A 128,494-nucleotide genomic window follows, 5' to 3' on the forward strand; every position below is an offset into this window, starting at 1 on the left:
GACGTGTCCATCGGCTGCCATTTCTCACACTTGCTGAACGCACGGTGACCTCTGACACCTGGAGCGGCCAGTGACATTGCGAAATACCATGCCACGGTGTCCGGTTGTGTCCGGCTCAGTGTTGGAGAGATGTGACCTCGAGGACGTGGGCGTGTCCCGTATGGCGCGCCCCGTGGGGAGAGGGTTCCGGGTGCCATCAGGAATGAGATGAAGCTGAAGCGCAGGTGCTGACTGGGTGTGCAGCAGGCCGGCGGCTTCTGGCATCACCAGGGAAATATAGCAAACAAAATACCCTGGAACAAGCCGATCGCGGTACCTGCTTGGGCGCTCATCTGACGTCTATTAAAGCCTCCTCCGGAGGAAATAATAACAGAAATCCTAATCAGGGCAAGATGTTTGCTGCCCTGCGGTGCGTCACTTGCGCAGAGGGCTAAGTGAGACAATCTGTGTTTGTGCAGCAGCGCGGAGGGTCAGCCCTTCGCACCGTCCATCCATGGAAATGGGACCTGGTCAGAGCACGTCCTGACGACAGACAGCCTAAAGGCCCCAGACAATCGATGGTTAAAACGTGTTAAAAACATGCTGGCGGCGCTGACAGATACTCATTTTCTCGTGGCACCGGGGCAATGTTTTTGCGAGAGACCCCCTCCTTGCCTTGACCTCATTGATAAGGCCGTAAACGCAGCCTTCGTTTCCCAGAAGTCCTCCCGCGGTCCTCTTCAGCGGGCCTAATTGCATCATAAAAGCTCGGGGAATTTTCCTTTCCTCTCAACGTTAATGAAAAAGCGTGGAGGGGAAGCATTAAACAATGCGGCGCTTCTCCTCCACATTGTCCCGTGGCTTTGTTAAAGTTGACGGGGGACCCTTTCATTAAGCTGTTGTACCCAAATCCTGGCATTCGCTGTGCAACCCAACCATGCACAACCGGAGGTGAGGGGGACCTTTAAAGATGAGACATGCCCGTCAAACTGCGGCCTTCTGGGATGCGGAGCAATTACAGGAGTGATAAATCACTGGAAACGAGCCTCACGGATGACTCCTGTAATTACTCCCTCACACAAGCTGAAATATGACTTCTGAATAATTGCGAGAACCCGTCTGGTTCCACTGCACGATCGGACCACAGCAACAATGCAGCGCGCTGGCCTGAAATCGTCCTGAACGCATGCGGGGACGCCATCGCAGCCTCGTGCAGATAACGGAACATCCCGAGATGTTTTCTTTACTCAGCTGCATTCCCAGAGCCCCTGAAGATACCTGCTACCAATCAGTCGGCATGCTCCCGCTCCCCAACGTGTGGGATGCTGGTACGGAGAGGCCGCTTATCGCACGCATTCCCAGGGTCATCGTACAGCAGCCGCCGTCCGCCGGGCTCAGCGTAGCGTGTTTGTTTTCGCTCTAAATGGTTTGGGATGTACCAATCAAGGAAGTGCATAATTGTCCGCACTGTTTGTTTGTGGGACTTGAACATCTGTGCTGAACATCTGAATCCTGGAGGTCCTGGAATGATGGGGGATCGTCCGCCCCACTCTGATTTGTACTCATGAAGCGCTTGAAGTGAATATTTGTGGCAACCCGTGGCAACGTGTTCATCATTAACAACATTTGTAATTCTTTTTAGCTGTTTTTCAACCAAAAACATTACAGACCCCATGGTGCTGAAGGCGATAAAAACTACTTTCATTGTATTTTCTACCATAAAATTCAGTTGTTTATGATTCTTTTTCAAAAAACCCCAAAACCGTTCAGTGACTCTCAAATTAAAGTGTCCAGAGTACATTATTTAAAAATGACATTTGGGGTCCCACATAAAGAAAATATTTTAGAATCATGCAAAACGTGATATTTGTTGGTCACAAATCTGACTTTATTTAAAATGCAATGCTAAAAGGCATTACATTACATTTGCATCACATTAAATGTTGAATCTCCTTTTTTAAAAAGAGGGTTCCAGAGATTTCATTTGGAAGAAAAATACAGACAATGAAACTTGTGAGGTCTAAGGAAGTCCATAGAGGACATTTTTCATGTTATCTCGATGACATTGCTTATTTTTCTCATTATCTCAATGTATCCAAACGTATTTTCTTGAGATCACATTTTTTTCATATTTGCTATTGCAACTTGATGTTTTCTTGAGATCTAAAGAAAATCATTTGTGATCTTGAGGAAACAGCTTTGGTTATGTTGAGATAACGACAAAAACAAGATTAAATTGCAAGGCTTCTTGTAGTTGTCCACTGTATGAAATAGACTTGCTGGACAGACTGGGTCTGCTGGGGTACAGATATCCAGATAATGATGCTTTGCATTGCAGTCGTGACTGATCCGTAATGTCACCCTTTGTCTCTCTCCGCTCAGCTCTAAATCAAGCACATTATTTGATGTTAACGCCATTTCCCCCCCAGATCCTAGCAACTTGATGCTACGCTACTTAATTAAACGTGTCAGATTTAATTTGCAGCCAGTTTCCCGCACGTCAGGTTCTCCATCAGGCCAAACAATGGGAAGAACGTAACTCTTGTTCACCATAACTGCGGGAGTATTTGTGAAGTTTTTTTTTTTCCATCAGTTGGGTCACATCTGTTTAAACTCAAGGTGAGATGCCCACCGAGCACACACCATTACAAAGGAGCACAGAGGAAACAGAGACTTCTTAACTCCTCACATTGTTCCTGGATACACATGAGCTACCGTGTACACAGGCGTGGGCCGAACAGAGGGAGTCTGGGAAATGTCAACAAGACGCGGCCTGCTCCGGACTTTCTGGAAAGTCCACAATTCAGGCCCTGTGTCAGACTCGGATGCAGCAGCTCGTTGTCTTCCAAAGATGCCTTCAGAAGGTTAAAATGTTGCCCGGCCTGCAAAGGGGGGTAGTGGCCTAGTGGTTAAGACGCTCGCCTGTGAACCAGAAGACCCAGGTTCAAATCCCACTTACTACCATTGTGTCCCTGAGCAGGACACTTAACCCTAAATTGCTCCAGGGGGGGGACTGTCCCTGTAACTACCGATTGTAAGTCACTCTGGATAAGGGCGTCTGATAAATGCCGTAAATTCAAAGAGGGCAACGAAAGCGTGACAAGCATCATGGGAAAAAGGACTTTCCCTCATCCGTATCCCTCCTCGTCTGACAACGGGGGACCAGGTTTCACCAACACTGCATATGAAAACACATTAAAACTGGATCCGCTCGGCTGACGACAATGATGTTACAGATATTCCTGCGTAAGCTGGTAGGATAGTTTTCATCTGCGGGCCAAACAAACACTGCGTTGCCACGAGAGCCCAACATTGTAGCCGTGGAGCAACGCCCTGGCGGCGTTGCTGACTCCGCCGCTTCGTTCATTACATCTGAGCTCATACATCACCGAGGGGTCTGAGGGGTGTTACATAGGGCTGCCCCGATAACCCTCACATTCCATCACGCGATGCCGGCCCGAAGGTGATGGCGCCCCTGCGCCCGACATGGTCCAACTGCCCTTGTGGTGAAACACGCGGAGCAAATCAGAGATTGACAGCTGCACTCTGTCACCATCGCCGAGGATCTCCTGAGGTCTTCAGGTCGCAGTTAATATAAATATTAATCAGAGCATAACACTGTTTAAAAGCCTTTTCCACCCCAACTAAGCACAGCCGGGAACACAAAGAAAGATACGTAATAAAATACAGATATTAGACCACACTGTATTTCTGACACCCCAGGAGAAGAGAACAGTTCTAAAATGTCCAGGTGTGGCATTCTCTACACTCCTAACCCTCCTACACAGGGTATGTCAGTGGATGTCACAAACACGAGCTCTGCTGTGGACAGCTCAGGGGACGGTGCTTTGCTCAGTGGCACCTCGGACAGATCGGGATTCGAACCGGCAACCTTCTGATTACGGGGCCGCTTCCTTTACCGCTGCGCCACCACTAAGGTTAAAGAGTTTAAAAAGTGGGTCTATGATATTCTGTGCATAAAATTATAGTTACAAAAAATAAAAAAGCCACCTAAGAGGTGGCCTTGGCACCGTGCTGATAGAGATAAGTCTAATCTTTCCTGTCGGAGTCAGAGTTTAAACTCTGCGGTCGGCTATCATCTCCATGCCATCTCTGCTTCTTAGGGCTCAGGCAAAATTGTCGGGGATGTCATAACATCCCCTCTGGAACGACTTCCTTTTGTTTTGTTTTTTTGGGCTGTGGGGTCGACCTCTGTTCACTCCAAAGTGGTCAGAAAACCAGGCTCAGGTTTGGGAACTTGGGTGTCAGTCGCTGCAGCAGGAGGGTTACCACAGCGGCCTTGCACAAGAGGCCGAAAGCAGCCTGCAGATGGCTCTTGGGAATGTCACTGGGGTTAATCAGAGCCTGGCTCTAACGCCGTCTTCGGATTCCGCGAATTTCGCGGAGGACGTTTAAAAGGGACGTCCTCCTGCAGAATTTTTGCAATGTTTGTCCACAGCGATTTGGAAAGATTCTCATGTGTTTTTAATATTGGTGCAAGAAGCTGTGGGCTCCGTCTCAAACTGGCCAGAGCCCCGCGAGCACGAGGTGTTGTTTTCCCTGATCCTGCCTAAACATTTATTCTGGCCTGCAATCCCGGTGGCCCGGTCCCAGACTGGTGTCAAAGGTCAATGTCACAACACCGAGGCGGCGGGCAGCTCTGCAGAATTTCACACTCATGCCCTTTTGGGCCTGCAACAGGTAGCGACAGGTACTGAGGGAAGGGGTGATCCGTATTCCGAGGGCCCTGCGATTCACATTCGGAGAACGGGTGCGTATTTGGCCGCCGTGGTCTGGCAGACACCCCCCGTCGTGCCTTTCCTCTTCATGCTGGCACGACCTCAACTCATTTGGCAGAATTTCGTTTCATTAACACAAACTCTCAGGGACAGGTTAATAGGGCCCAGGGAGTCACGGTAACACACAAGCTCACACAGACACAGGTCCTCCGTCCAACACGGCATACTTTTCCTCAGACCCTCGCTGTCTCCGAATCTGCCAGCAGGCAGTGATGAGTTAATTTTTACTGTAAAAAGCAGCAGGACAATTGAGACTGGCCACAACGAGGAAACATTCCTCAGAACTGTTCTATAAGTTCACCGTAGACCAAATAAAACCTGGAATGTGACACAGTAAAAGTAATGATTTTCGGAACAAAATAATAACACCGGCCCACGTTATTACATCAAATTGTGCTGCAGACATTCCACTCAACTTCCTTTCACCTTCGCGGCACAGACACAGACTCTGCTCCCACAAGGACAAATTAAATGGGCCCCCACGTCATTAGGGGTCCGTTCTGGTCCAAAATATTCCATTTATTAAACATTTTAAAAGACATGGAAACGTGAACCATAAAAAAATGCTGTAAATGGGTCTTGTGACTTATTTAAGCCTGAAATGGTCACAGGTCACGATCGCTTATTAATCACAATAGCGAGAACTAGAGAACTAGGGTGGTAGTAGCCTAGTGGGTAACACACTCGCCTATGAACCAGAAGACCCGGGTTCGAATCCCACTTACTACCATTGTGTAGACACTTAACCCTAAATTGCTCCAGGGGGACTGTACCTGTAACTACTGATTGTAAGTTGCTCTGGAAAAGGGCGTCTGATAAATGCTGTAAATGTAAAATGATGTAAATGTAGATCTCAGATCGGAGAAATTTCCCTGCAAGCGTTGTAAACGGCTTGACCTTGGGCGGTGAAAATTCCAGCTCTTTCCACCTACAGTTCTGCAGTAGAACGCACGTTTGAGGGACGTCTATGGTAGCACAGGCAGATAGCATCCACAAAAGCTTCTGTTGAGAGAGAACAGCAGATCGCTGTTCAAACATCCGCCACATGGCTCTGTCCACAGCACTTCCACCGAAGAGAAACACGACATGTTGACTTTGCGTGTGTGTGGCACACAGTCGTACGTCAGAGACCCCCGGGTTTATTTAATTTTTTTTTTTACGTTTGTTTGAAATGCTGTATCTCTGTCGGACATCTTGTGTTTCTGTCTGAATTCTTTGCGTTGTGCACAACTGCATGGGTGCAGCAGACAGGTTATGTAGACAGAATTGGATGGGATGGACCTTTAAGGTTGGAGGCCAAAATGATCATCAATAACCATCAAACTTCAAATAACTGTTTTTTGTTTGTTTTTTTTACACAAAATGGCATCGAGCACGTTTTGCCGCGACATTGCATTAGAAGTGCAAATCAGCAGAGATTTTGCGTCAATTTGGAGAGAAGGCAAGAAGTACACTGTGGCACATTTGTTTGGCATTAACAAACAAACTGTGCATCGGAACGCTAGTTGTCAGGACGTTGCATGGGACAAAAGATCTTGTCCCATGCAACTTGTAGAGACATAGAGCACACAGCACTGATTTTATGCAGAAATATAAACTGGCCTTAAGGGCTGCAACATTATCAAACAGTGATTTTGTAGCATAAAGTCATGCACATTCAAGTGTATTTACCTCTATCTGCTAAAAACTTGACTTGAATACATCGTTTTAAAAATGTAAAAAAAACAGAATTACTACATTATTATGTGCCATAATGTATATAATAACACCAAGCAGCTCTTAATATTACTAATATAAAAGCTCTCCATATTCACACTGTGCAATGCAGAGGCCTTCGTAGAGTTCTGGCAAATGATGTTTTCCAGCCTTGCCACATTTTGGGTTGAGGTGAGCTGAGAGGACAACACTTTCACTGTTCATGTCCTCCAACAATTCAAAGGAAACACCACCATGAATATTTCACTTCTACCTTTTTTCCAAGTATTACATTTTTTTCCCCCGCTCTCCACAGTTTTCCCTTCTACTCTTCCAGCACCATTCATAAATACACTGACCATATGCATAGGTTGAGGACAGGAGACCTGATGGCACCCAAAAAAACCCCTGTCCTGTCTTCTCCAGGCCGAGGAGGCACTGCTGCAAATGCCTGGCATGCAGCTTCTCAGCCAGAGAGCCACAATATGAGGAATTACCTTAAACTTTCTGGACCACAGTGGAGAGGAATTATAAATATTTACAGCCATGACTGCTTTAATGACATCCTGGGGGAATCTGTGCACGCCGACGGCAGCGGCGCTGGCTATTTTCGGGGCATTATGAGGCTCGTTGCATAATGCCTTGCCACACAGGCTCGGTGGTGCGAGACACGGAGACATGTGCAGCTCGCGGAATCGCCTCTCCGCCGGGCAGACGGACCCTACCCCACTGCGCGGCCGAGCGGGCCGAGCGGTGAGGAAACCTTGCTTCATTAAATGATAAACCCCCGGCCCCTGGGGCAGAGCAGGTTTCCTGAGCGCCGAGTGCTTGTCGGTGCCTGAGAAACGAAGAAACTGTTCTGGCAGCCCAGTCGGGGGCAAACAAGCCGCCCTCTATCTGTGTGAAGGATCACTGTTTCTCCGGCTTAAGCGGCCGGCTTGTTCGGGCAGATTTACGGTGCTCTGCGGCGAGGTGTGTTTGGGGGAGAAGGTGGGGGCTTGGAAGCGAGTCGGGGGCACCTCCAGATGACCCTGAAGAAGGTCAACTCCGCAGGGGTTTCACAGCGAGCGCTACCAAACAACCCTGCCCCGGCCAACGGGGGAACGGCCATCAACAAGCCACCACATTCCAGCGCCGTCCCCGGCCAACGCAAACAGCTGCGGGCAGCGAGGGGGGAGAGAGGGAGTCAAGGAGAGGCAGAGCTCACCTCCTCGAAGGCACGGAGCCAAGCTGAACACGAAACCCCCAACCAGAGACGCCACGCAAGGCTTAGACCCCCATTGAGTGCCGCATACTCAACTCTGCCCCCGAAACAAAACTCCACAGTGACAAAAACACAGAAGGAGACTTTTTGGGGCGACTGGGGACTGGGTGGTTGCTTAGTGGTGGGAGACCACAAAAGTCATCAGTGTGATCCTGATTCGTTCAGATGTTGCTATACACTCGGCCCTGTGTTGCTGTAAGGGACCTTCAAGTCAGGACCTCATATCCCGGCCCAGGTAGTTAGTGATTCTGATTGGCCACTGGGGCTTCCCACCTGAACATTAGTGGTCTTCAGACCTTGAGGGCAGTAATTTGAACAGGTCCGACCCGGGGATTAAGTGCATTGTGATTGCACTACTATTTCCCTCTGATCTACATACTCACCATGTCACATGCGTTCTTTAATGCAGGGTGGTAGGGTGTAGGGTGGTAGTAGCCAAGGTTCCAGAAAAAAAAGCAGAAGACTCAGGTTCAAACCCCACTTACTACCACTGTGTCCCAGAGCAAGACACTTAACCCGGAGTGTCTCCAGGGGGCACTGTCACTGTCACTACTGATTGTAAGTTGCTCACTATAAGGGCGTCTGGTAAATGCTGTAAATGTAATGTTTGATGCAATGTTTACTTGTTATTGGTCAGAAACGTCCAGCTGTCTGTGTTTTTCTGGACACAGCTACCGTGCGGCAGGATGTTAGCAGCCCAAGAAATGTAAATCATTTCGGATTTGATAACAATCTGTAAATAGGAAGGAGGAAGAAGAAGGAGGAATATTGTTGACAAAGTTACTAACCTGTCCAAAGTGGAGGTCTGCCTCCTGCACTGCTGTCCAGTAATGTTTCATATGGTCTCGTCCTGGTTTTGTACTGAAACTGAAAAGTTCCATCTGGTTGGAACTGTGGCCACCACCGTGTGTGTGACAGTGGAAATGAAAGTCACACACAGGCTCATTAGGAGTGGAAGTAAGAGGCCATTTGTAAGTACAGCTCCGCTCCCCAACAGCTCCTGAGATCAGCAGGCCGGCGAGCGACGAGAGCGATGATGTCCAATGTTTACCCTCCATCTGATCAAACCGAATCTTCCATGCTGCTCCCCTTCGTTCTTCTGTCTGGAGACGGCAGCAGTTCAGAGGTCTCTTCGCCACAAGGCCTTTGATTCCGATTGGTTTGTAGATGAGGGGTTCGTTTGGTGATGGTCCACTTTCCCCCCGATTCGTTTGAATTCCACTTTGCTAAAACAGCCACCCGGCTAATCACAGGAGCCGCTAGCCGGCTCAAGTACGTCCGACAGACCATCTGTGGGATTTTATTCACCCTGGCAGCTCATTCGGACTCATAACTGGATCATGTAGTCGCAGTCGGAGCAACTTAATTTCCACCCTGACGTGTTCAAGATGAATGAATGCATCGGGCCAGAGGGAAGGGTGAGGGTTCTGGCCCGTTTACTCTGGACATCGTTTGTCTGTTGTAAAGATAATACAAGTGCAGACAAATTGGCCCGGCCCAAACCAATACGATTTCAGCCAATACAATCTGTGTCACGGACAGGAAATTCGAGGCGCCCCATAATCAATATGAATTTCACATCTCAATGGAGGAACAAATTCCTTCCAGGAAACAGGATCTGTTATATTAGCCATCGTGGAGTTACGCAGCAGAGCTCAGGGACATCCATCAAAGCGCGGCAGGCCGCCTCGCCACCTCCGCCCGCCCTGTAAAACCGGCAACTGTCTGACATTAACACCGTACACAGATGAGCCACATTCCTCCGGCCCTCTGCTGCCGACATTGACGAGGGCCGCCTCGAGACGCCACACCTTCTGGCCAAGTCCTTTTGTCTCCCGCTCAAAAACGCTGCCCTGGGTTTTCAGATCCATCATGCAACCATCAGAGTGTGAGGCTCTCGTCTGGGAGAAGCGAAAGTTCCAGGTGCACTCATCCGTCCGAGGCACCCAGGCCCAAACCACTTCCCCTCGCAAGATGGATGTGGGTGGAGGCGCTTTGCGTGTGGAGCCGAGAGGACATCTCCTTTTCATTAGAGCGTGTGTGCATACTTCAGTTTCACACTTCATAATGTCAGTCATGTCTCCAGCCAGCACTTTCCCCTTGAATCATTCCACAGACCGGACTTCTGAAAGCGAATACGCCTCCCACTTTTACAGCTTATTTATACTATTCTGAACTCTTCGTTTTCATCGGCGGCTCTGGAACACACATGAAGCCCACAGCCACTGGCAAGGTTTCTTTCTTGTTAGTCCGGAGACGCTAATATAACCAGCTGACCGCTCTGAAGTGTCTTCATATGAAGTAGCATGCATGCATCTTTACATGGACCTCAGCTTACATACTCTCAATTTAACTGGCTGGGTTACAATTCACAAAGACTCTAGCGCCATCTTGTGATGGGGCAATGAGAGTACATCATGAAGTCATGCAGTGCGCAATTCTTGTACTTTTATTACTGAGGAAGTAGATTAAAAGGCACAATAAATGATTGACGGCCGTGTCTGTGTTACTTTAGAAGTGCTCCTGAGACTGCAAATGCACTCACTCACACCTGCTGCTAAACTGGTAGACCTCCATGGCAACTACACATCACCATAGTAACCAAGGTTTGTTTCAGCAGCCTTTGATGAAGTGTGATGAGGGGTGTGTGTGTGTGTGTGTGTGTATATATATATATATATATATATATATATATATATAAATACACACACACACAAAGATTGGATCATGTGCAGCGTTCCTTGTGTGGGTTTCTTCCATTAATATTATAGCTTTTTAGCACATTGTCTGTGTGAAAGGCCAAATTCAACGCTACGGTGCTCAGAAACATCCCAAGGATTCATTTTGCAATATTAAAAAAAAAAATTGCTTTCAAAAATCAATTGCTTTCCTTTGTTCATGCAACACTGGCGATCCACATCTCAAGATGCTGGAAAAGCTGAGTCAGGAACAACTTGAATGCTGGAATTTGAAGCACCAACGCCCTCTGCTCTTCTGTTCCATTTGCCAGTTGATGTGTGCAAGCACTTTCTATTTACAGGAATAATCTTTTCCTTTAACTACCAAACAAATTACCATTTATGATAATAACAAAAAAGCATGCAACTCAGCACAAAATACAGAGTTATAACATCAGTGAAGTAGCCTTTAATTATCTTTATTGTGCAGTCAAATACAAAGAACAGTCATCTACTAATTATTGTAAATGCCCCATGGAACCCAAACACAAGGGCTAGCAAAATGTTTTAATACACACAGAGCGGTTCACTAAACACTCAACACAAGAAGTCAGGGAAGAACACAAAAGTCAAATCCTTGTGACTGCAACAGTGCAGATAAGAGTGGGGGAAAACAAAGAACAAAAGAAAGAGGGAGGGAAACATATACAAAGTGCCTGTGTAAAAGTCTAAAACGCTGTTGACCCTTTACACACTTCCACTGTACATTATAACCTTCGGATTGCGTCGTCGATGTCAGACATCTGTTCCTTCAGCTGGTTCCACTGTTCTGGGTTCAAGGAAATACCTGCAGCGGTGGGAACCAACACGAGGGCAGAAAGATAAATAGAGGGAAGGCAAGATCATTCTGGCCAAATCTTATATGCACCGAGTTAAGTCAAGAGCTGATCGATCGAGAGCTAAGCTAAGGCTGTTTGAATTATGTACACATTTTGCCAAATGAAAGACTTTGTTAGAAGGGTGCATTCGGCATGTATCCACTTGCTATCAGCAGATCGGTAAAACAATGTTTGTTTTTGTCGTCATGGCAACTGGTAATGTCAGCCAACGTTCGGAAACAGGGCAAGGAAACTGCGTTAATCTCGCTCGGATCTGCGTGCACTGGCGCAGTGAAGGAAAGATATTATGCGGTATGAAATTAAAGGGTAAAATGTAAAAAAAAAAAAAAAAAGATATGATCCACTTCACCTTTCTTGCCTGGTTTCATTTCTCCAGCTTGGTCCATCCAGTATTCTCGAATGTCGATCAGCACCTTGCCTTTAAAATCCCTCACGCTGACGTACCTCATCTTCCCAATCTACAACAGAAGCGACTTGGAGATTATAATCACGTTGTTGGAGGGTGGTGCTCAGACAGGCAAAGATGTACCTGGAACATGTTGTCATTGTTCCCCCCGCCGCCGCCGCCTCCACCACCACCACCACCGTCCCTAGACGACGCCCCAGCCCTTGAGCTCTCCCCACTCTTCTGCTTCTTCGCTGGTTTCTCTGGTGCACTTGGCTTCTTTCTCTTGGCCTGAAATAACCGCCAGGTGGATGAAAAAAAAAAAAAAAAAAAAGAGTCAATGTGCGATGTTTTCCAGGGTGCAAATAAATCACGTAAAATAAATAACACATTTATAACACACGTTTATTTCTTTGCAATGTGCCGATGTGTCCGCGTACCTTTTTCTCCGCTTCACTGTCCGAGTCGCTGCCTGACGTGGACGACAGCACCTCCTTTGACTTGGGCATGCTTCTGCACAGAAATACAAACCGGTTGAGAAACACTGTGATCAGATGGTGCGTGAACACACCCCACACAAAATCCCATTTCACCCGCACATCGGCCCACTGCCCCCACAATACTGAACATAATCCCACCACAAAGGACACCGGTTGTGCACGTGCTGGCAACGTTGACCCAGGCAGAACAGAACCGTACACAGGCTCGAGTCTGAGGCTGCAGGCCTGCTGCACCATGTGCTGCTTCTGGTGAATTTCACGACCGAGCTGTAAGAATGATCTCGACAGGCTGAGGTTGAAGGGAGCTGATGAGGCTCGCCAGGTGCACTTGCCCAGTGTTTGGACAATTATTATTATAATTTTTTTTAAAAATACGTTTTCGAATCCATAACAATCAGACTCGGGTATGTACATGTACCGTGGTGTATGTGGAATGTGCGAAGTAAGCCTCTCTGGCCATCAACTCGCAGGCCAGGTAGCTCAGTTCACAGCTCAGAGGCAGGCAGCACATGTTGGGAAGGCCCCGGAAACGGACCCGCGTAGCTTATCACACTCGGACCAAAAAAAATACAACCTGTACCTGCCTTTTAAGACTAAAGTAAAACCTTCCCACAGGTACACGTTTTACGTAGAAACTAGACTTACATGGATGAATTTCCTACGTCTCCCAGTCGATGGATGCGCGGGAGGGGGAGGGGGGCTCAAGAAGAGAGGCTCCACCCGGAGATGTACCGAAGTGCATTATGGGTGTTGTTGTTTATTCCAGGTCGCGTCGCAATTCTAAACGTTTATGGTCCCACAATTGTTAATATTACCCTGATAAACTAAAAAAGGTGCATCATTCGTGTCTCACTGACTTCAGTATATGTGGTCAGAATATATTAGTGATAGTGAAATAGCATATCCATTTCCATCAGAATACAAAATTATATATTATGATACTATTAGAAAACAGTTCTATCATTATTATTTAATGTTTGTTTTATGTTGTAGTAATTCTGTGTGGTGTTTGTCTATTAATTTTCACAATGCAATGTTTGTATGCTACAAAAATAAGAAGAAATAGACAGAAAGTTATGTAGATAAAGACTATAATAAAAAAAATAATGATTCAAGTCACAACTGCACAGCAGAAGCTCTGTTTACAAATTGTATAACTGAACAGTCATGACTTCTGAAATAAACCGTCCAAGGTCTTTAAAGACACAAACTGTGTCTCTTCGACCTTGAAACTACGATGACTGCTAAAACTACATGTCCCACACGCAGCTCCGCGCATGCGCCCTATCTCCTTATAAAAACATGGCGCTGCGACGAGGAGCTCGTCAGACAACAGGAACCCAATGATTCCCATATGTCCAGTAGTCTCCTTCACCTATGGTGAGTAAAAACGCGTGAAAATGTCTTATAATCGGGCACAGATGTCGACACGGCACACGCCAGCGAGTTTCGGAAGCCTTTGTGCGTAGATTGTTCGCGCCCGCAGTCCCCCGTTGCTCTCTCGCTCTCCGTTTTTTTGAGTCCCGCTAGTGCGGCTGTAGCTCGGCGCTCACCCTCCATGACTCTGTCCCTCCGCAGTGCCCAGCCGGCTAGGTGAAGAGGCCAAAATGGCTACCGGCAACTACTTTGGGTTTACCCACGGTGCCGCTGCAGCGCAGTACAGGTAAGCGAATGCACCTTTCCCGTCTGTTCTCTCGATTTAATGGCGGCATCTCTCTCTTTTTTTCTCTCTCTCTCTCTCTCTCTCTTTTATCGTTGCTGGAAGCGGATTCGGCGTGTCCCTGCGGCAGGGTGGGGGTGCTTCGTCCGGGGGGAGGGGAGCCGAGAGAACGCGATCGAGCGGACGACTCGTTTCCCCTCAGTTTTATTCGTTCTGCTGTAACTAAAAGTGACGCCGTCGGTGTTCGGCGAGCTCGTTTTTTTTTTTTCTGCCGTCGTAATGAATAGCGTTGAGGTTGCAAGCCAACGTGACAGCTGTCATATTTACCGAAAAGGCCGCCGGTGTCTTTATCTAAACGTCTTTTTATTAATTTTTTTAACGCGCTTCCGGTCTGTGATTTATTTATTTTTTTTGTACATTTTTATAAGCTCGATACGATATCGTATCGCTGCGATGGAACATATCGGAAAAATTCCCATATCGGTTAATCAAACCTTGTATATTTGGTTTAGCGAGACAGATTCCCTGTTTCTTACACGGTGCAAACAATGACTTTAACGCGACATGCACACATTTTGAATGAAGATTGTTCTGTCCGCAAAGCGTCGACTTTTGTTTGTTGGAGAGAGTATTTTTCTACGTTAGACCCGTAATATAATTTCTTACTAATATGGGGCCTCTCGTTGTGTCTCCACCTCCATTTAGTTGGGTGCACAGGTCTTCATGGGGTGTAAACCTCATTTTAAACCTGATGAACCCAGGTTTACACTTGTAGTCTCTCTTTTTTGTAAAATGGAGAGTTCTCTCTGCCAGCCCACTATAATTTTAAACCGGTTTGTCTAGCTGTGTTTCCATGTTTTCATTTGACACACTCCTACTCAAGGGCTTTTTCTTTTTCTTCCCTCACAAATATTTCACATTTTAACGGTTTTTGGGTGGCCTGTCTTAAATTTAGTTTTATTATTCTCTCTTTAGTCTATTTTTATTAGTCTTAGTTATTTTCATGCTAATTTTAGTCTCAAGTTTCAGTTGACTAAAAGTCAGAGCATTTTAATCTGTCTCAGACTGTTTTAGTCGTTTTTTTTTTTTAGTAATGCAGTTCTAGATTCATGATTTTTATTTGTCGAATGCATAGATATAGCAGTACGACACTCAGTGAAATGCACACTTAAATGCTGCGATGCATATGGTCTCCAACGGCTTCGACGGGTCAGGCTTAAATGTGTTGTTAATAAGGCCTGCTGTCTTCACGGAGTGGTCGGGAAGGTGTCTGGTTGTAGCCATGCCATACCGGAGTCAGTATAGTACAAGTGCCTTGTAGAACAAAACATTTTCTTTTAGTCAAATTCATTTCGTAATCATAACAGTGTTCTCATTATTACCTTATAGACTCATTACTTAACATTTTTCGACCATACATTCTCTTTTCTTTTCCACAAAATTCTAAATTGTGCAAAGGTTTCTTTGTCTTTTTATTTTTTTTTCCCAGCCATCTGCTAACCCAACACAATTATTCTGAAATCTAAAGAATGCAAATGAGGGTTGGGGAAGTGATGTCATTGGATGGGAGACACAGAAAACAGAAATACTGCATAATAATAAAAACCCATTGAGAGGAAACAATGTCTTGTCTTGTTATTGTCTACAAAAAACAGAAAATTGTTTGTTCATTCTTTATTACATTATTACATTATAATGTTTATAGTTCTCACATGACCAGCATCTGCATTACCTTTCCGTGACGTCATGAATGTTCATTGACAAAGATATTTTATATTTGATCAAAAGTTGCATGTGGACATTACAACCATTGTAGCCTTTAGGATGATTTTCTATAGTCTTGCGTGTGGGAGATTGTCCTTGGGTGGTTCAGAAAACCCTTTAGTGCTCTGGAGCGTTCATGTGTGTGATCACTTGCGATTTAGACTCCACGCTAACATCCTCGTGCCGGTTTGCTTCCTCCCTTGCAGTCAACAGCCGGCCGCTGGGGTAGCCTACACCCACCCCACCACCGTGGCCAGCTATACTGTGCACCAGGCGCCCGTGGCAGCTCACACCGTGGCGGCGGCGTACGCTCCCACCGCCGCCACAGTTGCCATAGCCAGGCCAGCACCCGTTGCCGTGGCAGCGGCAGCCACAGCCGCTGCGTATGGAGGGTACCAGCCCACGCACGCAGCCACGGACTACGGCTATGCGCAGAGACAGCCGGAAGTCCCGCCTCCTCCTCCCCCGGTCACCTCTCAGAATTATCAGGTGGGTCTTTGGACACCTTCTTCTCTGATTGGTTGACAGGAATCCTGGAATGTCACAATGTCAGAACTGTAATTCTGCCTTGTTGAATTGATTATGGTCACATGCTGAATTTTTGCTCATGAATAGCGTTTTAACTAATTAATTGTGCAAGACAGTTTGTCAGAAATAAATAAAAATGAACCGGTTCACCATGTGTATCTAGTCCAGTTGCTGCTGTACAGTTACACATCAGCCTCTCTCGCTCAGATATGTATATATATCACACAGTACAGCACTACCTGGATTGAGTAATGCTTAAGTACATGTATGTGATTTTTATTGTGGGAAGAATTCCCCACAGTGAATGCTCCAGTTTGCTGTGATATTTATTATTTTTTTTGCATTGCACCTGGTCTCCAGATGCTAGACTCAGATCCCCTGTCTGACAAAATGCATATAATTTCTCAGGCGCTTAGTTACAGTGAATTTTCCCCCATCACGATCACTCGCTTCGATCACCTCTTCTATGTCGTTGTGTGATTAAAAGACTCCCTGTCCTGTTTTAGGATTCGTATTCATACGCGCGGTCCACAGCTCCAGCCGTTGCGTATGATAGTAAACAGTACTACCAACAGCCTGCAGCCACGGCCGCCGTAGCTGCGGCTGCCGCACAGGCCCAGCCCACGGTGGCAGAGTCCTACTACCAGACAGGTACTGTTGGCTCATGGTGCAGAGTCGTAATATTTATATTACATTTAAAGATGATTCTAAATGACATTATGCATAGATAACAAGTAAAAAAAAAAGTTACGTTACTTGTCTATGTATCCTTGTGTGTGATCCTTTGACCTTGTACATTGAAGAGGTAGGCAGAAATCAATAAGCCTCCTCATGCTTCTTTTCTCCCCAGCTCCCAAAACGGGCTACAGCCAGGGAGCCACCCCATACACACAGGCCCAACAAACGCGGCAGGTTACGGTCATAAAACCAGCCACGCCCAGCCCCGCCACGTCCACCTTCTCCATCTATCCTGCGTCTTCAGCCGTGCAGCCCGTGGCAGCGGCTGCAGCAGCCGCCGCGTCGTCTGTGGTGCCCTCGTACTCCCAGAGCCCGACTTACAGCACCAATGCGGTCACCTACTCCGGTAAAATATCTCCTGTAATAGTCGAGTGCTAGCTGTGAGAATAATACAACTTTAATCCACCTTACTATTGTACCCACGTTACATCTAGAACTTCTTTGACTTTTATGCTGAAGTACAACGTATGACCAACAGTTCTGGTGTCGAATCATAGCTTCCCCCCCCCCCCCACTCTTATTTTGAGGATCAGGCTTATTAGGCTTAAATACCACAGACATACAATTCCAGATTTTGTACATGAATGTTTTGGGGTTTTTTTATATGTGATCTGGCCCTTACATTACATTTATTAGAACAGATTTATGTGGCAACAAACCTCAATCTGACTTGTGTGTTCTCATAAGGCACGTCGTACTCTGGCTATGAGGCAGCGGTTTACTCTGCCGCATCCTCCTACTACCAGCAGCAGCAACAGCAGCAGAAACAAGCGGTGGCGGCAGCTGCAGCCACGGCTGCCTGGACCGGCAGCACCTTCAAAAAGACACCATTCCAGAACAAACAGCTGAAGCCCAAACAGCCGCCCAAACCACCACAGATACACTACTGCGATGTCTGCAAGATCAGCTGCGCTGGCCCACAGGTACGTCTGTTTCGCGGTGAAACGGGTAACCTCAGAGTCACAGTTTCAAACCCCACTTACTACCATTTGGTCCCTGAACAAGACACTTAACCTTAGGTGTATCCAGGGGCACTGTCCCTGTAACTACTGATTGTAAGTCGTTCTGGATAAGGGCGTCTGATAAATGCTGTAAAATTGTGGCAGAAATGGATGTTACACCTTCATACTAATAGTGTGTGTTGCTCCTACGCAGCCTGCAAGACATTAGTCTTCCTGTTGTAAAATTTGTCCTCGTGAGTATTAGTAGTGTGTCTTCTCTGTCCCAGACGTATAAGGAACACCTGGAAGGGCAGAAACACAAGAAGAAGGAAGCGGCACTGAAGGTCTCTCAGAGCACCAGCAGCTGTAGCAGCAGCAGCTCGGCCCGCGGCACTCAGAACCAGCTGCGCTGCGAGCTCTGCGACGTCTCGTGCACCGGTGCCGATGCCTATGCCGCCCACATCCGCGGAGCCAAGCATCAGAAGGCATGGCAGATTGAGAATTTCTTACCACTCCTGTCTGTCTGTATTTCAGATATGCTCCATGATTTTAGACAAACTGAATGTGTGAAAATATCCTTCTGAGATATTATGTATGAGATATATGTGCCTGGTAGCTTTAATCGTTTCTGCTTAAAAATACATTGATTTATCTGAAATGTAACATGATGGTTTGTGAACTTCTCCACCAGAAGTGGACAATCCTGTAATCTTGACACTCAAATGTGTTCTGAAAAGTTGTTTTTAAATGTCAGTTGTATTCACCATCTTCTGGCATTTAGATTTTGTGTCTGGGAGATCTGCTCAAGGGGTGCGGGGGGGTAGGGGGTGGCAAATGTTAATGCACCTTGACCGGTTGCCATGGCACCAAGCTTGCACCTTTTACAAAGTATGTTCTTTGTTCCGCCGTAGGTTGTGAAACTCCACACCAAACTGGGAAAGCCGATTCCCTCCACAGAGCCAAGCGTGGTGACGCAGACGTCCACGGCCACCACGACCGCTGGCAGTAAAGTGGGTGGTGCAGCAGTCAGCAGCTCGGGCACCAGTGCCCCCTCGGCCGTGCCGACATCCGCTACCTCGGTCAGCGCATCATACCTCAAACCCGTGAGCGTGGTCAACGCCAGCGCTGCCACTGCACAGGGAAAGGGCCCGGCCTCCAGCAGCCTTACTTCTAATGCTGTAGCGGTCAAGAAGGTCAACACACCCAAGATCAACTTTGTTGGTGAGTTTTTATCTTTCTTTGTGCCTTTTTCTCAGTGAATCTGGGAAGATGAGTTGGGTATAATAGGCTGTAATGGACTTTTAAGTATATTTTAATGTGGCATTTTCTTTGGCCTTTACGGCGGGAACTTGATCCTCAGGTCCTGGAGAGCCCCTTGTTCTAGGTCTGGCCATCTGTCACGACTGCTCAAGACTCTGGTTTTAGACCCAGAATGGCTTCATATTCAGAATTCATATCCAGGTTCCTGTTCATGGTCCACTTTAAAACTTTGCAGCACCAGGGTCTTTCTTACTTCATGTCATACTTCATAATGAAGATTAAACTTGTATGCAGTCGACCACCTGGATATTCTGCAGCTGCCCTACTTTATACAATAGACTGGAATATTATGCAGAGCGGAGGTACAGTTGAGCTCTGGTTTGATGCGAGGAAAATTAGCAAATTAGCCTCTTCATCGCTTTATATTGTCTATTGAAAATATTCTTTGCATTTGTTTGGGCGCCAGTTTGGCTTTTTAAGCACATTTCTTCTAAGCTAACTTTTCTCTTGTAGGGGGAAACAAACTGCAGACCACCGGAGTCAGAATTGAAGATGTGAAGATGGAAGCCCCCAAGACAACATTGGCTGCTGTCTCTCCGGATCACAAGAACGAAGGCGCTGACTCGTTGTCAGCCCAGTCGGCTCTTGCTGCTCTACAGACCGACGTGCAGCCTGTTGGTCATGATTATGTTGAAGAGGTAACTTCTGTATTAGCTGTGTAGGGGAATGTCCTGTGATTTTTGCTCTTGAGAGTTTTGAGAATCAAAAGATGTTTTCTGTTTTTCAGGTGCGCAATGATGAAGGGAAAGTCATTCGCTTTCATTGCAAGTTGTGTGAGTGTAGCTTCAATGATCCCAATGCTAAAGAAATGCACCTGAAGGGAAGACGACATCGCCTCCAGTACAAGGTTTGTCGTTTTTGCAGAACACAACACTGAACAATCACAAGACGGTCAAGTGTTTATTTCTCCGTCCAACAGAAAAAGGTGAACCCTGAACTCCAGGTGGAAGTGAAGCCCAGCATCCGGGCACGGAAGATTCAGGAAGAGAAGATGAGGAAGCAGATGCAGAAAGAGGAGTACTGGAGACGGAGGGAGGAAGAAGAGCGCTGGCGAATGGAGATGAGGTAGTGCAGTTGTACTTTTTTTTTTTTTATAATATTGTATTTATTAGGGTTTGGCGCTCTGCTATTCTGCATATTTTGCCCGCAGGCGTTATGAAGAGGACATGTACTGGCGCCGTATGGAGGAGGAGCAGCACCACTGGGACGAACGGCGCAGGATTGATGGCGGCTATCCTCAGGGCCCTCCAGGACCTCCAGGCCTGCTAGGAGTCAGACCTGGCCTACCCATGCCTCAGCCGCAGGGACCCGTGGTGAGTGTCATGGGCCGAGTGCTTTTTAATAATCTCTACAGGTATTTAATTTTTTTTTTAAATGCAATTTTCTTTTGTTAATTCATGTGTAATGTACGATACGTGTGTGTGTGTGTGTGTGTTTTAAGATCGTGCTGTGTATACTGTTGTACTGACAATAAATCTCTCTTGAATCTTAACCTTGCAGCCCCCGCGACGGCCGGACTCCTCAGACGACCGCTACGTGATGACCAAACATGCTGCCATTTACCCCTCAGAGGATGAGCTGCAGGCCATCCAGAAGATCGTGTCAATCACCGAACGGGCACTCAAACTGGTTTCTGACATAATCACCGACCAAGACAAGGACACAGAGGAGGACAAGGACAAGGAAAAAGAAAAGGACAAGGAAAAAGAAAAGGAAAAGGAAAAGGAATCCCCCAAAGACAGGTGAGTAGTTTAACTCTAGTTTTTGAACTTGTTTTATATAAAGACCTATATAAAACAACAAAAAAATCTCATAATGAGGACCTTTAAGCCATAGGGCATTTATAGGTTTTCTCATTTTGGGGGTTTTCTGCAGAGCGTTAAAGGGCGTCATGAGAGTTGGGGTCTTGGCCAAAGGCCTGTTGCTGCGCGGAGACAAGAATGTGAACCTGGTCCTGCTGTGCTCAGAGAAACCCACCAAGAACCTCCTGACGCGCATCCTCGAGCACTTGCCCAAGCAGCTAACGGTACCCACCACACGCCAGTTCTCTCCCGAGTTCTTAATAATAATACAATAATAACTTAATCACTTCCTGTTTCAGTTGGTGACACCAGAGAAGTATGAGGTGAAAGGCTCTGCCCAAGAGGCGGCAATTATTCTGTCATCCGGTACTGACCCCAAGATGCAGGTGACAATCACGCTGACGTCGCCCATCATCCGTGAGGAGAATTCCCGGGATGGAGGTTGGGAAGGCTACTGCTGGCCCCCTTTTCCTTCTGGCAACCTATGAAATGATTATTTTTATGTTGATCTGTGCCCCTAAGAGCCCATCTGCTGGCACCAAGGAAGCAGAATTGACCAGACCATTGGCACAGGCCCATTTTTCTGGTTTATCATCTCACAAAGCTGTTCTGGTGTGTGCTGGTGCTCAGACATGAGAAACTGGCATCTCGGAAACTCACCTGTTGATTTATTTGCCTTCAAAAGCCTTGGAACACCCGATCGCTTTAGCTCGATCAGTCTGAAATACTAAATATTGTTTATGTTGGACCTCACAATCCATTGGATTTTAATATTAGATGCATATGCTTAATTTTTAAGGTTAAAAATCCAAGATGCACATTTTGAAGGCAGAGCAAACACTCTTTAACCCAGCCTCGTTGCATTAATTATGTTCCAATTCTATAGTTAAAGGTAACAGATGACCTAGTCGAAACCGGTTCATAATTCTCAGATCATGGTGAGCTCAGCATGACCACGGCCTTCCCCACGGTCCTTTGGCCGCCAGCAGTGCAGCTCTGGGCTCGACTCTGTAAAAAAAAATTTCCTCCAATGCTCTCTGAAGCTCACCCAAAACCAGCATGATTCAGTGTTTTTGCATTGTGTAAATCCAGTTAGTCCCAGGTAAGATTCATTTTTGTTTCCTGTGTTCCAGGGGATCGTTTGGCACAACCAGAACCCCCCCCCCCTTTATTTCCCCCAGTTCCAATTGACTCATTTACCACGTGCCCTCATTCTGTACACATTCATAAACAAAGCCATCTCGGGGTACTGGGAGTTCAGGAGTCTTAGGGAAGGACTGGTTACATCCCCACAGGAAACAAATCTCTTTGTCTGGTGGTGAGGTCACCATTCTGCGCCCTCCACCCCCCTGAATGAGAGTGCTCCCCTGAGTGGATCATTACGCCCCGCCCCAATTCACCTCTTCATTTACATTCAGCCCTACTGCAAAAATCAGCCTATAGAGGGAAAAAAAAAATTGTATCCGTAACAGGTTTTTGATGTAATCTTTCTTTCCTGTGAACCAGCTGAAAATCATGGTGAAGAACCCCTCATGTGGGACATTATTTCACACTCCAGTTCTGTGGTCTTGAGCCCAACTCCTTTCTGATCCTCGGGGGAGTATGTATTGAGTTGAGAGGACAGCTTTCTGTAGAGGAATCTTTGGTTGGACCTGGGTGCACAGCCTTCGGTATACGATGACTTGGGTTTTCAGACCAACTGATGGCAGGTGTGCATGCTGTGTTGTCCTAACCCCTCTTGCTGGGAGCTTAGTGTTTTTTTTGGGGGGTTTTTTTTTTTCTCTTCTTTTTTTTTTTTTTGGGTTATTTTTCTTTCCAGCACGCACTGCTACCTCCATGTATCCAAAGCTTCACAAGTCCAGCCTAAAGCCTCCTCATGCTCCGAGTAACCACGGTCCTGTCTGAGGCTACGCCTACCAACGTCTCCGGAAGGATTTTTGACCAGGGTCCCTCTTCCCCCTCACCCCAAACACTTTGCCACACCTGCCATTGCCATGCCACTGCTCAGGGCCCTTCAGGCCCCACCGCCTTCCCTTACAGCTTTCGACATTTACTCTTTAATTTTCTCTTCTTTTTTGTTTTTTTTTCATTTGGTTCATGTCCACTGGAATGACCATGACGCCATTGACCCCCCTCTGTCCCCCCCCACACTTAGAAACAGGGATACTGACATGAGCTGGATCTTGTAATGAGCCACTATCTGAGGGATTTGCAAAGCCCAAGCTCACGGTGCTTCGTTCACTGTGTTCTTAAAGCTGGGACGCAAGGGAAGGCCCTATATCTCCACTCCTCTCAGGGCCTGATTACACTCAGTCACTTCATGAAGTTGGGCCTGATCAGATCTGAGAGTGAAAAATAAGGCCAATGGTTTATACGGGCGGTAGAATGTCCGTTCGGGATCTGCATCAATTTGCTAAAACGAGTGGAAAATGAATCACATGGTAAATTTATCCACTTCTGTCAGCCGAATATTAGCGTTTTCAAATCCGTTTTTAACCACAGACCTTATTTTAGTCATCAAAAAATTTTTAAAAGGACTAGAAGACCTGACTGTCGGACCAGTTAGGAGGTGATTTCTATTTCCTCAGCTTTGTACGGACTGTGCAGTTTCTGTGTCCAGGTGTAAACCTGCCTGGACCAATCTGTGGACCTAATCTGGGTATGAACCTCATGAAGTGACCATGGCCGTTTTACACTGTGTAGTACAGTGTGGTACGGTTCCTTTAAAAGGGCTTCAGAGTACTGGATTATTTTCTGTTGTTTAAAAGAAGAACCATGCAGGAGCTTTAATCTCCTATTTATTTTATTTATTTATTATAAAAGGCAAGAATGCCTTGTTTATTAATTTTAAGAGCATTACCATGGGACCTTAGCTCTGCCTCTGTGTTCCCTATACTCTGATTAAAACATGATGTCGCTGTTTTGCAATGGAGAAACGTTCCATACTGGTGAGGAGTCTTTAAAAGTGCATCGTACCATACTGCATGGCAGAAAAGGGACTTGAGTGTAAAAGGCCTTTTTAAACCAATACGTTTCACATCCACTGTGTCCCACCGCACAGCGCACACACATTTCCACAGACACACACTCTCTCATCTCCTCTGTAGCCTAGACAACCGTTACCTGGGTAACACTTTGGTATGTGTGGCAATGTGTTTTTGTTATCTTGCCAGTCTGCTCTGACCTGGTCAAACACCCGTTCCTCACCACCATTTGACAATTGGATCCTACATTTTTAGATGTAACCTCGGGTTTGGTGAAAGACCCAGCGGACGTGTTGGACAGGCAGAAATGCCTCGATGCTCTGGCCGCTCTCCGCCACGCTAAGTGGTTCCAGGTTCGCAACACCATTTTACTTTCTTCTTGTAGCCTTATGAGATGCATTTGTTTCATTTTCTTATGTTATTGCAGTTTAACTAAAATGTTTGAGTTTATAAAAGAAAAAAAAAAAAAACTAAACCATTTAAATTCAAGGATGCCACCCTTTATCAGAATATGAAAACTGTAATTGAATGCTGCATATCACTAATTCCTGTAAGGAGAGTTTTCCGGTCTTACTGTAATGGCCTGGCATCCTTGTATACAGTTTTTATTTTAAGATGCTTCCTATTCCTCAGTTTGTGAGCAAATTCCATAAGGCTGCAGAATAAGTTTGCATAAAGGTGTGTCATCAATAGGAGCTTTCATGTTGAGCGTTTGTTCTCTGTGACTTTTTTTTTTCTTTTTTTTCAATATTTTTTATTTCATCAGAATAGGGATTGAGAGAAAGGACATTCTGATTAGTTTACTGTGCTGTTGGCCTCACGCGAACACACAGGCAAAGTAAAACAGATTTCCTTGGCCTTTTCAGTCCCTATGTTCTACTTTTAAACTGATCTTCATTTCTCCTGTTTGGTAAATGAGACTGTTTGTCATATACTTGACAGCAGAGGTCAAGGTTTATAAGATGGTCAGGATCGCCTTCCTTGAGCATCTTGCAAACTTCGAACTCCTCCTTACTAACGATGAGGTAAAATACTGCTGAAAATGGCAGCTGAAAGAAAAAAAATTCTTACACATGTGAAAGCCTATTGGCCTGATTTGATGACAAGCTTCCATTGTGACCAGTAGTGTTGCGCCTCCTGAGAGCCCAGCCGTGATGCCCCTCCCGCCGGCTCTTTGTGTGCGTCACTGACTTCTCTTGATTCTGTTGCACTGAAGGCTAGGGCTAACGGACTGCAGTCATGTGTCATCGTCATCCGTGTCCTGCGAGACCTCTGCCAGCGTGTCCCCACCTGGTCTGCTTTTCCCAGCTGGGTGAGTAAATCAAATTAAACCACAGCCCCCTATTCAGAAATGTGCTGAAAATCTGGTTAAACGTCATCCTGTTTTTTTTTTTTTTTTGGTACATATTCTTTGTACTGAGTGATCTGGTGGATCAGAAGTGCTACCTACCTACCTACAAATGAATAAACAAAAATGCCTGCTGGGATTTATTTTTGTTTTGGGAGTCAACCTGACTGCATCGCTGCTTCAAAATAAGGTTATGGTATTTAAGAAATGAATACGGTACATTTTATAGCTAAGAGAGCCTAAATTTTAATAGTTCTCCCTTCCCTGCTCAAAATCAAACTGCAGATGACTAATAAATGGTTCAAAATAAGTTTTAACTTTTAAAATGCAATCTGACAAAACAATGCTTGTATGTGAGATGGCAGACTACGCCACTGTAAAGCTTATTTTCAAACTGGAAACAACGCATCTTTCAAACCTTGAATGATTATTCCACCTTGGTGATCCTCTGGAAAATACGCAGTTTGGAGGCGTTAAACTCCATGTAGGGCTGCATCATCTGGCTGGCTCCTCTGAATCTACTAGTGTTTGGGTGCGCCACCGGGAGGGGATTTTATTGGCCCAGTAGATGCTGTGAATTTGTTTTCAGTGCTATCTCTTTCCTCCCAGGCTATGGAGCTGCTTGTTGAGAAAGCCATTAGCAGTGCATCAGGCCCACTCAGCCCTGGTGATGCCCTGCGGAGGGTTTTCGAGTGCATCTCCTCTGGAATTCTGCTCCCTGGTGAGACACCGAACATGGGATGGTCCTTACGGTTATTCTGGAGACACCTCTTCCTCCTACCAACATCCCACCACAATATCAGTGTCATCGTAACACCAATCAAACACAGCTACAAAGTACAGAAAAAAATGCATATGGCATTTAAAGTGCTTTCAATTTTATCACAGTGTTATAATAATGCATTGTTAATGATAATTTTACCCCTTCATTTTATGGCTAAGTTATTTCATTAGCATTATTTCATCTGGCTGTGCAGACATACTTGGCTTGTTTATATGCAGTAGTCTCACATGCCTTTACAGCCAATCAATGCACGATGTAACACACAGACATCAAACTTGTGACCCACAAGCCGTATCTGGCCTGGAGTGCAATTACATCCGTCCCTCGATCATTTAATATGATCAAATCACCATAAAAATAGATCTAAATAGAAGTACTGCTAAGACACAAACTACAAATCCCATAATGCAATGCTTCAGGTGCCTTGCTAAACGTGAACTGTTCTGTAGTTACACTGTAATATGCAGTCTATGAAACTGTCTTATTAAAGTAGATTTTCTGAGCAACGTCCGAATGGAAATTGCGTGTGTACAATAATCTTTTCAAAATACGTTAATTTTCAGATGCTGTTACCATATTTCAATATTTAGGATCTGGCAACACTGAAAACATACCATTATAAAATAATCTGAAATGACTAACACAGCCATCGAATTGAAATTGATAAAACAGCTTTAGGCCATTATGGGTAACAGCATTTCCCCAACCTGTGAAGCTAACATTTTTGAGAAGCAATCCGAAATTTCCATTAGAATTAAATTGTACCTCTATGTGTTTCCTTGAATTCGATTGTGAATTCTTGTAAAACAAAATCATATCAGGCTGAGGCAGGCACAAAAGGCTTCTTTTCTACAGCTTTGGAAAAAAAAAAAAACATCTTTCAAATAAGGCCATGGATGTTCTGGCAAACTGGATTATTGCAGATCAATAGCCGTGCACTGTAATTTCTCCTTCGTATCTGTCGTATCCTTCTGAGGCACCACTGGAGATGCCATTCTGCTCCGCTAACCAGGTCAAAGGTTAGATTTTTACTAATTATACTGATATACCAGTATAATCAAAATCTCTCCCGCTGGTCAAATTTATATCACATACTGCTTATTCTGTGTATAGCGCACAGCACTACCTGTAGCTACTGATTGCTTTGGATAAGGCATCTGCTTAATGGCGTAAATGTTAATAAACCACCTTTATATTTGCATTGTTACATGTATAGGATTACAGGGCTTTGTTCAGGGCTTTCAGACATTTTGAGCTGCACATACTTTTGACATCAGTACATAAGTATGCTGGTACGATGCAAAAAGCTCAATAATTCTCAGTAAGGAATGAGGAACACTCCAGGAGAGATTCCCAGTAATGGATTTCTGCGCTATTACCGCTGTCTCACAGTCTCCTCTTTTGCCATTCAGGAGGGCCGGGATTGGTTGATCCATGTGAAAAGAACCCTACAGATACACTGGCAACCATGGAGGAGCAGCAGAGAGAAGACATAACGTCAAGTGCTCAGGTACAAACTTTTTTTTTTTGGGTGGTGGGATTGTAAATCATATAGATTACATCGTGAGTGGAATTGTAACCGTTGGTCTAACTCTTTCATCCCTAGTTTGCTCTGAGGCTGCTAGCGTTCCGCCAAATCCATAAGGTCCTGGGTATGGACCCGCTGCCACAGATGAACCCACGCTTCAATGTCCGCAACACCCGCAAGCGGCGACGGGACAACAGTGACAGCACAGATGGCTTCGAGGCCGAAGGGAAGAAGGACAAGAAGGACTACGAAGGCTTCTAAGACCTGCTCACTTCTGTTGCTCAGTTTCTTTTGGAGGGTGGAGCTCATCCTGGGTGATTGGGACTGAAGGTCATGTTCCAAATTTACCAGCCAAATTGCCAGTTGTCTGGTTTATGATTGGCCATCGTGGTCCTCTCGTTTCTCTGTTGTCTCTTAGAGGACTCAATTCCTTCAAAATCATGACTGACTTCTTTTGTACTGAACTAGACATCAACAGCCTGACTGAAGTCCATATTAAAACGCACACCTTGCTTTATACCAATCTGAGCTCCACCCACTATGTACAGATGCTGATAATTATCATGTGAGATGATGCACAAATGGGCAACGTTTCTGTGAATGAGTCAGACTTATCGTTAATCCCACCCAACCCCATCCTAGCCCACCGTCTGGCTGCTGGCTTTTAATCGTTGTGAAGTTTTATGGAGTCGCTCGACTTCCCCTCCTTCCGTTTGTTTTGTACCAAGCATCATTTCTCTTAAATTGCATATTGCAAGTGATGTGAAGCTGAAGTGATTGTCCTGATGCCAGACGTGGGTCCATGGCCCACCCGTAATACATTTTTGAAGAGACACTGGTTTCCCGAGTTTGTGTTCATAGTATTATCCTTAAATGTTTAATCTTTAATGTATATACGTGATCATATACAGTTATGTATGATGTTGGTTATATGATCACTTAAGCCTATATCTAATCTTGCAATAGATATGACCATTTATGATTTTATTGAAGCATGGCTGTGCTGTCTCTCTCTCCCCCCCCCCCCCTCTCTTGTTAGTTTTATTGCTTTTTGTTCATGTTTTTTCATTCTTTTCTTTTTTTTTTTTTTTGATAATATAAAAGCAGATGCCTGCCCGCTTTCTTGACTGAACATGACATTAGTTTGTTTAAATCCTTATGAAGCCAATTGGGGGACATTTAACATTGTTGTAATTGCGGTTTGATGTAGCAAAAGCCTTTGCTTGTAAGTCACTGTCAAAATACTACTGTACTACAGTAGGAAAAATAAAGACATTTCCTGAACCAACTCATGTGCTGAGGAACTGCTTTCTATGGTGAATTGGACATCTCCCGATTCATTTACTTTCAATATGTAGGTTTTGAGCCTCTTGGATAAATCATTTGTGTATTTTCCCACTAAAAGTAACTCCAGTGTCAGGTTTTCTGTCTGTTTGCTGATCATTTTAGAATTGGTATATTTGGGAATCATAAGAATAGTGAGTTAAAGGGGTGGCTGTGTGAGAATGAAGAAGAAAGAAGTGGCCTCCAAAGGTAAGTGTTATTGGATTGAGGTTGTTGGGCTTCATTTCAACAAAGCTTGTATTTCGTAATTTGCAAGAACAACTGGAACAATGTTGAAAAATATACAATTATATCAGTCAAGATCAGGATGTAGCAATTGTGCATTTTTTGTGTTGGGCTTGAAAAACGTTTAAAAATCCTGAATATTCGGTGGCTGTGTGACTCAACACAGGATGCGGCTCGGTCTGAAGAGGAAGTTTGGGCTTGGTAGTCCAGGATGTGGGAGACTCTGAGCTCCCTCTGGTCCCGACCTCACACCCCAGTACTTTAAATTGCTGCTTTATAATGTTTTTATTAAGCATGCGGTCCTTACCTAATTCACATTCTTATACTCTCGGTTATAAAAGTATAATATAGTATAAAATACTCAGTTTTTTGCAGTAATAAAAAAGCAATGGAATTTTGACCAGCACGATGTGTGCTTTCTGTAATACAGTTCAGGCCAAAAGTTTGGACACGCCTTCTCATTCAATGTGTTTTCTTTATTTTCATGACCATTTACGTTGGTAGATTCTCACTGAAGGCATCAAAACTATGAATGAACACATGTGGAGTTATGTACTTAACAAAAAAGGTGAAATAACTGAAAACATGTTATATATTCTAGTTTTTTGCCCTGATTACTGCTTTGCACACTCTTGGCATTCTCTCGATGAGCTTCAAGAGGTCGTCACCTGAAATGCTTTTCCAAGGAGTTCCCAGAAGTGTTTAGCACTTGTTGGCCCCTTTGCCTTCACTCTGCAGTCCAGCTCACCCCAAACCATCTCGACTGGGTTCAGGTCCGGTGACTGTGGAGACCAGGTCTCCACTTTTTGTTAAGTACATAACTCCACATGTGTTCATTCAAAGTTTTGATGCCTTCGCTGAGAATCTACCAATATAAATGGTCCTGAACATAAAGAAAATACATTGAATGAGAAGGTGTGTACAGACTTTTGGCCTGTACTGTATGTGTTCAACACTGACCTCCATCTCGTGTTTGTGTGTAATAGGTATAAACACTCCTGCGTTATTTACCAGACGCTCCTCTCGATTGTGTTTTTTTTCCGGGTCCGCCCACTCTACGGAAGTCGCTTCTGTATGGCTGTTACCAATCTGACCGACAGCCGCCTCGTCCAATGGCGCAGCAGAGCTCGCCGGATTTCCCGCCGACCACGCCCGCAGCCAATGGCGCAGTCCGGGCGCGGTCAGCTGTCAGCAGCAGGCTACAGTGGGGCTCGGCCGGATCCCCACCTGGCCGGAGCGGAGCCGGAGGAGGCCGCCGCCGCGGAGCCGCCGAGATGTTGAGTCTTGGGACCGGTGGAGGGAAAGCCAGCAAGGCGTCCTTCGTGTCTTACGTGACCCCCGAGGTAAACCGCCACCTCCCTTCCTCGGAAACGCGCACACTTGTTTTTATTAAATCTGCGCGGCGTGGGCGGAGCTACAGAGACGCGCGTTTGTTTGGATTTTTTATTCTTGAACCGAACGTGAAAAATCGAGTCCCGGAAGAGCGCAGAACTTCTCAAAACGCGAGTTCCAGCAGGAATCCCCCTGTGCTGGTTTAGTGCGACGTTTTTCTTTCTGACTTCGTGGTGGTCCAGTCTGTAAAGCTTTTTAAGAATGATCTTTTTTTTTTTTTTAGTACTTTGTTTTTTCAGAATTTGATTCCTTTGTGTGAAATAAGATTTACAAATTGCTGCGTTAATGACAGTGGGCTTTTATGGATTAGTTTTTCTTCTCTGCAGAGAACAAAGTCCAGGAAAGTGAATGGAAAGCATGTGACTGCATCATCATAACCTTGTATATCGTAAATGCATCTTCAGGAATTGAATCAATTCATTTAAATTGTTATTAAAAATCCAATAGTCATTTTAGTCAATCACAATACCCCTTTAAATACAGAACAGGACAAAAGTTTGCACACACCTTCTCATTCAATGTGTTTTCTTTATTTTCATGACCATTTACGTTGGTAGATTCTCACTGTAGTCATCAAAACTATGAATGAACACATGTGGAGTTATGTACAAAAAGTGGAGACCTGGCCTCCACAGTCACCGGACCTGAACCCAATCCATTGTTAAGTATATAACTCCACATGTGTTCATTCATAGTTTTGATGCCTTCAGTCAGAATCTACCAATGTAAATGTGGACATTGAGGATGACCAGCCTTTTTTTTTTTTTTTTTTTTTGACCCCCTTTGCTTCTGCTCTTCACTATTCTTTTGTCAGGAAATAAAGTCAGAGAAGGAACCTCCCAAAAAAAACAAGCACCCTGAGTTGCTGCCAGGTAATCCGCTCTTATCCTACTGATGTGGTTCTTAGCAGATGTGGTCTTGGTTGTACTGATGTGGTTCTGCGGCAGACGCAGCTTCGTACAGATGAGGGATCTACCCACTGCTCTCTTTTCCAGGTGAGGTGGTGTTCTGCAGTGCAAATCCCATTCTGAAGTTCACCCAGGATGACCAATCTCAGCGTGGCGTGTTCGGAACGCTGCTCTGCACCAACTTCCGTGTGGCCTTCGTGAGCGATGAAGAGGAGGATGCGGTGAGCCTTTCTGGGCCTTGTGTGTGTTTACCCATCTTTAGTGTGTGAACCGCCGTCTCCACCCAAATGAAGAAGTGTCTGTGTAGAGTTTCCCGTTTCACAGCCATTTCTGCAACTTCCTTTTCTTCTGTGGCTGTCACAGTTTCACTGGCACCTGGATTAAATAATTTCACTTGGACATGTTGAAGGCCACATACAAGGTGCTCTTTCTGCTGTTTACAGCAAAGCAGAATTGTGTTGTTTGGTGCATTTTGGTCACCTGATCATGAAGATGACACCTTTAAACCCACACCAGGGTCATCAGATTTGGGGCACTGGTGGCCCAGCGGTTAAGGAAGCGGCCCCGTAATCAGAAGGTTGCCGCCACTGAGCAAAGCACCGTCCCCACACACTGCTCCCCGGGCGCCTGTCATGGCTGCCCACTGCGCACCAATGGCGATGGTTAAAAGCAGAGGACACATTTTGTTGTGTCACCGTGTGCTGCGCTGCAGTGTTTAACAATGACAATCACTTCACTTTCACTTTAGATCTGGGCAGCATTACTAAAACACAGGAAGAACAATACTACTTGTTATAAAATGCTGAATCATTTATGTTTATAATTAATTGTCAAGTGTGTTTGATGTCATCATGTTGTCATCACCATAATTGAGGCATTTATGTCTTCAGGCTCAGCACTTCAAGAACCGGCTGTATGGGGAGCATGATATTCCTCTGATGTGTGTGGACAGTATCTATGGAGGTAGAGATCACTGTGAGGCATGCTTGTGTGTGTGTCTGTCTGTTGTTTGTTACACAGAGCTGCTGGGTGTGTATGTTCCAGGCTACGATGACAAGAAGAAGCTGATCACCAGCGGTCTGGTGAAGAACAAATCTCCCAACAAGATGATAATTCACTGTAAAGACCTCCGGGTTTTCCAGTTCTGCCTAACCTTCACTAAAGAGGAAGATGCCAGGAAGGTAAGATAGCAAGCTTGCTTTTTATGGGAACATTTTCCTGGATCCTTCTTCTGAACCCATGGTCTTCTCTCCAGATCTTCCAGGGAATCGTCCACCATTGCCTGGAGCCCAAGTCACTTAAATGTGTTTTCGCCTTTTCCTATAGCAATATCCCAAATCCAGGTAAAGTGCTCAGTGTTATTGCTGGAAGTGGAAGGAATGTTATAGAACTCCAGGCTTCATGTTGTTGGAACGTGCCTGTGGAAAAATGATTGGAAAGCAAACCAGATATTTTTCTTTGATCCTGCTCTTTATAGATTCATTGTGGATTCATTTAAAAGTTCCAGTGCGTGCGCATGTTAGCGCCATGAGTTGAGCCTGACGTTGTGGCAAAGCCCAGATCATAACTGAACTGTGGTTCATAGGGTGGGTTGGGTCGGTCTGGCCCAGCTGTTGAGCTGGGCGCCTCTCACTTGCATTCCTTGGCGCCAGGGCATCGGTGGCAGATTTGCCACATTCCCTCCGCCAAGAATGAATCAGTCCTTTTGACTGGCTGTGCAGTCCTCGAACTCCCGGTGCCTCCGGTTTATCATTTTTTCACTAATCCGGAACAGTCGTGTTCATTTGGGCTTCAACAAACAAAACCACATATAAATGAATGTGAACTGGGTCGAGTTCCTCCCTCACTGGACAGCAGTGATGTTTTTATTGGAGCAATTCTGTTTGTGTATTACGGTTTAAGTTTATAGCATGTCATTTTGCATACAAATGCATTGGTATTTTAAAATTTACCATGTTCGCATTTACTGCTGTCAATAGATGCTGTGCCATGCTATGTCACAATTTGTTAACTTGGAAAAATTCTGTAAATTTGACTTTATTTTGACAATTCATGTGCTTGGGACTCATGATTATGATGTTTTCGAAAGCATTAAGGCAGAAAATGGACTGTTGGGTGACCCAGTGGTTGCTGATGGCATTAGCATGCTAATACGGTAAAATGAAGTCAAACTTCACCAAACGCATGCCAGAAGAATATAGATATATATATATCAAATTTTTTTTTTATACAGGAAATGCACTCTATCTAGTTTATTTAGTTTATTTTGGGGAACCATGACAATGTGATTTGATGTTGGTGCACACAGCCGCTGCTCTTGATTTGCTCAGCCTTTAATGGCAGTAAAATAGGGCCCTTTTCCTGCAGAGCGGGGGCCAGTGGTGCATGCATTTGCCCATTCTCAATTTGCTCAAGTGTTACCATTACAGAAGAGTTTTTTTTTTTTGTTTTTTTTTTGTCCACAGAGAGATGGGCAACGACAACGTTTGACTCTGCAGAAGACTGGAATCAGGAAATGAAAAGGACCAGAGGGTGGTGTAAAATAGTGACAGGAAACGAGAACTTTGAACTTTCTCAGAGGCAAGTTGGCACAGAACAGCATGTTAAAAACACATATATTTTTGAAGCCTTGAACTGATGAGTCTCCACCTTTTTGTTTTTAGGTTGCCGCAGGTTTTTATAGTTCCTAAAGCTGTTTCCGAAGAAGACTATGCTAAATTTCAGGGACTGGGTTTGCCTGTACGTTTTTTTTGTTTTTTTGTTTTTTTTGGTTATTCTCATTATATCACCCACAACCTGCTGCTGATAACATTAGGACTTTCTCCATGAAAGGTGCATGTATGGTGGCATGTAGAGAGATCAGATTGTAATTCATTAGTCTGTTTTCATCAAACTATAATCACCTGTAAAAAATTATAGTGTATGGTAAGGTTGGACTGACCCCCTCATATATCTACAAGGATCAGATCTTTTCTGGTTTCCATGGTAGCCCAGAATGGACAAATCTAGAACATTACATTCATTTTGTCAGGCACACATCCAAAGCAGTTTAGAAACTGACAATCCAATCATTGGGCGCCTGTCATGGCTGCCCACTGTTCACTAAGGATGATGGTTAAAAGCAGAGGAGACATTTTGTTGTGTCACCATTTGCTGTGCTGTGTATCACAATGACAATCACTTCACTTTCATTGGCTCTTGAGATGTCACAAGAAGCTTTAAATCCAAGGTGGCTGCTGTCTGTTGGTGCAGCCATCTTGGATTTTGAGGTGACTCTTCAATACTGCACCTTTTGAAACCGTGTGTGCATCATGTGTGTTTATTAACTACTCTGATGCCCCCCCCCCCCCCCCCCCCCCCCAGATATGGTGCTGGTCCCATCACACCGGTTGTGCCCTTTTTAAAGCATCATCCGTGCCAATGCTGCAGGAGGACACTGTCGCTCAGGCCTACATGGAGAGGTAGATGACGCTGGAGATGCTGCTTAAAGTGTGAACGGGCAGTGTGTTTGTGTGTGAAGCGAGTGTTTTAAGTACTCTGTAGGTGTTTGAATGGGTTTAAGGCCTGTTCGAGCTGCTGCCTTTGTTTTCGTGACTCTGTGTGGGTGAAGCTTCGTATCTTAACAGCTTTGTTTTCCTGTTTGGCTTCCTGCTGGATGCTGTCTATGGCACCCGCCCGGACTCGTGTCCTGCCTCGGCTTGGATTTCACGAACAAAGGCAGAATTCTATACCCAGTACTGTTTACATTCATTAGCATGGGTTTGCTGTAGGTCTGGGTTGCCTCACTGCAGGAAGTCCCAAAGCAGCAGACTTGGACTGCATTCATCCAGAAAAACAGAATCCAGATTCTTTTGTTGAGTGTTTTTGGTGCTGCGTGCAGAATGCTGAATGATGTGGCCCAGAACCACCTCTACTCTGTCAAAACCGAGGACCTGTCAGAGACGCTGCCCAGCATACAGGAGATCCAGCTGGCCTACACCAAGTTCAAGCAGTTCTTCCTCATCGGTGAGTTGGTCTGAATGCTGAATCTGAATACAGCTCTGCGACTGGTCAGGCTGGAGACCGTAATTATTATTATAATTTTTTTTTTAAATAAACAATTTGAATAGGATGTTGAATCTAAAAGGTATCTTCACTTAGACAAAATGAGAAACAGAGTCGTGCATTCTTTAAATATCCTGGTGTCTGGACTGTCTGGAACAGGGAGGACCTGCCCAGATTCCACTGAGAATCACAGCGGTGCGTGAAGAAATGTTACCTTAGATGCATTCCCTCGAAGTTCCTGACCTGGGAACTGGAGTTCTCTTCACTTCCCAGAATTTTAAAATGCGCTGTTGATCTACGAGCTTATAAAGTGTGGCTTAGAATCGGGATATATAACATTTACCACAGTTTATTCATATTTGTCTTGCCTTTGTCAAGATGTCAAAATGAAGGTGCGTCTGGTCACTGCTCTGTTGTCCATAGTTTGCTGCAGCCAGCATCTTGAGGGCAGAACAAATTGCAGAACACTGCAATTTAATTAGTCATGAGCAGCATTAATGGTTTCAGCAATATGTGATGCAGAAGCTCTTATGTACAGTGTCTTCATGACATTGTCATTATAACAGAAATACATTATTATTCTTAGTTTTTCACATTTTTTGCAGATAACACCACAGATTTCTGGATGTCTGATGTGAAATGGTTCTCATCACTGGAGAATTCTGGCTGGCTGGACATAATCAGGTCTGTTTATCAGAATCAGAGTCACGTTTATTGGCTAAGAATGTGAGTGAACGCATGCAAGGAATTTGATTTTCGGTCCCACAGCAGTACAAAGAACAACAATATAGTAGAAATACGGCAGCTTAATTATGACTTAATCTTCCAGATCCCGTAAATATCTGGGTGGCTCAGTCGTGTGTTTATTTCCAGGCAGTATCTCCAGAAAGCCGTGGAAGTGGTTGAGTGTCTGGAGGCAGAAAACACAAATGTTCTTATAATGGGTGGGTATTCGGCGCTGCCTGCTTTGCTGTGATGAGGTCATTCACTGCATGATCTAAAAAAAAAAAAAAAAATACCCGAAAGTCTACTCTTGATGCGGCGTTTGAGTTATCGTTCTGTATCTGCAGCTCAGTTTCAAATTTCACATGACCTTGTCGGTCACATGCTGAGATGAACTTCCTGTGTATCATAAGATTAACATTAGATGTAGGATACTAAACAATTTAGTGAGTATTCACGGACAGGATATAATAGTAATATACACCTATTTTCTCTCTCTCTCTCTCTCTCTCTCTCTCTCTCTCATATATATACATACATACACACATACACACATACATACATACATACGTGTGTGTGTGTGTTTCAGAGGAGGATGGCACTGACCTGTGCTGCGTCATCTCCAGCCTGGTCCAGCTCATGCTGGATCCGTACTTCCGCACACTGCCAGGGTTTCAGAGCCTGGTGCAGAAAGAGTGGGTCGCCGGGGGACACAATTTCCAGGATCGCTGTAATCACCTCCACCATAAAGACAAGGAGGTTTGCTGAATTTGTGTTTTTATATTCATTTTCTGTAAGTTCATATTTTATTCATGCATTCCAGCACCACTTTGGCTGCTCATGCGAACACATTTTTAATGTGGAATTAAAGATGGCAAATCTTATTTAAACATTGGTATGTGCGTGTGATATACAGCAGTGCCAGTCTCCAGTGTTCCTGCTGTTTCTGGAGTGTGTGTGGCAGCTTCTGCAGCAGCATGGGCCTGGCTTCCAGTTCTCTGAGACGTACCTCACTGTCCTGTCCGACAGCGTCCACGTTCCCGTCTTCAGCACCTTCCTGTTCAGCTCGGCCTGTCAGAGAGTCAGCAGCATAAGGGTATGCTCCTTACCAGAAAACTGCCTACCTGAGTGACCTGGTAAATCTGGTTCTGGACAGGAAGGTTCAGTCATGATAATCATCTTGCTGACCTGAATTTCTTGTGTGCAGTCAGACCAAAACTAAACTGGGGCGGACTGCCCCTAAGCATCGTGCGGACTGCCCCTAACCCACCCCTCACATGCATTGAATGTTCTTCTTAGTGTTCCACGGCTGGACTCACTTTTGGCTGTGAAATTTGCCATCTGTGCCTTAAGAAGCAGGGATTATTTATGTGCGGACATGGGCTTCCAGGGCTCCATCAACGCATCACAATGTCGCCGTTCAGTTCTAACCAGGAATTCTACAAGCCTGTCTGCTATTTTAGACCAATTAGAGTATTTAGTTCTAGTTTGTTCTATGTTTGAAATCTAGTTGAAATAATACAAGTATTAACCTTTTTTTATTTGGGAATTTCAACACTTTAATTTTATTTGGATGAATCATGTACATCCATGCCCATGAGCATGAGCCTGTGGCACTCCTATGCAGCTTAATGCTGACCAGCGCATGTTCACATGGTGTGTTGCTCCACCCCCTGACTGCCCACACTTGATTGTCTTGGCAGGCTGACTCTCCACAAACACAAAGAGGAGCATTGAGCTGCCCCGCCGTCTGGGACTGGTCGGTGCAGTTCGACAGAAAGGCCCAGGATTTCTTCATTAACCCTCTCTACGCTGAGAAGCCAGTGAAAGTCGTGAAGAAATCTCACCGGCCCAAGGTGCAATAACACACTTTATGTGAAATACGGTGCCAGCTTCAATCAATTGAATCATTTTCAAAGATTTTACAAATTTATAATAATCTCCATCATGGGGTGGACGAACTACCTTTAGAGCATTTATCATGAATTATGATTGCCTTACAACCAGTAGTTATAGGGACAGTCCCACTGGAGACACTCAGGGTTAATGGTCTTGCTCAGGGACACAATGGGAGTAAGTGGGATTTGAATCTGGGACTTTGTGGTCTTCTGATTCATAGGCAAACAAATTATTTTTTAAACCCAGAAGATGAACTGTAATGATTATTCTTCTAATGCAGTTTAAAAAACTTAAGGATCCTGTAGCTCTCACTTGAATCTGATGGTTCCCAAATTCTCCCACACCACCCCTCTGCTACGTTCCCTCCACTGGTTCCCAGTAGCTGCATGCATCAGATTCAAAATACTGATGCTGGCCTACAAAGCCAAACATGGAGTAGCACCATCCTACCTCACAGCCCTTATTACACCTCACACTGCACCTCGTTTACTCCGAGCCTCCAGTACTGCTCGCCTGGTTACCATCTCTGAAGGTAAAAGGAAGACATTCATCTAGACTCTTCTCCGTCTTGGACCCTCGGTGGTGGAATGAACTTCCCCTCGAGGTCAGAACAGCTCAGTCACTGAGCACCTTCAAACGACAGCTCAAGACCTTCCTCTTTAGAGAATATTTAGATGAACTTGTAACTTTCTTATTGTCAAACTTGTGTACAGAATCTACAACAGAGTGAATAAAAAGATTGTATTCATAGTTGGGGGTCCTAGTGAACCGGAATTGATCTCTTCATCGATGGTAAAATGAAAGCATGTTTTAAGTCGCTCTGGATAAGGACATAAATGCCAAATGCCATAAATGTAAATGTGAACCTGACCCCCACACTTATTCCCCTTCATCTTCAGTTTGTCTTTTTAAATGTCTTTACCGCACACACAGCACCAGAGGCAGCTCTCGCTACCGGCTTCAGCTTTCAAGACGCCTTCAAAAAAGAGCTTCTTCAAAGAGGAGACTGACAGCCTGAAGAAGATGCTGCGCTTGCGGCGCATCAGCCGCTGGATGCTGTCGCCCGACTCCCCCCAGCCGTCCACGCGCGAGTTCTACGAGGCCTGGCTGAGGAAGCCGCTGGACTACCACGGCCTGCTGCTGCCGTGTCTGAGTGGGCCGGCCATACGCTTGTGGGTGCAGCGCTACCTGCGCTGGCTGCCCGAGGTGCAGGTCTTTGGGGGCGGAGCCATGGCGGTGATCAGTCGGCTGTCGGAGCTGCTGGCCCAGGTGCAGGAGCTGAAGCAGCAGCTGGAGTGGAAGGGCCATCGGCAGGAGACCAACCACCGCGGCGTGCCGGCGCACCTGCAGCCCGCCGTGCGCCACTCCTCCGTCTTCCCCTTCGCCTCGTCTCGGAACTGGTCTTTCAGGCCGGTCATTCCCACCAACGTCTTCCAGAGCCTGCTGGTCCCTGACAGCCTGGCAGACCAGGACGACGAGTACACGGAGGTGGTCAGTCTGGTGTAGAGCCGCTGCAGGGCAGCGGCGTCCATGGGAAACAGTGTTACGGTGACCAGTAGTCCCCAGGTGTTGCCTTATCTGAGGTATTTTGAGGTCAAAGCTGTTCCGGGTGTGCCTTTTACTGTAATGTAAATACAGCCTGAGTCACGGAGTTCTCTGCCAAGCGGCGACGTTGGTTTGATGTTGCATCTTAAGCCAGGCAATATGGAATTTATTCTTTTTAATGGTTTTTGTAGCTCATCTGCTCTTCATCTCCGAGTAGAGGAAGATTTTGCATCACACAACTGCACAGCTCACGGTGCACTTTCACCTCAACATTCATAGAAAATGCCAACTCTTAAGCAGAAATGGGCACATTAGGCGCATGTAGATGCTCTTAGAGCCGAATAAACAGGGTAGCACGTAGTGTGAGGGCTAATATTTTAGCCACTAAAAACTGAATTTGAATCGAGTTTATTTGAATCTGTATGGCACAATTTGAGTTGGAATTGTTCAGTGTCAGTTGTTTTATTAACTTGAAACTGCATTTACCCAACCTGAAACACGTAACACAATTTCTTACAATTCAATTTTGGTTCATTGAGACGTACAATCCGGGTCTGTGACAAAACATAATGAAGCACAGCTTCACAAGAGAACTCATTTCCATGTTTATGGTTGTTCTACAGAATTGTCGTAAACTTGGAAATGACTTATTTTGTAAATCTATACTACTTTCATCTCAATTAACTGAAATTTTACATTTTGAGGTAGAATAAATGCTGTATTCAGATTCAAACAAACATTCAGTTTTTTGGTGCGACTGCTCATTTGAACAATTCAAATTTAAAACTGCAATTTAGACTCAAATATTGACAATCAAATTCAGTTTCTAGTGGCACAAATATCAGCCCATAGTAGTCTGCCATGTTTAATATCAGTTTAATATAATAAGTGTTACTGATGTTGGCCCAGTAAAGGACGCTCAAAACATGCAGAATGGATATTGAAGTTTTCATATTTTTGACTAGATGCAGAAATCCAGTCACATGAATTGTGTGTGTCGCTGTGTGGTAATCTGCTGCATATTGTTTTAGGATGCACTGGGAAAACCTAATATCAGGCCTAATCACATGCCGATAATCAACCAGGTCATGTCTGGAGTGGAGATGTCACGCCGCCCGGCTTTCTGATGCCATTCAACTTGAGTTTATTTGAGAACAGTTCGTTCTGTTTTGTGACAAAACCAGATTGGGCAGAAAATATGAGCCGATAAGATTACATTCCACACTTCCCCCAGAGGGCATCCATTTGGTTGTTGCAATTACCATTATTTTCCATATAACAAAGGTTGAACATATCACAAAAGCATGAATAAGTAAGTAATAATGAGAAAATTTGCCCCCACTGAATACACACTTTGCACGAATCGTAATAAGCTCGCTGCCCGTTGTTTTGAGCGCCACCTGCTGGGTGGAAAGCTGTGGAAATACTTTCTGCAGTGATGATGTCTTGTTTGTGTTTTCATGTTTTTTTTTTTGAAAGAATGGGTAGTCATGTATAATCATAATTTAATAAACGTTAAGCAGGTTATGGTATAGTATTTGACTGACTGTGTATTTATGGTAAAAGTTTACCTGTTTTTTTTTTATTACGTGTTTCATTTTCATCCAAGCATTAAACGCGTGAATATCTGTGCATGGGAAAGAAGGCGACGGTTTGCAGGACCTGCTGCTCTGCTGCCGTGTGTCATGAAACTGTCTTAAGCTTTAAAGAGCACTGAGAAACGAACACAATTGCACTGTAGCGCTGTTAACACACTGGGTCATCGCTTTTACTGCCAAATATGTTTGTACAGCTATGACATGCCATGGAGTAAAACTGTTTTGATTCTTGTACTGATTATTAAAATGTTTATGAACAAATATATCTATATGTTGCTTGCAACAGCAATGGGTCTGTAGTAGGAAAGTCTTATCGTCTTACTGCTGACCTCTGACCCAGTGGTTAACCAGTAGGCTGCTCGCTATTCTCCACATTCTCCAGTACCTTTTATAATAATATTTCTTGTATTTTGCTGTGAAGTTCAGTCACATGCAAACATTAAGTCCCGAGCGGGTGTATCAACTTTATATGCAAATAAATGATGCTTCCACCTTCCCAGTTTCATGCAAATACTTTGTGCTGCTGGTGTAGGCCTATCACTTAGATTTAATGTTTTAATTAAAGGGGGCAATTGTGTTAGATTCTTTCACCGCTGCTTGCCTTTCTGATGAGGGAAAAACTATGGTAAGAAACCTCAGGTGTGTACTAGAAAACGTTGCGTTACATTGCAACACGGGATAAAATACATTAAATAATAATACATTAAATACATTGAGATAAAAAGCAAATATTAATTATTGTACTAAATAAACGAAATAAAACACACACACTAAAAAAAAAACAGTTCCCGTTCCACCTGAGGGCTGGAGGCGCCACATCCTCCGCTGTCGTCACCGCCGCCATATTGGAGAAACATCCGGATCTCGGCGGCGGCAGCAGCGGGTCGAGGGACCGAGGGGCCCGGGAATCCACACGTCTATGCGGCAGGGTCTTTAGCGACGTTCCCGGTCTGACGCAGGACGCGTCTGGCTCGCTGTGTCCGTGTTCGGCTACGCTCGACGGCAGAAAATGACTTCGCTGACCCAGCGGAGCTCGGGCCTGGTGCAGAGGCGGACCGAGGCCTCCCGCACCGCCGCGGCCGACAGGGAGAGGAGCTCCGCGGAGGAGGAGCAGGAGCCGCGGCGCGGTGAGACGCCGGAGGACGAGGACGGCGGAGACTCGAAGGAGACCCGGCTGACCCTGATGGAGGAGGTGCTGCTGCTGGGACTGAAGGACCGAGAGGTCGGTTCATCGTTTCGGTCCGGAAATAATATAGATATTTTTAATCATATATATATTTTATTCAAATCACATTAATACACAACAACAACTCGGGAATTTATTGAAACTTATCAGTGACGTAAGGCTTACAGAACCTTTTTTTTTATAATTACGTGAGATGTTAGTATGTTGATAATAGAGTGATGGCAGGGAATAATGTTTATTTAATAATCACAATAAAAAAAATAACCTGGCATTTCATTTGTACACCCCAGTGCCTCTTCTCGAAAGCAGACAGGACATTTTAATCTTAAAAGTTATTCTGGTCCGTTCTCGTGCCTCACATGCTTGGACATAAAAACATTTTTTAAAAAATAAGAAGGATAAAAAAAAAAAAAAAAAAACACGAAATGGAGGTTGAAATATGAGCTCAGTCTGGACCTGGTCTCTGTAGTCCCACACAGACGGACTGGGTCAGTAACACCGGACTCTTTTCTTCAAACCTGGGTTTTGAACTCCGGCTGCCCTCGCTGGGACAACCCGGCGGACCTCGGCCACATCTAACCCTGGAGTCTGTGAAATAGTGGAGATCCATGTGAGCTTTGGCTCTCTTGATTCCCGACCAGGCCGCTACTAATCGGCAAAGACCCGTGAGCGTTTCCTCATGTCTAGGGTGGTAGTAGCCTAACACGCCCGCCTATGAACCGGAAGTCCCAGGTTCAAAGCCCACTTAAAACCATCGTGTCCCTGAGCAAGACACTTAACCCCGAGTGTCACCAGGCGGACTGTCCCTGTCACTACTGATTGTAAGTCGCTCTGGACAAGGGCATCTGGTAAATGCCGTACGTGTAGAACCTCACGGCGATTCTCGATCCCCTGATACAGGTGTTGTTTTCCACCCATCTGCTGGCTCCTCTTGCCCTGCTGGAACATTTGAGAACATTGTTCGCACGATGCTTATTTTAGGCTATTGTCTGTTGAAGGGGGTAAAAAAAAAAAAAAAAAAGTTAGCAAGTTACCAGTCCTGTAAATCTCACTGGTCTTACTGGTCTTACCCTCAACATTCCTCACTGACCTGAACGTAATGCATGTAATGAGGAAACGCACCAACGTCACACCACCCTCAGCATTATCCTCAAGCTCTCTAGCCCAGAAGATGGGCTACAGGATGAGGAGGCAAGTTCCTGCTTGGAATTGCGTTCCTGTAACGCTGTTGGGACGCCCTCCAAAATGCCCGCGTCATTGTGCGCGTGTTTTCCAGCTGGGACGAGCTTTTGGCGCGATGTGATGAAAGCCAAATGTCACGGATGTGCCGGTCGCCGTCCGGCAGCTAAATGCCACGTCTGAGCTGCTCCGCAAACATCCTTAGTGGGCAGGACTGTGAGACCGGTTCATAAGCCTCTCCTTTCACACACACTCTTGGAGCACACTTGCTGTGTCAGCTGAGGAGGATGACTTCTGTGGTTTAAAGGCCTCCGGACTAGTCCTACTGACTGGTTTAAAAGCAAACCGGTTATGAACGCTGTTACTGCACTCCGGTGGTGGCCTGGCGGACCTGTCATGGCTGCCTACTGCTCACTAAGGGTGACTGTTAAATACAGATGACACATTTCGTTATGTCACCTTGTGCTGTGCCGCAGTGTTTCACCATGACAATCACTTCACTGTCAGTTCACTTTTCAGCCTTTTTTTTTTTTTTCATATATTTTAAAAAATATATATATATTCATTCATTCATGTGGCACATGTAGATGTGGGCGTGGCCTGGCTTTACGCTGAAGCTAAGCGGGTGTGGGCGTGGCCTGGCTTTACACTGAGGCTAAGCGGGTGTGGGTGTGGCCAACACCTGAATGGGACACTTTGCAGGTGCTGGGAGATTAGATATTAATAATAATGTGTTTTTATTTAATTTTTAAAATGAATTGATGTTTTAATTAATGCCAGAAAGAAAATGTAAATACATGTCTGTACATGCTCCTAATGGAATGAAAGTGTTAAAAACTGGAGGTACCTTATTATGTAATAAAAATAACTACAACTAATTTAAAAATTTCATCAGTCCCATCTGGAGTGATTGCAACTAATTTGATCATTAAGCATCATGTCTGGGTGGTAGTAGCCTAGTGGGTAACACACTCGCCTACGAACCAGGTTAAAACCCCACTTACTACCATTGTGTCCTTGAGCAAGACATTTATCCCTAAGTTTACTTTACTTTACTTTACTTTACTTTATTTAGCAGACGCTTTTATCCAAAGCGACTTACAATAGGAAGACACCAGCAATTCTCGTTCGATTTCTATAGAATATCGAGTATACAAACTAAGCCCTGATAAGGCTTAGACTTGTCAGTGAAGAGCATGCTCGGAGATTGTTGGGTGCTAGACTAAGAAAAATTATAATGTATTTATACATTTTGTATTTTGTTTATTCAATGTGTACGCATGTGCTTGTGTAAGTGTTAGATTTGTCTGTAATATTTTTGGAATAAGAGGGTTTTCACCTTCTTCTTAAAAGTGGTGATAGTCTCGGCTAGTTGTGTGGAGGAGGGCAGGTTGTTCCACCAGCCAGGGACAACAACGGAGAACAGACATGATTGGAATCGGAGACCCCGTGAAGAAGGAATTTTTAGTCTCCTTTCGTTTGCCGATCTGAGAGAGCGTGTAGGAGTGTATCTAGGTAGTAGTGTGTTGATGTAGGAGGGCGCAGTTCCATTTACAGCCCTGTAGGCAAGCATCAAGGATTTGAACTCAATGCGAGCAGCTACCGGGAGCCAGTGGAGGGAGGTAAGAAGAGGTGTAACATGGGTGTATTTTGGCTGATTGAAAATGAGACGAGCTGCCATATTTTGGATCATCTGGAGTGGTTTTATGGTGACTGCAGAGGCTCCAGCCAGGAGAGAGTTACAATAGTCGAGTTTGGAGATGACCATTGCCTGGACGAGGAGCTGCGTTGCTCCTGGGGGACTGTCCCTGTAACTACTGATTGTAAGTTGCTCTGGATAAGGGTGTTGGATAAATGCTGTAAATGTAAATGACTGGTGAGTTTTAACAATGGCAGCCTAGTAGCCATGTGTCACCAGACTCGCCTCCTTGTTCCTGGTCGATAAAAATGGAGGGATGCGTTGTGGCTGCTTCTTCTGAAAGAGAAATTTCCACTACTGCACACGTGCACACAGAAGGAAGGGCGTTGTACTTCGATTATCATTCCTGTTAGCAAGATGTTGAAATAGCCCTTGAAGTTGTTTGGTCATCTCGTGTGTACGTACGCATCCGTATTACTTGTTCTCTAAATGTTTACCTGCTCTTCAAATCACGGCACCTTAAACTGAATAACGCTGTAAATATGCCAATGCAGATCAGACAGGCACATTCACCAATTAAATTAGGAAGTATTTTATTGATCAATTAAACAAAACTGTTGTATAATAAACATAAACGTGAATATTGTAAGCACAGAACATTCAACTGTTAATTTTTACTGTATTTTAAACAGTAAAAATTAGTATTGTAGGAAGCATAGTATTGTAGGAAAGGGTCCCACATTTTGTGGAATTTCGCCCTCTGGTTATTAAGGGAGTAGCGAACCTTTTCAAGGATTAAGTAAGTAAACACGTCTCTCAGCCACTACACAACGCTGGCCAGTATGTGCCCTCCTGTCGCAGAAGTACTGGACATCTGGTCAGAAGTGAGAAGAAGGATGAGTAGATGACAAAGGAGTCACATCTTCTCCAACATGACCAAAAAGAGCAAGTAAAGGGTCCAGCTGTATGTATTGTTTAAGAATTAGAGACCGTGAAAGGAAAACATGGCTCCAGTATGTGGACATACTGGGTGAGAGATAGCGTGGACATGTCCTGTACAGATGTCTCGACATGAAGGTATATCTGGATAGATGCGCGATGATTTAACGTTGCCCGTTCGATGTACCACCTTAAACTGTAATAAACAATGAAGGGCACGGAGGGATGTCGAGTTCATTGATAGATTTTTACACATCGTTCAAACACTGGGTCCAACAGAGACTGGGGCAAAGTGTGATTCTGTGTAATAAGGCTTATTAAGGAAAAATCCTGCAAATCCAAATGCTTTTTCATCTGGTTCCACGTTTTCAGCGAACGAACATCTACGGGTTTGGGAATCACATAGTGCATTTATATAAACATTGGGAGGGAGATGATGATCCAAGTAATGCTGGATTGTAAAGGACCTTTGTGGAATTTAATTCCTTTGATGTCCACATGACGTGAACTGGGGTGGTAGTAGCCTAGTGGCACTTTTTATAAGAACCATGGTACTAAGGGAATTTCACTTATTGACATGGGTAAAACTACAATGCTGGACTAAAATAGGGTGGTAGTAGCCTAGTGGGTAACACACTCGCCTATGAACCAGAAGACCCAGGTTCAAACCCCACTTACTACCATTGTGTCCCTGAGCAAGACACTTAACCCTAAATTGCTCCAGGGGGGACTGTCCCTGTAACTACTGATTGTAAGATGCTCTGGATAAGAGCGTCTGATAAATGCTGTAAATGTAATCTGAAGTGGAAGTGATTGTCATTGTGAGACAATGCAGCACAGCACACGGTGACACAACGAAATGTGTCCTCTGTATTTAACCCATCACCCTTGGTGAGCAGTGGGCCGCCATGACACCCGGGGAGCAGTTTGTGGGGACGGTGCTTTGCTCAGTGCTACTTGGCAGATCGGGATTCGGCAACCTTCTTCCTGACCCGCTAGGCCACCACTGCCCAATAGGAGGACTTCTACTATTACAAACAGGGCTGGCCCGTGGCATAGACAACATAGGCAAATGCATTATTCCTAAAACTAGTTGGTATTAATTAGGGCTGCACGATTTGGGGAAAAAGACATATTGCGATTATTGAGATCAATATTGCGATTGCGATGTGATAAAGGACACTTGCTTGTATATCAATGAAAAGTCGCATACTAATAGTGAAATGTTTAATTTCAAAGTGAAACATACAAACTACTTATAACAACCTGAAATGCCCAGTGCTTTCAAAATACAATATTCTACAAAATTAAATAATCACAAAAACTCTTTTACATTACTGTCGAACGACAGACCCTGGTAAAGTCAAAACAACTGTTTTGATTATATTTGGCCATTATAAAATCCCGTATTATAGTTCTTACGTTTAACCAAAACGTTGTTTGGAGGCTGACTTTAACACAGGGATGCATAGCTTTGCTAGCTTAGCTAAGGTTAAGATTTGTAAACTGAGGTGAATTTCTTTAGGAAACCTTCAAAGTTTGAGAAAAGTTAACTAAACAGCTAAGAACAGCCTAAATAGTTAATCCCTACGTTTAGCCAAAATGTTGTTTGGAGGCTGACTTGAACACAGGAATGCATAGCTTTGCTAGCTTAGCCTATCTTAGCTAAGGTTAAGACTTATAAAACGGGATTTTATAATGGCCAAATATATTCAAAACAATTGTCCAGCCTTACCTATGAAATGTAATCCCTGGTTTGGAGCGTACAGCGGTTTGTACAGCCCCAAGCAGCACAAGAGTGAGGCATTTTTATGCACTTCTCTCCATAGACATGTATATGCTTCACGCCACAGCAGAGCCTCTCGCAATATGGCGGCGACATTGACGTACGATGCAGTGCGTCATGCGCCGTCTAACCATATGTCTCAGAATCGAAAGTCATGTGACCAAATACGTCACATCCGACTGAAGTGAGACTTCAGTCAGCTCGCAAACTTTGAGAGAATGAGAGAATGGATCGGCAACATATCCGATCCAATCCATGTACTAATAATTTAAATCGCAGCTTTTTGCATTCATGTAATCGCACATTACGATTGCGATTAGATTAATCGTGCAGCACTAGTATTAATAATGTGTCTTCATATGAAAAGAACAAACCTATTAAGTAGTAGTAGTAGTAATAATAATAGTGTTATGTAACTTTCCAATGACCCCACTTTGGGTGAGGCGGGACCTTGCGGCGGTCACTGTAGTTTCTTCTGGTTACCCCTTGTTCTCTGTGTGTCTGGCCATGACGTCAGTATGGAACCGGTGTTGCCCCGTGGTGGCTAGAAGGTAGAAGGCCGACAGAGCCCTCCTTGTTTTAGGGGAGATGAAGTCTGCAGAGCGGGGACCACAGGAAGCATGACTCTGCATTTGGAAGCTCCTGGAGCTGAAACTCGCGGCAAGTTGACTCGGTTGCCTCTTATTTGCAGGAGGCAAACATGTTTGAAATCTCAGTGGTCTCCCAGGCTTTCCTGTAAATCAGAGCCATTCCAGAGTCGTGCAGAAAACATATCTGGAGCCTGTTCATCACCACATGGATGTCCGTAGGGCCTCCATGGTGCAGCTCTGCCGGTCTCCAGTGTTCTTCTGACCTGGAGGTACTGTTACCTCCATTTACGGCATTTATCAGATGCCCTTATCTGTAGCCACTTACAATCTGTGGCTACAGGGACCGCTCCACTGGAGACTCCGTTGTAACCGGGGTTTGGACCCGTGGCTGGTGTCCTCTGGTTCTTATACGAGTGTTTTACCCGCTACCACCATTACTGGCACTCTTCCTCAGTCATTATGCGGTCAGTGAGTTTCCATTATGACTGATCTGAGGAGAGTGGTAGTAGCCTAGTGGGTAACACACTCGCCTATGAACCAGAAGACCCAGGTTCAAATTCCACTTACTACCATCACGTCCCTGAGCAAGACACTTAACCCTAACTTGCTCCAGGGGAGGACTGTCCCTGTAAGTCGCTCTGGATAAGGGCGTCAGATAAAAGCTGTAAATGAAAATGAATGAAATAAATGAGAGTGCAGGTGAACATTGAGGGCCGTATTTTCTTGGCAATATATATATGACATCGCAGTCACCCGTTTAACTATGAACACTTGAATTAAAGCACCAATAAACTGTGTTCACTTTTTTAAAATCGCCATCCATAAGCAGTATTGACTTGTAAATAATTAACAATCTGGTTATAACTAGGCAAATAAAATAAAAATATAATCTAGATTAAAAGTGCAGGAGTTTTAAGAGTTTGAACTTTCAAGCGTGATGTTTCGTTTGCTGTTGCTGAAAGGGGGGGACGCTGGGCCACTACATTTATCAATACATGTAATGTGATTTTAATTGAGATTTTTCCATGCTTTTAATCATTTTACTCAGACTTGTGTCTGCGCGGTAAATCAGCTGTCGGGGGTGTGTCAGTTAAATGGGTGCTGAGGCGGTGAAATGGCGACCCGCAAAGCTCTGATTGGTTTAGAATACATGGATCTAATATGTGCCTGTTGCTTGAACAACGGGGATTTTTTTTTTTTTTTTTTTTTTTTTTTTTTTTTAGGTGCACCATTGAGAAATTAGGCCGCACGCGCGACCACATTCGACGTAGCACAATTTGGTGTTTAGATCTTGCTTGTTATTTCTGTGACATTGGTCAACAGTGGGGAAAATAATGTTTGTAGTCTGCGCTTCCTTTAATCACTGCTTGTGATCAATCTGATTTCCTACAGAACAGCATTGGGGCATTTGCATAGCATCAGTTCCGACTCGCTCTAAAACTAATGTTGAACTGGTCTCGCAGTGGGCTGATCCTGGCTCAGTTGTGCTGTTCGTCACGGGCTCGCCTGTCCGCCCTGCACGCAGATGCTCCGGCACATTCCACTGCTCATTCAGGGGAAGGTTGGAATGAGGATTTTCTGGTTGGAAAGTGATGTGTGTAATTGTAGAGCCCTCTGCTTTGTTTGTGACGTCGGATGGCTCTGAATGCACTTTGTGCCGCATATTATGTTCCCAGTTGTGCTGTGTGTGTGTGTTGCTGAACGCTCTCTGCCTGTGTGTGTTCAGGGCTACACGTCGTTCTGGAACGACTGCATCTCGTCAGGCCTGCGCGGCTGCATGCTGATCGAACTCGGCCTGAGAGGACGACTGCAGCTGGAGGCCTGTGGCATGAGGAGGAAGAGTCTTCTGGCCAGGAAGGTGGGTCTCGCCTAGTCTTTTATTCAGCGGCGTGGGCAGAACAGGAATTACTAACCACACTGCAGAGCACAAAAGACCAGCAGAGACACAACAAGCTCTTTTCTTTTCTTTTTGTCTCTATTTTGTCCTCTGCAGTGATTATAGGCCTTCAAGGCTGAGGATCATTGTTGAGGATTATGTTACAGTCGCTCACACTAATCTGAAAATTCTATGGTATGGACATGACTTAAATCAGAATTAGCTTTTTTTTTTTATATATAAATGAGTTGTCAATGTTGACAAAAAGTGTTTTTGGCCTCATTCATGCTTGTTATAAAAAAAAGCTCAGAAGTAAAAACAGGCGCTGAGACCAAGGCAGACAGACAGTCCTCAGGCATTTAGTGGAACAGGAAGAGATGAGCAGTTTTTGTCTTATTTAATCAACGTCACAGTGAGAGTCTACAGCAGAACCGGGAGTGAAATGACTCTTTAGACAATACTCAGAATAACTAGTAACTTTCTTGTAGTCTGACTTATGTAAGGAAAGCTACAACTGAGGGAATACAATTATTGTATTCATAGAACTGATAACTTCATTGATGGTAGCATGAAAGTACATTGTAAGCCTAGATAAGGGTGTGTGCCAAAATTAGGGCATCTGGGGTGGTTGGCCTACCGGGTAATGAAACAAACCTGTAATAGTCATGTTGCCGGTTCACTTTCTCCAACATCATTTAGCACACTGCTAATGTGGGGCAGTGGTGGCCTAGCGGTTAAGGAAGCAGCCCCGTAATCAGAAGGTTGCCCACTGCTCACTCAGGGTGATGGGTTAAATGCAGAGGACAAATTTCACTGTGTGCACCGTGTGCAGTGCTGCTGTGTATCACATGTGACAATCACTTAGGTTGCATCTACCTGCATCTACCTGTCTAAATGGTGTCATTATTCCTAATAGGCAATTAGGAATAATGACATTTTAGATTATATTATATGAAAAATTAAAATGTTTTTCACATTTCACTCCAGATCCAAAAGTGTATTTTTATCAAGTCTTATAGGGGGATTATGCAGCAAATACTTTTGTGTTTTATAATATTTACAGACATTTAAGATTTTTACATACCTTTCAGCTAAATACAAAATGAATATAGATAAATGAAATATTGAGCCTCTGTGGAATGCTCTGAAATTTGTATTTCTGTCATGACACTAGATGGTGCTGCTGGCCTTTTTTAGTTATTTATATATTTGTTTGTTTGTTTTTACACCCGAAGGTGTAAAACTCTTTAATGAGGCGAGACATTTGGACAGAATAAGTGACCCCCCCTGGTTTTTGCGTCCCCAGGTGATCTGTAAGTCGGACGCTCCGACGGGGGACGTGCTGCTAGACGAGGCGCTGAAGCACATTAAAGAGACACAACCCCCCGAGACGGTGCAGAGCTGGATCGAGCTGCTGAGCGGTCAGTGGGGGCGTCAGAAACCCACGTTACACCCCACACACACAAAAAAAACAAAACATCTTTATTGGGTTTGAGATTTTACCATTTAGACCTCATGCAAATAGCATCACAGAACATGTCTGATTCAGTGAAAATTCTGCGACAGGTTGGTCTGATTCCGTACATTTATGTTCGTGTATATGTGGTGTACCATAAATAAACACCACATAAGATCAAGTCCAGACACCTCTGAGAGATGCCATATTTACTGCACGTCACCAAGTTTGTCTTACAGGGATATATGTTAGTGTTGTTTAATAACACTACTATTACAGTGCTATTTCATTCGTTTTTTTTTTTCTGTAATCATAAAAATGATTTCTTTGCACACCTCCAGTAGTCATCTATAAATCCTGTGGTGCAGAGAACACAAGTTCTCTCACATTTTCAGCAGATACTGGATGTGAGGTGTGTGTGGTTGCCATAGTGGATAGTAGAGTGTCGTGTATTAGCAAGTATTTCACAATATTATTATTCACTGAATGTAAAAACAGAGCTTAAATACAAGGTGCTGTGATCGGTCTTGCGATTTCACTCTATCTGAAATGCCATGCAGTAATTCAAAGTACCCAGCTGTACAGCGCCATCTACAGGAGTGGAGGTTGCTGATTCTAATCTCAGCTGACCTCACTAAAGAAAACGTTCGACAGCCCCGCCTGGTGGAATAAATTTGTCAAAATATATCCATACAATATCACCACATAAAAAAAGTTCATATATTATTTTTTTTGCTGTGTTGATAATTTCTAACACCCCTGGTGGATTGTGTGTTGTCCTTCTCCTTCTCAGGTGAGACATGGAACCCATTAAAGCTCCACTACCAGCTGAGGAACGTTCGTGAGCGCCTGGCCAAGAACCTGGTGGAGAAGGGTGTCCTCACTACAGAGAAACAGAACTTCCTGTTGTTCGACATGACTACACACCCGCTGACCAACAACAACATCAAGCAGCGGCTCATCAAGAAGGTCCAGGAGGCGGTTTTGGAGAAGTGGGTGAACGACCCCCACCGCATGGACAAGCGTTTGCTGGCCCTCATCTTTCTGGCACACTCCTCGGATGTGCTGGAGAACGCCTTTGCCCCGCTGCTGGATGACCAGTATGACCTGGCCATGAAGAGGGTGCGGCAGCTGCTGGACCTGGAGCCCGAGGGCGAGAGCATGAAGGCCAACACCAACGAGCTGCTCTGGGCGGTGGTGGCAGCCTTCACCAAATGAATCTGGCGGCCGCCGCCGCCTTCGCCACCCTGCAGCACCACACGTGGACCAGTGAGGGCCAGACCCCGCCCCCAGCCCATCCTCCTAGAGCGCCCCAGTGGGCTCAGGACTCTGTTTCTCTTTCCTTGTAGATAAGTGACCTCCCTGTCCCCTTCCTGCTCTGCCTGATCCACCGCCAAAATGCTCACAGACCCTGGCGCGGGAGGAGGCTGTGCTCCTCGGACGTTCCAGGTCGAAGAGCCCACACCCTGGTCCTTCTATTTGATTTTTAACGATTTCCTGGCGGTCAGGGTCCGACGCTCCAGCCTTACTGGACACGAAGAAAGTCAGTTGAAGACTCAAATACGGATCATTGTTTCTGCATCCAATAGAATATAAAATATGAATATGAAATGTCATCAGTAATTTCTCTGTAATCGGGGATCTATCGGCAAATGAGAGGCCCTTTCAGCCAATCAGCACCATCGATCCTCACCCTGGTGGTCAGATAGGGCTTAACAGTGTGAACACTTTACATCACTGAAGCTTCTGCTGGTGGCCGGTGGAGGACCCCTTCACCTGCAGAAGTGACCCCCGCCTCCCTGGATATGGTGACTGCCCCCCGAGAGCTTCAACGTCTGCCGGGTTGGGGGCGTCACTACATCGCCACTGCAGTCCCCGTTGTGTTGACGTCCTTCACTGACTGCGTAGTGAGGGACTGGGGTTATGTGGGATTGGATGATGTGTGGGGATGCCCATAATTTTCCCAGTCACTATAACTCAATGACTTCAGTTATTTTAATGATGATAAATACAGCCAGTACAAAAAAATATATATATATTCACTTGAGTTTTTAATTATTTCATTAAAAACCTCTTTCAAACTCGTTTCTACCTCTCGATAATCAATTTTTTTTTTTTTTTTTTTTTTCTTTCATCTTATTGGGTCTTGCGTTCTTGTTTCCGGGGATGGTGAGCTCACTGTAATTTGTGTTTTTTTTTTTTTTTTTTGTTTTTGTTTTTTTTCCACAAACTTAAACTGTTTTCAGAATCCACCTAATGAGAAAAAGTTAATATTTCTGATCAGAGCACGTTGAAAACAGTTGAAACCCTTTTTAATCAGAAGTTTAGTTATTGGTGTAAAATCACAAGGTTGATTCATCTGTACAATTGCCTGATTGAATTGTGCCCTTAATAATTATTATGATATTTACGTTTTTTGATTTTGTGTACATGAAGCGTCACGGGCGTAAATGGTCCTGTGAATAGAATTTTTTCAGTTTCTGGGAAATTGTTCCTCTTAAAGTTTTCACTCATTCTTGCATCCTGGTTATGGCACCGGTGACAATAAAAGTGAAAAGTCCCATGTTAATTTTTAGATGTGATTTCACCGTGAAGCCGCTTTCCTTTTTGTTTTACATTAGAAAGATGCTTTGTTGCAGTAGCTGTTTGCACAAGGACCGACACGAAGCGAGTTTGACTTCTTCACATTCCCGTGTTTTGTGTGTGTGTGTGTCAAACGAATCGAGCATTTCAGCAGGAGTCTCCGATCTGCGTATTTCACTCACTTTAACTCTGTATGGATGCACTGTGCACCATATCCTAACATTGCATGAGTTATTTTTCCCCCCTCCACAGTAGTCATTTCCTGATTTTTACTTATTTAAAGGAATCATTTTTTTTTTTTTTTTGCTTAATTTGATTTAAATCCTCAGTTGATTATTAATGGCTTGCCTCATATAGCTTGCTGCTTTTACTTCTGTGTCGCTGATTGGTTGATTTAGATAACAAATTATGGGCCAAGCGAAATGTTTGAGGAAAAAAAAATCCAGTTCTTCATGTATGTAGCTCTATGACTTGAAAGGGAAAGGGATTTCTAATCTCTATTATTTTTGCCAGAAAATAAACTTTGTTCTGCAAAGTGCCTCAACACCATCCTCATCTGTCTCTTCTTCTTTGTAAGTGTTTGATTTAGATGCCTGTTGTATCTACAGCACTTCTTCAGTTTTGGCCAGTGTGCCATTTTGACAGCAAATAACTAATCCAGTCAAGGTGCCAATCCAACTTTGCAAGGTGCAGCAAGACTTCCTGACCTCTGACCTCAGCCACCTGCAGTACACAACCGCCTTTCTCACAAATCCTTTTCCACTGTGTATAATTAGCTTTATATATATATATATATATGGTAATAGCAGATGACGTAAACAATGTCCAGTGTTGTGCAGAGCCGGCCCGGCTCCTTCAGATGTCGATGTTTATTATCCTGTTATTCAGCCACTGTTTACAGAGATGCTCCCATTACATCCGGATGGAAACTATGACCCAGTGCAAGACAGAGGGAAGACACTTTTTTTCGAAGGAAAAACACATGCAGAGTTTATGGAGATGTCACACTCGCACTGACGCTCTCTTGCAGTGAACATTTGACCTTGACATGAAGAATGATGCATGCAGTCACATTATTACGGCCGAATAGTATTATGCATGTTTTTTTTTATGCACAAACATGGTGAAAGTTCGTGTTTGTTGGTAGTTGTGAGTCAGAACCTGCTGGGAGGGGGCGGGACCTCAGCTGTCAGTGAGGGGGAGGATCCGCCATGCTTGCATACAATGTTCAGATGACGTAGCGTCTGCATGAAATCTAATCAGCAGGCCACATGTAGGGGCTGACTGGGGGGGATGCAGCGGAGCGGGCTTGTGGGAGGAACCCGATCCCTGAACGTGGAGTTCGCTGTATCAGATTAAGAAAGTGCTCTTCTTCAAAAAAACATTCAAACGTGGCATTATAGGAGTGCGTTCTTTCGGACGAATGTTTGACACCTGGGACGCTTAGCAGTATTAGGCGTATATTACCTTTGAGTTCGTCAAAGGTTCACGTGGGCGAAAGAAGATATCTATATCATCCGCGATCGATTTTGCTACCTGGCGCCAAGTAGCTCAAACTATTTTTACCTCAGAAAGAGAGAGTGCTCAACGAATTTGAAATGAAGGTGACACAATAGGACTAGAAATTCTGATCAACTGTCGCGTGTGAGTGCACAATAGTTTGAAAGGAGAGTATTAGGATGGTTTGGGGACATTTTCTCATTGAATCACAAAAGCCGCCATCTTGGTAAGGTCAAAACAGACTCGTACGTAAATGCTACTGAATGGTGGGACTTTCGGTCTAAATCAATTTAACCTACGTATTATTCCCAAACAAATCTCTATATTATTAACTATGAGTCTTATTTTGCACACGATGTACCGCTGCTTTGTCCTCTTCTGTAATCTGTTGCTACAGTACAGGATAAACTAATCACTCTCAGATGCTAACATTAGAAGACATGCATGTATTTATATACAGACCACATACCTTTTTATTGAATAGGAAAATAAAACTATTGGTGATTTTGCAGATTGAATGCAATTGATGTGTTTTCGAATTTTGAACCTCTAAATATTGTCATTCAGTCCTTTTTAATTGGGAAAGCAAGATGGATAAAATTTAGAATTGGGGTAGAACTTTCTTTGGTTGCAATTTTCTTTCATTTTCTACTCAGCAGAACGTCTCCATCTCAAATGTAGCCTTAAGGATGCAAACTTCATTCATGGGTGATAGGAATATATACGGTCAGAAATTAATATTTGTAATAATTATGTAAATATTTACCATTGACCATATCAACACAAATATATATTGAACATTTTATTATGGTAATAAATGTCAATTTAAAACGCCAAATGATTTTTTTTTTCGTTTGTGTTTATAAAATCGTAATAAGAACTGAAAAGTTTTAACGCTTCCCATTGGTCGCTGCGGAGCGCAGGCCCCGCCCTCTCCCCGTCTCACACTGATCTGGAGTCAGTCTTCCCAAACGCAGACCTCACACTCGCCAGTCTGGGAATGATCGGCAAGTTTGGGAATGACGGAGCCGCGGCGTTGTCCTGATTTGTTTCCGACTCCGTGAGAGGAAAGGCGCGGAATTCCCGCTTCGGCTCGTCTCCCCTGGAATTCTGGGATGGAAACCGGACGGAAACCGGCCCCGGGATCACTTTGGCGTGTGGAGCTGAGCCCCCGTTTCATGACCGAAACGGGACAAAAACAGCATCCCGCTCCCCTGTTATCCGTTTAATCCCGCTGGATGGTTTTGGAAAAGCGGATTTTCCCCATGAAGCAACATTTGTCTGGAGGAGCGGGAAACCTTTGTGGAAGGGAGAATCAGACAGGGGGCGACTGGACTGGTTCCGATCTGAGGTAAGTTCCTCCACCGGGCCGCGGTTCAGGTTTGGTGGGGATGAGGACGGAGGTTCTTCTTTGGAAAATTCTACCGCAGCTGGACGGGTGGGTGGGGGACTGGGATCGACTCCAGGAAGAGCTGAGGTTCCAGCAGTGGGATAAGAGCCTCAGCTGCCCCACAGCTTCTCAGACACCCACTGGGTTTGGGTCCATCAGTGGCTGGTTCCTGCCGACCATATGTGGGTGGATCGGGGTCACTGCTGGGTGGAGGTCGGGTCATCACCCACAAACTGCCTGCTGCTGACCATCACACTATCAGCACACACACACACACACATAATAAACTGTCCAGGGTGCATTTATACATGAACTAATGTAAATATACTGTTAACTTTTTAAAAATTGTTCTTTGAGAGCCTTATTTCATGACTGCAAGGTACACAGCTGTCCTCCGATACACCAAGCGTTGCAAAATCGTCCATATTAGGGTATAATCGTCACCAACGTGTCTGTATTTCATACCCCCACCCCAATGCGACCTGTGCTTTTCTGTAAATATTGACATTATTTGCAGACGTTTGCATGCAGAACAGGCTCCTCTTGACGTTAGACATGGTGACCCAGCCCAGGGACCAGATGACCGCTATGTGTTAATGCTTCAAACCAGTGTGGACCTGTACGGGTTCTGCGGAGGTGCTTGTTCCGTGAGCCGTTGTTTCCAGTTTACAGCCGGCGCCCAGGCTTCCCTAGTGCTGCATTAAAATTCCAATGTGAAGGTCTTAGGGATGAGTTTTTAATCTGCATTAGCTGTTAATTGGAGATTGGTAGTCTGGCGCCTAATCTTATCAGACCTAAATTCCGTGGTAGGTAAATTTGGTGTATTTAATTATGGGTGTTTTAATCAGTGTGAATATGGTGAAATGGTGCAGTTCTAATCCACTTTTGTTCACAAGTTGCATCAAATTTGGAGACTGTAACTATTGTCCATAATCGGGAAAAAAGAACTCTCCATCAACCATGGGAGTTTTAAAACATAAAACACTGAACTCATTTTTGGGCCCATTGCCCTGCACAGGCTCCCGATTGTAAAGGAGCAGTGAAGACAGCTGCTGTGGACGTCTTCTGGAGAAGGAGCAACTGTCCGAGCAGGACCCCGGATCATTCCGGGGAGTCCTGCTCTTTAACCGGAACACTCCAGTCGGCCATGCCAAGCACGCTGATGCCACGGTTGTGCACTCTGTTGCACACATTTGCACAAATGCAGTCGCTGGCAGACAGCTGAGCTGAGTCAGCACGATGATTTAGACTCGTTTTTTTGGTTTCAACACCGGGAATTGCAGCACTGGGTTGATGAAAGAGGACAGTGTCGGGGTCCAGTGTTTTATGTCTCCGAGGGTGCCGGAGCTCTGTGTTTCATCAGGGGGTGTCGCTCCTGTCCTGTTTTCAGCTTCCAACACGTTAGACCCCACTTTCTCAAATCATGTCCAGTCTATATACATTCAAATGTGCAGCAACAGAAGTATGGCACCTTAAAATGAACTATATTTTAGGGGTGATAATGTTGATTAAACGTAATTTAGATTTTTTTTTTAACACATATTGAAAATATATCAAAGAGTTCAGTTCAAGCATTTACATTTATCAGATGCCCAGTAGTTACAGGGACAGTCAGAGTTAAGGGACTCAATGGTAGTTAGTGGGGTTTGAACCTGTGACTTTGTGGTCTTCTGGTTCATAGGTGAGGCTGCGATTGTCTTATTGTCCAGAAATTAGACAATCACTGAATTTTGTAAAAATAGGAAATGTAATGTTGGTTAATGCAATGATTGGTTACTGCTGGTGTGCCCCCTGCACGGCAGACACGCCCACCTTGAAGTGTTGATGCCGTGCTTCTGTTTCAGTGTACAGTAAACAAAGTGCATGATTAACGTTGTTGATTAATTTTAACATGAAATATTTTAAACATTACAATACTAGGTGCGTGTTGTATTCATTTCAGAGCACATATAAATAATGAATAATTCTAGAAATTAGCCTAAATGGCTAACGGGGCAGTGGTGGCCTAGCGGTTAAGGAAGCGGCCCCGTAATCAGAAGGTTGCCGGTTCGAATCCCGACCCGCCAAGGTACCACTGAGGTGCCACTGAGCAAAGCACCGTCCCCACACACTGCTCCCCGGGTGCCTGTCATGGCTGCCCACTGCTCACTCAGGGTGATGGGATAAATGCAGAGGACAAATTTCACTGTGTGCACCGTGTGCTGTGCTGCTGTGTATCACATGTGACAATCACTTTACTTAACTGGCTCATCGGTTTTATTTTGCAACTGATTTATTAAAACATTTATTAAATAATGTCCATCGTACAACTAAATACTAACTAAACTGTTGACAATTGACATTAGCTTAGTGGCATTGTTGCATGAAATACAGTTTGCTGGTGCAGAAATGTTTTTTTTTTTTTTATTAAATCACTCTCTGGCGTATTTGATTACAGATTGTGCCGGTAAACCAGACAGAACATCGCCACTCGAGTGCATGTATTGTTTTGCGATGACCTTATTCCCACATATTTGTAAGGCGGGTATCATCTTTTCTCTTCTGTTCCCCATCAAAAACTGTCCTGATTAGGAGTTATTTTTCTCTTGCTTGCAAAAAAAAAAAAAAAAAAAACACGGCTCTCATCACATTTGATCCTTGTCCTTCACTTACAGCGAGCTTAAACCTTCCCTGTTCAGCTCAAGTGCGTTATATCTTAAAAATATATTCATCATGTCGTCATTTTTATAGCGTCTCTCGGCAGACGCTCCAAGTCTGAGTGAATTCCCGACAGTTCTCACCCCTTTTATGATTCTAAAAGCACAGCGGCCCGTTTCGGGGATTTGCATATGAATGTTTGATGTTTGGGGGTCTTTTGTCTGCACTAGAGAATGGAGAGGGCCCTCTGTGTTCAACTTGACCTCTGACCTCGGGGTATGTCCCATGTTGCGATGCTCATGCCCCTGCCGTCTCCTTGCCCTCCTCCGACTGCTGTTTTATGTTTTTTTTTTTTTTTACGTTGGTACCAGAGGCCAGATCCTCAGAGGGAGCCATTAATCAGAGCCGGGGCCGACAGCATCCATAACTCAGGCTTTAGGAAGGAGCTTTTATTTTTATGTCCCAGCTGCCATCTCTGTTTCTCTGCTGATGTTTTCGAAGCGTTGGCCATATGGGGTGTGATCTGCAGCTGTTATGTGATTGGGACTAATCTGGCTCCGTTTTTACAGCATTATCCAACATTTGGTTAAGACGTTGTTTTTGTTGCACACACGGACCAGAAATGGTAGGTCCATTGGCACGGGGGGCAGGTGAGCGTCAGCGTCCTCATCATTGGGGACAGGTGGGCAGCAGGTGGGCCATGCTGACTGGTCTCCTCTGATACTGATGGACGTTGTTTACCAGCGTGCCGAAGTCCCGTGTTTTTAAAGCTCTTAAATCTTTTTGATGTTTTGGTAGACAAGTTGTCCACTTTTCGGATTAACTCCAATAAGAACATGCGCGCCGCGATGCGCTTCAGGCGGTGCTGAGTCGGGGTTCGGGATGTAATCTCATGCCATATGGCCCAGAGGGGACAGGAAGAAGGGGGCTGGGCGGAAAACAAAGGGTGTCAAACGCTTTAATACAGCGATGGCAGGAGGCCTGGATTCAGAAAGCCCCACAAAGTCCTGCTGCCCAATCAGCACCCTGCCCCGGTCCCAGGCCTCACTGTGGGGGGAGAGCTAGTTGGCCCCTGTTCGTGCTTTCACTCGTTTTAGGGGTACCGTTTCTCCCTTCTTGCCTGGATAGTAATACACTCGTCTTTTCGCCCCTTCGGCGCAGCGTGATGTAGTTCATGTGCATCATTTTGGGGACATATTTTGGGATTTACTTGTTGGAGGCAGTAGTTTTCCTGAGCTGTCAGGCCGATTGAGAGATTGTGCCATTGGACTGAGCATTCCTTCCACACACACACACACACTCACAATCACACACTGCCTCCTGTACAACTGGTCTATGCCAGCAGCGAGCAAAGCATCATGGGAAGGTTTAAATGGCAGCTCAGAGCTTGTTAAAGATCCAGCGGTGTACGAGGTGCTTTTTTTTAGCTCCTTGGCAAACAATGGGCCCAGTGTAGACAGAATGGCCGCTGCCCTGCCCTGTACCGGGGGAGTAGCGCTGGTGGGGAGTCGCTGTTTATTTTTACCTAACGCTGCGTTCCCCTTGATTTAATTCTGCCTAAACTACTGCTTACGTCACTGTGGCATCAGCTGGAGTGGCAGTAGAATCCACGGCCTCACCTACAAACTCTTTGACCTACAGTGTCATTGGCCTGACTCCTCTTAGGCTGGACTCGCCTATGAACCACAAAGTCGAAGATTCAGACCCCACTAACTACAGTTGTGTCCCTGAGCAAGACACTTAACCGTACGTGTCTCCAGACTGAGCCTGCAACAAGTCGCTCTGGATAAGGGCCCCTGACAAATGCCATAAATGTGACAGAGAGCTGATTTTCTTTTGCGGTGCACCACGCAGCCCGACAGCTGCAGCAAGGTCGGCCTGGTGCAAGTGTAGCAGATGGTTGGTGAAGGGCCGAGGTGCCACTGAGCAAGGTACCGTCCCCACACACTGCTCCCACTCTTCACCAATGGTGAAGGGTTAAACGCAGAGGATAAAAAAAAATATCCTAGGGTTCCTATCCCTTGGGTCACACCTAGGATTAGGGAACATTTTACACACCGAATACGGCAGATGCAACGTGTTAGGTACTGACACGCCCTTATTCACGTTTGACAGTCTTTGAAATACACAGGCTCAGTTCCTTGAACTTTCTTCCAGGGTGTTTGTTTCAGAATATATCGAGGTATGAAAAAAAATTGCCTAATTCTCACACTGATTACAGTTCCTTCTCTAGAGCATTAAAAGTCTGCTTTCTGCTAGTGTTGTGTAATACAACATCATTATTATATGTTTTTAAAGAACTGTGGATAGTGTTACAGAGTAAAGACGAAGAGAAGATGTGACATCCTCCAGTGTCCAACAATAACAGCCCTGTTCTCACCCTTCGCCGCATTGCTGCACCATCAGCAGCTATATTTATATCTATTTATACTCTATTGTTCACATCTGTAAAACAAACCAAAAAAAAGCGGATTCAGGAAATGACCTCAGTTTGACCTCAGGTCCTGGTGGATGTCCCATGGCAGTCCTGTATTGCCCTACAGCTGTGTGCTGTTGTCATGAAATAGACTCGTCGGCCTCACTGTTGTCCTTCGGAAACGTCCGGAAAGCGTCCACATCTTTCCGCCTGAGCTCATTCCCAGCGCTGACTCTCCCTGCTGCACCACGCAGTCGAATTTGGACCGATAAGCAGGCCGACTCTCCACCAGTACAGAACCAGGCTTTTTCTGCTCCGTACTGAATTGTGAATTATGATGTGTGTGTGTGTGTGTGTGTGTGCTTGTGTGTGTAGACTGTACGAATGAATGCATTATCCTGGCAGAGGGCCATAACAGCCTTTAGATTTCTCCAGGAAAAAGAAATCGGGGTTTTGAGATGTTTGCACTAAAAGTATCAGGGCCTTCTATTGGGCTGCACTTAAATACTCAGTATGGGGATGTATATAATTATGCCCCACATCAATGTTTTCCAACCAAGAGCTTTGCGGTGGAACTGCTGGAGGGGCACATGTCCGTTGTGACGAATGAGGAAATGATGTTAGGATTAGAGCCGCACTTAGAATAAAAGAAATTGGTATGTTTCACATGTTGATCATGTGAAGTTTTTTTAGCCTGATTTCGAGGTCACCGAGAGGCGCCAAACAAAATCCCTGACCAGAGGTAAATCTGCAGCTGATATCTGCGCCAATCACCCGTAGATATGTGTGAAGAAATCTACTGGTTGAGTTGCCAACAAGAAACAGACAGTGAGAATGCAGGACAATCCATTTACTGAACAATATAAATGTTCCTTTTTAAATGGGTAACCATTGCAGAAACAATGATCAGCTCTTTCTTGATTGCCAATTTTTAAATCTTCATTCACAGGAAGTTCTGTGACCAACGACTTTCAGAGTCACCTATATACAGTACAGGCCAAAAGTTTGGACACACCTTCTCATTCAATTGGTTGTCTTTATTTTCAGCACCATTTACATTGGTAGATTCTTACTGAAGGCATCAAAACTATGAATGAACACATGTGGAGTTATGTACTTAACAAAAAGTGGAGACCTGGCCTCCACAGTCACCGGACCTGAACCCAATCCAGATGGTTTGGGGTGAGCTGGACCGCAGAGTGAAGGCAAAGGGGCCAAAAAGTGCTAAACACCTCTGGGAACTCCTTCATGAAAATAAAGAAAACACATTGAATGAGAAGGTGTGTCCAAACTTCTGGCCTGTACTGTGTGTGTGTGTGTCATCTTCACTTATGCTAAATTTATTGTGAGTGTGTGTGTGTGTGTGTGTGTATATATATATATATATTTACACACACTTAGGATAAGTGATACTAAATTTAGCATAAGTGATGATGCATGGTGAGGCTCTTAAAGCCCATAGAACCATACCTCAGATTGGGTCATCTCGCCATACCTCCTATCCTCGTCTCCTCCCCCAGACACAGTGAACCGGATTATGGGGCGCAGGGCACTGAGCAGATTGTGAGGGGGGCTTTAACCATCTGCCCCTGAACCCGGAATCTTTTCTTCGGGGGAGGGAGTTCTGGCACTGCCCTATTACCTACTCAAATGACCTTCTGACAAAACCCCACCGTTGTGTTGGTCCAGTACACCTCAGACTCATTTTAATTGAAGGGTCATATGTGGATGTGGTGAACTGACCACTGACCCGAATGGGGCTTTCGAGTGGGGGGTTGTGCCGCGTCGTGTGCGTTTGGTTGTGGCAGTGTGAACCAGGTCACACTCATGTTGGGGGGGTGGGGGGTTGTTGCATCATCACCGTACCTCATTAAACCAACTAAAACACACAGCTCAGCTTTACCAGCCCCATTGGCTGAGCGGAGGGTCTGCCAGCAGGACATGGCGAATGGGTTTAACTCCTGTAATGGCTCCAAATCAGGGGGTTAAATACTTTTAAAAGGGTCAGAGACGTCTTAGAGGACAATGTGGCTTTGTTCACTGCAATCGATACTCTGTTTTTAATGCCAATTGGTCTGCAATTGCACCAGTCTGTACGTTTACGTTTATGTCTGTATTGGTGTGTAAAGAATTTATTAGGGTCTTGTTGAGATCGTTAGGGTTAGGGTTAGGGTTAGGGTATTTTTTTTGATACACCAATTTGGTAAACTAGTCACAGTTAACTGACTGATCTTATCTCATGAGTGGCTGTATGTTTTATATGTTTTCACAGATCTTTTAAACATTTGGGGTTAGTTTCCCATTCATGGATTAAGCCTGGTCTTAGTCTAAAAGTTTTTCGAACAGAGAATTTAGCTTTAATCTAACTGTATTTCTAGTCTGTGACTAGTGTTAATCCATTAATATGAAACTGACCTTTAATGTTTAATGACTGTCAAATTCAGCTTCTTTCCAATCCTCTGGGTCTGTAAACCTGAACATTTAAATTTTTTATATACAGGTCAAATTAAGTTTTTAGTCCCTTCTCACTTGTAGTTATTGCATTATTTGCATATCAATTTTTTTTTTGCTTTTGGGGTATTGGCTGAGATCACTGGAAAGGACCAATAGGACTATGCTGCAAAGACGCTAATTGAAAATTGGTCCCAGTAAAAGTCATTACAACATCTAGGACACCTTTTGTGACACCAGTGACACTGCCTAGGGGCAGTGGTGGACTAGCGGTTAAGGAAGCGACCCCGTAATCAGAAGGTTGCCGGTTCCAATCCCGATCTGCCAAGGTGCCACTGAGGTGCCACTGAGCAAAGCACCGTCCCCACACACTGTTCCTTGGGCGCCTGTCATGGCTGCCCACTGCTCACTCAGGGTGATGGGTTAAATGCAGAGGACAAATTTCACTGTGTGCACCGTGTGCAGTGCTGCTGTGTATCACATGTGACAATCACTTCACTTTACTTTACTTTACTTTATTTGCACATCTGACATCTGTGCAAAACCAGACGCAAATCAAAGGCTGGACCATCCCTGTAATGACGACCTATAAACCCAGCGCTGGTGTCACACCGAGGATTTTGGGAAGGGAGAGGAGCTGTGGCGGGAGTGACGTCTGTCATTAGTGGCAGGACAAGGGCTGGCTTCCCTCTGTGGCCCTCTGACACTGTTATTTGCCAATCAATGAATAGAAACCGCTTCAGTCTTGTCTCAGCACGGCATCGTCCACGATGGGAGGAGCTCAGCTCCCAAAGTGCCGGAATGAACAGGCGGCCGACAGGGCTGCAAACTCAAAAATGGATCCGTTGTTCGCTTAAGGAGATATCGTGGAACTGGTGGTGGAGGTGAAGGATTTCTGTTGACTGTTGGGATTTGCGTGGTTTTAGAGAAGACGGTGCAGAGTGTCAGAGATTTATTTTTATCTGCATTACCTCAGGTTTTTCGGTGCCTGCATGGATAAAAAACGCTCAGTGAGCGCTCATGGTATTTGACTGAAACTCAATCCAGAAGGCAGGAAAACGCCAGAGTGGTTGTGTGATCTTCTCAGACGGAGGAAATGGGGCATGAAAGCCAAGGCAGTACCGCTGCCAGACTCTCCTACGGCGCTGCCCTATCTGAGTTTGACTGAAGGTGAAGTTTAACTTTACCTCTGGTTAAGGTATGTTCACACTGGTCAGGCCTGCTGATAAACCAGCTATTAGCATTATATTCTTTTCAGGAGAGACAACATCTGTCAAATATTGTATCGGGCCTCCTGTAGAAGCATGGACTCCACAAAAGCTCTGAAGGTGTCCTGTGGGTCCTTCAAGTCCTAAATGTTCGGATCAGATGTGGAGAATTTGCGAACCAAGTCCACACATTGAATTCTTTGTCATGTTCCTCAAGGTGTTTCTGCAGTGTGGCAGGCTGGATTATTCTACTGCCAGCAAATAACACTGTTGTGTCCAGGTGTCTTCTCTTCTCCAGAAACGATGATCTAAATTTACCTTACTTTACTTTACCTAGCAGACGCTTTTATCCAAAGCGACTTAAGCGACTAAAGAACCAAGATACCCTTTGCAACGTGATACAGTTGTGATGTTCAGGTGGTCATTGTAGGAGGGGCAGTGGTGGACTAGCGGTTAAGGAAGCGGCCCCGTAATCAGAAGGTTGCCGGTTCGAATCCCAATCCGCCAAGGTGCCACTGATGTGCCCTTGAGCAAAGCACCGTCCCCACACACTGCTCCCCGGGCGCCTGTCATGGCTGCCCACTGCTCACTCAGGGTGATGGGTTAGATGCAGAGGACAAATTTCATTGTGTGCACCATGTGCTGTGCTGCTGTGTATCACATGTGACAATTACTTCACTTTTATTTTGATGGTAGACAGCAGTTTTCAGCCATTTGGAAGATCAGACCAGATGGTCTAGTCTTCGCTCTTCACGTACATCAGTGTGTCTTAGGCAACCATGACCCTGCCTCTAGGTTACCAGTTGTCTTTCTTTCCTTCAACCACTTCTGGTCAGTGCTGACCACTGCATACCAGGAACTCATGACAAAGCATTACAGTCTGATCCTTCTGAAAGTCACATTTGTCCCTCAACGTCGCTGACTTCACATGATGGCTCATATACCCGTCAGTTGCTTTAATGCAGATTTTGCCTTTGCTGTTACTGCTTTGCTGTTACTGCTACATGAAAGCACAGTTTACAGTTTACACACGTTTACAGGACGACAGCTATTATGCTTCAGTGCAGGATAAAGCTGGACACTCACGGCCTTTTACCATGAATATGAATGAATGCACAGCGACAGAAGTGTCCTTTTGAGCCTTTAATCTCCATTTTTGCTCTGGATGTGGGTCAGTCTGAAAGGAGCAGAAAACCTGCTGCTTTATCCCGTTGGTTAAAGAGGGATGTTAGCTTTGGCTGAGATGGCCAACATTTGCCATGGGCTCCCGGGTGTTTGCCGACACTTAACACGAGGGTGTTGCGGGAGTGAATCCTGCAGGCCAGGCTTAGCACCGGCGTCCGTCTCAAGCAGGAAGAGCACAGTGGGCCATGAAATGGGATTAGGGGATGGTGCTGGTGGAGAGAATAGACCTACCCATGGATGCAACTCAGAGCGGAATTGTAAGGTGCTCTAAAGAAGAGCTCAGAGTGCACCAGCCTTCAGGGATACACTGAAAAGCATGAAGATAATGATCCTGAATTTGAACACCAGGACTTCACTCAGGTCTCAATCTGCCAGAAACAAGAGGTGGGGGGACATTTTCCATATCTTCTCTTACCCCAAACATTTAAAGTTCCAGTGGACATATGTCTTTGTGGGTTGGGACCCCACTTGTCATTAGGGTGTTTGTACCCTATTGGGAAACACACTTATTTGTGAACGAGGACTCACTACCCCAAGTTGCTGCAGGTGGTCTATCTGTGTAACGAATGATGTGACAGTGAAACACGTTCGCTGCAAGAACTCTGATTAAAGCGTCACAGTCACTCAGGGGCTCCAAATTGTCATGTGATGGCAGCCCCCGTTTTTGGCATTGCAGCTAATTATTACCACAAAACATGTTACTGTTTTAAAAAAAAAGCTCCAGATACAAATGCTAATCACAATACAGCCAATGACAAAATGGCTGCACGTTATGATTGCCTAGGCTGCAGATGTATTTGGAGAAACGTCTTGTGTTCAGGCATACATACAGTAAAGTCTGTAAATAGAAAACGTTGCCAAATACTGACGACTTATGTTGGCCTCGATTCTTGGTTACACGTTGGACCTAAAGATGATGGATCGAGGTTAAAGTCTTGGACTTCATCCCCAGCACAGATCCAGAAGACCCATTAACACACTCCAATGGGCCGTCACATCACACTCACTGGCCTGTCTTAACATCCTTTACCTCCCAAGGCTGTAAAGAGTGTACTGCAAGTCTGCTGTTAACACAGCAGCCCTCGGGCCAGTCTGCGGCGGAGTAAAAACGCACAGTTTGCATTTCCCCTTCTCTTGCTGCCTCTGGCATAATAATAAACGTTATTTTCAGCCCAGATGTCAGAGTAGTAATTTCACTGTGGTCTCTGCCAGGGTTGCATACTTAAATATGTCAGAAATGTGGTTGTTTGTGCTTTTCGGCGGGACATTTTGCGCTGTTGTTGATCATAGACATCGTCCTGTTTCATTTGCTTGACTCCTCATCACTGAAGTCACCCTCGGTCATGGCTGTGTTTTGTCAGCATCATATGTCAGGGTGCCGTTTTATCGCTAACTGACTCGTTTCTGCTCTTTCTTTGTAGGTGAAGCTGTGCTTGGTCCTCCAAACCCGACAGACTCAACCTGGAACCTGATGAGTTGTGACACACACACACACACACACACACACACTGGCCTTTCTTGTCGATGACATCATGGTGTGTGGTGCTCGGTGGAGAATATTCACGTTCGAAGGAGCTGCTGCTTGTTGAAGCCCATGTGTGTTTTTGTAGCAGCATGGCGGTGGGCGGAGCAAGCAACATACGCCGTGTTTTTGCTGGGATTGGACTGGTCTCAGAGGCCTAGCCCTGGTGGTGCAAAGGGGCTGACTCGGCACAGGATGCCCTGGTACCCCAGCCAGGCCCATCCAGGATGCCCATCACCCAAGAGAACGCACTGAGCCACCTCCTGCTCCTGGAGCGCTGGCTGGGGGATCAGCGGGAGCCTGAGGGTGGCGAGGAGGTGTCTCAGACCCCCGGAGATGGCGTTCTCTGCCATGCCGCCATTCGTAAGCTGGTGGAGTACATCCAGCTGAACTTTTCAGAGGGGGACGAGGGTCTGGCCCCTCCCTCTACCCCACTCAGGGTGGACCCAGACGTGGAGGTGAGGGGCATATGCCTCACCAAGGCCGAGGATGATGGGCCTGAGTTCGGTCTGAGCTTTGGGAACATCCCCATCTTCGGAGACCCAGAGGGCAGGAAGAAAGGGGTGCGGAGGAGGCGCAGGAAGGGGGACAAAGGTCCTGTGCTGGACGTGGGCTGCATCTGGGTGACAGAGGTGAAGAAGATGAGCCCAGCAGCACGTTGTGGACAGATCAAACTCAGGGACGAGCTGCTGTCACTCAACGGGCAGCTCATGGTCGGGGTGGACGACACTGGAGCCAGGTAAGAATCTAATTATGTGCCACAAGACTGGCGTTGGGCAACCTGGGAATACCTACACAGTTTGAAAATTCACACTGTGAGAATTACAAATGCACCATCAACGGTTTTGCTTAAATGAAATGTTCTTGTCTAGAATGTTTTTGTCTGGAAAGATGGATTCGGTTTTGAGAACTTAGCTTAGAGGATTGAAAGTATTGACATTTTTTCTCTGCGCTCTATAACATCTAGTGTGGAGAGTGTTGGTGTTGGAATTGGGGGTGGTCCTGAGATGTCTACTTGTTTGTAACGTCCACTGACACACCCAAGGGGCTGGTAGGGCTCTGGTAGGGCTGAGGGGGTCATAAAAACCTGGGACTTCTAGTGATAAGGAGTGTATAGAGAACAGGGGGAGGCGAAGGAGATACAGCCGGGCGTGTGATGTATCGACAGGGAGGGGGTTTAAATCTCCCAGGATCAAGTAGTAGGGTGTGTAAGCTGTCAATCATGTTCACCAACGTTAGTTTCGGCAAATCCATGTGCTGTGGCTTGTAAATAATAAGCTGTGGCTTATTATCATTTCAGCTATGTACGTGTTAGACGGTACGTAGTGAAACGAAATAACGCTTCTCTGGGAACCTGATGCTACAAGCAGCATTTGAACAATTCGACAAAGTTACATACTGAAATAAAGTGGCCATGTGTGACACCGACACACTGGGCTACATAAGGTGCAAACAGGGGACACAGGCAGTGCAAGAGTAACATTTAACAAAAAAAACATGAGGTGAAACAGGTGAAATGAATAAGAAATAAATGTGTAAAAAAGCAAAATGGAACAGGGCATTAGTAGATGATATTACAGACAGATAATCAAAAAGGAATGAAGCATGAATAGATGATATTACAGATACATAATCATACAATATAACAGAGGTGTGTGTGTGTGTGTGTGTGTGTGTGTGTATGTGTGTTTGAGTGTGTTAGTCTAAAGAGGAAAGTTCAGATGTCTGATGGCCTGTGGGATGAAGCTGTTGCAGAGTCTGGCAGTGAGGGCCCGAATGCTTCTGTACCTTTATCCGGATGTAAGGAGGGTGAAGAGTGCATGTGAGGGGTGTGTAGAGTCCTTCACAATGCTGGTGCAGCTCCCAAACCAGACAGTGATGCTGGTCGGAATGCTCTCAATGGTCCCTCTATAGAAGAAGGTGAGGATGGGTGGTGGGAGATGGGCTTTCTTCAGCCTCCGCAGGAAGTAGAGATGCTGCTGGGCTTTCTTGGCTGTTGATCTGGTGTTAAGATTGTGTAGTGTTGGGAAGATATGGCCTCTGTTTAATTCCCATGTCCAGGACTGGCTTGGGTAGGTTAGGTGTCTGAGGGCTAATAGTTTGTGGCCACTGCGCAGCAGTCGTTTACTGCACCTTTTCATTCAGATTCCGGAAGCGCTGCATCCTAGAAGGTTCTGAAGTCCCACCACATTGTTCCGCAGCGGGAGCAGAGGGCGTTAATTGAGAGATGTCGCTTCCTGCGGCGTTTGTGTTTGTTAGTTTTGCTGTGAGGGGTGGCGGATTCTCATCTCTCCCCTGATGAGCCGTTGCCTCCTCTGACTGTGCCACATAATTACAGGATCTTTTTAGCAGTCTGACAGCTGAAAAACGAGCTGCCTGTCGAGACATTGATGTCTCTGGCTATCAGGGAAAAGACGTTTTCCCCTTTTCCATAACCGATCAGTCGAATGGCCTGATGTGAAACTCCCCTGGAGAGTAGAGCGGCACAACCCAGACCTCTGGAGATCTCCTGAAGTTCACGTTATGGAGTCTTCTGGATGTGATAAAGACATGGCAACAAGACATGGCATCAAGACACGGCGTTCTTCTTGAAATTACAAATCACACTGAGCTGTTGTGTGCCCACCACAGGCTCCATCTGGGAATCTGACCGTCTCAGGAGAGATGATTCCCATTTTCTCAAAGTCTTCCTGAGCTCCAAGAAGATCCAGCATGGATATTTGTGGCTCGTCTAATTGGCTGCCCCCTTAACCACATGACCCCCACCTCCTGCTCTCCCTGTGAGCATCTGCAGTCTGAAGACAAGTGGCCACATGCTGAGCACGGTTCCCTCCTACAGCCCGAAATACACGCGGAACCACACCCCCGCGCGCTCCCGCCCCACTCTGTCGTCACGTGACCCCGCCGGGTGGCGGCGCTCCCAGTAGCTGGATTAGCGCCACTGTTTCCTTAATTGCTGTTTAGAGCTCAATGCTCCGTAAACAATAGGGCACTGGCCGGCAGGGTTCCTTCTCAGCGGGGAGACGCGACTCCGAGGGGAGCGGATTTTGTTCAGTTTTGTTCCATGCACCCTCACCTACAAAGCATATGCACACCGGTCAGCCATAACACTATGACATAATTGATTGTCTTGTTACAGTGGCACTTGGCTATTGGGTGGGACGTATTATGGATATACCGTACAGGCCAAATGTTTGGACACACCTTTTCATTCCATGTGTTTTCTTTATTTTCATGACCATTTACGTTGGTAGATTCTCACTGAAGGCCTCAAAACTATGAATGAACACATGTGGAGTTATGTAATGTTTAGCAGTCAAACCGCTGAAAAACGAGCTGCTTGTTGAGACATTGATGTCTCTGGCTATCAGGGAAAAGATGTTTTCCCCTTTTCCATAACTGCAGCAAGCAATCACATTTTTGCAAAGGTAGTGCGATGCTTTGGGAAAGCTTCTGTTGAGAATCCTTGGGTCCTGCGTTCATTACCACCTGCCTAGGCATGGACACCTTCCCCTCCTGTACTGACCACATTGCGTTTATTTAATATCCAAATGATCAACAATAAAGACCACCGCCAGTCCCTGCACAGCTTAGATCGGTTCCACCCCGCCTGACATTTACATAGTGACTTACAATCGGTATTTACAGGGCCAGTATTTACGAGAACTGGGCGGTTACCAGGAGAGAGGTTATATTTGTTGTGTTGAATGGGGTGCCTTCCAGGAACCAGGGCTGGTGACGCTTGGTTTAAGTTCACAGGGTCTCGATTTGGGGGGCGCATTGATTGGGACACAAGAGGCCTGACAAGACTCTTCCCAATTCAGAGGCTCCCTCAGACGGGTCCTTCTGTTCCTGGGCCGAGATGAAACTTTTTTGCATGCCGACCTGTCCCATAAATAATTGCAATACTCTGACACTTTTAGAAGGTTTAGTAAAGTAGAATTTTTATGGGTGGCACTGGATACACTGTAATTTTCAGTAGACCAGACTATTTGAGGACATGGTGATGGTGACGATCGGCCTCAGCTCACTTAGTAGCTTGATGGAGGTGATACCCAGCAGAAATCCTAGAGAGGAGAGCTGAGTTGAGTCAAGCTGCTCCAGTTCAGCGCGTCTTCATTTTGGTTCCTGGTCTGCTCAACACATGGAAAAGGGCTCGGTGGGGTGGGCGCTCCATACAGGACAGTGACGACCACGCCCTCTCAAGGGCATCCATGCCACACAACAAACCCAGTTCCCATGAGGAATCTGTTGAAAAAGGGAATGAGAAGCGGGCTGATGACATCATCACTGTACCACTTCATCATCTGCTTTCCAGATTTCCAGAAGAAAAAGAACTGTCTGGAAAGTCTAACATGTGCAACTATATGAAAGGATTTATGAGAAATCAATCACCGGACCGTCTGTGACGCGCTGGCCCCCTGCTCCTGCGGTCCCATGTTCATCCCTCAGAGATCCCGGCGCCACCCGGTTCTCTCCGCGGTACACGGCCAAGATCAAAGCCCCTCGGGTGTTAGCACTTGCGCCTCGGAGGGTCCGCTCCAGCTCCTGCGGTTTCTCTGGCTGCCGGTGGGCAGGCATGAGGGTCCCCGGCCTGACGCTCCACTCCAGCCAGACGTAATGAGTGAGACGTGAAGTGCTGTTTTTGCCGCAGCTGTTGCCCCGGTAACTCTCTAAAGAGAAATGCAGAATACAGGACCCGTTCCTCACTTATAACATGAGTAGAGGAATATGTGTGGTTTTGTATTTACATTTACAGCATTTATCATTTACACCCTTATCCAGAGCCAACCTTGCCAACCTTCCGCTTATGGAGCCACTTCCTTACCTGCTAGTCCAGCCACTGCCCCTTAGGTGTCTGTAGGTGTGAGTCTGTGAAGCTGCATATGATGATGACAAAAGTGTCATCTATGAAACATTTTTTTTAATAAATAAATTAAAATCATTCTGTCAATAACCTAATACAGGGCTGTCCAAACTACACTTAGTACACTTTCCATCCCCATACATACATAATCTCAGTTTGATGCCAAAAACCAAATTACACCAAGAAATTTGGATTAAATTTTTTCATTCAAGAAGCTCTGTAACATCATTGTTTGGGCATTAGAAGCGTTTAGGCCGATCAGCAGGTCTTGGTGTCTCTTTCAAACTTCATGTCTCAATGTTCAAACTTCAGGTATTCAGTACAATTCTGTTGGAAGGGTAGTGGGAATGTCTGGGAAGGGGATCCATTCCTGTGTTTCTGTCCCCAGTTTTCCCGCTTTTCCATACCTGTGCAAGTGGTTCTTAGGGATCCACAGATGGCGGTGGGATTATAAACGGGGTGCGTTAATCCAGATTCTGTCTGAATCCCAGCAGGCCCTTCTGGAGCGTCAGTGTGAACCCGTGCGCTGGGTTTTGTTATGGGAAGCGAGAGGACGGGCGTTCTGCTGATGTTCTGCCTGCACTTTTGTCGGGGGAACGAGGTCACGGCGGCCCCGCCCGCTGCTTTGTGGATACATTATGAAAATCACGCATCTCCCGTGCGAGGCCGAATGTTATTTAAAGACGCCTCGAAGGCCGGGGACCGTTGTTTATGTGAAAAGACAAACAGTGCGTGCTCTGCGCAGCCACTCGGCCTCGCTTATTCAAACAAACCCCGAGCAGCGCCCCACGATCCGCGATGCTGTTTTGTTGTTATGGCAACAGTGTCCAGGTGTACAGGGGAACCACGTCTAGAGGAGTTTATCGAGGTGAACGGGGCGCATTTTTAAACACGGCCACCAGGTGTCACCGTAACCCCACACATTTTTACACAGCTCTGCTCGCCGTTCATACGCCCTCAAATAAAGTAAAATAATAAAGTGAAGTGATTGTCACATGTGATACACAGCAGCACAGCACACGGTGCACACAGTGAAATTTGTCCTCTGCATTTAACCCATCACCCTGAGTGAGCAGTGGGCAGCCATGACAGGCGCCCGGGGAGCAGTGTGTGGGGACGGTGCTTTGCTCAGTGGCACCTCAGTGGCACCTTGGCGGATCAGGATTCGAACCGGCAACCTTCTGATTACGGGGCCGCTTCCTTAACCGCTAGGCCACCACTGCCCCATCAGTAGTGACAGGGACAGTCCCCCTGGAGACACTCTGGAGACACGAGTAAGTGGGATTTGGTCTTCTGGTTCAGAGGCAAGTGTGTTAGCAACTAGGCTTCTACCACCCCCTTGTCATGTAAATGTGCTCGGTGTAAACAGCCACCAAATCAGAGGGTTGCCGGTTCGAATCCCGAGCCGCCTGTCATGGCTGCCCACTGCTCAATCAGGGTGATGGTTAAAAGCAGAGGACACATTACATTGTGTCATCGTATGCTGTGCTGCATCGCAATGACAATCACTTTCCCTTGACTATTTCATAGCCTATGAACAAATACAGAGTTTCTGAGTCGGGTCTGAACTGTGTGTTTGTATACAACTTTTGTACAGATGCACGCTCGATCACACTTCATCAGAGAGCCGCCAAATGTCACATGACACCTCAACATATTCATGATTATCCATGATGACCAACACTTCCTTCTTGTCCCAGCTAGGGACAGCTAGGTTTTTTCGCCTTATATTTATTTAGGTAAGATAAGATGATCCTTTATTAGTCCCACAAGTGGGAAATTTACATTGTCACGGCAGTAAGTGGACAGTACAAGAAAAGAGCGGCAAAAAACAGTGGCACAGACACTATGTCGACTGTATAATATAAAAGGTCACTGTACAAGTCAGCAAATAAATAGTCCTAGATTAGCAGAATAAAACAGCGAATGTGAGTTGTAAAACTAAAAATGATGTCGGTGTATACATAAAAGATTTTACATATATACAGAGTGGGTAGATACACATATTGTACTTAAGAGAAGTGGAGGTGTGTGTGTGTGTACTGGATGTGTGTATTTGTGTGGTCAGCTGTTGTAGAGCCTGACAGCGGTTGGCAGGAAAGACCTTCTGAATATCTCCGTCCCACATCGTGCTGACCCAACACACACACAGTCTTTTTTTTTTTTTATACTTTGCCTCAAAACAGTTCAACTATCTATTGTAGCTTGATGTATTAATCAGCATGATTGTCAAGTGATTGTCATTGTGAAACGCAGCACACGGTGGCACAACGAAATGTGTCCTCTGTTAGTAAATCCATCGCCCGCGTGCCTTGCTCAGGCTCGGGACTTGAACCGGCAACCTTGTGATCACGGGTCCGTTTCCTTACCCGCTAGGCCACCACTGCCCGCTTGTGACCCCCCCACCTCATCAGTGTGACCCCAGCTCCTCCACCTGTTAGTACTGAGCACCAAGTCACTGCTGTGAAACTTTATTATAGTCAGTAAATAAAACATGAATAATAAAAAAACGACCAAAACACACAGCAAGTGACAGTAGCAGTAATGACAGTGGTGTAGTAATGTCAAATACATTGTGGGTCTGTGTGGTTTGGGTGTCATGATAGAACTGTATAAAGTGCCCTCTTTTACTAGAAGAGAGGATGAAGCCGCTGTGTTGATTTTGGTGAAAAGGGGGGGGGGGGGGGGGGGGGTGTATTCGCAGTAGAGTTCGGGGGCATCAATGAGCATATTCGGGCCAGTGGCGGCCTAGCGGTTAAGGAAGGTTGCCCCGGGCGCCTGTCATGGCTGCCCACTGATCACCAAGGCCGATGGGTTAAAAGCAGAGAAGCAATTTTCCTTCGGGATTAATAAAGTTTGAAATAAATGCGTAAACATTCTCAAGGCACCACGAGGTCAGAGAAGGTTCATTTAGACCTTAGGTGTCAAAAGTGTCACTGTAACCAAGGACTGTGTCGAGTCGCGCGGCCCTCGTGTTGTGAATGACGCTACTGTCTCAGTCCGAGTTCCCCTTCTTCCCGGCCCAGGAATGCGAGGAATGCCGAGCAGACAGCACCGCCAACTTCCCGCCCAGATTTTCCCAGACCAGGGAAATAGATTTCTCTCTCTTTCTCTCTTCTTCTGCCTTGCTGCCTTTCTGTGCAGCCGTGATGACATGCGGACCCTGCCTTGGTCCCTTGGACCTCGGTGCTGCCACGCGCGTCTCTCCCAGCGCTCCGGGTGGAGATCCGGCACATGCCCAGGCAGCGTGGAAACATTTTTCATGCCCCTCATTATCTGATCCTATCGTATGTCCTCCTGGAGGGGGGGTCGGCTGGCCCACAGGCCACAATTCCGAGGTTCGGTCGACAGGGGGCAGCAGACGAGTTATAAACCGGAGCCGGAGCCTCCGAATCCGGATTTGAATCTGTGCAGGAGGGAGGTAAACGCGCAAGTCGGGCCAATAAACCTCTGCTGGGAGCGAAGAAGGTCCTTTTAACAAATTGTGCAAAGTCAGCGGTTCCCGACTCGGAGTTCGGGTGCGAACTGTGGGAACTGGGCGGACGTGGAGGAGCTGGCGCGGCTTTTGGAATTAAGCGGCTTTTCGGACGCCGGACCGCCGTTGACTGGGAATGGCGAGCCGACCCGCCGGGATTTAAAAAAGAATAAAACTCCGCCGAAGCGCGCACCGAGGCGCTGAGGGAGCGCGCGTGCGTGCGTGCGTGCGTGCGTGCGCTGCGCGGCGCGGCGCGGCGCGTCTCTCACCCTGAGCCCGGAGAGGCGAGATCATGAGACGCAAGTGAACTTGGCAGGAAAACATCTCACCTTCTCCTTCCGTCCATCGCGTTTAATGTTCAGGACGCAGGTGGATCAGGTTTGTACGGTTCGCATTTTGTTTGTAATTGAATTTTTTTTTTTTTTTAAGAAGGTAAATGGAATAGGTAAAAGCTTTTTTTTTTTTTTAAATCAGTTTCTTTTTCTTCGACGGGACGAGTGTGAGTGGAAGGCAGGCAGCCCTGATCTGATTAATTTGGGTTAATCCTCCCTGAAAGCTGTCCGCACGCCGACCGCTGCTGTTAAAGGCTTCAGACGTTGCTGGAGGGAAGTGTGGGCCGGTCTGAAGGCCCAGGACCCTTTTCCAGCGGTGGCACCCCATGTGGAGAACTAAAGACTAATGGGATTTCACCTTTGACCCTGGGGTTCTCCGAGATCACAGAACCCTGGGGTCGGATGCGTCCGCTCAGGTCACGGCAGGTTTTAAGGTCAGAGCTCTGACTGAACCTTTGACCCCGAGTGCTGATGAGTGTCTGCAGAATCACCGTGAACCTCAGCCGTCCCACCGCGTCAGCGAGAGGACTGCAGAAGATCTTTGTTTTCCATTAGTGGCGCATCAGATCAGAGTCTTCATCAAAGCGAACAGTCAAAAAGCTCCAGTGAGTCTGATTTCTCTCTCTCTTTCTCTGTGTGTGTGTGTGTGTAAACAGAAAAGACTTATCTCTGACCCACACGACTCTCTGCAGCTCCACACAAAGAGCTTTAGCGGAACGCTGTCCATGTCCTGCTGGTGCTTATTTCAGATTCCTGCTTTTGTGAGTTTCTGAGGCTGCGTGGCCACGCCGCATTTGTGACAAAGTGACGTCGGGTGCAGCAGCTGTGACTGAACTGAAGACGTCTTTGTTTAGCGGCGGGAGACTTCACGCGCTGTCATGGCTGCCCACTGCTCACCCAGGGTGATGGTTAAATGCAGAGGACAAATTTGACTGTGTGCACCGTGTGTATCACAAGTGACAATCACTTAACTTTATTGGATAAGAGCATCTTGCAAATCCCATAATGATGGTGATATGATAAACTGAAGTGTTGAAGAACCGAACGAGAAGCAGAAACATCTTTAGCCAGCGACCGGCGAGCAGCCCATAAGAAATGAGGGTCTGTGGTAAGGTTGAAAACTCTCCCGTTACAGCGCCAGGCAGGGAAGGAAGGACATGGTCTCCACGGAAACGCGGGGGCGCACACGTCAGATTCCTCGCCCGAGTGTTCTCAGGTGGAGCCGGAACCCCCCAGGGTTCCCCGCAGTGCTGAAGGGGTTTGAAGTGCAGAACGCGGGGAAACTGTTGTTCCTCCGGGTTCTCCGCCCAACGTCTGGAACGCTTTTACCAGGAATGCCGCAGTAGAACAAGGCCTCTCCATCGAAAAGTTCAAATACGGTTTTACGTTGGTGGGATTCTAGAAGCCAAACTTTTACCGTGGCAACCCGGCTCCCGGAAAAAAAAAGCCATTTTGTGGGATGCCGATTAATACTGAAATAAACTATTCGTTTTTTGTAAAAGGCAATGTTTTTCTTAGCTGGCGGCCATATTTCCTCGGTACATGGGGCGCGTTCGCGAACGTCGCGCTCACCGGTTCACCCATCAGAGCGCTGGAACCGGAGCGCTGACCCTCTGCATGTTGGTTGTGGGCGTGTCACATATCGGCAGGAGTTCCTCACGTCTCCGCGGTGTCACCGCGCCTCTGCACGCGCCGAAAGGCGGAGGCGGAACCGGAAGCGGCTTTTATTGCAACCAGGCAGCCTGCCTGCGTCGGCACAGCGCCGGCTTTGTTTTTGGAGAACGTGCCCATGCGGACCACTTCAGTGGTGAAATCGGAAATCTGATGTTGGCCAAATGAAGAAGAGCGGATGATTGGAAGCCCTTCGGGTTTGAGTTCTAGTCACAATCGAATCCCAGTTCTGCGCCGCTGATCACTGCGTAGGACACGCTGAAGATTTCAGGGGTCGTGGTTTAGATTTCGGCGCGGTGCTCCAGGAAGGGGAGGCATTTAATATCTAACCTGTTCTCGGGGTTATGGATATGACCGACGATTCGTAGTTAAAGTCTAACTCCTCTCCTCCGGTTCCGGCTCGAATCTGCAGCCTCAGCCGGACTGAACACAAAGGAACCCAAATGCCACAGGGGTCAGGGGTCATGCCCCTTTCTGCTGATGCCGACGTGGCCCCTTATGTTCCCTTATAATGTGTGTTTATGACATTGTTATAGAGTTATACCTCTAACAGGAGGAATTCCTCTTGTAAGTCGCTTTGGATAAAAGCATCTGCTAAGTAAAGTAAAATTATAGGATCCTGGTCTATTTTGTCCTGTTCTAATGTCCACGTCTTTATTCCGCCCTGTACTCCTCATCAATGGCGTGTTGTTGCTCAGACTTATAATAATCCTTGTGTTTAATAAAAGTTGTTTTTCTTCCCCGGGGTTCCAGGCGTGGGAAATCCGATCGGAGCGCTTTGTGTGCGGAATTCCAGTTTGGTTTGCCTGCATGCAGGGGCATGCCTAGCGCTGCTTGCTGCCAGGCGAACTGGGCTCGGAGGCTTCGGGATCGAAGGAAGTCCATGCAAAGTGCAACCCCAGCAGCCGAGGAAGGAATGTTGAGCGGAAGCATTAAAACCTGGCCCTGGAATCTGAATTGAGGTTTTTGTCTGGGGGGCGGGGCTTTATATATTTTTTTCTTTTATTGGATATCTGCTGCTCCCAGGTGCAGAGCATTTCGGAATGTTGCACTTGTTGCACTTTTAGAAGCTCCGCAGCTGGTAAATCAGACGTTGAATCTGTCGGTTTAAATCTTGGTAAAAACCCACCGGCTCGGGGCCAGGGCCGGCTGAAGGGATTTTTTTTTCCCATGCGGCCCGAGCCAGGAAAGGTGGGATTTACACAACGTTCCGCCCAGCATACCAACAGATGTTGCAGACCGCACCTTGGCGGTGCGCTCCACGGAACGTCGGCTCGACATCCCGCAGGCGGGAAGCAGTTCCACTTTACGGCTCTTTTCCCTCCGCAGATGAGTGGAATTCGAGGGTGTGAGCATGGAGGTCTGACGAATCAGCGTGTTGACAAAATCACACGTACATCTGTCCTTTCATCCCTTCCTTTGAGGTATAGAAGGCAGATTAGTGTCACACAGATTCAGTCAATAGAGCAATCTTACTTTGGTTTGGGAAATATTTCGATTAATATTTAAAAAAATTATCCTCAAAGCTTCATCCTCAAAGCTTAATACTGTAGAGCTTACTAATGTGTGTGTGTATGTATATGTATGTGTGTATATATCTATATCTATGTATCTATCTAGATAGATAGATAGATAGATAGATAGATAGATTTAATGGATTGATGCTGGTGTCTGTGATCTCTCAGATGTAGGCATATTTGGGCATATAGTCTAGGATCATACTTGCAGACACACCCATCAAATAGAGTGGCCGTTCACCCTGACAACCCTGGAAAAGGGTTGTGATCCACCCACCGTCGCTAGTGCGTCTGAGTAGAGGGAATCTGAGAGCTCTCCAGTTGGCTGGGGTTGCATGCTGGGTAACCATCTCGGCCACTTTGTGGTAGAACGGGATACGGGTGTGGCTGTGGTTCAGTGGAAGACCGAAGCCGTTGGCGTCTCCATTCCAGCTCTCAGTGGAGCTGCAGATCGGGCTCCAGATTCCTCAGAAATATCTCTGTGCCAGAGCGGGTCTGCGTTGTCCAGGAAAAGAGATAAGAGGTTTGAGTTGTGCAACACTAGCAGTTATCTGCCATCAGTGTGCGTTCCTGCCCCGTGCTGCACATTAAACAGTTACGTCCACTCATTCCACCCCAAAACAGCCGAGGAAACGACAGGCTCCTGCAAATCACGGCCCTTTGAGGACCGCGGGGATTGTGGGATGTTCCTTGTCTGCAGTGGTTGGGACAGTGGACCAAGGAAGGAAAGAGCTGATGGAGCTCAGATTTTAGAATAAACAGTTTGTCACAGTTTGATGGGCATGGGGCCGTGCAGCTGCACCGGTCAGGGTGTTATTCTGACCCACGTCCATGTTCGCCAGAGATTCAGGACTGGACCAGTTGGAGCACTTTGGAAACATTACAGGACAGGATGGTGCTTGTGATGAAAACACATGAAGACAGGTCATATAATTAGGGAAGAATTACAGTAGTTTTGGTGAAGATCCACTTCCATGATCCCAGTTGTGACTGGCGGTCACCTGGCAGACTTGAGTAATTCTTTCTGGCTTTAAACGGGAACGCCGGAGGCTCCATTGCCTTCGCTCACTCCACTCAATTGTCTTCGTTCACATCTGGGCTCTGACGAGGCAGCTACGTTTGGGGGGGAAGTTTGAAATCGGGAGGTTCTTTGGCAGCAGAAGAAATCCTGATTTTAAAGGAACGTGAGAGAAGCTCATCGGAGACCATGACGCCAAATTATCAAACACCATTAGATCCCACTCTGCTGCTGCTTTTGCTAAAAATAGCCTTCTGTCACCGACACAATGGACATAAAGAAACGTGAAAGTGGGCCACGTCTGTTCCTGAACCTCTGACGTCTTGCATGTTTATTTCATTACATAAATTCTCAGTCATTTAGTCGAATTCTGTTCCGTCTGTCCTGGCTTCCTGTTCTGTTTTGACGGACCATTTCATTGTCCCTCATTTCATATTAACAAAGGGTGTTAGTAGCCTAGTGGGTAACACACTTGCATATGAACCAAAAGACCCAGGTTCAAATCTCACGTACTACCATTGTGTTCCTGAGCAAGACACGTAACCCTAAGTTGCTCCAGGGGGGAGACTGTCCCTCCTGGTTCTAAGTCGCTCTGGATAAGGGCATCTGATAAATGCTGTAAATGTAAATGTAAAGGCAGTGGTGGGGGGGGCGGGCCAGTGGTGGCCTAGCGGTTAAGGAAGTGGCCCTGTAATCAGAAGGTTGCCGGTTCGAATCTCGATCCGCCAAGGTACCACTGAGCAAAGCACCGTCCCCACACACTGCTCCCCGGGCGCCTGTCATGGCTGCTCACTCAGGGTGATGGGTTAAATGCAGAGGACAAATTTCACTTGGTGCACCGCTATCACATGTGACAATCACTTCAGTTTACCCATTTCGGGTTGAAATGGTTCTTGTTTCGGTACCTGGGTACCAGAACTGCGACATTTGAGTACAGATAAGATGTTAACATGGAGCAACAGCCTCAGCTTGCAGAGATGAAATAACCACTCCCCAAAACCAGGTTATCCAGCGGTGTCGTGCTGGATTTCTGAAGGAATCATTAATAAATCATTTATTCTCAACTGCTTTTTATCGTTTGTGTTGCATGTGATCCTGAAATGTACTGTATTTGTGTGATGCTGAGCTCATTCGTGATTTGGAGCGATGATTTATGAAGACTGAGTTTCCACTGAAGGAACAAAAGGAAAAAAAATGGAGCTAGAAAAGAATTTGCACATTGGAAACTTTCGTTCTTTTATCGGACTTAACCGTTACACACAGCTTAGTGAAATACTGATATGTCTTTTTTTTATTAATTAGATTAATTGAGAGGATCTAATGAATCTGTTGCACTCATTGTTCTTATGCTGGTCAAATGAAAACTCTGAAGAAAAAAAACATGGAGCACAGAGGGTGGGGTAACGCCAGATCTCTCGACACATCCAAATCGAGATCCTGTCAAGCAACTTATATGAGATTTTGTTGATCCAGATCCACGTTGATCGTTGATCCCGATTTCCAGATCCACGTTGTCACATCACACTGTCACAGTACTGAAACCGACGACCTTGGAGGTGTCCGGCCATGACACTAACTGCCACATGACAAGAATTAATATCTACTATTCCAAACAGAACGCATCCAATTGAAATCGGGACTAATTTGAAAGCCTTTATGACTCAAAAGTATGTTGACAGAATAACAGACCGCTTGCTTATGCTATGCGATGTGACTGTAAGCATATTAGAATGGGTCCTGTGGTTTGATCAGAATTTGTCCGTTTGTCGAGTCAGGTTTGGCCAGGGAGCGTTATGTGGCCAGCCCCACCCCGCTGGTCTTTCGTTGTTTTTCGCGCTTAAAGTGGTCTGGCTGATTTCCCACCGGTCCGCTGTTCCGCTGCGGTTTACATTTACGGTTCCCTCAGACTCATGCTTTCTTTTGAGTTGATAGGTCCTGGCCACGCCATTGTCTACGCCCCCCGTTTGGAGATGTTAGCAGATGTTTTGTTTGCGCGTTGCATCAGCGCTGTCGCACGTGTGAAGGGCGGCTCGGCTCTTTTGTTCCGGCAACAGAAAACCAGCGCGCTGGTGTGCAGGGATCTCTGGGACGGGCCGATGGGCAGCGTGCCTGGAACAGACAGAGGCATGAAGCGGCATGAAGTCCGTTAGCAGTCGGAACACACAGGCCTCTTCATGCTCACAACACCATTAAACATCCACTTTCACAATGTATTCAGAAAAACTCGAACCAAGCTGTTCTGATGGATCTGAGAGCTGGTGACTTTTTAGAATTTATATATAGAATGTAATTATTCAACATTCAAACTTGACAATGACATAAATGTGTGTGTGACATTGTGATTAGGTGTGGTCGATATATCGAAAATACTCGATGTATTGCAGCTTGTTCCAGTTACTGACTTTATCGTGACAGTGGGGTGGTAGTAGCCTAGTGGGTAACACACTCGCCTATGAACCAGAAGACCCAGGTTCAAATCCCACTTACTTCCATTTACATTTACAGCATTTATCAGACGCCCTTATCCAGAGCGACTTACAATCAGTAGTTACAGGGACAGTCCCCCCCTGGAGCAACTCAGGGTTAGGTGTCTTGCTCAGGGACACAATGGTAGTAAGTGGGATTTGAACCTGGGTCTTCTGGTTCATAGGCGAGTGTGTTACCCACTAGGCTACTACCACCCTTTGTGTCCATGAGCAAGACACTTAACCCTAAGTTGCTCCAGGGGGACTGTCCCTGTAACTACTGATTGTAAGTCGCTCTGGGCGTCTGATAAATGCTGTAAATGTAAATGTAATCGAGCATTCACTCTCCTGGCGCGCGCACGTTTTTCCTCATGGTGTTGCGGTAAGATGATGCGGTTGAATAAAATGGGTGCACGGCATCGAAAACAATGGGTTTCAAAGCGTCTGCGACCGCCTTAACAGCTGAGAGCAGCAAATCCGCAGAGAGAAGCGAAAGCCGGCAGATTTCACCCCATTTCAGAGACATTTATTATGTATGGAGATGAACAATAAATTCAATGAACAGTAAACGCATACAATGAAGGGTCAATTTTAGCATTTATACACTGATTTTGAAGAAATGTCAAGTTGTGGACTTATTGCTTGAATGTTGCTATATGATTTTTAGGCCGTATCGCCTAGCCTTAATTGTTTTAATATTATTGACTATTAACCTTAACCTCAACCTCAGCATATCTCGGGCCCTTATGTCTAAATTCTTCCTGAGCTTGGTGGTGTGGATGGAGCGGCTGGAGGTCATTACTCCTCCTGCCATGTAATGTAGGCTAGATCATTTTTTACGGACTACGGTTATCATGAATGATTAACCTCTGACTATCCTGCTGGTAAAAAGGCAGTTAATGTGTAGCTGCAGTAGAACAGCCGATGCCCACGCTCTGCAGGACGGGCGAAGTCTCACACTCACATCAAGGTCGCACGAAAGAAAGAAAGAAAGAACGAAAGGAGTTTTCTTCCGCCTGCCACTGTCTCCTCGTCTGTCTAGACGTGGAGCTCAGCTCACCGCCGGCAGCTCTTCCTAATTGTTTCTGCACTTCCTGTTTTTTCCCTTTCACGAACAGCCAGTGACAGGACGTGTCTGCCACCGACCTTACGGCATGCAACAAGGCACACGCCATGCGGTGTGCTTCCATTGGCTGAAAGATAAAACACGGAAAGAAATCTAATGTAATTGCTGTTGGTGGTGTTTAAACATGAAATCACATTCCACTGTGTTTACAGGCAGGGCGTATGATCCATAGGAAGTGGGGTGATTGTGTTCAGGGATGGAATCGGAACTTGAAGGTCACGTTAAATGAAAGTTAATGTGGGTGTAATTTAGATCTGCTCACCGTTCCATTCTAGCTTCAAGACATTAGCATGAATAAAAAGCGTTGCTCAATTTGAAGTGCATGAACTTTAAAAGTGGCTGGAATTTCAGTGATAAGTGGATTTGACTAGAGCAGTCTTCTAGGGAGTGAAGGACGATGATGGAGCTGTTCTGATGGCAGTCGGTAGCTCATTCCACCATCTGAAAACCATAAACAAGTATACGGAATATACTCCATGTATCTCATTCCACATGCAATTTAGTAAATTCTATTTATATTTAGTATAAATTCTAATGTTAATGTTAAACATACAGCATGTACTTAGCTTTTTCGAGGTGAACTTTCCTGGCACAGAGACATTATTTGGAGATGGAGCGGACAACGTGGTTGAAGAAATACTTTAAACGTTGGTTTAATTCATTGTATTGATGTAACTTTATGCAATAAATGGTGCATTTAGCATATATAAAGTAATATAATGGAAATTTCAAGGTATCGAGATAAAGGAAAAAATATTGCCATAATTTTTTTTAAGCCATATCGCCCAGCCCTAATCTGGATGGAGTAAAAGCCAGTATAAGACGGAGTAAAATGGCTGGATGTGTTTTTATTGCACATGTTTGTAACTCACCCGTCCCTCTCGCTGTCTCCGCAGTTACTTGGCAGACCAGTGCTGGAATGGCGGCTGTATCTACCTGATCATGTTGCGCAGGATCAAGCGAAAAGCCCCTATCCCTCCATGCAATGGCAGTGGCGTTGGTGTGGATGTTGCCACTGATGACCAGCACAAAAACGGCTCATCAGAGCCCATTGGTAGCCCCACCCAAAATGGGAAACGCACGCGCAAGTTTGGCGTTATTTCCAGGTCGTCCTTCACCCGAGACAGCAAAGACAGCCGCGACTTTGAGCAGGAGAATGGATATGGCTCCATGGATACAGAGGCCACGCCCTCTGAACCTGGGACCCCACTGGATACGCCCACAGACGAGGACCATGTCATCTTGCCGCACATCCCATTGACCAATTACATGGCCGTGGGGAGAACCGCAACTCTGCCGGCCCGTTCACACGCCCACCTGTCCGAGGGCTTCAAGACCAAGTCTTTAAACAGTGAGCCCTCCTGCCAGGTAAGAATATGCTGGATCATCGCAGAAACACTTTCCATGGGAATTTTGCCATTATGTTTATGACATTTATCTTTAGTCTCAAGAGAGAATCGTAATTAATAATTTGATTTTAATTACTAATTTTCTTTAACACCCCTAATATTGCCCTAATGGACCATTTTTACACAAATTCCACCTGTTGATGATGGTGTTTTTTTATGCCTGTTCAGTCGGTTATGGATCAGATTAGCTATTAATTAGACAAAAATATATATTTTTGAAAAGATATTGTCTAAAATGTGTGTGACATTCATTTTATATTTCATGACAGTAGAATCAATGAGCAGGGAGCAGCGTGAAATGTGACCTCTCCACCAAACCCCCTTCATGTTTGTGGGTCGTCATCTGAGGATCGAAAGCCTATAAATACGGCCGGTATCAGGTGTCTGTGTCTGCCGATGATGGCGTAATTTGTAGTTAGCGCTGCCCGCTGCGTCTCTCATCCCGTCTGTCCTGCCGGGGACGTGTTTGCCCCCCGTCCCGCTGCAGAGGGCCGCCAGCTCTAAATAAATCACTCCGCCATGTGCCCTGCTCACCACAGCGCAGCGTTGGGGAGCATCCTGAACTCGCCCAGTCACGTCTGATTTCGGAGGCCCAGAGGGAGGCGGACTGTGGGAAACCACATGACAGGGGAAGGGTTATGAACCACGCTCTGAACTCTAGCTCTTTCAAGGCTAAATGGGATTCAGCTCCTTCCCAGAATGACTTCAAGTGAAAGTTTCTGTTTCTCCGTCTTTTTATTGTGGGCTGTTTGTTGTTTTCGTCGTTCTTTTAGCCCATGAGGGGTCAGTTTGATGGTTTTCCTTGTTGATGAAGGTGGTTTATGTTGGTTTATGTACATCATCCTTTTCTTTTTCTATCAGCGTGGTAAAAAGGTCATATGTGTAGAACGTCATTACACTGAATTGCATTTAAACTCCATTCTGTTATGACGTTACACACGCGGTGTAGCACAGCATCCATCTCTTGGACCATGTCCACTACCAATGTCCTGCTTGCGTGCTGACGGGGAAGGGAAGTGCAGAAGCAGGACATGCTGGGAAGGGATTTTATTATAAAATAAACAAAAAATACAAATAAACAATGGAGCGGTGGCCAAGAACGGGAAATAAAGGGGAATAACTTAAACTAACCCGCAGGCGTGTGGCGATTGCCAGAACTCAAAACATAAACACAGTCACTCACGGAATTCAAGTTCATGACCGAATTCACGAAAGTTCACTAGGATGTCGGCGCTGCCGAAGGGGCGGAAATCTCCGGCATTTATGCGGCGTCAGGATTGGCCACCCGTGATAAGCCCAGCTGCAGTCAATCCTGCCAGAGCCCCCCCTCCAAGGGCTTCGTCCTCGGAGCCCCAGCAGTACCATCAGTGGAGGCGGCGGGGCAGACGGCGGCAACCACAGGGCTCCTGCCCTGCTGTATCCTCCCCTTGGAGGACCCGGTCCCTCGGGCTGGCTCCCCGCCGTGGTCAGGCATGGCAGCCCTGGTCCCTTGGGTTGGCTCCCTGGCGTGGTCTCGGGTGGCGGCCCCGGACCCTGTCTCCGCATGTCCCCTCTGACGCGTCTTGCGTCTTTCCCTGCACCGCGCAGGGAGGTGGTCCCAGAGCCTCCGCCGACCGTTCTAGGCACCCCAGGCTGGTGCCTTCTGGGACCATGCAGCCCCTCTCGCTGCACGGCCCTGGTGCCAAGGGGGGGGGCATTGCCAGACCATCCAGCTAGCCCCTTCTACGTTCATTGGGACAAGCAGGCCCTCTTCCTGCCTGTCCCAGCTGGGTCCTCATGCCTACCAGGGAGCTCTATGGCGCTCTGGAGGCGGACGCAGGCCCATGCCTGGCCTGCCCTCCTCACCGGCTACCGGAGGACCCAGCTCCATCGCTTCCCCACCTACCCTCCCCTCAGGAGGACACCCCAACCCAAACCGCACCCCCCCCCCCCAAAAAAAAATTCTTTGGGGGAGCACCCCCCCGGCTGGACTTAGAGGTACCTTGGGGCTCGTCCACCTCGCCTTGGACCAGTGCAGTCAGTTTGAGAACTCCCTCCCTGGGGTTCGGCTCTGCTGCTGGTTCGCCATCTGGTGGACACAAAGAGGGGAAGTGGGGGCGACATACAGACACAAATGCTACGCACACGTGGGTCTTCATGGATGTCGCGACAATCTCGGACGCACGCGCTGGGTGGAGCCATCCCGGCCCCGACCGCCCAACGAAAATCCACGCCATTGTCGCTTACGTCATCCGTGTCCTCCCACCGGTGACTCCGAGGGTCGTCCACCCTGCTGGCATACTGGACCCAGGGTGCGATCATCTCCCATGGGCAGTACTCTGGCCATTCGGGCTGGAGCCTGCCCACCTCCTCGCTGGAGGGACGCCGCCGTTGTCGCTTCTCACCTCCCTTGAAGTGCTCCACGGACCTTGCGACGATCGAGGACTGGCGCGTCGTCGTTGTCCGTGTCATCCCAGTCCACGGGGAACCTTGCCAGCAGAGTTCCTGGCTCGACAAGCCGAATATCGTGGGGGTCGCATCCTCTACACTCGCTGGCCACGTCTCTTCCTCGCTGCTGTAGATGCCAACGTCTTCCCTCCGCACACTCACCCACCGACGTTGTCACTTCCGGGTTTCATGGATTCTCCCGGGGGTGACGTCATCATGCGGCGCCGCATACCATGGCTTATCAGGGAGAAGACACTCCACTAGAACGGTTGGCGCATCTCTCCCCTGGCGTCCGCTTTCATCGCGCTGGGCTGCGTCCTTCGCGGCGTTTCTTCTCCTCTGCTTTCCTCCTCTGCGCTTTTGGGTAGAGCGGCGACATTCTGTCCCACTTGCATGCTGACGGGGAAGGGAAGTGCAGAAGCAGGACATCCTGGGAAGGGGTTTTATTATAAAATAAACAATAAATACAAATAAACAATGGGGCGGTGGCCAAGAACAGGAAATAAAGGGGAATAACTTAAACTAACCCGCAGGCGTATGGCGATTGCCAGAACTCAAAACATAAACGCAGTCACTCACGGAATTCAAATTCATGACCGAATTCACGAAAGTGAATGGATGTCGGCGCTGCCGAAGGGGCGGAAACCTCCTGCTTTTATGCACCGTCAGGATTGGCCACCGGTGATGAGCCCAGCTGCAGTCAATCCTGACAACCAATACATGGAGTCCAACGAGTGCCAGAATGAAATAGATAATGAATGTGGCCAAATGACATACATTGTTAAATATGTCCAATGACTTTAATTAATTAAATACATTTTATTTCCAGGTTGTATAAATTATTAATGTATTTCATTTTGCCAATTGTTGCAAAATTATTCCAGCCATTCAAGCATTCTGCTGGGTGAACTATTGAAGAAAGGTTAAACATAACCGTATATCTCAAGAATGATGGAATATCACCTGGTCACAGAGATCTTTAGATTTTGCATTGGTGGTTCAGTGGTAGAATTCTCGCCTGCCACGCGGGAGGCCCGGGTTTGATTCCCGGCCAATGCAGCTCTGCACTTCACTACATTTCGTTGCCCTGTACTTGTACATGTGTAATGACAATAAAGTTGAATCTAATCTAATCTAAAAATTTTGGTGATGTACAGATGGCGTGGCCTACATCCCCTATTTGTAGAATCCTGCATTGTGTTTGGTTGGTAAATGGAGTGATGGCTCTTGAGATCAGAAGGGGAATTTATTGTACATCACAATTCAACCATCAATTAAGCAGACTCGTAATCGGAAGCTTGCGAGTTCAAAGCAAGGCACCGTCCCCACACAGTGCTCCCCGGGCGCCTGTCATGGTCCTTGTGCATGTATGACATGTCAGATGTTCAAAATACATGTGTTCCATGTAACTGTAACCTTTCATTCCCTAAAGATACCTTTTCCCACAGCACATGCTCAAAACCACACGTCATTTACACAGAAGAGTGGGTGGACACCGAATTCTTAGGGCTGCTCCCGGTTTTCAGTCTAATCTGTACTGCTTACAACCGGACACATTCAAATTGTAACGTTCATGTAAAACCTTCTGGCAGGTGGTCCTCCAGGACCAGGATCGAAAAACCCTAACCTGGCGAAACCCTACTCCTGCTGATGCTGAAGCCTTTAAACCGTTTATAATCTGTCTGGTGTGCTGCGGGGCCATGAGCCACCGCTCGATGACAGACGTGCCGCCGGTGAGGAGGAGGAGCAGCGTGGGAAAGCTGCAGGTCGGATCTCGGCACGCTACGCCTGGGAGCTTTTCTATAGTCGCCGGGCTGCCTCTCGTTCTGCTCAGCGACCTGTCCGGACTCGTGGCGGCCTCAGGTCACCTCACGTGACTCCCCGCCCCGCCCACCTGCTGAGCCTCTTACATGCAGGCAGATAACATCCTCGATCGCCTGTATTTTTTAGTCCTATTTGAGGATCTCATCGTACCACAAGGGAGCAGTGCTAATTTTATCTTCTGATTTGTTTCTTTATTTTCCCTTTGTTATTAAGAAGTCATGTGTCGCCTATTTTCAGCTTCAGCCTGGGAAATTTTCTCCTTCCGATGTTCATGAATATGGGTACGGTTACTATAGTCTTTTAAGCGATATGCAAATGAAGATCAGTATTAATGACTTGCTGAACAGAGTTATTAGGTTATGGTGCCTTGATGTTTATGACAAACGGTAATAACCTGATGGCCGTCCCTGATGGCTATTCTTATCATAACCACTCAATACAGCATCAGTCCCAGAGGACACTTAAAAAAAAAGAAAAACACACATATAAACGTGGAAACAAAGACGTTTCCCACGAGCATATTAGCGTCAGAAAGCATCTATTGTCTTCACTAGTCATTTGACATGGCTGTTGTGGGCAATTTGCCTGATCAGAATTAGGTTACTTAATCTAGATTATCATTTAATTTTTGAAAGATAATGGCAATACACACGGTATATTTTTTATAGTTTTATCTGAACACACACACACAACTCTCTCTCTTTGACAGGGTCAGTAATTGAGATGTGTGTTCTTAAAACAGACAGCAGGAGTCACGGTGGCGAAGCTGTGAGAAGTGTGGCCACTGGGCCAGAGCGGCCGCCATTGTAGAGTCCTTGATGGGGTCATCTGCAAGTCTTTTGCTCCTCCAGGGACAGTGTGGAGATCAGATCATAAAGGAAGTCAACCGCAGTCCAATTGAGGAAAATTGGAAATGAGAATGAACTCACTTGAGGACATTTGTGGGTCCTAACTTAATTATTTCTTTCTGGGCCGTGAGCAGTGCCCGTTCATGATTCAATTTCCTGTCCCGGTGCTGAGTTGCAATGTGAGTTCATTTGACTGGTTTAAATTGGAAGTGAGCTTGAAAAATCCCAGCACACCCAGTTTAGAGGCTGGTACTCCCAGAGCACTTTGGCTTGTCCATGTAACTCAGCTCTCATGCCATTGCTGAAAGCAGTGAGCACTGAGAATTATTGCAATTATTATTACAATTGATATTTTACAGCCTTTGATAAAATGCAAATAGTATATACATTTAAGGAAGTGCCTGATAGTCAACATGCAAACAAATGAACAAGATAACTCTTAGTGAACAAGACCCTGCATATTTTGTGAAGTAATCATCCAGAATAAGTACACAGAACGAATTGGACAAAGCACAGCCAAACCTTGTTCTGTGTGTGTGGGTGTACAGAAAGTCTTAAAAGGTTAAGGTATTTTGTAGATTAAAAATATTCAGCAGCTCAACATGAAATACATTTTGACAGTCCATCTATCTTCAAGTGGACCAGTAACACCATAATGGACATGTAATGTAGACCATGACACTGGACTACATTCTGGACTTCTCCAACCCTACAACTGTAGGACTTATTAGTATATTGTACAAATCATCACCAGCCCTGCACTGACACCACTTGCAGGCTCACTCTACCCTGGAAGGGGGTCCCTCTCTGTATCGCTCCTTCCCAACGTTTCTTCCAACCTTTTTTTCTCTCTCCTAGAGTTTTTCCTTGTGTGCAGAAGGGTCAAGTGTGGGGGTGTCAACTGTAGGGCCTGTCAAAGCCCATTGAGACATACTGTATGTGATTTTGGGCTATATAATAAATAAATGTTGTTGTTGTTGTTCTCTGGGATTTTGTGATCGTGCTAAATCACAAAATCAGCAAATGACCACATATTGTTCTACAACACCTGCTTGTTTATTTCCCATGTTCCACAACACTGCTGTGCCAAAACACCTTTGCACCGTTTTAATGAATAATGACCAGCATGAAAATATGTCATCTTTTTTAGACCTGGAATTTGCGTCTGGCTGGGTTTTTGGAATTGTTCTTCTTGTCATGGGCATCTCTCATAAAATAGTTCTATCCTGCATGTCTGTTAACATAAGATGATCCTTTATTAGTCCCACAAGTGGGAAATTTACATTGTCATGGCAGAAAGTGGACAGTACAATATAAGAGAAGCAAAAAACAATAGCACAGACACTATGACAACTGTATAATAGAAAAAGTTCAATAAAAAAAAAGTCCTAGTGGATGTGAGCGATCTGCTTGTCAATTGTGTTCCTCTTTCACTGATATAGTATTTTAGGCCTAGTCATTTTGAAGGCAAAAACCATGAAAACACGGGGGGGGGGGACGGTTTAGAGCTTATTCTGAAAGAACAGATGCGTTACCACGACAAGTGAATGATGCCACACAGTTTTGAATCAGTGTTGAATCACACACAGAGTAGCTGTGGCGTTACTGATACTCTGGAGCTGCCCAGATCAGCTGGGATGCAGAATCATCAGTGCGATGGGCTGCGTGAAGAACACAGCGTCCCCCGAGCAGCAGGAAGGGGCTGGCTGTGGCGTCTCTGTCCTGTCAGGATGCTGTTGCATTTCTGCATTGAGAAAACGGCAGATTTACACAAGATAAAATATTGGTGCCACACATTCCACAGCTTCTTTAACATCATACACCTGAAGCATAGATATTAGTTAGTATGCCTGCTGTGGTTCAAAGCTATTTGTTGGGAGAGAAAAAAAAACAATTTTGTTGTCATAAAAGCAATTTCGGAGCTACAGACAGTGGTGTAAAGGGGCTGTAATCTTGGGGACTGAAATGTTGGAACGAAACTGGCGAGTGGTGATGAAGGTTTGATGTTGGAAATGAATAATGTGAATAGCTTGTAATTTTTGACAATATTTTCATGCAAATAACTTGCATCTGCAACAGAAATAAGATACAAAAATAGGGCGGTGTGTGGGGACGGTACCTTGCTCAGTGGCAACTTGGTGGTGGGATTTGAACCCGCAACCTTCTGATTATGGGTCCCCGAATAACAGAATGCAACTTAAATGTGTGCAGTATGATTTTTGATGAAAACCTTCGTTTTTCTGTCTCAGCCCAGAGAGGGAAGCCGGATCTGGAAGATGCACATGGTGAAAGGAGATGATGGTTTGGGTATCCAGATCACTGGAGGGCGTGGCTCCAAACGCTCCCCCCATGGAATCATTGTGGCCCACGTGGAGGAAGGCGGAGCCACCCAGAGGTAACCCACAACCCCACTCGGCGCCGTGGCAACAACCACAACAATGCTCATGCATATGCAGAGTCATGTTTACTCGAGGGTCCTTCACGTCCCTCATTAATCTTCAAAGGCAACATAACATTCGACTCACGTCCATTGTATGAGCTCACGGTGATGGCCACAGCCATTTCACAGACCAAACCTGATTCTCCTTACAATGGATTGGTCGTATTTTGCCTCAAATACGAAATATGGAAATCTGTTTCAAAAGTTTCAACCAACAGCATGCAAATACACTACCAATCAAATGTTTGGACACACCTATTTCTTTATGGGTCTCGCATTTTCTACTTTATAGGTCAAACCTGAAGACCCTTGAAATGATGCATGTGAGGTTATGTAACAAACAAACAAACAAGTAAAAAAGCAAACAAGGCAAAAAACTTTTGAACTCTGTTGAACTCCAAAGTAGGGAGCTTTTTCTGTGATGGCAGTCAAATCAACTGGGACGGTTGCTAACAGTCATCTACTCATGTTAATGAGCGTCTCATGAAGCGGCTTTTGATGATGACAATAGTGACCACCACGGAGTAGGTGCGTCCAAACTTTTGACTGGTAGTGTACTTCTGTACATGATTTACATTGGAAACTTGTTGCATCATTGGTAAGAAATAGATCCACTAGTGGGCAGTTGGAGAAGGTCGTAGTAACGTATTCATTACAAAACGGGCAAAAGCAGGGGCACTGACCTGTGAGACCATTAAACTGAGCTTATAATATTTTACCATCTTACATAACCTCTCTTTGGAAGGTTCCACCATATCCAGCACAGACACAAGGCTCCCTCTGCATCTGTAGAAATGGGCTCATTACCTGATCACCACAGATCTCCTTTTCCCCCCCGGCTAATTTACTGTGATTAATTTACTCTGTCTGTGTCTGAGCAACTTCCCTGGAGTATTTAGGAGCATCAGCAGGAAAAGACTGTTTCATTCATTATAAAGTTCAATTTAATGCCATCACATTTTTAAGCAGTGTGTCACACTGGTTTACATTTACAGCATTTATTAGACGCCCTTATCCAGAGAGACTTACAATGGTAGTAAGTGGGATTTGAACCTGGGTCTTCTGGTTCATAGGCGAGTGTGTTACCCACTAGGCTACTACCACCCATGGTGACATTGCTAGGCAGTAGGCTGGACATGGTGAGGAAGAAGGACACATACGCACTGCGTCACATAACAGGGGTTTTAATACATGGGGAGGGGAGGCATCAAGTAACAACGACCCGGCGGCGAACAGACACGAACAGGGCAGCTTTATACGGGCAGTCCCAGGTGAAAACAATCAGGAAACATAATCACAGGACCAACATGAAACTCTGGTCCGAATCCCAGACCCGGAGTGGCCCCTTCTGGACCGGATCATGACACAGTGCCATGCTTCTGTTCCTACATTACCGGTGACCTGGTGACCCCTGGGTTAGAGAACGCACGCTCCCCTACTCTCACCCAGCTTCTCACAAATGTTCTGTTGCGAAGGCGACCTGGGAATTCGCTGACAAGCTTCCCTTTGTGATTCATTAAAGCAGCCAGTGGCAGGAACGCTGCTGTTGTTGTCAGCACGCTAACAAGCCAGGAGTTGGACGAACATCAATTATTTTAGTCTAAATGACCCCCTGGGTGATGTCGAGCCTTAATGGGAGCGTTTAGGAGGGAAACGAGGCCTGGCGGGCTTTGCGCCGCATTCGGTGAAATGATTTCAGGCCTGTCACAGTAAAGAATGCTGGGAACTGACAAAAAAAATGCCTGAATGATCATCATTTTACATTTTCGTTCTGCTGATGTTAGTCGGCGCTGCGTTTTCAGCTCCAGCCGGTCAGGGCGAGGGTGGGCAGTCATTTCAGCAGTGTAGTTTTCCACGTTACGTAATCCAGAGTCCGGAACTCAGCGCGCCACCGAGGAGTTTCTGTCTGCTGCGCTCCGACCTGCCTGGCTGCTGATTCCGTCTGAAATTAAGGAGAGTTATTTTAACCCCGAGGGTCTCCAGATCAGATCACCTCAGTTTTTCTCATTAACACACTGCTACACAGGGCTGGCCGATATGCTGATAGTTGTAGATCACTCTGTACACTGTCAAAAGGAAATATTAAAATAAAGGAACAAAGTTTCATTAACTGCACCCTCACATTTACATGTCGTGTCACCATTTGTAGGTGGGCGAGTCCGTCATGCAGAGTGCACAGAAGCGGCCACCAGTCCTTGCTTCTCACCCAATTAAATGCATTAAATTTTTTGCAAGTTGTGCGTGTAATTGTTTACAATTTTTTTATTTATGGACATCCTTAATAAAAACACAACTCTGGAAAACCCAGTAAAACATGACAGTATATGCAAATGAGCATTCATAAATAATTTGTTATAATAATAATAATTTCTGTCCAGAAAACAAGAGTTAAGTAATTTAACAAAGCTCACAGATTTTCAAAAATGTGTTTTAATACATACATTTTTCCATCTAATTTGCATCTAATTTTCATAGATGCATAACTGCTTTGAGTGTAATGACGTATAGTACAGTACTTTATTTCCATGACCATTTACATGGGTAGATTCTCACTGAAGGCATCAAAACTATGAATGAACACATGTGGAGTTATGTACTTAACAAAAAAAGGGGAAATAACTGAAAACATGTTTTATATTCTACTTTCTTCAAAATAGCCACCCCTTTGCTCTGATTACTGCTTTGCACACTCTTGGCATTCTCTCGATGAGCTTCAAGAGGTCGTCACCTGAAATGCTTTTCCAACAGTCTTGAAGGAGTTCCCAGAGGTGTTTAGCACTTGTTGGCCCCTTTGCCTTCACTCTGCGGTCCAGCTCACCCCAAATCATTTACATTTTACATTTACATTATTTATCAGACGCCCTTATCCAGAGCGACTTACAATCAGTAGTTACAGGGGACAGTCTCCCTGGAGCAACTTAAGGTTAAGTGTCTTGCTCAGGGACACAATGGTAGTAAGTGGGATTTGAACCTGGGTCTCCTGGTTCACAGGCGAGTGTCTTACCCACTAGGCTACTACCACCCTGGGTTCAGGTCCGGTGACTGTGGAGGCCAGGTCTCCACTTCTTGTTAAGTACATAACTCCACATGTGTTCATTCATAGTTTAGATGCCTTCAGTGAGAATCTACCAACGTAAATGGTCATGAAAATAAATTGAATGAGAAGGTGTGACCAAACATTTGGCCTGTACTGTAGATGTGATTATTTGCGCGTAATGCATGCTTGATATTTGCTCACAGGTGTCTATAAACGCTGCTTTGATATAAACGCTGTGTGTCTTGAGCTGAACGTGCTGATGCAGTTCCTTTGTCGCAGGGATGGCCGGCTGAAGGTCGGAGATGAGCTGCTGATGATTAACGGTCAGTCTCTGGTGGGACTCTCGCACCACGAGGCCGTGGCGATCCTCCGGTCCGCCGCTGGCCTGGTGCAGCTGGTGGTGGCTAGCAGGGTGAGTCCGCAACCTCTCTGAGTCGTCTGCAGTCTCGTAGAACCAGACTTTCCTGTATTTCCTGTAAATGCTGGTTCTTCTTGTGCTGTGCTGCCCCCTGCAGTGCTGGAGGCTCCAATATTTACCTGTACTAGGTACCAAATCTGTAGAAGGAGTAATTTTTAAAAAATGGAAGCTTAGTTCCACAGTACAGTATTTACTGCTAATAGCGCTCAGGTATTAAAACATGTAAATACTGGCCCATCTGATTATGGTGAGATATTTCTGAACCGGATCACCCCCCACAGCTGTTCTCGGTTGGGTTTATTAATGTGGTGCTTTTCTCTGGGAACTTTCCTTCCTTCCCATTGCATGTAGGGACTTTCAGCCCCAGCAGCCTGAAGCGTCTGAAAAATTGAAGAGCAAATCTTTAGTAGCTCGAAATGAAGCTGCTCTTTTCCATATAAAGGTTCTGAATATACAGACATGCGCACTCTCACAGTCCCCATATTGGCCTCTTCCAGGACGAGTCGGACGTGGATTTCCACAAGTACCCCTCCACCAGCCTGCCGGACTTGGTGAGTACGTGCTCCTCACAGGACGATTCCTCGTCCCCCGGCGATAACAGGGAGAACGTGGAGACGGACGGGGAGGACGTGACGCCCAGCAGCCCTGCCCTGTCCACGTACGAGCCGGTAGGTCTGCTTCCAAGACAAGCATATCTCCTGTCTCCATCTCAAAACACAGCTCCCATGAGAAATGCTGTATTTATCTCTTCTGCGCAAATGATGACAGAATGCTTGATACATTTTTACAATTTGACTACATCAAACACACAAAGCAACACATGAACATGAAATGTGGTTAAATGCTATTGAGTATCCGGCTTCTGTTTTACGCTTGTTTATTGTAAAAAAAAAAAAAAGTTTAAAAGTTTTTTGTGTGAATTACACGTTCCCGAGCCATTTATCCACACCAGACGGGTTATGTAACCGATCCATAGCAGCTGCTCAACCTGGACTGATCTGTCTGATCTCCTGGTTTTGAGAACATGTGGGAGGTGGAGACGCCGGTTGCTGGTTGCCCTATTTGCAGCAGTGGAATTCGGAAGCGGAGCAGACGTGGCTGAGAAATAATTTATTGCCTGCGAGCACTGAGCACTGCTGGAAGATGCACAACACTTTGCGTTAATGTTTAAAGAAGACATGTGACTAATGTGTGGTGGGAGGAGCCTAACAGCCTGTTGTTACCCAGGTTAGCGGCGGGGTGGGTTGGGCCAGTGTGTTGGGCAGGGTTCAGGATTGAGGAGAGGATCTTGGTGAAGTTCTGCTAAGAACAAAGTAGGTCAACATAGCCCCCCTCTCGTTCTGCCCCGCCCCCTCCACCACTGCCGACAGCGTTCTTCTGAGTGTGAAGAATCCAGCATCTTATTATATTACCAATCCAGAGCTGAACGGAGCAGGACGCACGGAGGGAAGACGAGGGCAAAACGGAACGTTGTGTATATCGGCTGGTGCCAGTCTGGACTCATCAAAGCCTTCTTACACCGTCATCCACTTGCATGCACCACCAGGCCTAATCAGATCCTCTCTCCCATACCAGCACAGCATGTCACATGCGTTATCGGACCCTCTTTCTTTCAAACCCTCTGCATTATAAATAAAATGTAATATTGTTATTTTTATTATTATAGTGTGTGTGAGAGGGATTTGACAGTTATGACCTGTATGCTAGAGGGACCACGGTGTGCGGAGTTGCCTCCATTTTTTTAAATTTTGAGCTGCAGGTTGGTCAGGTTGGTACAGGTTCACCTCATGGGTTAATGTTCGTCCTGCCCCTCCCCAAGTGCAGGCCGCTAGCGTGGAGTGTAGCCTGTTGGTGGCGCGACCAGGGCGTGTGAGGGAGAGCTCGGCTGTGACTGCCACTTCAGCTGTGGAGGGGCTGTATTTGGGAGGTTGGTGTCTCCATGAACAGCCAAGAGTTTCTAACAACTGATGGATCCCAGAGAACCTGCATCCAGCTCCACCTCTGAGGAGCAGAAGTTTATTACACTTCTCTTAAATGTAACCTGAAAGTATGCTCCAAAAGAATACAGCAGGGCATTGTAAACTTCAGCACACCTCAGTAATACTCACATGTCTTTCCAAAACATTTTTAATCTGTTACTAAGATCAGCCGCATGGTTAATCAGTAAAATCTGATATATAAGAATTTATGGAGCGTTATGATCGCGTTCTTTACTCAGGGTTGCTTTGCCTGCCAGATGGTGAGACACAAAGACATACTATAGAACAGAAGGTACCCTCATCATTTAAAAGAAGCCCCTGTAGGGCCACCCTTGCACACCCACCTCATATTAATAAGGCACCGATTGGCTCAATCTAACCCCAGCAAGCTGTTGACTTAGTCATTCTGTTTTAATTCAATCCAAAATAAACTGTAATTTTGAGATTAATTTTATGAAAATTTTTTGTTTACTATTATTCAAGCTATAGAAAATGTTTATGTTCTTTAAATTAAATGTGCTCTCTTCAGAAGCCCAAAATTATACGTAATACGTTAAACAAGTGTTCTTGGCAATTTCTCAGCTACTTTCACAAAGCCCTGGTTCTGTAAAAGGGAAACACACAAATCGGATTGGGCTGAAGGACAATAACACTATTCAAGGAAATCAGCTTTTGAGGGCATGGCAGAGCACAAGGGCGGAGATTAGAAAACGTTCATTTGTTAATTTGCATCTACATATTATCAAGACAGAAAGATGACAAACACCAAAAAAGGCGGCCAGTGAACCTCAAAAAATCCAGTCACAATAAAACCACTCCAGATGGTCCAAAATGTGGCAGCACGGCTCATTTTCAACCATCCAAAACACACCCATGTCACGCCTATTTCGACCTCTGTCCACTGGCTACCTGTAGCTGCTCAGTTTAAATCCTTGATGCTGCCTACAGGGCTGTAAATGGAAGTGCACCCTCTTATACCAACACGCTACTAGCTAGCTACACTCCTGCACGCCCTTCTCAGATCTGCAAACAAAATGAGACTAAAAATTCCCTCTTCACGGGGCCCTCGATCCCAATCGAATCTGTTCTGCATAGTTGTGCCTGGCTGGATGAGTTTTGCCCACCTAGCCGGGACTACCACCACCTTTAAGAAACATTTGAAAACTCACTTGTTTAAAAAGAATTTCAAAAGAGTCTAAAATGCACACACACTCACACAAAAAAATCGTCTAGCACTTAACAATTCCCGAGAATGTGCTTTTTCTTGACAAGTTAGGCCTCATCAGGGCTCTTAGTTTTGTAACTCCAAATGTATGGAAACCGAATGGAAATTGCTGGTGTCGTCTCTTTGTAAGTCGCTTTGGATGAAATCGTCTGCCAAGTAAAGTAAAGTAAACTTCGCCCCTCTTGCTCGTTGGCGGGAATCGTACTGTTTAGTTCTGTCACCATGTAGACAGGCAGCAGACCAAGAGGGGAATTTGCTGAATTTGACGTGAAGCACAGATGTTAGAAATTGCATGCTGCGCCTTTAAGATTGATCCAGGGCCCGGGACATTCTGAAGCAACCATTTCTGTGCCTGGAAAAGAAACTCTTTCCTTTTTTACTTTCAGAGGCTTTCCGATGTTGCGGGTTGCAGATTCCTGGAAGTACAGCCAGAATTCCTAGGTGTCACCGTGAGAGTAGATCCAGAATTACTGATGGAGGAATTGTGGAAATTTCCTGAATTAAAATGCAGCACTTGACAGAGAGGCAGCTGTGTGCAAAATCATCTTATGTTTTAAACCCACGTGTGTCCGAAATCGCACTGTTAAATAGTCACTGCATGTCCTCGACCCTGCTTTTGTTTGTTTAGCGCCTCTTTTTTTTGCCGCATGCGAAAATTGTGCCAAACGGACCAAATTTTTTTAACATGCAGCGCTGCAGAACCTGCAGAACAAAGTCGAGTCTGTTTTCATTGGACAGCAGGTGGCGGTTTGAGGCGTGCGGTCACGGTCGGAGGCAGATGCTCTCCACTGGTTCTGGGGTGAAGGGTGAACGCAGTGTGGTCAGCTGATGAATTTTTTTCGGAGGGAGACGTGTACACGTCTGCCACCAACACTGGACGGAGGACGTGAATTAAGACGTTCCCCTCGCTGCCCCTCATCCTCCGCGGCCGCAGCGTGGGATTGGCCGACAGAGCTGCGCTACATTCCTCAGACGTCCGGCAAGTGTTTGGATAGTGAGAGGAGGGTGAGAGAGGCTCTCTGTTTCAGGAAACAGGGCCAGCCAGCCGTCTCCACAGATCACATCCCTACAAGAGTCATTCTGCTCACCAGCACCATGATAGGTTATACTGGACTGTTATATTCTTGTCACGGGTGGGCTGGACATGGCGGTGAAGGAGGACGAATTCGCACGATTTCACGTGACAGGGGTTTAATACGAACTACTCAAGACAAGGGAACATGAACACGCACAATGACCCGACGGTGAACAGACACGAACAGGATAGTTTTATACAATTATATAAATAGACAGCAGGTGAACACGATCAGGGAACATTACACAGGACGAACATGTCCAAACTCCAGATCCGGAGTAACCCCTGCCGGTCCGGATCATGACAATTCTCCGTCCCAAATACTCTTGTTTTGATGTGAAACTGATGCAGAATGAACTTAAAACACTTCTTCCGCTACTTTTGGTTTCTTCAAAAACTGATGCTATGATTGGCATAGTACATGTAATTCAACATTGAATCTAAAACGTAATAATTGTGTTATTGACTGATCTAGTGGCTGAGCACAGGTTCAAATACGGTCACCCCTAAACAAATGAGCTCATTTCCCTTCACAGCGTGAGCAACTAGAAATGTAAGAGATGTGAATAATATGGATAAAAGTGATATATGTGTGTGTTCATGCTCCGACTACCATTCCAATGGTGGCCTAGCAGGTAAGGAAGGTTACGGGTTAAAATCCTGAACCACCAAGGTGCCACTGAGGTCCCCTTGAGCAACGTACTATCCCCACACGCTGCTCAGAGGGGCCCTTTAATGGCTGCCCACTGCTCACCAAGGGTGATGGTTAAAAGCAGAGGACACATTACATTGTGCCACCGTGTGCTGTGCTTGCTGTGTATCGCAATGACAAAAATGTTCACTTTTACTCTCCTTCAGTTTGTGGAGATGGATAAGACGGAGGACCGCGGACGTGTCGACGTGCCTAAAGGCTGCTGCCGCAGCCCCTTGCCCATGAAGGTCCGGAGCCGTTCACAAGGTCAGAGAGGCCACGTCCCTCTAGGCCATAGTCATGAAATAGCATTGTCACGTATTTTGGGGGCGGTATGATGATGCCCCAGGGTGTTGGTGTATTGCAGGAGGCGGCAGTCGTCTGGAGTCGGTGGGCGAGGACGACGAGCTGGTTGTTGAGAACGGAGACGCGGGAAGTGACACTGCGGAAAAGGCCGCCCGGGGAGGACGGAAACACTCGCTACCTCACCAGCTGGACACTGTGGGGGTCAGACAGGTCAGTCATCAGTTTATTTTATCTCCTGCGGCAGAAGAAAGGAAGTTGTTTATTTTACAAATTTGCACCTCCCCACCTTCCATCTCGCCTCACGAGATGGTTCTTGAAACTCTTTCCGTGTCAAATTTACATTTACAGCATTTACCAGACGCCCTTATCCAGAGGGACTTACAATCAGTATTACAGGGACAGTCCCCCCTGGAGCAAATTAGGGTTAAGTGTCTTGCTCAGGGACACAATTGTAGTAAGTGGGATTTGAACCTGGGTCTTCTGGTCTTCACAGGTGAGTGTGTTACCCACTAGGATACCACCACACTAAGTTCAAATGTTCCCGAATGTTCCCTCTGAACGTAGTAGAGTAACCGATCGGCACCTCTGCTGTCAGACAGGGACCGCGACAGCCAGTAACGTGGGAGCGAGTTGCGTCTTCTGGCAGAGCGTGTGTTTGGTGGCTTTGTGGTTTATTTGCATGATAATAACCCAACAGAAGCGCTGCCGCCCGCCCTTCCTCCCGCCACTCACGTCTTAATGATCAGGGTGGGTGTGCTAACCGCTGCACTCATCAGCCGTCAGCCGTCACTGACGTGCACACCCACCCCAGAGAGAATCAGCACACGTTTCAGCTCGTCACCGCTGCGCTCGGTCTCCGCCTGAATTATGTTACGAGCCGGCGGACCGCCGGCCACAAACCACTAATGAAGTGCAGGTCTGGATGTTCTGATGGCGTACTTACTCTCCGTCCTCTGACTTTCCACAGGAATATCAAATAGTGAAGAAATCAGCACGCTCCCTGAGCACTGTTCAAGTGGAGTCTCCATGGCGACTGGCACAGCCCTCCATTATCTCTAATATTGTGCTGATGAAAGGGCAGGGCAAGGTGGGCATTGGCTGCTGGCAAATTGGGAAATTTGACTTTAGAGTGAAATACAGCCATGTGTGTTAGGTTATATATTATAACTGCTCTGTCCTTTACAGGGTCTGGGATTCAGCATTGTTGGAGGACAGGACTCCGCCCGTGGCCGGATGGGAATCTTTGTCAAAACCATTTTCCCCAATGGAGCTGCAGCTGCAGACGGACGACTCAAAGAAGGTGAGATGCATCTTATGTGCATCTCTTCTCAGTTTACACACAGTGCACACTTTATTGATTAAAAGTGGGTGGTAGTAGCCTAGTAATTAACACACTCGCCTACGAACCAGAAGACCCAGGTTCAAACCCCACTTACTACCATTTTGTCCCTGAGCAAGACACTTAACCCTAAGTTGCTTCAGAGGGACTGTCCCTGTAACTACTGATTGTAAGTCTCTCTGGATAAATGCTGTAAATGTAAATGTAAAACACTTTATGTTGGACATATGTATTCAACGCCATGCACACAACAGCACACAACACAAAAATTAGGTTAACGTGTTATATACAGTTAACCTAATTTTATACAATGTACAAGGTAAGCACACAGATGCCAGCACAACATTTACTTTTTTTGCTTTCCTTTTCAAAATGTTACCTTGACATCTTGTTATTTCTCTCTTCTCTCACTCAGGTGATGAAATACTGGAAGTGAATGGGGAGTCCCTCCAAGGACTCACTCACCAGCAGGCCATTCAGACATTTAAGGTGATGTGTGTGTGTGTTTCTAACCGCACCATACTTCAGTTCGGTTTTCATAGTTTTTTCTTGCAGCTAGATGCAGATAATCATGTTCCCATGTCCTTGTTTCACTTGCACCAGAATGTGCCAATGTACCAATTAATCTTAAAACCCAACTCTGTCCATGATCCATTTGTTCCCCTGGAGGGCGGTAAAAACCAGGCTGCAGACTCACAAACCCGTGTATTTGGTTTGTACAGCAGCTGAAGAAGGGAGTGGTGACGCTGACGGTTCGGACCCGTCTCCGGAGCCCCAGCCTGACGCCCTGCCCCACCCCCACACTAATGAGTCGCTCTAGTTCTCCCAACTCTAACACCAGCGCTGGCACCCCTCTGCCCGCCGCCTTCGATGACAACGACTCACGCAGAGGCCCCGGGCCCAAAGACCGCATCATCATGGAGGTCACGCTCAATAAAGGTCAGCACCCGGTCGAAGAGTCCTGGGCACCCTCTCCCAAATACCCAATCCCAAATACGTCCCATTTTCCTCTCACTTAGAATTCAAGGCCACACAACACAATCCCTCTACTCTCCTACAGGAGCACAGCGCGATCAGAGTCTACTGAAACATGGAGCACTTATAGCTTGTAGTTATATGCATTAAGGCCCCTGGGGTGAACCATTTTGTAAGAACCTGTGGGATGTGTAAAGAAAAGTGCACAGTGAGCCAAAAATGTTGTCAGTAATCCTTTACGGCTTTTAAGAGAGCACAATCTAAAGGAATTGAACGTTGACTCGATTTCCTCATGATTTATTTACATGTTCATAACCAGACAGCGCTATCTAGTGGTCCTTCCTTATATGACATTAAATACTGAGTTGCTTCTATTTAATAGATTCAGAAAATCTTTCATATGCTCTGAACCTAGGGTGGTAGTAGCCTAGTGGGTAGGTTCGAATCCCACTTACTACCATTGTGTCCCTGAGCAAGACACTTAACCCTAAGTTGCTCCAGGGGGACTGTCCCCTGTAACTACTGACTGTAAGTTGCTGTAAATGCTGTAAATGAATCTGTGAACATTGTTAACAATACCTGATTTCTCAACATTGTATATTTTGCAGAATGCTTTATATGCTTATGAGGTTTATTTTTTCCATGTTTGGTATATCTTATGGTTGAAAGGGGTTGTCAGCATGTGTTAATTACTTCAGTTAAGGGGGAGAAGGGTTTGGGCTAATTAGTGAAATTTGCTGGCTCAGTGCACTGGTGAAACGCCCAGACTTTTCCACCTCTGCTCACGTAACACAGCCCTTCCTCTTTAGAGTGCTGACATGGACTTTTTTTGTGGTTGCCCAGCGCTGATGACAGAATTACCGCTAATTATGACTTGAAACAGTTAAACCTCAATGGACATTGTTAGAAATTGACAGTTAATTATGGTCTGGATGATTCACAAGATTCACCATGCCAAAAAAAAAAAGAAAAATGCAGCACCATGCTAAACTGTGAATGCCATCGTGGCAGCAGGACCATGAGCAGACCGGAGGGCCATTAGTACTGATCGACTGTTTGTGTGTGTGTTTATGTGTGTGTATCCTTTAGAGCCGGGTGTGGGCCTTGGCATCGGCGCCTGCTGTCTGACATTGGAGAACGCTGCTCCAGGGATCTACATCCACAGCCTGGCCCCCGGCTCAGTGGCCAAGATGGACGGCAGACTCAGGTACATTGGGCCCGGTCTCAGCCCAGAGACCAGTTAATGTTGTCTAGTGCATTTCTGCCAAACCTGTGTACAACGATAATGCTACAGAGTCCAACTCTGAAGGGTTTAGCTTCAAATGGACAGAAAATGATGAAAATTGGATCATTTGGATGGTTCTGCTCCTGTTCAGTTTTTAAATCAGGATTTCTACATATTGTAGACATGCATGAAGCAATGTGTGAAGCAAAACTGCTATGACCGACGCAAGAAGAATAGCAGCGGGACGGGCTTTTCACTACAGCACGGACCATGCATCATATCCAGTTTTGCACATTTTACATGGCATCTATTAACTACAGTCATGTAGACCTACTGCCGTATAAGCTACTAAACTACCTACTGCTGTATGATACTGCTATGGAAGATGGAGCAGGACTGAAAATGTTTCATCTAACCCGGGTTTCGTGCGGGTAGGGGGCTTTTGTCACAGTGAGTGGCATTGTCTGAGGGATATTTACCCCTGAGGTGACAAAAGAAAAACATTTCCAGTCCTCATGTTTCTGATGACATGTTGCATCAGAGAAATAGCTTAAAGCAAGAGCATGAAATCACATTTCTGTGATAAGCACTGACTATTCTACACACTCTACGCTCTGTGATGTTTGAAGCATACACTTAACTCCGACGGTCTGCCGTAATTAAGGAAGGGAGAGGCAGAAATTAGGAACCACTAGGGAAAGCGGGCCTGCAGTGTACATCACTGACCTCTCAAATATCTAAACAAAAAAATGTGTGTGTGTGTTTCACATGAAAAAAATATGTGTACTCGCTGTATATCGATGTGAAGTTTTTCCAGCCGTGTGCATTAAAAGAGTTTCAGCAGAATCCACAGTTGGGGTCCTTCTCTAACTCAGAGCATATCTGCTTTACTGTGCATGTGTGTGTGTGTGTGTGTGTGTGTGTAGCCGTGGAGACCAGGTACTGGAGGTGGACTCGGTCAGTTTGAGACATGCTGCTCTGAGTGAAGCTTACGCCATCCTTAGTGAATGCGGTCCAGGACCTGTGAGTCTGATCATCAGCAGGCACCCGAATCCTAAGGTAAGGCCACAGACACACACACACACACACACACACACAAAATTATATTCACACAGCAGCAGATTCTAAATATGTCCATGTTGATGATGTCTTGCACGTTCTTAACAGAAAATGGGCCAAAGTCAAGGAATCTCATTTTTTGCATTTTTTTTATGTGGTAAACACTGAAATGGGAACACCACACAGATCTTAACACGCTCATACACCCCCTCTCTTCATTTTCTAGTTCTTTTTTCTCCTTATTGGAGAATTGCCTCCTCTACTATAAAGGTGTTTTTGGGAGCGATTTCTGCTTGCCGACTAGGTGTAGGGATGGCGTCCGTGGGCGTCATCCTCTCATGTGAAGGGGGTCAGACGTCTTTGTCATATCTCGAGGCCCCTGGTTCCCCCCTGGAGCCCGCCTCTGGTACTGGAGGCTGGTGTGTGCACCTCCTTTTGACAGACCGGTGTATTATTAGACTGCCCTGCCTCTTGTGTTGGTGACAGCCAAGCGGGTGAGTGAACTGCACGCCCTCTCTGTGCATCTGACCTGCACTTCTGAGGGTGACGCAAAGGTGACTTCACGCCCCAATGCGGAATTCGTCCCAATAGTGTAAAATTCTTTCAGCTGCTCTCCAGTCGAGCTGCAGGCTTCGTACCCGCCTCCCTTCTCTTCAACAGGCTCCGCCCTGTACGTGCCCTGCGGGTGTACGTGAACAGGACTGGATCGACCAGCTTTTTGTTGCTAACCCCTCACGGGGTAAAGGTTTGTTCCTACGGCTTCTGTTGGCATGGGGGCGACTTTCTATATGGCATGTTAAGCGACTCAACCGCAAGAGATGGAAAGGTTAGGGTTCTCTTGATCGAGACATCTTTCCAGAATGCCCCGCTTGCATTCCGCGAGGAAGAGCTGGTTTCCAGTCCGGATGTCCCTCCTTTTCAGCTGGACACACACATTGGTGAGGAAAGGGGACCCATAATTGGAAGTTTGCAAATCCCGAAACATTTTGGGGCAGTGGTGGTCTAGCGGTTAAGGAAGCGGCCCCGTAATCAGAAGGTTGCTGGTTCAAATCCCGATCCGCCAAGGTGCCACTGAGGTGCCACTGAGCAAAGCACCGTCCCCACACACTGCTCCCCGGGCGCCTGTCATGGCTGCCCACTGCTCACTCAGGGTGATGGTTAAATGCAGAGGATAAATTTCACTGTGTGCACCGTGTGCTGTGCAGCTGTGTATCACATGTCACAACCACTTCACTTAAAAACTCTTTTTGCATGCACTGTGCTAGAATACTGTGCACTGGAAAAACTCTAGGGATGTGAATCTTTGCTGGCACCACCAGACCAGGTGTCCTCTTTTCCCAAGACATGTATCTGGAAAACTCTATCACGTCCCCCAACTTATTATCTAGAATTATCAGCTAGCCAACTAGAGTGAGAAAGAACCTGTCTTCAGGTTCTTCGTTTTCTCGGAGGCTGGGAGAGCTAGAGTGCAGATATAAATAGTGTTGCATAAATTCAACATTAGATATTTAAAATGCTTGAGGTCTTGGCACCATAAACTGGAAAATGTTTGTGTTTCATGGTTATTTCAGCCTGAGATTTTGGGGCTGTCTCGGAATGCTGAAATATCTCGGCACTTTGGTACTTTGGCTGACAGGAAGCAGAACTCTGTCAGTGTCCTTCGTTCGCCTCATCTGCATCTGAACTATGGCAGATTAACACGCGTTTATTACAACCTTCTGAAAGCTTCCATCCGTGTGGCCCTGGGATCCCCATTGCACCCCATGGGCTTGTGAGATGATCCGCTACACCTCATACCGAGCAGAACCGCTGCCATTTCTCTTGACAGCCATCAGGCAAGGCTGGACGTGCCAGGACACCCACATATATGAAAATACACCAAGGTGCAGAATGAAAGCTGGAATGTTAAATCTGATGAGCACGGCGTCAGCGGCTGCTTGTCAGTTGTGTGATTATGATGTCAGCTCTTTTTAATGAAATCCTCTCCCTGGGCACAATAGCTGAGCCATCACTTAATTATTGTTCATACAGGGCTCTGACTTAAATCCATCCTGAAATTTTTATTCTGTCTGGAACAGAGGATCACAGAGATATTTCCTGGGCTGCTGGATAACTGGGGATTGTGGCTCATTTTGACTCACTATCGCCATCTGGTGGCTGCTGGAATAAAACCCCGGTTTATTATAGCGTGGTTTTAGATTTGTGTGTGTTCAGTGGTTATAGAGTCTTTTTTCTATCTGTAGGTGTCAGAGCAGGAAATGGATGAGGTGATAACTCGCTCCATGCACCGAGACAGTCTGAGCAAGGAGAGCCACTCCTCACACACACTTGGTTTGTACTGTGTGTTGATCTGTACAGCGGCACGTCCAATTGTGATTAAATCTGACATCCATAAACAGGGTTTGGGCTTTTTATGTGTTCAGGTCTGCCATCAAAGAGCCCCTCTCCCTCGGTCAGAGCCCGGCTGGTCGACGGCAATTCCACACTCAGCTGGACGATGAAGAGGTTCCTGGAGCCAGCCAGCAGGGTGAACACTCAAGCTTTTATTCAGATCACTCGATATTCAATGATTTCTTTTTAAATCTGGACAGTGTCCCTTACAGACTGTAACACGCGTCTGTTTGTTCTCCCTGCAGCAGGGATCAGTGAGCTCGGAAGCGGAGCTCTCGCAGTATTTCTCCCACAGCGCTCCCAGCAACTCCTCGCTTTCCGAAACCATGGCGCTGGGCTCCAGCGACGACGATACGCTTCACCTGCGCAGCTGCAACACCTCGCTGGATGAGTCCGGAGTCCCAGCACTTGGTAACTCTCAAAAGCTTTGAATTATTTATTATGCATTCATTACTCTGGGTATTTTTCATGTTCATCTACATCACCGTAAAATTGCTGAATCCATTAAAAGCATAAGACATCTAAAATATAGACTATTATTTCATCCATGTATTAAAATGATCCTTTTTCAAATCATTTGGGTGTCATGTCATTAATCCCATTCCTAATGAAATACATATACAGTACAGGCCAAATGTTTGGACACACCTTCTCATTTTCTTTATTTTCATGACCCACATGATCTACATTAGTAGATTCTCACTGAAAGCATCAAAACTATGAATGAACACATGTGGAGTTATGTACTTAACAAAAAAAGGTGAAATATCTGAAAACATGTTTTATATTCTAGTTTCTTTGCTCTGATTACTGCTTTGCACACTCTTGACATTCTCTCGATGAGCTTCAAGAGGTCGTCACCTGAAATGCTTTTCCTACAGTCTTGAAGGAGTTCCCAGAAGTGTTTAGCACTTCTTGGCCCCTTTGCCTTCACTCTGCAGTCCAGCTCACCCCAAACCATCTGGATTGGGTTCAGGTCCGGTGACTGTGGAGACCAGGTCTCCACTTTTTGTTAAGTACATAACTCCACATGTGTTCATTCATAGTTTTGATGCCTTCAGTGAGAATCTACCAATGTAAATAATCATGAAAATAAAGAAAACACATTGAATGAGAAGGTGTGTCCAAACTTTTGGCCTGTACTGTGTGTATTCCCAGTGTCATGTGACTAGCTGTATGATATTGCTTAGAAATGAGCAATTTTATCATGGAACATAACATAACAAGTCATTTAAAGTCATGCACACTCATTTCCTCTTCAGGGCCATATAAGGACAGCTCGTGTGTTGGAGAGGACGGAGGTCGAGCGGTGGGTCGATGTTCTGAGGTGTCGCGCCAGACGAGCGTCAACAGCAGTCCCACCTCGGTCCGCAGTCCGCTCCTCCGTCAGCGGCGTGTCATTTGTTATGACGATGATCCCAGTGATGATGAAAATGACCCTGATGCTGACGTCCTGAGGGCTTCACTCTGCCAGAGGCCAAGGCACAACAGGGGCGTGTCAGACTCCGCCCGGTTCCAGGAGGATGACTCAGGTATAGTCATTGCCACGTCTTCTGTGGAAGTGGACGAGGACAGTCAAGACGGGGGACAGTTCCAGCGCCATGTTAGCAGTGACAGCGGTGCCACGCCCATCTATGGCAGCTCTGTCGAATCAGACGACGGTCACAGTCCAGCTGAGGTCCAGACGGTCCAGACGGTCCAGTCTCCCTTCACGCCCTTTTGCAGCTTTGAAGATGGCGCAGCCAGCATGGCTGGAGGAGGGACGGGAGGTGGGGGAGGGACAACTGCATTAGGTCTGAGGAAAGACACACAGCGGGACGGGCCAGCGGAGCCCAAACGCTCACCGAAGCTGGAGCACAAGGCTGTGACACGGGTCAAGAGCATGATGAGCATCGATTGCCCCAGCACCTCACAACGGACCAAACCTGAAGATCCCTCATCGGCGCAGCCTAGTGCGACGCGACCCACGTGCCGCGGCCCCGCCCACTGCCGGCGGGGGGAGTCTAGTGAGCTTGCGGGGATCTGCACCATCGAAACTGTAGTGCTAAATCGTACCGAGAGTGAGTCCTTTGGCCTTGACCTGGAGATTAAATCCTCCCCGCTTAAAGTCATCATCACCGGCCTGAGGCCAGGGGGTGCCGCTGAGAGGGTGCGTCTCTTTGCTTTTAATCTTTTTCAAAAATATGTTTTCAATTAAAAAATCGTAGTATATGTTATTGCAAGGCATCATAACCTGGAGATTCCTTCTGCATTGGGCTACCATTGCAAAGTAGGTTTCATAAACAAACCATCTTCTGTCCTGCTGTCCAAAAAGGAGTCCAGAGGAAAGATGAATGTCGGCGATGAGATCGTGACAATCGGGGACATGCCAGTCTGTTCGTCTTCCTACCAGGAAATCTGCGAGCTGATGCACAACCTGCCCGTCACCCTGACTTTGGAGATCAAGAGGCCAGTTTCAGGTGAGCTGTGTGGTGGGATGCACAGATGGACTTTCTTTTCCTGCCCATGTAGGGTTGATTCCAATGTTCACGTATCAAAACTAAACTGTACAAATCTAGAATGTTCCCCAGAGCAGTATAGTATTTTCACAGTTTTCTAACATTTGAGGAGAACCTCAAAACTCCTTGGTTGTGTGGGCTTAGTTGTGAATCTTCTACTCACCACCCAGTGTCCTTAGACTCATTTTCCAGCCCCCAACAAAATCCTCCTCCATCATTCCGACAACTGTCCACACCAAGCCTAACACAGCAGCAGCTCCTGGTTTCTGTGTGCAGCACCACCCTCTGGTTGTGATTAAGACGCCAGTATGTCTTTCCTCATGCTGCCTAAAGACGTAGGAGCACAGCAGGCTTTCCCTTGCTTCCAGTGCCCTTCTCCACCTCAAAAGGAATTACAAACAACTGGCTTTGTATCCATGGTGACTATTGATTCACTTACTACAATAGAGAGTAGTTGTGTAGAGCCACGCGTAGGCCTGTGGTTCCTATGCGCACTAGTTTCGCTCTAGATGCATAGATGACAGTTGGCTTGGTGATGTTGCTGTGAGTAGGATCTGACCGTGCACTGCCGAGTGTGTTCATGTTCCTTGAGCCAAATCTTACTTGAGGAAATCTTATTTGTGTTTCTGCGGGATGTGTTGGCTGATTGCAAACTTCGAGGCAAAGTTCAGCTTTCTGCTTCGCCGTGAAATGTTTTCCTGAGCTTTTATTGGCCTGCTGAGAGAGGCAGTGCAAAAGTTTTACAGGATCATGTGAAATGCACAGTATTTCTTTTAACCATTATCCTGGTACATTACACCTGAGTGCTCTTGAACAAACTACTCACAGCAAAACCCCAATGCAATAGGAGTAGAAGGATGTGCTAGTTTTACAAATCTGTCCCTGCATGCATGTATGTATACAGGTATACATACGTTGTCCATCCTCTACAAGTGCATGGTATATGTATGAAACTGAAGCACCTTCTGTCATGTCGTCACTTTCACTGTGTGGAAATAAGTCATGTTCAAGTCTGTTTTTTTTTTATTGTTGCTCCTGTGTCATAAATTAAAATTTCGCTTTGAGCTCCACCAATGATGAACAGCATTCCGTGCATTTGCTGCCATGCATAAAAGGTTTAAGCCAGACATGTGACTGAGGTTAGATGACTTTTGCCCGTAATGACACAGAATATGGGATTGAGATATGCAGCATAACATGGGTAGTCTTGCAGGCAGTAGAAGTTAGAACAGGGCTTTTTGGTTTTATCTACCAACAATAGACCTAAATGGACTCATGGCAGCCTATGCATTACTCATTCATACTGAGAACTCTGAGCAAGCTGGAAATACGGTGATGCCTTATAGAGTTAAATAACATTTAAGTCTTTAGTTGTTTCTTGCACGTGTGTCACAAGTCGATTTACCATCAAAATCATTTTGAAGGTCAAAATCTGACACACAATCAAAGCCACAGATAAATTTTTATCCAATGGAACAGCACATGCATTTGTAAAGGCAGATGTAAAAGGCAGACCCAGGGTTTCACCTGCAGATACTTGCGCTCAAGTTTGGATGTCAGAAATGTGTAATTTGAGCCAGGAGCTTGAAGGTATTTTTGGGATAATGGAAAGAGGTCAGTGGGAATGAGTTTCCAGAGGAATGTTGATTTATAAAACAGAGGCAATGTGTTGGCTCTTGCCTTCTGCCTGTCCATACTTAATTGTTGCTGATTGATAATAATGCAATTTCATGAAATGCAGGCTAAATAATTCTGTTTGTAAAAGGGTCTCTTAGCAGCTGTGGGAATTCAGTGAAAGAACAGAACATATTAAAACATTTCATTGGTTTCCCTCCATAACAGCTGTAGATCGACTTTCTAGTCTGATGATGTCATCGAGTTGTGATGAACTTTCCAGAACAGACCCTTCTAGAATTTCTTTACACGAGAGCGACATTGCGGAGAGAAAAAAGGCTACTCGGCCAGGAAGTGACCTTTGCGAGAATCGTTCAAGGCAACCCCACACACACCACAGCGATGTGCCCGTTACCAACATTGATGATGTCATAACCGAACTCTCCTCTAATGAGTCATGTGTCAAACTCTCATCCACCATCCAAACTCAGCACAGCGACTGCACAGCGACCCCCTTGGACAGGGGCAACCCATGGGAAGCTGACAGCAGCTCAGGTCCGGGCCTGTCACACTTCTCTATGCTGGACTCCGGTAACAAAGGCTGCCTGCAGCCGGTGGGCAAAATGTTCTTAAACAGCTACTCCAGGAACTACAGCGGCCTGACAGACGACTCGGCCCACGAGGGGCAGCTGAGCACTGCCGCCAAGCACATGTACGATGTGGTGGATGACAGTGACTCGGAAAGTGACTCCACCACCGATAAATGCACTCTGGTAGCGAGCGCCGAAAGTGGCGATTCGGAGGAGGAGGTGGAGTTCTGCTACAGCAGCCAGGGCCTGAGAGAGCACAGCCGGTTAAAATATGCCCCCCTCTGTGGTTCTCCCGCGGTGACAGACGACCAGAGCAGGGAAGCAGCTCAGCCTGCTGATGAGATCCAATCTCCAGCGTTGGACAGGAGCTGTGATAAGACCTCTAACCAAACGCCAGCCCTCCCAGAATCCCACAGGGCACTGTGTCTTCCATCCTCAGGGGGGGCGGCAGTCAGTGAGCACAGTAACGTAGTAGGACCTACTAAAGAGGAGACTGACATCACTCCATTAAATCAGGGTACTGTACAAAAGTCCCTTGCTGTGGAACCAGTTACCTCCGCCCAATTAGGACCGTTCCCAGCAAGTGTATCATCGTGCCCTTCGAATGACAGCAGTGCTAGATCCAGAGCCAGGGTAGAAGATGGAGGTCGGAGGGTCCTGGACCAGAATAGACCCCTCTCACAGCCTCTCACAACTACGGACCTGAAAGGTGTAAATGGTACCTCTGTCCAAGTCCTCCTGTCAACCAGCAAGTCCAAAGGCCAGAGTCAGAAGTCTCAGAGCAGTGCGCCCAGGCTGAAAGGGCTGACAATAAAAAGCAAAGCTCCGGAGCAGGCAACCAGCAAACCTGGCCGAGGTGATGGTGCGGTGCCAAGGAAAACCACCAGCTCCCCTGTCCAGTCCCCCAAACTGCAGGCCAGGAAGGCAACTTCAGCCCCCAGCCCGAAGCCCTGCAGGTCCGTGGGGAAAAGTGGGGTGACTTCAGGGAAACCGGGGGACCGGGCTCAGGAGAGGGCCACCTCTAACGCGTCACGGTCAACCTGTGCTGAAAACACTGCGAAGTACTCGAAACCAGTCACTACGGCTGTTTCAAAAGTAAAGGAAAAAACCGAGCCGTCCACCACCACCACCGTGCAAAGGACTTTCATCGAGGTGCGACTCTCGTCTTCATCCTCATCTTCATCGTCCACGCCCGTCTTGGCACGCAAAGAGACCGTGACTGCCCACGAGCAGCTGAACGTTCTCACCGATCTAAAGTCTGAAAATCCGCAGAACTCCTTAGATCAGGTGCATCCTGATTGTAACTCATTAAATCCCACGCTCGGCGTTAACGAACTGACTGATAAATCCTGTTCCTCCACCAGCAACGGGCCCGTTCACAGAAACTCCAGCACTGTGGATGCAGCGGACCACCTCGACGGCAGCAAATCCAAGTTGTACCTCAGAGCAGTGGAGCGAAGGAGCTACTTGACAGATGCCAGCAGGGTCTCGGACCCCAACCCATTCTCTGTTCGACAGAGGATCAAGTCCTTCGAGAACCTTGCCAGCTTTGACCGGCCGGTGGTGCGGTGCATCGACATCCAGTCCTACGCCGTTGGCTCCAAGCCCCCGCTCAACCGCAGGCTGTCGGGCTATCTGGGCCCCGTCAGTTCCGGCACCTTCGACAGCCACTCGCTGAGGAGGAGCTTCAGCTCGTGCGTCGACAGTCTGAACACGCCCCATTCGTCACCGCAGACGCAGAAGGCGGGTACCGACCCGGAGGTCCCTAATGCCGAGTGTTGTGAAGGCGCCACCCTTGAGCAGAAGTCCATGAACGGGTCTTCACAGCCGCAGACTGAACGCGCCCCCCACACGCCTCCCGTGCTGAGGCACCGGAACTCACGGGGTGGCATGTCCCGGTCCAGGCTCCGGGAGCTCCGGGCATTGAGCATGCCTGAACTCGACAAGCTCTGCTCCGAGGGTTTCTCTAGTGACCCAGGAAACGTCATCTTTAAAACTGAACTTGAGATCTGGCCCCAAAAGCCCACAGACCCCTCAGCGGGGCCCCCCGAGGAACTCGTCTCCACCAGGCCGATTGAAAGCAGCTCTTGTCCAGCTAGATGCACCGAGGACCAGTTACAGGCCCAGACCAATGGCAAGACGCCAGGACTGACCAGCTGGACCATGAAGTGAGTAGCATAAGCATGTCCCATCATTGCCCAGGCCAGTACTGTAGCGGTGACCCCATGTTCATGTGTTCTGGGCAGTCTGGATGACCTGTCTGCTGCTCCTGAGGGACTGAGGAAGTTGCAGGACGTCCTCTGTGGCGTCGGGGCTAAAGTGGACGCGGAGAATCTGGTCAAGCAGATGTGCACACACGCCGAGGTAATGGAGTCGCTCTACTCTCCGCTCAATCTCAGTTTAGAGCCACTTCAGTCCCGAGAGGAGGCCTGGAGCCTCGCAGGCGATCTGCACTGTTTTGCTTTGTCCTTTCATCTTTAATCATTTGTTTTAATGGCAGCGATGATCAAAAGCTTTCATTTGTCCCATTCTTTGAAGCTTCAAGTGCATCTTATTTATCCTACTCAACAAGAGTGCATGTGCTTTAGAGGAGGTAGCATTTAAGGCAGTGGTTCTCAACCTTTTTTTGCAGTGGGCCGCACGATGTCCAAGTTCAAGTCTCACGGGCCGCATATTATTTACATATGACGTCATCAACGCTCAATAACCAAATATTATGCATCTAAAATTATTACAATTAGATGTATTATTATCATTAGAGAGTATAATTCTACTTACCATTAATGGGACATCTGATGTTGTCGGGAGTCGACCAATTTGGTGAAATTCGGCTCAAAAGGAGTAACAGCACAATGAAGTTGTGACTGTAAGTTGTAGTCTGTAAGACGCGCACGGAAACGTGACTTGATGCGCGTCACTGCAGAATATGTGGATCCAAATATGGAATGCAACGACTCTTTTTGTTTGCATGTGTTCCTTCATTAGTATTTTCCTCACATCTTTTTTTCTCCTCTAATAACAAATTGATCCATTTTGATCGTAAGTTGATGATTGTTTTAAATCTGTCAGAGCGCGTGTGTGCGTTAGCGGTGTAATTGCATCAGTTCATAGTTGCGTCAGTTCTGCGCATATATGAAAACATGATCACCAAAATGATTTTATGTGACAAAATTATTGTTCAAAGTTTGTTTAATACATTTATTTGTTTAATGCATTTTTAAAAATGAATTGTAAAACCATTTATTATAATTTTATTTATTTAACATTTATTTATTTATTTATTTATTTTACGTGGTCAGCATCGCGGGCCGCATTTGCATTTGTAACGGGCCGCAGGTTGAGAACCACTGGTTTAAAGCAACATTTCAATTATTTACATACAATGGGGATTTTATCATCATGCCAACAATATTTATTAACAAGGTGTACTGTTGAGAGTTTTTAGATTTAAAATATGAGTGTGTGGTGTGTGATGGTTCTTTTTTGAGAGGGAATGTTCTGTCTCTTTAGACGAGCGATGGTGTCTTCTTTGTGGTGCTAATGAAGGAGGAGGGCTCAGGGCTGGGCTTCAGTGTCGCTGGAGGTGTGGATCTGGAACAGAAGTCAGTCACTGTAAGCCGAGAGATTTTCAGTGTCATAAATGTGCATGATGTGTAATTCTCACATCTGTGGTTATTTTAATAACAGTGTAAACTGTGAAACTGTAAATCATTGGAATTACATGGACCTGGCACTGAATGCTTTCACTCTCTGCCCTGTTTCGACAGGTCCATAGGGTTTTTACCCGGGGCGTTGCTGGCCTGGAAGGCACCATTCAACGTGGAGATGCAATTTTATCCATAAATGGGACCAGCCTGAGAGGACTGACCCATGGAGAGGCTCTGACCTGCCTCTATCAAACTCGGCAGGCCAAGCAAACTCTGTTGGTCATCCAGAGGACGAAGGACAACAACCCACCATCCCCCAAACATGAGCTGATGGCCCAGCCTGCACACTGTGCTGCACATAATGGCAGAGAGACAGGAACAGGTACTTCATAGACACCCATGCCAAAATGATCAATAATTACCTTATCCAGAGCGACTTACAACCAGTAGTTACAGGGACAGTCCCCCTGGAGACACTCAGTGGGGTTTGAACCTGTGACTTTGAGTTCATCTTGTTGATAGCGAGTGTCTTGCCCAGTAGGCTACCACCAACCTGAGAAAGGCCTGCAGTTTTTTTTATCCCATGTGTGCTGTGGTGTGCGGTCTACATACTATGTGGTTTGCTTTCCACTTGAACCTCTTCCTCTGCTTTGTCATATTGGGGCTGTTGCTCTCTCTCCTGTATATTTCAGCTGTAGCTGTAGGTCCCAATGGGGAACTCAGTGTGCAACTGCAGAAGACTTCTGCTGGCCTGGGCTTCAGCCTGGACGGGGGCAAAGCCTCTGCCTACGGGGACAGACCACTTAATATCAAACGGATGTTTAAAGGTAAAACAATCAGTTGTCTGTTTCCTTAATTATGGCCTCCTTAAACATGATTATTTAAGTTTTACACATGAATCCATATTTAAACATGTTCTACAGACTCCAAATTAAATCAGACCGCAGGCAAGTTCTTCTCCACTAGAGGGAGCCATTCACCTGCAGCACAAATCCACATTCCGTATTATCATAAGCAGGACGTCGTTTACATTTACGCCATTTTTCAATCACTTACAATCAGGGACAGGGAACTGCCGCTGTCTCCAGGGACAGTTCCCCTGGAGACAGGGGCACAGCGAGTTAACCCCTAGCGCAACTGTTGTGCGATGCAGTTGTTGCTGTTGACACTGTCTCTAACTCAACCCAAACTTTCCTCCTCACCTCAGGGGGCGCAGCCGAGCTCTCCGGGGTCATTGACGTTGGAGACGAAGTGCTGGCCATCAACGGGCGCTCCCTGCAGGGTCTCATGCACTACGATGCCTGGAATATCATAAAGACGGTGTCCGAGGGTCCGGTGCAGCTGGTCATCAGAAAGCCCAGGACGTCTGTGTGACCACCGCCACCGTCAATTCCAAGCCCAGATTTAATTGGCCTATATGTGAATACATAAGACCATGGACTTTTTGTACAATTTTTATGATAAACTGACATATTTTGAAAGGGGTTCAGAGCAAACGTCCAAACACAAAGACAGGGTAGACCGTGATTCATATTTATTACCAAAACTCAAGAAAAAAAAATTCTCTGAAGTGTCTTAAGAGTAGGAACCATGTCTTTTTCTGGTCATTTTTAGGTTTTTACATCATTCATGAATATCTGTGTGGAAAATGAAATTCTAAAGCTTTGTGCCATCGTTCATAATTTTATTTTCCCAGTGGTTCATTTCTTTGCTCTTTTGATTTTAAACTTTTTTTTACCGTTATCTACACTGCATGTGAACAAAAAGCAGTTTTTTTCCAATGACATGGAAGCACCTTCTTCCTCAAGTTCTGGACTTTCTTTCAGTCACCTATTCATGGATAAAGCACCGTCTCCTGGCCTCCTGGAGCTGCTCACTCACTGGCTGCTCTTCCACTACTCTACTTTTTATTATGTGCACCTGTAGTATGAAATTCCAATGATCAAATTCAGAGGGGAGAGCTGTGACACATGAAAATACAAAAGTAAAAGTGAGGGCAAAGTAGACTGCATACATATATGATTGAATTTTAACAGCTCATTAATTGTTTAATTAAATTTTCCCATACATTCCGCATATATGTCCCCACAACCATCCTGTCAAATAGAAACTGCATCATCATGTTGGTGTAGAATTACCCTTTGACCTCCGTTCCTCGACCAGTCTGACATAGGGCCCATGACCTTCCGCCCCACGGGGGCTTTTAGGGGCACCTCTGTTGGTCACCATACTTTATCCCCGAGCACAGACTCTGATTTCAGCTCTGCCTTGAGTTTTTATATATTTCTAATGAAATCATTCTTTTTCTGTATTGTATGTGCGTGTGTGTGTGTGTGTGTGTGTGTGTGTGAATGGAAAACAACAGCAGTGTGTCACCTAGGTGTGAATGGAAAAAAACAGCAGAAGGAGAAATATATAAGAAATAAATATTTAATTTCTTCTTCTGTTGATTTTCCATTCACGGGTGGAGGAGCATCAAGATGTTTAACGGGGTTTCTGTGAATGATCCCTTTCATTTGTAAAGATGCTACACCGATGCTGTAGACACAGAGTACTTGAAAGGTGTCCGTGTAAATATTGTGGACCCCGCAAGCGACGGATTAAATTAATTTTCTGGGCTTTTGAGTGGAGCCGTGATTTGTACAAAGTGAGCAGCTGTAAATGAACTGAAATGTGATGTGTGTTTGGGACCTGGAGCCCGGTTTTACACAACATGCTCTTGTGAACATTAAATCCCTTTGAGTGCGGCGAGTGTATATTGCTTCATGGTTGATAAAACCTCACGTCAGTTTCCTTGCCTCTTCTGATCTTTCGTCCAGTCCCTTCTGTTAAAAAGGTTACCAGTACAGGTTGTTCAACACAGACTCAACATCAAAACCACTGACGAGCCAATACCATGCATTACCGTGATTCCAGTGGTGCCTGGCCATAGAAGTGACATTTCCCGATGGGAGTGACCACGTCTCAGCTGGATTATGCGTCCTGCCACACTGCGGAAAACTGTACAGGAACTGTTCCAGGAATATGTCAGCATGATTGAGAGGTCCAGTCCGTGGAGGCTGCAGATGCCACTGGACGCCTTCAGAGGACCTGCTTCTTTGAGCCAGACGAGTTTATAACTGATCAGTAAATAACATCCCCCTAAAAGCATGTTAATTGTTTCTATGTTAACTAGTTCCCCCTTTAATAAGCTCATAAAGTGAAATCAGCCTTTCAATCACATTATGAACCAAGATCTAAAGCCACTACTGAAGGATTTTATGTTGTGTAAGATGTCGAGAACTCTCCTGGTGCAGAGTTGCAGGAAATGCTCAGTTCTGGCGGACCCTGGGCTCTGCGGCTCAGGTCTTCTGGTCCGTAATTATCGGCTGGTGGAGAGGTTTCCATGGAAGCCCTTTAAACGCTGTCCCACCCTCTGGGATGGGCGCTGTGCAATCCCGCCTGAGGCCGTCATTAAGTCCTGACAGGAAATCCCGAGTTCCTTGTCACTAATTCTGTCAAACACACGTCCAAACTCCTTCTCCTTCAATCACTCATGTTCCTTTTCTTTCCCTTTCATCTGAGTTCCTGAAACACCTCACGGTGTGCATTACTTGTAGACAAATTGTGACCCTGGACTGAAATGGCGGGGCAGGCGTGGCGGTAAATTTCCGTTCCTCTGCATTGCTAGCTTAACCCTGACTCAGCTATTTGGTCCGCAGTTATGCTTATTTCTCTCAGGCTTTCAGTGGTACACATGAACAGTCCTGTACACACACACACACACACACACACACACACACACACAGCAGGAGAGATTGTGTACTCCAAACATCTCCCAAAGTTCACTGCAGCTACTGCAGGTCCAGAGTAAATTATGTTAAAATCTGTAGTCATCAAGGCACTAATGATGTTTTACAAGATGCTTTATAACATATTTACATCCCTGTTGTATCTGTGTGCTTCTAGATGTGCAGCGATTGCAAAATCTGGTAGTTACTGAACATGTTGGTGTTGTTCTGATGCGGAAGCGACTCGTCTCTGTAGGTGTCTTAGGAGCAATCGAGGTTATTGTGATCTTTACAGCTGTTTTTATGTCTGTAATGAGCATTTAGAGATACATAAAATTGTAACAGAAAAAATATCACACAGACTGAAATACCATAAAAAAAGGAACATAATAACTTGACAAAACCATGCAAAAGGTACAGTACAGGCCAAAAGTTTGGACACACCTTCTCATTCAATGTGTTTTCTTTATTTTCATGACCATTTACATTGGTAGATTCTCGCTGAAGGCATCAAAACTATGAATGAACACATGTGGAGTTATGTACTTAACAAAAAAGGTGAAATAACTGAAAACATGTTTTATATTCTAGTTTCTTTGCTCTGATTACTGCTTTGCACACACTTGGCATTCTCTCGATGAGCTTCAAGAGGTCGTCACCTGAAATGCTTTTCCAACAGTCTTGAAGGAGTTCCCAGAGGTGTTTAGCACTTGTTGGCCCTTTTGCCTTCACTCTGCGGTCCATCTCACCCCAAACCATCTGGATTGGGTTCAGGTCCGGTGACTGTGGAGGCCAGGTCTCCACTTTACATAACTCCACATGTGTTCATTCATAGTTTTGATGCCTTCAGTGAGAATCTACCAACGTAAATGGTCATGAAAATAAAGAAAACACATTGAATGAGAAGATGTGTCCAAACTTTTGATTATTGAGTCCTGATCTATCCCCGCTGACACCAGTTAAGCTTAATGAATCAGGACTTAATAAAACCCGTAAAGCAGCACTCAGACATTGCTGCTGCATTAATGTGGGCATTTCTGTACCTTTGTGTGTTAGTTTATGTTCCTGGTCTCGTGCCTCATGCCTGTGGTTTTTTCCCTTTGTTTTGGCCCTTGTGCCATTTTCATTTGTGTTAGTTAATAAATCCCTTTTTCCCAGATGTCCTGACGAGTCATTTCTCTTCTATGTGCAGATAATGGTGAGTCTACAGGTACAGTATAGTGTCTGGCATCATATGTGCAAAATTCAAAAGCATAATTTCTGAAGGAATGTGTGTAAAGTGCAAAAGTAGAAGAGAAGCAACTGAGTTAAACACAAGGCCAGCATCTGAGAGCAGAGTTGAGTGGGCTGTACAGGAAGTCTGGGCTCTTCTGTGGTCATACTGGCCTCTCTCCGTGTTTCTTCTTCCTTTTTGCTAGTTTCTCTCTTGTTTTTAACAGTCTTGCATTTTTATGCTCCGGTTTAGATGAGAATGAAATTTGTCTCTCGGCAGAAGTCATGATCCGGCAGGCGTTCTGCAGCTGAGGCTTCATTCCTCTGCACCGGGCCAGCTGGTGGGGCGTTCAGACCCTGCCGCTCGCTCCAGATTTCAGCCTTTCTGGCCCATTAACACACAGCAGAGGCTAAACTAATTCCAACACAGTCACAAGTGTAAAATAATAACTTCCATTAAAGCAATTCCCGTGAAAGAGGACTATCTGATGGTGGATAGTTATGGGGAAATTGCCATTAAACGGGTTCCGGTGCAGCAAGAGAACGGCCTGTTTCCTGCCTCTGTTCTCTGTTAACTGTGCCGAGTTGCACAGTTAAAAGGGTGCAGTGGGTTTGCAGCTTCTTTTGCCCCCCCCCCCCCCCCCCCCCCCCCTTTTTTTTTTGGCATCAGTATTTTATGGCTGCTGAAACAATGGAAATGTTCCTGGAGGGTCTTGGCACTGTTGAAGACTGTGGCAGGTTTTAGCCTGTGGTTTGCCGAGCGTGCATTAATGCCTGTCTGTCTGTGTGTGTGTGTGTGTGTGTGTGTGCGCACTTTTTACTGCCCCACTGAGAGAGCTGAGAAAGTGTAAGTGATGCAAATGAATGTTCTTGTGAGGAGCCATGCGCTCACCTGATCAGTATGCAGCGTGGGAGACAGACAGACAGCGTCGCTGCCGCTGTTAGGAAACGTCTATTTTTAAGCCAGGAGAGTGATGAGCGAGGTGGGGGTGCGTTGCATCTCACGCTCGTGCTTAACCTGTCCTAATAAATTCATACAGGCTGCATCAGCGTGGCATCGCGTTACCCAGTTTCATTCAGGAACATGTTCTTTCCGCATCTTCTGTATTTCTCCCCCTGTGCAAATGCTGTGTACTTTTTACATGGGCCTTTATTTCTGCATATGTAATATATTAATTCACATTATATATATGTATATATTCTGTGTATTTTTCTTGTTATGGGATTATCTAAACTCTGGCATATTTACTGTGTAGTGTGAAATTAGTTGGTTTAATACGATGAATACACTTTTTTTGTGTGTGTACAATTACCATTAGCACTACTTTAATACATGAAATATACTGATTCATGCCCATAAACTGTAATGCAGCCCCAGGGCAGATTCAGTGTAAAGTAAATTCATTTTAAAGATCCATCACTCAAGCCGTCAGTGCAGACTGCTGCAGATGGGCGTCGACTTGTTCCAAATGTGACAGTTTCAGTGCCTGCTTATTTCCTGTTGGTTTGTATATTAAGTCACATGATGACTTCGGTGATAAGGCACCAGCCACACGCGATAAACGAGGAGGGACTGGAGACCCGACGCCGCTGAAACAAAATATGCACAGTTCACCATCACATCTCCTCACCAGACATGAAATAATTTAATTTTAAGTTATTTATTTTAAATAAATTAAAATGAAATAACAGAAACAAGGCTTACTGTTAGAATTGTTTTTGAAATGGGATATAAATCTAATGATATAGTCAAGATATAGTCAACGAGATGAGTGCAAACCAGAATCACTTTATTCAAACTTTATTCAAGAAGATGAAAACTACAATGAAAATATACTCGGTTCAAAATAAAGGGAACACTTAAACAACACAATGTAACTACAAGTCAATCACACTTCTGTGAATCAGACTGTCCACTTTGGAAGCAACAATAAAGGCGTGGTTCTGCAGGTGTTGACCACAGACCACTTCTCAATTCCTATGCTTTCTGGCTGGTGTTTTGGTCACTTTTGAATTCTGCCGGTGCTTTCACTCTAGTCTACAACCCACACATGTGGCTTGGATCAACCAGGATGGCACATCAATGCATGCTGTGGCAAGAAGGTTTGTTGTGTCGGTCAGTGTTGTGTCTAGAGCATGGAGGCGCTAAAAGGAGACAGGCCAGTACATCAGGAGACATGGAGGAAGCAGTAAGAGGGCACCGTTTGAGTGTCTGCTCAAACGGTCAGAAACAGACTTCATGAGGGGGGTATGAGGACCCAACGTCCACAGGTGGGGGTTGTGCTTACAGCCCAACAGCGTGCAGCACATTTGACATTTGCCATCACAGATGAAATCAGGTTCACATTGAGCACATGTGACAGACGTAACAGAGTCTGGGGACGCCGTGGAGAACGTTCTGCTGCCTGCCACATTTTCCAGCATGACCGGTTTGGCAGTGGGTCAGTAATGATGTGGGGTGGCATTTTTTGGGGGAGGGTGCACAGCCCTCCATGTTCTCGCCAGAGGTAGCCTGACTGCCATTAGGCTCTGGGTTCCTTCTAATGCAAGACACTACTAGACCTCATGTGGCTGGTGTGTGTCAGCAGTTCCTGTATCAGGAGCATGACCAGGCGTTGTAGGGAGTTCATACAGGCACTTGGAGGCAACACCCACTATTGAGCCTCATTTTGACTTGTTTTAAATACATTACGTCAAAGTTGGGTCACTGTGTAGTGTTTTTTTTTACTTTCATTTTGAGTGTGACTCCAAATCCAAACCTCCATGGCTGTTGATATTTTTTGTGTGATTTTGTCAGCACATTCAACTATGTAAAGACCAAAGTATTTAATAAGAATATTAAATAAGGAAATATAAAATGATCGATTATGAGATTAGCAGGCTGCGAGATAATTTTACAGATGAGATTAGCAGGCTGCATACTGTCAGGATCCGGTCCGAAATGGGGGTTACTCCGGTCCGGGTCAGGATCAGGATCCGGACCGGAGTTTCATTGTTGTCCTGTGTAATGTTCCCTAATCGTTTTCACCTGTGTTAATTGTATAAAGCTGCCCTGTTCGTTTCTGTCCGCTGTCAGGTCTTTGAAGTTATGTTCTATGTTCACCAGTGTCTTCGTCTCGGATGTCTCCCCTGTCCTGTGATTCACCAATTAAACCCCTGTTCCGTGAAGTCAGGCGAAAGCGTCCTTCATTCTTCGTTCCTCGTCACTCCTCGTCCTCCTCTACGTTCACCCGCCGCGTCATTCCCGCATGGACGTGACAGAAAGACCTGACCCACATTTGGACGCCACCTGACGCAGCCCCGCTGAGATCGGAGGAGCCGCGACTCGCCGGGAGGACACCGCCAGCTTCCTTGTCCCTGGCCTTCCATGGCTTCATGTTCAGCAGGGTCCCGACCCCTGCCTCTCAGTCCCGTGTCTGGCGGCGTTGAAGGTGAGGAGCGGCCATTCAGCGGGGCGAGCCGGAGACTGACAGGGAGCGGCGGACGCATGCGGACGGTGGACGAGGTGCCGGTACCACACTGGCCCGAAGCCGTCTGCACTGAAGAACCGCCGCTCGTCCATCATGAATACTGGACCATTCGTTCATTCAGTCATTTATCATTCTGCTCTGTTCATCTCATCTTTTCCGGTTTTCGAATCGATTCCATTCGATTCCTCCTGTCTACTCGGACCATTTAAGACTGTGTATGGACTTTTCCCCCCTCCTTCATGGACTGCTCCGTCTGGCCCGCCAGGTGTCGTGCCATAAAAGGGGGGATTCTGTCAGGATCCGGTCCGAAATGGGGGTTACTCCGGTCCGGGTCAGGATCAGGATCCGGACCGGAGTTTCATTGTTGTCCTGTGTAATGTTCCCTAATCGTTTTCACCTGTGTTAATTGTATAAAGCTGCCCTGTTCGTTTCTGTCCGCTGTCAGGTCTTTGAAGTTATGTTCTATGTTCACCAGTGTCTTCGTCTCGGATGTCTCCCCTGTCCTGTGATTCACCAATTAAACCCCTGTTCCGTGAAGTCAGGCGAAAGCGTCCTTCATTCTTCGTTCCTCGTCACTCCTCGTCCTCCTCTACGTTCACCCGCCGCGTCATTCCCGCATGGACGTGACACATACCGGCTCTGAACGTTTGCATGCAATCCCTGTGTTCATCGGTTTCCTCCTGCCATCCTAAGGCACATTGTGTGAACTGGTGACTCTAAATTGGCTGTAAGTGTGAGTGTGTGAGAGAATGATGTGTGAATAATGTTTGTATGTGTGCTAATTGGTGGGCTTTTGGTGTCCCGGGATGGGCTCCAGAGACCAAGACAATGCACTGGATTCAGCGGATATGCAAATCACTCACTATGCATATCCCATTAATTGAAGGAAGGTTTGAGACAGCCAATAATTTATTTGCACAATGGTACAGTAGTTGTCGCCAGATAAATTTGAGTGTCATCAGCATGACTATGATAAGCAATCCTGTTGTCCTTGAGAATTTGGCTGAGTGTTGGCATATAAATGCTGAACAAGCGAGGTCCTGGAAGTGAACTGGATCAGATATCCGATTCGGACCACAGCTACCTCAGGCACGATAACACAACAGCAATCACACATAAATAACCTATAAAAGTGAATGCTCTGTAAAAGTGAATGGTGTTGAGTGAGCAAATTTTGATATGAGAAACGGCTCTGTGGTTGAATGAGTTTGAATATGGGTGATCAGACGTCGCTCTCCCCTTCCTTAAAGGCAGTCTACCGTGACGGCAGAAAAAGAGAATGGTGCAGCAGCCCAGATGCTGTTGAGGAAGAGACCTTTTTCGTTTGGACAAGAAACAGCAGCTCCCCTCGTGTCGAAACTGCTTCAGCATGCAGGGTGTGTGCACACATGCCCCCAAACACGATCCATCAGTGAGAGCGAGCTGAAGGTGTGCTGTCAGACACCCGCAGTAACAAGAAGCTGCATTGTGTTCAATAAGCGCTGCTTTAATTAATGCATCTATTACAGCCCTTCCTCACAGCAGATGGCATGGTGCAGGTAATGCACCTAAAACCACAGATGCAGGGCCCAGGAGCATGCTGTGTGTGTGAACTTGTGTTGTCTCATCCTTTCCATACATTAAAAGGTTAATGACTCGAATTGTTAATGTGCTTTCATCACCACAGTTGGCTGTTGGAGTGGAAGCTGCAGAGAAGCTGCAGGGATTGTAGGACCAGGTCACCCCAGGCTCCCAGAA

General features: G+C 46.0%; 5 protein-coding genes and 1 non-coding gene across 12 annotated transcripts; 5 read left to right on the top strand and 1 right to left on the bottom strand.

Annotated features, from left to right (window-relative positions):
- Positions 1 to 10,861: 10,861 nt before the first annotated feature.
- Positions 10,862 to 13,877, bottom strand: sub1b (SUB1 regulator of transcription b). Of its 2 annotated transcripts, none has more exons than XM_028995800.1 (5): positions 13,753 to 13,877; positions 12,140 to 12,212; positions 11,844 to 11,990; positions 11,664 to 11,772; positions 10,862 to 11,262 (listed from the first exon to the last, which is right to left on the bottom strand). In XM_028995800.1, exons 2-5 carry the CDS (start codon positions 12,206 to 12,208, stop codon positions 11,183 to 11,185), a joined length of 405 nt encoding a protein of 134 aa, XP_028851633.1. In that variant the 5' UTR covers positions 12,209 to 12,212; positions 13,753 to 13,877; the 3' UTR covers positions 10,862 to 11,182. The 2 variants fall into 2 exon arrangements, with proteins under 2 accessions (XP_028851633.1, XP_028851632.1); XM_028995799.1 differs by lacking the exon at positions 13,753 to 13,877 and adding an exon at positions 12,845 to 12,930.
- Positions 13,491 to 28,884, top strand: zfr (zinc finger RNA binding protein). 3 transcript variants are annotated; one of them, XM_028995750.1, is made up of 20 exons: positions 13,491 to 13,579; positions 13,778 to 13,862; positions 15,830 to 16,112; positions 16,658 to 16,802; positions 17,002 to 17,235; positions 17,577 to 17,812; positions 18,118 to 18,315; positions 18,742 to 19,051; positions 19,604 to 19,788; positions 19,878 to 19,997; positions 20,070 to 20,215; positions 20,301 to 20,463; positions 20,651 to 20,892; positions 21,026 to 21,176; positions 21,252 to 21,393; positions 24,192 to 24,289; positions 25,153 to 25,248; positions 25,894 to 26,005; positions 27,481 to 27,578; positions 27,675 to 28,884. In XM_028995750.1, the coding sequence occupies exons 1-20, from the start codon at positions 13,543 to 13,545 to the stop codon at positions 27,855 to 27,857; spliced, it is 3,264 nt and encodes a 1,087-aa protein (XP_028851583.1). In that variant the 5' UTR covers positions 13,491 to 13,542; the 3' UTR covers positions 27,858 to 28,884. The 3 variants fall into 3 exon arrangements, with proteins under 3 accessions (XP_028851583.1, XP_028851585.1, XP_028851584.1); XM_028995752.1 differs by lacking the exons at positions 24,192 to 24,289; positions 25,894 to 26,005; positions 27,481 to 27,578; positions 27,675 to 28,884; XM_028995751.1 differs by lacking the exons at positions 24,192 to 24,289; positions 25,153 to 25,248; positions 25,894 to 26,005; positions 27,481 to 27,578; positions 27,675 to 28,884 and adding an exon at positions 22,086 to 22,661.
- A 1,433-nt stretch (positions 28,885 to 30,317) lies between these two features.
- On the top strand, positions 30,318 to 41,769 carry mtmr12 (myotubularin related protein 12). The gene is made up of 16 exons (XM_028995758.1): positions 30,318 to 30,508; positions 31,372 to 31,429; positions 31,553 to 31,686; positions 32,356 to 32,428; positions 32,510 to 32,646; positions 32,721 to 32,808; positions 33,931 to 34,045; positions 34,129 to 34,204; positions 34,829 to 34,926; positions 35,346 to 35,470; positions 36,115 to 36,193; positions 36,383 to 36,453; positions 36,822 to 36,991; positions 37,149 to 37,328; positions 37,936 to 38,088; positions 39,065 to 41,769. The coding sequence occupies exons 1-16, from the start codon at positions 30,440 to 30,442 to the stop codon at positions 39,635 to 39,637; spliced, it is 2,199 nt and encodes a 732-aa protein (XP_028851591.1). The 5' UTR covers positions 30,318 to 30,439; the 3' UTR covers positions 39,638 to 41,769.
- Positions 41,770 to 42,120: 351 nt separating this feature from the next.
- Positions 42,121 to 54,009, top strand: golph3a (golgi phosphoprotein 3a). The gene is made up of 4 exons (XM_028995795.1): positions 42,121 to 42,496; positions 50,320 to 50,451; positions 51,776 to 51,890; positions 52,719 to 54,009. Exons 1-4 carry the CDS (start codon positions 42,284 to 42,286, stop codon positions 53,141 to 53,143), a joined length of 885 nt encoding a protein of 294 aa, XP_028851628.1. The 5' UTR covers positions 42,121 to 42,283; the 3' UTR covers positions 53,144 to 54,009.
- A 2,988-nt stretch (positions 54,010 to 56,997) lies between these two features.
- Positions 56,998 to 121,088, top strand: pdzd2 (PDZ domain containing 2). 4 transcript variants are annotated; one of them, XM_028995731.1, is made up of 25 exons: positions 56,998 to 57,359; positions 68,717 to 69,556; positions 86,185 to 86,656; positions 94,046 to 94,191; positions 97,553 to 97,685; positions 98,189 to 98,359; positions 102,829 to 102,928; positions 103,029 to 103,177; positions 103,935 to 104,054; positions 104,153 to 104,267; positions 104,722 to 104,795; positions 105,029 to 105,245; positions 106,371 to 106,488; positions 107,433 to 107,565; positions 109,809 to 109,896; positions 109,989 to 110,092; positions 110,202 to 110,367; positions 111,219 to 112,105; positions 112,271 to 112,415; positions 114,297 to 116,826; positions 116,905 to 117,022; positions 118,169 to 118,270; positions 118,426 to 118,687; positions 118,998 to 119,132; positions 119,513 to 121,088. In XM_028995731.1, exons 2-25 carry the CDS (start codon positions 69,045 to 69,047, stop codon positions 119,677 to 119,679), a joined length of 7,164 nt encoding a protein of 2,387 aa, XP_028851564.1. In that variant the 5' UTR covers positions 56,998 to 57,359; positions 68,717 to 69,044; the 3' UTR covers positions 119,680 to 121,088. The 4 variants fall into 4 exon arrangements, with proteins under 4 accessions (XP_028851564.1, XP_028851565.1, XP_028851566.1 ...); XM_028995732.1 differs by having other exon boundaries at positions 105,032 to 105,245; XM_028995733.1 differs by lacking the exons at positions 56,998 to 57,359; positions 68,717 to 69,556 and adding exons at positions 77,084 to 77,537; positions 77,634 to 78,096.
- Positions 90,113 to 90,183, top strand: trnag-gcc (transfer RNA glycine (anticodon GCC)). Its single transcript has one exon. It is a non-coding gene; the product is annotated as a tRNA-Gly (tRNA).
- Positions 121,089 to 128,494: the final 7,406 nt, after the last annotated feature.

This window comes from Denticeps clupeoides, chromosome 11 (genome assembly GCF_900700375.1).
Source record: "Denticeps clupeoides chromosome 11, fDenClu1.1, whole genome shotgun sequence".
NCBI lineage: Eukaryota > Metazoa > Chordata > Actinopteri > Clupeiformes > Denticipitidae > Denticeps > Denticeps clupeoides.

Bases quoted from the DNA above. Each gene is read 5' to 3' on its own strand.
- zfr (XM_028995750.1), top strand. From the start codon at position 13,543: ATGATTCCCATATGTCCAGTAGTCTCCTTCACCTATG. The intron at 13,580-13,777 runs GTGAGTAAAAAC...GTCCCTCCGCAG, and splicing joins AGTAGTCTCCTTCACCTATG to TGCCCAGCCGGCTAGGTGAA. The intron at 21,394-24,191 runs GTTGGGAAGGCT...CTACATTTTTAG, and splicing joins GGAGAATTCCCGGGATGGAG to ATGTAACCTCGGGTTTGGTG.
- pdzd2 (XM_028995731.1), top strand. From the start codon at position 69,045: ATGCCCATCACCCAAGAGAACGCACTGAGCCACCTCCTGCTCCTGGAG. The intron at 86,657-94,045 runs GTAAGAATATGC...TTTCTGTCTCAG, and splicing joins ACAGTGAGCCCTCCTGCCAG to CCCAGAGAGGGAAGCCGGAT. The intron at 104,796-105,028 runs GTGATGTGTGTG...TGGTTTGTACAG, and splicing joins AGGCCATTCAGACATTTAAG to CAGCTGAAGAAGGGAGTGGT.
- golph3a (XM_028995795.1), top strand. From the start codon at position 42,284: ATGACTTCGCTGACCCAGCGGAGCTCGGGCCTGGTGCAGAGGCGGACC. The intron at 50,452-51,775 runs GTGGGTCTCGCC...TTGCGTCCCCAG, and splicing joins AGAGTCTTCTGGCCAGGAAG to GTGATCTGTAAGTCGGACGC. The intron at 51,891-52,718 runs GTCAGTGGGGGC...TCTCCTTCTCAG, and splicing joins CTGGATCGAGCTGCTGAGCG to GTGAGACATGGAACCCATTA.
- sub1b (XM_028995800.1), bottom strand. From the start codon at position 12,208: ATGCCCAAGTCAAAGGAGGTGCTGTCGTCCACGTCAGGCAGCGACTCG. The intron at 11,991-12,139 runs GTACGCGGACAC...CGGTTATTTCAG, and splicing joins ACAGTGAAGCGGAGAAAAAG to GCCAAGAGAAAGAAGCCAAG. The intron at 11,263-11,663 runs GTGAAGTGGATC...CCACCGCTGCAG, and splicing joins AATGAAACCAGGCAAGAAAG to GTATTTCCTTGAACCCAGAA.
- mtmr12 (XM_028995758.1), top strand. From the start codon at position 30,440: ATGTTGAGTCTTGGGACCGGTGGAGGGAAAGCCAGCAAGGCGTCCTTC. The intron at 32,809-33,930 runs GTAAAGTGCTCA...TTTTGTCCACAG, and splicing joins TAGCAATATCCCAAATCCAG to AGAGATGGGCAACGACAACG. The intron at 34,046-34,128 runs GCAAGTTGGCAC...TTTTGTTTTTAG, and splicing joins AACTTTGAACTTTCTCAGAG to GTTGCCGCAGGTTTTTATAG.